The sequence below is a fragment of the Nycticebus coucang genome, chromosome 12 (genome assembly GCF_027406575.1).
Source record: "Nycticebus coucang isolate mNycCou1 chromosome 12, mNycCou1.pri, whole genome shotgun sequence".
Taxonomy (NCBI): Eukaryota; Metazoa; Chordata; class Mammalia; order Primates; family Lorisidae; genus Nycticebus; species Nycticebus coucang.
This window is the reverse complement of record NC_069791.1, coordinates 18,294,289-18,437,319: the sequence shown is the minus strand read 5'-3', so window position 1 is coordinate 18,437,319 and position 143,031 is coordinate 18,294,289. Positions and strand designations below refer to the sequence as shown.

At 45.4% G+C, this 143,031-nt stretch overlaps 3 protein-coding genes and 1 long non-coding RNA gene across 8 annotated transcripts; 1 reads left to right on the top strand and 3 right to left on the bottom strand.

Moving 5' to 3' along the window:
• Window positions 1-39,002: 39,002 nt before the first annotated feature.
• Window positions 39,003-77,329, bottom strand: RPAP3 (RNA polymerase II associated protein 3). 2 transcript variants are annotated; one of them, XM_053556970.1, is made up of 17 exons: window positions 77,267-77,329; window positions 73,528-73,689; window positions 72,652-72,792; window positions 69,002-69,124; window positions 67,552-67,679; window positions 61,269-61,390; window positions 60,546-60,616; window positions 59,438-59,563; window positions 57,926-58,053; window positions 54,601-54,722; window positions 52,923-52,993; window positions 52,703-52,804; window positions 47,687-47,925; window positions 45,365-45,551; window positions 44,469-44,566; window positions 43,707-43,807; window positions 39,003-40,263 (listed from the first exon to the last, which is right to left on the bottom strand). In XM_053556970.1, the coding sequence occupies exons 2-17, from the start codon at window positions 73,678-73,680 to the stop codon at window positions 40,178-40,180; spliced, it is 1,998 nt and encodes a 665-aa protein (XP_053412945.1). In that variant the 5' UTR covers window positions 73,681-73,689; window positions 77,267-77,329; the 3' UTR covers window positions 39,003-40,177. The 2 variants fall into 2 exon arrangements, with proteins under 2 accessions (XP_053412945.1, XP_053412944.1); XM_053556969.1 differs by having other exon boundaries at window positions 73,528-73,713; window positions 77,267-77,327.
• Window positions 77,330-82,167: 4,838 nt separating this feature from the next.
• On the bottom strand, window positions 82,168-99,509 carry ENDOU (endonuclease, poly(U) specific). The gene is made up of 10 exons (XM_053557561.1): window positions 99,308-99,509; window positions 94,176-94,298; window positions 91,128-91,199; window positions 90,537-90,674; window positions 89,910-90,081; window positions 89,366-89,565; window positions 86,093-86,206; window positions 85,379-85,485; window positions 84,508-84,650; window positions 82,168-83,480 (listed from the first exon to the last, which is right to left on the bottom strand). Exons 1-10 carry the CDS (start codon window positions 99,360-99,362, stop codon window positions 83,360-83,362), a joined length of 1,245 nt encoding a protein of 414 aa, XP_053413536.1. The 5' UTR covers window positions 99,363-99,509; the 3' UTR covers window positions 82,168-83,359.
• A 10,189-nt stretch (window positions 99,510-109,698) lies between these two features.
• RAPGEF3 (Rap guanine nucleotide exchange factor 3) lies at window positions 109,699-133,282 on the bottom strand. 4 transcript variants are annotated; one of them, XM_053555880.1, is made up of 28 exons: window positions 132,958-133,282; window positions 132,275-132,626; window positions 125,241-125,294; window positions 125,035-125,141; window positions 124,729-124,850; window positions 124,396-124,564; window positions 123,683-123,767; window positions 122,862-122,922; window positions 122,673-122,749; window positions 122,347-122,493; window positions 121,788-121,900; window positions 121,439-121,527; window positions 121,076-121,154; window positions 120,710-120,860; window positions 120,537-120,619; window positions 119,901-119,940; window positions 117,141-117,222; window positions 116,687-116,833; window positions 114,796-114,893; window positions 114,266-114,391; window positions 113,994-114,175; window positions 113,639-113,729; window positions 113,497-113,547; window positions 112,424-112,511; window positions 112,116-112,180; window positions 111,623-111,677; window positions 111,459-111,530; window positions 109,699-110,126 (listed from the first exon to the last, which is right to left on the bottom strand). In XM_053555880.1, exons 2-28 carry the CDS (start codon window positions 132,365-132,367, stop codon window positions 110,008-110,010), a joined length of 2,646 nt encoding a protein of 881 aa, XP_053411855.1. In that variant the 5' UTR covers window positions 132,368-132,626; window positions 132,958-133,282; the 3' UTR covers window positions 109,699-110,007. The 4 variants fall into 4 exon arrangements, 3 of the variants coding, with proteins under 3 accessions (XP_053411855.1, XP_053411854.1, XP_053411856.1); XM_053555879.1 differs by having other exon boundaries at window positions 132,275-132,487; XR_008373273.1 differs by lacking the exons at window positions 109,699-110,126; window positions 111,459-111,530; window positions 111,623-111,677 and having other exon boundaries at window positions 112,130-112,180; window positions 113,635-113,729; window positions 132,275-132,487.
• Window positions 133,283-133,521: 239 nt separating this feature from the next.
• LOC128561528 (uncharacterized) lies at window positions 133,522-138,637 on the top strand. Its single transcript, XR_008373274.1, has 4 exons — window positions 133,522-135,053; window positions 135,374-137,390; window positions 137,741-138,081; window positions 138,298-138,637. It is a non-coding gene; the product is annotated as an uncharacterized LOC128561528 (long non-coding RNA).
• The last annotated feature ends 4,394 nt before the right edge of the window (window positions 138,638-143,031 follow it).

Genomic DNA, 143,031 nt, shown 5'->3' with positions numbered 1-143,031 from the left:
CTCAGTATATGCAGATACTATTATCCAACCACAGCAGCAACCACAGTTTAAAGCTCCTGAGACAAAACAAGCAGCATGCGAAGCACTGTGCAGCCATTATTTCATTTAATTCTTTAGATTTTTGAATTACCATGTCACAGGTGAGGGGAAGCGGGAAATGCCGTGCTGTTTACTCAAAGTCACTAGCGAGTAGAGCAGCCTGACTTCCAAGGGGCTGCTAGTAACCCAGCTCACTGTGGAGGGGGCAGGAAAAGGCCTGGTTTGTAGCAATTGTCGATTCCCATGGTGCAAATACTCCCACTGTGGCTGATCTCTAGTTACCGAGGGCTTGACCACTGGCTTGCACAATTCCTGAATGTTTAACAATGCACTGTCCAGAGCCTGTACAAGCTGGCTCCAGCACACTATAGCTGGAAGCCCAGGTCTGACTCCAAGCCCCTACAGTCTGCTCCTTCCCAGCACACACACACTCACACACCCATCACAGGTGTTTAGGAAGCATCTGTCCAGCTGCAGAAAGAGGATGGTTTCTATTTTAAGCACCCCTGAGACACAGTCTGCTCTCTGCGCTCCCTTGCCTCCTCTTGCGTCACTACGGACCAGCCCAGGTGGTGCCCAGTGATCACAAGCAAGCTGTTCTGAAAACCTGCAAATGCAACATGTGACTACAAAATCATGTGCCTTCATGTCTTTATGTTTACATCAAAATGTATTAAATCAGATAAGGGTGAGACTCAAAGAATGATTCACCTTGAGGCAAAATTCCTCTCCAGTTGTGAAACTATGAAACCAACAAGTTATGTGCATCCAAAGCACAATGGTGAGACAGGCATAGGACAGACACTTGATAGGTTTCAAGCAAGTCTGAAACCTAGTAAAGGAAATTGCACAGGCCCACTGGGAAAGTAGTCCTGCCTTCTGGACTATTGGAGTGGCCATCCCACCTGCTGGACGCACCAGGGCATAAGTACTGCTCCACAGCTCTAGGGGGTATCAGTGCCACCCCCCAGCTCTGGGCACTCCTATCCCTACAGCTGTGTGCCTCCCCTGTGAGTCGAGGCCATCTGGCCTGTTGGAAGGTGATGGTCCCTCCCTTTTGAACCAAGGAAGCAGCCCTGAATGTCTCTGAATTGAATGCAGGGTCGTTCCTCCCTAGTCTTGAAGAATCCAAGAAGTCCGATATCTCACTCATTCCTTCCCTCCCTTCCCATTCCTCTTTGCTTTAAACTGGCTTTTCCTGCTGGGTGGGCGACCAATCTATGGCTCACACCAATGTTCATCTCCTTACCAAAGGGCTGTTTAGTGTTCTCGTTTTTTTGCAGTATGAATAGGCTAAGAATTTTTCAAATCTTTTTGCTTAACAATTCTGTCTTTAAGTCATCTCTCTCCTCTGGAATTTTACTTTAAGCAATCAGGAAAAGCCAGGCCACGCCTTTAACACTCTGCTGAGAAATCTCTTCAGTTAAATATCCAATTTCATCCTTCACAAGTTCTACCTTTCAGAAAACAATAAAATGCAAACACAATTCAGCCAAGTTCTCTGCTACTTTTATAACAAGGATGGCCTTGGCTCCAGTTTGTAACAACTTAACGTAATTCTTGTTTCCACTGGAGGCCTCCTTGGAATGGCCTTCACCTCTACCCACCTGCCTTTCAGGACTATGCAGGGGTTCTCTAAGAAGCTTGAGTCTTTCTTTCCAGCTCTCCTTTTCTTTCTGAATCCTCACCAGAATCACCCTCAACATCCATATTTCTAGTATGCATCCCAAAATTCCTGCAGCCTCTACTCGCTACCCAGAGCCGCCTCCACAGTTTTAGGTATTTGTTACAACAGTACATCTATGTTTTGGTACCAGTTTTCTGTCTTACCTCAAGCTGCTGTAAACAAAATACCATGAACTAGGTGGCTTGTAAACAACAGCAATATATTCCTTATAGTTCTGGAGGCTGAGAGTTTGAGAGCAGGGAGCCAGCATGGTCAAGTTATGGAGAGGGCACTCCGCCAGCTGCAGATTGCCACCTGCTCCTGTCAGTGAGAGCAAACTCTCATGTCACTTATGAGGACAGTAATCCCAATCACGAAGGCTCTATCCTCATGATCTCTTCTAACCCTAATCACCTCCCAAAAGCCCCACCTAGCAATATCATCACAAGGGGGTAGGGGGAGTCGGGTTTCAACAATAAACAGGGGAAGAAGGGACGACACAAGAATTTAGTCCACAACCTGTATGTTCAAATGAGTGCTTCTCCCTCCCACCTTGCCATGCTGGGCAGACACACAGCCCGACAGCACTGTTCAGTGAGGGAACTGCCCCAGTAGGCTCTGTGGCTGCCCCACTGTCACAGCAAGGCCACACACAATGGGTGGTACTCAGGACAGCAAACCCACCAAATGGACACAGCATATAATATTTAAGTTGAAAGACCGTAATTTATACCTATTACTTTCTAGGAAAAGGACACAGAGTAACATTTTAGTTTTTTAGCCCTTTTTATGACATTTCATAAGTAAAGAATAGAGTTTTAAAGCTGAAAGTATACAGACTAGAGTGACTGCACTGAGCCTGAGGGGGCATGTGCTGCCCATTCACTCCTGAAACCTAGGAGGAGGGGAGGAGGCGCCCTTAGAGCCTCCCTCGCCCTCACTGCCGGGGTGCACAGACCTGGCCCTGTCACTGTATGGCCCTCCTTCCCACCTGCTCCTCACCAACACCTCATCATTTCATACCTACATTCGTCAGGCAGCCTGATAATTGGCCTGCCTGCAGCCACTCCCGAGGTCTCTCTGTGGTCATAACCCAGTACTCTTTCTGTAATTCTACCCTGTCTTATTTTAAGGTGTGCTCCCAAAGATGCGCTAGGTCTTATTTTCAGGGGACGTCTTATCTTTCCTGTGAGTAGGTCTTATTTTCGGAGGATGTCTTATTTTCGGGGAAACGGGGTAGTCTAAGCCCACATCCTCTTTCTGACTCCCCTTAATGCATGAAAAGCCTTTTCCTTCCTTCTCTAGTCTCATTATTTCTCTTTTATCCCACCCTCACCCCCAACATGTACCCTTTGCCCTAACCCTATTTAAAGACATGCAGCCCCCCCCCACGTAACATGCTGATTTCTCTGAGTTGCATATTTATTTTCTGGTTCCTAATGGTCTGTCTCCCCTCACTAGAATGTAGGACAATGAGAGCAGGAAACAGGACTGTCTCTGGTATACTGGTCTTGCACCCCCACCCCCCAACATCTGGAATGATTCCTGATTCCTGAAAGGCACTTCTATCAAGATGCATTGAATGGGTGAGTGAGCTAACGAATACCTCAGTGCCTTTGCACATGCTGTTCCTTCTACTTAACAAGTCCTTTCCCACTGCCCTTCATGACTTAAACCCTATTGCTTTTCTAAATTTAAATACTAATCCTTCTGGAAAGCTTTTGCTATAATTTTCCTTCCCTCCTCACCACACGCATACAGAGGTTTATCTCTCTTATGAGCTCCTGCTATGCCCCTGTGTAAATCTCAGACACAGATGGCTCTTCACAGCATTATTTGGGGGCAGTATGATAGGCTCTGACAAATGACTTGTAAGCACCTCTTCCAAACCTCACCCCCAAATCTTCCTGTGCAAAACTCCAGTTTTCTCTTTCTTCCATCTGCCGACTGGTTGCAGAGGACCCATGAGTAGACTTTGAGGCTGTGGACATTGCTGGAGCCCTGTGAGCACTGCCTGCCAGCCACCTACGAGGATCTGTAACATAGGAGGGAAAAGAGTATCTATTATGCTCATCCATGGGGCATTTTGGGGCTATTTGTCATAGCAGTTAGCCTGCCCTAACTTGCACAGACACCTTTACCACAGTGCAGAGGACTGTCATTGCCCGTGTCTGTCTCCTATTATGCTCCTTGAAGCAGGGACTGCCTACGTTACTAGGCCTAGTGCAGGGTCTGGAATAACTATGTGCACCTAATTTGTCTGGAAACAGACCATGGCTCCAGGAAAAAAAAAAAAAATAGCCAAAGCCAACCCTTGGTTTTCTCCCTAACAAAAATCCCTCTGCCATTTCCACTATAGAGAATTTCTCACAGATGATGTTTTACCTTGAACATCACTTGGCCCCATCTTCCAGAGGACCTCTGCCCTGTGGATTTTATTACCAGTTTGCTCAGCTCTCAACCTCTACCCAAAGAGCTCAGTGATGAGAATTATTTTTGAAAGAGCAATCTCTAAGCCTGTGATTAATTCTACTTTTTTCTAGGTTTTATCTATTCATTTTGTTTTTATTTTTAAATAGCACTTTTTATGTTAAAAATGAAATAATGGTACCTAATATCTCATTTCCTTTCACACCTAAATTAATCATTACTGATTCTGACTTGGGCAAATTCATTTTGGTGAGACCAACATTCAATTGAGATTCTAAAAAAATGCGGTAGAAGTTGAATACCTTTCTGAAACAAAGAATAAAACCTAAATGGATTCTGGAATGTAAAATGAAAATGGACTTCTCAGTCTACTATGTAAGCCAGTGTCCAGATTCACAAGCATTACCTTAGTCTGTTTTGTGCTCCTATAAAAGAATACTTGAGCCTGGGTAATTTATAAAGAACAGTTCTGGAGGCTGGGAACTCAAGGATCAAGGTAGTGATGGGTCAGGGCTGAGTCTCTCTGCTTTCAAGATAGTGCTTTGAACATTGCATTCTCCACGGGGGAGGAACACTAGGTCCTGACACGACAGAAGAGGAGAAGAGAGAATCCTCTCCTACAAGCCCTTTTTACAGCAGCAAGCTACAGTTTGGATGACTATGGGCCTAGTGGGAGGCATCTAGGTCACGGGGCAGATCCTTCATGAATGGCTTACTGCTGTCCTTGAAGTAATGAGTTCTTACTCTCTCGATTCCCAGAAGAGCTGATTGTTACAAAGAGCCTGGCACCTCTCCCTCTCTCTCTTGCTTCCTCTGTCACAGGTGATCTCTGCGGACACGCTGTGGTCCCTTCTCCTTCTACCATGGGGGAAGCAGCCTGAATCCCTCAGCGGGGGAGACCCTGGTACCATGTTTCTTCTACATCCTGCACAACTATGAGCCAAATAAACCTCTTTACTTTGGAAATTATCCAGTAGCAAGTATTCCATTACAGCTATACAAATGGGCTAAGACTCAGCATTAATCCATTCAAGAAGGTGGAGCCTTCATGACCTAAACACTTCCTATTAGGCCTCACCTCCTGACTCTGTTGGACAATAAATGTCTAACATATGAGTTTGGGGGAACACATTCAAACCCTAACCCTGACCCTAACCATAGCCTTCTACCTCTGGCCCCCAAAATTCAAGTTCTTTTCACATACAAAATACATTTGTTCCATCCCAATAGCTCTAAAAGTCTTAACTCCTTCCAACATCAACTTAAAAGTTTAAGTCCAAAGTCTCATCTAAATCAGATGTCAGTGAATTAGACTTATGGTGATCAATTTGCCTTCATCCAAAGGCAAATTTCCCTCCAGCTGCAAGCCTATGAAATCAAACAAACTATCTGTTTCCAAAATACCATGGTAGGACAGGCATAGGATAGAAATTTCTATACCAGGGCAGCGCCTGTGGCTCAAAGTGGTAGGGCGCCAGTCCCATATGCCGGAGGTGGCAGGTTCAAACCCAGCCCTGGCCAAAACCCACACACGCAAAAAAAAATTTCTATTAAAAAAGGGAGGAACAGGCTATAAAAAAGAAGTAACAGGCCCCAAACCCAATAGGGGATACAACATTAAATCCTAAGACTAATAATAATCCTTTCTTGGCCACTTTCCAAACACCTTTTCTCACAGCTTCACTGAGCATAGCCCAGGTTTCAGCTCTCAGGTATTGAAGTCACATGCCAGCAGCTTTCCCAGGCTGGCGCTGCATGCTGTTGGCTCTATAGTTCTGGGACGTGAGGGTGGCCTCACTCCCATGGTTCCACTAGGCATTGCCCAAGTAAGGACTGTAGAGCGGGTCTTCCCCTTCTGCAGATATCTGCCTGAGCCCTGAGGCTCTCTGAGACATCCTTTGAAAACTGGTGGAGGAAGCCAGGTCTCCACAGCTCTTGCACTCTGAACACCTGCAAAATTAGCACTAGTGCACACCACCAAGATGCATCACTTGTTCCCTGTGGAGTGCTGGATCCATACCTGGGCCCACTTGAGCCACAGGGGGGCAGCTGAGAAGCACTGGTCTGGAGTAGGGAAGCAGGGACCTGAGGCAACTCTGGTCTGTGAGCCCATCCCCCCAAATCATTCTGCTCCCAAGACCCCAGCACTGTCAGCCTGTGATTGACAAGGTGGCCTTGAATATCTAAGAATGCCTTTGGATATTTTTTCTTCCATTCTTGAGACACTTTACTGAGAAGAATATGTTCCAGCTCCATCCATGTAAACATGAAAGAGGTAAAGTCTCCATCTTTCTTCAAGGCTGCATAGTATTCCATGGTGTACATATACCACAATTTGTTGATCCATTCGTGGATCGATGGGCACTTGGGTTTTTTCCATGACTTAGCAATTATGAATAGGGCTGCAATAAAGATTCTGGTACAAATATCTTTGTTATGATGTGGGTTTTGGTCTTCTGGGTATATGCCTAGCAGAGGAATTACAGGATTGAATGGCAGATCTATTTTTAGATCTCTAAGTGTTCTCCATATATCTTTCCAAAAGGAATGTATTAGTTTGCATCACCCCTACTATGAAACTAACTTAGGACCTTCACATGAAAGCTATAACCAAGTTACAACCTAAGAACAGGGGGAAGGGGGAAAGCGTGGGGAAGGAGTGGGGAGGTGGGTAGAGGGAGGGGGATTGAAAGGATCACACCTGTGGTGCATCTTACAAGGGTACATGTGAGCCATGGCAAATGTGGAATGTAAATGTCTTGGCAAAGTAACTAAGAAAATGCCAGGAGGGCTATGTCAACTAATGAGATGAAAATGTGTCAAATATTCTATGAAACAAGTGTATGGTGCCCCATGATCATATTGATGTACACAGCTATGATTTAATAAAATAAATAAATAAATAAAAATAATAAATAAAAATGCCTTTGGATTCATTCTCCCTTTGTCTTGATAAATAGCACCTGGCTTCCTTCGAGCCACACTAATCTCTTTAACAAACAGTTACTTGGGCACATCCTTGATTTTCTATCGCAAACACACATTTTTAGTCATTACATGGCCAGACTGAGAATTTTCTGAATCTTTATGTTCTGCTTTAACTATAAATTTCATCTTTTATCATTTACCTCATCTTACATTTTACTATAAGCAGTTAAAAGAAGCCATGCAGCATCCCGAATGCATTCCTACTTAGCCATTTCTTACGCCAAATGTTCCAGTTCACCACTCTTAAACTCTGTCTTCCATAAAGTTCTAGGACATGGACATAATTCAGCTAAATTCTTTGCCACTTTATAACAAGGACAGACTTTCCTTCAATTCTTAGTAAGATATTCCTCATTTCCATCTAAGACCACATCAGAATGGCCTTTACTATCCATATTTCTACCAACATTCTGCTCATGGCAATACAGACTTTTTCCATCACTTCAAAACAATTCCAGCCTCTACCCATTACCAAGTTCCAAAGCTACTTTTACATCTTCAGGTATTTGTTACAGCAATACCCCACTTTTTCTGGTACCAATTCCTTAGCTCATTTTATGCTGCTGTAACAGAATGCCTGAGACTAGACAACTTACAAAGAACAGAAATTTATTCTCTCACAGTTCTAGAAGCTGAGAAGTCTAAGGTCAAGGCACCAGCACCTGGCGTAAGCCCTTTGACTGTGTCCTCACAGGGTGGAAGGCAGAAGGCAAAAGAGAATTAACACTGAGTCTTCACATGGCGGAAGAGATGGAAGAGAGAACCCACTCTCATAAACCCTTTTAGTAGGGGCATTAATCCGTTCATGGTGGTGGAGCCCTCATGACCTAAACACCTAAATGATTAGGTTTCATTTTTCTTTTTCTTGTCCTTTTTTTTTTTGGAGACAGAGTTTTATTCTCGTTGTCTTTGGTAGAGTGCTGTGGAGTCATAGCTCACAGCAACCTCAAACCCTGGGCTCAAGTGATCCTCTTGCCTCAGCCTCCCAAGTAGCTGGAACTATAGGCACTGGCCACAACACCCACTTAGTTTTCCTATTTTCAGTAGAGACAGGGTCTTGCTCTTGCTCAGGCTGGTCTCAAACTCCTGAGCCAAAGCAATCCACTGACAGCCTCCCAGAGTGCTAGGATTATGGGCATGAGCCACTGTGCCCAGCCTAGGATTAAGTTTCTAACACATGAATTTGGGGGGGACACATTTAGACCATACATGTTGCTCATTTCCATTTGAAACCTCATCAGAATGACCCTAACCATCCATATATCTACCAACATTCTATTCATATTGATGTATGTATTTTCTTTTTGGCCGGGGCAAGGTTTGAACCCGCCACCTCCGGCATATGGGACCAGCGCCCTACTGCCTGAGCCACAGGCGCCGCCCGATGTATGTATTTTCTAAGGATATGGGAGCTTTCTCTCCAGCTCGTCCCTCTTTTCTTTCTGAGCCCTCACCAGTATCACATTTAAAATCCCTTCATGGCAATATCAACATTTTCTAGCGTGTCCCTCAAAACCTTCCCAGCCCCTACTCATTAGCCAGTTCCAAAGTTACGCCTTGTTTTTAGGTATTTGTAACAGCTGCACTCCACTCCCACTACCAATTCTACCTTAATCCATTTGAGCTGCTCTAACCAATTACCATAGACTGGTGGCTTAAACAACAGAATTTTCTTTTTCACAGTTCCGGAGGCTGGATATTCAAGATTAAAGCATCTGGTGAGGGCACTGTTCCTGGTTTGCAGATGTCCTCACATGGTAGAAAGCAGGGAGAGAGAGAGAGAGAGCTCTCCTGTCTTTTTTTTTATGAAGACTCTAATCCCATTCCTAAGGGCTCTCCCATCGCCACCCAGCCACCTCCTAACAGCCCCACCTCCGAATACCATTGTATTGGAGGTCAGCCTATAACACCATTACATATGCTGAAGGCTTTATATGCTAAGGCTCCTACATTAGCAGTTGTTTATTTTAGGTTAAAAAAAAGCTTGATGTTGTTTTAAAGCAACTACTTTTTAAAGAAATGTTTGACTCGTTCATTTTAATTTCACTGATTTGCTTTGATTGCATCTGAAGAAATATAAAAGGGAAAGAAATGACAACTTCAACTAACAAGAAAAAGGAAAAGAATCAGTGACTATGAAGGGGCATCTTACATGTCAGCTCTAACTGTGCAGCTTGATTGATGTAAATCTGTTCATCACCCTTCGAGTGCTGTAAACAGATAGATATTCACTTCTCCATTCCACTCCACACTCTGGTGTGTCAGTTCAGGGAATGGCATAATTACTTCAGCAGTGAAACCTCCCAAATATTAAAATGACTTACAAGGCAGCAACATGGAAATTGAATTTTAGATTCAGGATAGAAAACCTTGGTAAAGAAAATACCAGAGAGAAAGACTGAAAGAGAGAGCGTAAGGGAGAGGGTTAACATAAAGAAATCTGCAACGCAAGTCAGGCTGGGAGTATGAAAGGGGACTGGGCAGAAGGGCAGAATTTTGTTCACGCGAGGCCTGGAGAGGGGCTGATGGCTTGCTCACCTCATCAGTTCACTTTTCCATTAAATCTCTGAGGTCCCTGAAAAGTCACCACTGGTCATACCTGAGATGCAGTGAAACAAATAGGCATATTTTTTAAACAAATTCAAAAATTGTTTAAAATTCCAGCCAGTGGCACTAATATCTAGCTTCTGTTTCTACCTTTCTGTCTGGTTATAACTTAATGTTTTTCTATTTTAAAAAGTGTCAAGAGTCTCCCCTGAAACTCCCCTATCCATTCTGCTAGATTAATCCTTTTTTTCCTCCCTCTGTGCTCTAGAGAAATCTAGAAAGACCAGATCACCATTCACTAATGCTGTGTCCTAGACTGGATCTATTTTATGTAATAAACAGGAAGAGTCTTAGCCTCAGGCTATCAATCCATCTAAGGCTGCAGTAGCCCACACAGTTCATTTATAAGGGATGTTTTCGCCTGTGGTAAACCCCAGGTGTCAGCTACTGATTGCTTTTGCATTTGTAGAATGGGCTGAGAGTCAGGCAAATTTTTCAGACTCTTTTCAAAAATGCTTATGAATATGTTAATCTATGTCTTTTAACATATTCAGAAAATTTTGTGAATTTCTTCCCAAGATAAATTTAGAAATGCCTGTCCCTTCCTGATAACTGAAAAAAAAAAGTCTTGTCCCTCAGCACTGAGAATGGAGATTGTTCTTAATAATCACCCTCGGATCAATGACTCATTTCCAAGTTTCCTTGATTCTCTTTAATAATATTATATCATATTTGCACAACTTCAGTGATAACAAAGTATTATTTATTGAACATTTATAATGTACCAGGCTCAGGGCAAAGCACCTTGCATTTATTAACCCTCAGCTCACATAGGTTGCTGCCTATGAAGCCTCATGGGTAAGCTATGAGGTAAACACACTATTATCCCATTTTATGGATACCCAAGAAGTACATCTATTCGGTATAAGAATTAAAACCGCAGTTTGCCTTACTCCAGCAAACTTAACTACTACTACTAGCATTATTCTGGGAGTGCATAGGACTGCAGATTCTAAATTATTTTAACCATTGCGATCTTATTTGATCTTAAATAGTTATCATTACGTCTATTTTTCAGAAGAAGAAATTGAAACTCCAAGAGTTTAAATAGGGACTTGCCCAAAGTAGGATTCCCAGATCTAAGGTAGGGAAACACACGACGTTCAGTTAAATTTGAATTTCAGATAACAGATTTCAATATTTAGGACACATTTATACTGAAAAATTACTTGGCACTTATCAATTTCAGATCTCCTACTCAATTTTAGGTAAGTATTAAATAATTTCTTAGTGTATGCCTCAATTTTATTCATTATCTATAATTCAAAGTTAAATAATCCTGTATTTATATTACAATCTTGGTCTAAAGTCCCACTACTAATATTGGGCAAGATTTGGACCACAAGATAGATTTTTTTTTTTCCCCTAAACTCAGGGATCTTTGCACCACCCTGGAGTAAGGGACCTAAAGTCCCCACCTAGACTTGCAAATGGTCTGTCATAGAAGACTGCCTCTAATGAGATACTCAAATACTCGTGTAAACTACTATTTTTCACCGTAGCTAAATTAATCTTGTAGCAGGTATCTCAGTCTACACATGCTGGTGTCTAAAATTATAACTATTTTCATAGCTCACGTGGTTTCTTTTCTTTTTCTTTTTTTGGGGGGGAGGAAGGGGACAGTCTCTCATTCTGTTGTCCTGGGTACAATGCCATGGCGATATAGCTCACAGCAACCTCAAACTCAAGTGATCCTCTTGGCTCAGCCTCCCGAGCCGGGACTGCAGTCATGCACCACTATGCCCAGCTAATGTTTCTATTTTTAGTAGAGACAGGGTCTTACTCTTGCTCAGGCTGGTCTCAAACTCCTGAGCTCAGGCAATCCACCTGTCTCAGCCTCTCAGAGTGCTAGGATTACAGGTGTGAACGGCTACACCCAGCCTTAGTTTCTAAAGTCTTCCTTCTGCTAGGATAGAGGAAACACAGCTTCCAGACTCTTTCCCTAGGATGGATCACAATTCTGGAACTTTATCAAGTGCCAGGCCATATGGGTGAAAGCTTCCCTCAGGTCACCCTGTCCTCAGCTCACATAGGTTGCTGCCTATGAAATCCTTTGAGTCACAGCCCTGACACTCCAGGGACAAGCTAGAGCCACAGGCCTCTCTGGCTTGCTGCTAAAAGCTGCATCCTTTCTTTGAAGGGCCTCTAAGAGACTGGCTGTCTCTGCAGGGCTCTGCCTAGGAAACGGGACAGGTTCTTTCCGCTTTCATTAGCTCTCAACCTGGGGGAAAGATGGGGAGATTTCTATTTCTAGTCTTTGAGAAAGAAACAGGAACTTTATTCTTCAGGATCTTTCCCCAATTTGGGGGCAGGTTGGACTTTTTAGATAAGAATCAGGAAGATTTCCACATTTCCACATCTCTGCTACCCTCCTTTTCTCTGGGGTAAGGTGCACAGGGCCGACTAATTGATTAAATGCAGAAAAGACAGAAGTGAATTTAGGGTGAGAAAAAAAAATTCATCAGTATCCTGAAATACTCTCCTGCCACAACATGAGTTACACTTTTGTAAACAAAATATTTATATGTTATAGTTTCTCCTTTTAATACACTGCTCTCTACAACTCTGCAATTAAAATTAATACAATCATCCAACACATGGCAGCCAGACCAATTTCCTAAAGGCCAAATCAGATGACTTCTTAGCTCGAATTTCTCCCAAGCCTCCCCCGTCTCCAGCCCTTGTAATGTAGTCTCGTTGGCTTGGTGTTTCGAGATGTCCACAGTCTGCATATTCTGTGTTCCACTCTATCTTCCACACCTCCTCTGAAGAGCAGTCACAATCCTCTGCCTGCAGCGTCCCACTTCCTCTCCGGTACCTCTTCAAACTCCCCAAACTGTTGCCATAACTGTTGAGTCCAAGTACACCATCCCTCGGCTATATCAACCAGAACCAACCCATTTCAGCTCACATCCACCAACTCCTCTACCAGCCACCTTACTGGCTGTCCCTTTAGATCTCTAAGACGCATATATCACTATTTTAAACATTTTAAGAAATGTGCTACCAGAGTACAGGTTAACTAGTATGTTTCTTTGTTCTGCACTGGAATTGTACCACTTCAACGTAGCAACATTGGTTATATCAGAAGGACAAATAGGTGACCAGGTCCTGGATCAAGAAAAAGTGAGAAAGCTAATGCTTTAGTAAGTACAGATTGGTTAAAAAATAAATAAATAAATACTGAGAGGCCCACAAAAGATGACTTCATCAGAAAAACATTAGAAACCATCCAGTCCACCACTCCCCTTCAACTTAGTTAAGGAAATACCTTCCACCCTCACCCCCACCCACTGGGACAGGTTTCATCCTGTTGCAAGGAGAGATGATCCTCTTCACTCTTCTCACTCTATATACAAGGTGAAAAGCCCACTGCTCTAGACTGAATGTCTGTCCCCACCCCCAAATTCATATGTTAAATCCTAACCCCCAATGTGATGGCATTTGGAAGAGATTAGATCATGAGGGTGGAGCATTCAAGGGCAGACAATGGGATTAGTGCCCATAAGTTCTTTTGTCCCCACCATCACATGAGGACTCAGCAAGAAGGCAGTCTACAAACCAGACACTGAATCTTTCGTCTGCTTCCTCTTGGATTTACAGCCACCAGGACTGCAAGAAGTAAGTTTCTGTTGTTTGTAAGCCACCTGGTTTATTGTGTTTTGTCACAGTAGCCCAAACACACCATAAAGCACACTTGCTGGCAAGCTTCTAAAAGCTCACAGGCATCATCAGTGACAGCTCATAAATGCATTAAATGTGTGAACGTGATGGATGATGCCAAAAAGAGATACTCTGAGAAAGGCCTTGAGGAAGAGGGAAAGGTTCCCAAACTGCAGCTTTCTAGGCTTCACATTTGCCCCCACTAGGGTACCAGCTATCCGTGAATTCCTCTGAAAAGCTCTAAGTGGACAGGTCTCTTGGGCATTTTCATCTATTATTACACCCTCATACATGATTAAGAACAAAGCTGCTTGCTCTGTGTACAGGAAGGGTCTCACCTTAAGAAAGATCCATCTTCACACCAGAACCCAGAACTGTGTCGGAAAGCCCCAGGTGAGAGGCAGAATTAGCAATTTTCCTTGGCCATGACCTTGAAAAACTGAGAGTGTCTGGGAACCCAGATTCTGGCATCAGGGGAAAGAGGAATTGCCCTACGTGTGGAGGCGGGGTAAGAACTGAGAGCTGGGGACTTAGCAGGACATGGATGGATTGTGTGGGCCTGAGGACAGCTACGCAGGGTGATATCAGAGAACACTGTAAGCTAAAATTGTTATGCCTTTAATATCCTTTTTATTTATATTATTCTATGTTTGCTCTGAGAATTTGGTAAAGCCATCTTGAAAGTGCCAGTTTGTCTAAGCTCTGCTGAGGGGAACCAAAGGAAGGTGTTTATTTGTTCTACTTGTGGGCCTGAGTTCTCAAGGCCAGAGTCAGTGGTGGCAGGGGCGAACCTGAGAGGGACACCCCAAGGAAAAGCCACTTGGTTCCACTGTACTTCCCTACATTCAGTTCTCTCCCACCCTGTTAGAGAGATCTCTGTCATTAAGTCTTGGCTCCCAGAGCACCCTCAGTCCCCTCTGCTCTCCCAGCACTACCAACAAGTTGCTGCTGAAGATATCAACAGGTTCCAGGACTGCTGACAACTGCCTTTTCCAACACCCTCAATTCAGTCCATAATGCTGAGCTTTCAGGTTCATTTCCTTCCGCCTTGCACCCCCTGGCTTGCTACTGCACATCATTCTTTGTTGGGCATGTATTTACTCATCCTAAAAAGAGACAAGCATGAAACACAGAAACCCAATGCAACCTTTGGAACTCTGGCTTAAGAGCCTGTGGGGGAGGTCCCAGGATTACTGGTAGATGAGAGTTTAGCTTCAAGACACCACTGCCTCACTGGCTGAGCAACTTCCCAGTGGTAGGAAAAAGAAGAAACAGAGATCCTCAGAGCCAGGCAGATCTGAGTGAGCATATAGAGCAGGCAGAGCCCCGGGGGAGCCCAGACCACAGCCCTGGAGTTTCCTTTTCTGGAGACTGAGTCTTAACTTCTAAAAATAGGATCTAAAAGCCAGAGGGCTTCCAAGTGGAGTGGAGATTTAATTTAGATAGAATGTCCAGGAAGAAGCGTGAAATTGGAACTGACAGCAGATGAAGGGCTAGGCTGTTTCTTCCAATATGTGACCCGGACTCTAAATAGAAAGTGATTTTCCTCCACATCACATTATCAAAGTCATTGTCACATCCCTAACCACGGTACTCACTGCTAAAGGGTTGCCGCCTCCAGGTAAGAAGACCCTAATTCTCAGGCTATAGGAAGTCGACATGAGCTACTAAGGGGCAAGGAAAACCTTGGTATGATCCTTCTGGTACTGTGATGCCAACAAGAATCCTTTCACTGATGTCCTTCCTTCAGATTGGCTTCTTGTTTTGAGTCATGGGCATAGCAGGAGGAATATGGCTCCTTAATGAAGTCTGTCATTAAGTTTTGGGGGCAGCCTGCCTTCCACTTCTGCTCTCATCCCATGTATTACATTTTATTGGATTCTCTTCAGATTCACTCCCAGTTATTATTAAAACAACATCTATTGTCATTGACTATGTTGCAAACTCAATGCCAAGCAGTTCAGATGAAGTGTCTCTCTTAATCTTCACATCAACCCTGTGAAGTAGGTGCCATAATTTTTAAAGATAAAAAATCTGAAGTTCAGAGACTGCAGGTTATTAGCTCCAGAGCTGGGATTCAAACTCCTCGCATTTGACTCTTGAGTGTAAGCTCTGACACTGTAACCTGTGTAGATTGTAAACACAGGCAGGAATGGTGTTGTTCATTCATCCACTCAACAAATATTTGCTGAGCGACTACTGTAGATCCATGGTCGTCCAAGTGCAGCCTACAGCTTGTTATGAAGGCTCAGTGGTAGTGGATATCACAAAAATTACACACGGATCTCTTTTTTTGCTCATCAGCTTTCGGTAATGTTTATTTAAGCATGGTCCAAGACAACTCCTAGATGAGCACTCAGCCAGCTGCACGAGGCAGTTGGATACTATTCTTAGTGTTAGGAGTAAACAGACAAGTTTGCTGTTTGTAAAAAGCTGATTCTAAAGGTGGGAAAACAGACAAGAAAAAAGTACCCCAATCCATGAAAAAGATAAATCAGTTGGTGACAAATGTAATATTAAGATTGCAATAAAACAAGGGGATATGATGGACAATGACTAGGTGCAAGTGTGTAGCTGAAAGGGGAGAGTATAACTTCCGCCTGAGTGATTGGGGAAGATCTCGCTCACAAGGCAACATGTGACCTGAGACCTGCAGAATGAGAAGCAAATAGCAAAGTGAAGACCAGGAGGAAGAAAGTCCTAGGCAAGAGGCTGAGATTTGTTCAAGAAAGGAGGCTCACATGACTAGAGCAAAAACAAACAGATTTTACTGATACTGAAGGTAAAAATTTATTTTCAGTACGGTAGTGAGCCAATGTTTTCTGCTTTACCACTGAATCTACACTTGGAAATATGTTCAAGATACATGTTAATAGTCACTGAATAATAGTCACGTTTGTTGCATAAAAGAGTGAAACAGTGAACAATACCCAGCTTCTGGCTCTAAGGGAAAAAGTATAGAATGGGATGCCCTGTAGTGGACCGAGACCTTGACGTTGAGTCCGAGATGCCTTCTACCTCCCTACACACTGTGAAAGCCTGAAGGGGCAGCCAGACCATCCAGAAGACACTGTAGAAATAAAACTACAAATTGAAGGTCTTCCTCGTTAGATGGCATGCTGTCATGTTCCTCATTGTTTTCTTGTTTTAGGATAACTAGATCACTACTTTAAAAAAACATGCAGGAGCTCTCCTGCCCATCCGCTTGCTTGGCTCAGTCTCTCCCCAGCTCTCAGGAACTGAAAGTGGGTGCAAAACAGCCACCATCAACATTCATTGTCAAAGCAACTAACAACACAAGAGGAAAGGCCCTGGGCTCTGACCCTGGCCTTTAGAGGATTAACAGTTTTTTCCACATCTGTTCAGGTGGGGCCTGGAGGAGCACAAATGAGGGTAGCCCATGCCACCATGATTCTCAGGCCACCACCCAGACTGGAGTGAAACGCTCTGCCCATAAACACCTCCGCCGCCCAGTAATCTCCCATCCCACACGCCTGACTCTACCCCTCTACTGATAAGGCCCAGCTTCCATCAGAAGGGGCCAATGGACTATAGAACTTGAGGCTCCTGTCTATGCCTGTTGAAGCAATGATCTTGGCATGATGCCCAAAGGCCACCCCCAGGGGTCAGGCCACTATGCTTTGTAAAGTGACGAATCTCAGTTCACTGCAGGTGTAGAGCTGGACATCTGTGTCCCCAAGGGCCAGGTAGGTACTACTCTGGTCAAAGATTAGTGTCTTTATCTCAAAGTTGTTACAAAGTTGTTCCAATTTGGATGTTTACAAAATGTTCGGATGTTGCAAATCTCATGTTGTGATTTTGTCCTCAGTGCTGGAGGTGGGGCCTAACGGGAAGTGTCTGAGCCCTGGGGGCAGATCTTTCATGAAGAGATTAATGTGTCCCAGTTAGAAGTGAGTTCTTGCTCTATTAGTTCCCACAAGAGCTAGTTATTAAAGAGCCCAGTATCTCCACCACCCAATCTTGCTTCCTCTCTTGCCATGTGATCTCTGGCACAGACCGATTCCCCTTCCCCTTCTGCCATGAGTGGAGGCAGCTTGAGGCCCCCGCCAGATACATATGGGCACCATGTTTCTTGGCCAAAGGCTCTATTTTTTTTTTTAATTGTTTGGGATTCATTGACGGTACAAAGAATTAGGTTACATTAATTGCATTTGTTAGGTAAAGTCCTTCTTATACTTGTGTCCCACCCCCAAGAGGTGTGCCATACACCATGACACCCCCATACTCCTTCCTCCTCTCTCCCCACTCCCTCATTCCCTTTCCCCCCACCTTGTATTTGAATTGAGTACTTTGGATTCTTGCTTCTCCATTCTTGTGATAATTTACTAAGAAGAATGTATTCCAACTCAATCTAGGTTAATACGAAAGATACAAAGTCTCCATCTCTTTAATGGCTGAATAGTGGGGCAGCACCTGTGGCTCAGCGGGTAGGGTGCCAGCCCCATATACAAAGGGTGGCAGGTTCAAACCCGGCCCCGGCCAGCTAAAACAGCAGTGGCAATTGCAACAAAAAATAGCCAGGTGTTGTGAAGGGCCTTGGTAGTCCCAGCTCCTCGGGAGGCTGAGGCAAGAGAATTACTTAAGCCCAAGGGTGTGAGGTTGCTGTGAGCTGTGACACCATAGCACTCTACTGAGGGGGACAGAGTGAGACTCTGTCTCAAAAAAAAAAAAATAATAATAATAATGGCTGAATAGTATTCCATGGTATACGTATACCACAGCTTGTTAATCCATTCCTGGGTTGATGGGCATTTAGGTTGTTTCCACAATTTGGCAATTGTAAATTGAGCTGCAATAAACAGTCTAGTGCAAATGTCCTTAAAAGATTTTTTTTTTTCTGGTAGATGCCTCGTAATGGGATTGCAGGATCAAAGGGGAGCTCTAATCAAGTTTTTTTTTTTTTGTAGAGACAGAGTTTCACTTTATTGCCCTCAGTAGAGTGCCGTGGCGTCACATAGCTCACAGCAACCTCCAACTCCTGGGCTTAGGCAATTCTCCTGCCTCAGCCTCCCAAGTAGCTGGGACTACAGGCACCCGCCACAACGCCTGGCTATTTTTTTGTTGCAGTTTGGCCCGGGCTGGGTTTGAACCCACCACCCTTGGTATATGGGGCCAGTGCCCTGCTCACTGAACCACAGGTGCCGCCCTAATTCAAGTTCTTTAAGGATTCTCCATACTTCTTTCCAAAAAGGTTGTATTAGTTTGCAGTCCCACCACCAGTGTATAAGTGTTCCCTTCTCTCCACATCCACGTCAGCATCTGCAGTGTTAAGACTTTGTGATATGGACTATTCTCACTGGGGTTAGGTGATATCTCAGGGTGGTTTTGATTTGCATTTCTCTGATGATTAGGGACAATGAGCATTTTTTCATATGTTAGCCATTCATCAGTCTTCTTTAGAGAAGGTTCTACTCATCTCTCTTGCCCAGTGATATATGAGATTGTTGGGTCTTTTTATGTTGATTAATTTGGGGCAGTGGTGGTGGGATTATTAAAAGCTAGTTATCAAGCTTTTGTCTGATTCGTAATATGCAGATAACTTTTCCCATTCTGAAGATTGTCTGTTTGCTTTGTTGTTTCCTTAGCTGTACAGAAGCTTTTCAGTTTAATTAAGTCCTATTTGTTTATTTTTGTTGTTGCAATTGCCATGGAAGTCTTCTTCATAAAATTGTTCCCCAGGCCAATATCTTGAAGTATTTTCTCCACACTTTCTTCAAGGATTTTTATTGTTTCATGCCTTAAATTTAAATCTTTTATCCATCTTGAATCAATTTTTGTAAGTGGTGAGAGGTGCAGGTCCAGCTTCAGCCTTTTACATGTGGTTATCCAGTTTACCCAGCACCATTTAGTGAATAGGGATTCTGCTCCCCAGTGTATGTTCTTGTTTGGTTTATCAAAGATCAGGTCACTGTAAGATGTTAGTTTTATCTCATGGTTTTCTATTCAGTTCCAAATGTCTATGTCTCTATTTTTGTGCCAATACCATGTTGTTTTGATCACGATGGCCTTGTAGTATAGCCTAAAGTCTGGTAGGGTGATACCCCTGGCTTTGTTTTTATTACTAAGAATTGAGAAGATTCTATTTTTTACTAAATTATTCATTCACATAAAACAGACTAAGACATATTGCATACAAGGATCAGGAATGGGAAACGGACTAGCCCTTGCTGTGTGCATGTTGCCTCTACTCACAATCTGTACTGCAGCTTCATTGCTTGGCTGAGTGGAGTAACCTCTTCAAAGGACAAAATGTATATAACACACAGGAGGAAGCCATATCACATTTATCAGACATTTCTGGGTGATAAATGCTGAAGAGTCATGTTTGTTGCTTCCACAGGACCCAGGTATGAACAAGGAGGAAATCTGGCAAAAAACCATACCAGCCTTCCCAAGGATGATGTACAATGGGCTTAATCCAATCTATACCTAATAATAATTTCCTGGTTCATGTGTTACCCTTCTTCAAGCTACCTATGATATATAATCTGATGAATAAAAGGTTTTCTGATTATCTCTAAGCCAACAGGAAGCAAGCATGCAAACCACTTTAAATAGATGCCTGGCACATTCTTATTTTACCAACAATTTTATCAGCCTACTTAAATAATGTTTCCACCCCTCTAAGTGCTATAGATAGAAGATATATATTTTTTTTTCAAAGAGATGATACCTGGACCAGAGAGGCAGTACTATTCTCAGAATCAAAGTGTGACTATGAACTGGGTGAACTTTAAAACTCCGTGTCCTACATCTTTTTCATTTTTTTCCCACCATAATCCCACCACCACTGCCCCTTCACATGACCCCTTCCTATAGCAAGAGGTGGGTGACGAGAGGTAGTGTTGCTTTGGAAGCAGACCTGCTTTTGAATTCCAGTTTTACTACTATTAGCAGTCTGACCTCAACCTCTACATGCCTCGGTGAGCCAATCTGTAAAATTAAGAGAATCGTGTTGAGAAGATAAAAATGCGTCAGGTACCCTAGCACCAAATTCCATACCTAGCACATATTTGCTCCTCCTCCTCCTTCTCATCCTTGTCCCCACAAAAGGACTGCTCTTTTGGCTCCCCAAGGACTTTGGATGGTGCAGAGGGACAACACAAACTATTTCTTGTGAAGATGCTAATATCAAGTAACAATAATTTTATGTGTTTTCTCTTCCCAGTGATATTTGTGTTCCAACAAGAAAAGTTTAATTCACAGCAAAGAAATCCTAGTTCAGAGATTTCACGTCCTATTGGTAGAGAGTGAGAGAGTCTTTCCCAAACACACTGTGAGCAAGCTGGGGCTATGTGTGAGTTTGCCATGTTGTTATGCCCGCTTCCACATGGTGCTATCATAGCTCATTCAAATACAGAGGTCAATTAAGGAAAAAACGTATAATGTTTGGGAAGTGCAAATCTCAGGGAAAGCAAGCTTTTATTGTCTCTTGAAAATAGATTTAAAAATTCATTAACTCAGAAAAGAACATCTATTCATATAGTTCTTTAGCCAGACTCACTTTCATGCAGACTTTAAGAAATAGGAAAAGCCCAGCCTGCTCTCAACAGCTAACTAGCCAGGCTGTGTGTTCCTTCAAGCCTGTCTGCTTTCACATTCCTTCTTCTCTCTGTCTGGGAAGCCCTTATCATTCTTTCTGCACCTGGAAAAGTCCTATTCATCTTTGAAGGCCTAGATCAAATGTCATATTCTCTGTAAAGCTTTTCAAAATCTTCATCCAACCAGCCAGCAAAATTAGCCACATAACTCCCTCTTATTTTGTTCCTGTCTTTTAAAGGCTTTCCATAGTTCATTCATGCACCTCAAATGCAGTACAATTAGCCATTTGTGCTCAGCTTCCCACATTAAACTGTGAGCAACTAGAGAGCAAGAGCCCTACTTTATTTGTATTTGTATTCCTGGTACCATGCACTGTGCCCTCAGTAAATGCTGAGGTAGAACTGAATTCATTAATGCTGGGGAGAGTACTGAATCTCTTTACGTTGCAGTTTCCTCCTCCTTAAAAAGTGACAAAGATATCTACAACAAAAGGTCAGTGTCCAGATTAAATGATATGTCAAATAAAATACTGTCTTGCACCCAAGATAGACTCTTCTACATGCTTTGCTCACTACAAGTTGATTAAACTCACCTATTCAGTAAAATTATTTAGACACTTTCTTTCATGCTCCCAATAAACACAGGCAATAACCCTGATACCATGAAATTTATACCTCAGAGGAAGAAAATAGCTAATGGCTAATAATGAAATAAATATTCCAGAAAATATTAGAGATAACAACTTTGAAGAAAATTAAACAGGATGTTGATAAGGAAAATTACTTGGGTAAGGTAGATGGTAGGAAAGGCTTCTGAGAGATGATGTTTAATTCACATGACCAAAAGTAACCATGTGAGTATCTAGGAAAAGGGCATTCTGGTTTGTTTTTTTTTTGGCCGGGGCTGGGTTTGAACCCGCCACCTCAGGCACATGGGACCGGCGCCCTACTCCTTGAGCCACAGGCGCCACCCCTGAAAAAGGGCATTCTGGACTCTACAATGGCAAGTGCAAAGGCCCTGTGGCAGGTACAAGACTGCAAGAGTGATGGGAGTGTTTTCAACTGAAGGAGAAAGTGAAGGAGACGCAGTTGCAGAGTTATACAGGAGACAGATCACATGGGGACTTCGGCTAAGATAAGGAATGAATATTTTATTCAAAGAGCACTGAAAAACTACTTAAAGGTTCTTAATCAGAGTAATGACATGAACTGATATATGTTTTTTAAAGTTTATTGTAGTAATTGTTTAGAGAGTGAGTTGTGGGGGTAGGGAAATGGAAGCAGAGATAGGAAGATCCTGTAGTTAAGAGGCCTCTCTGGGTCTTCTTCTGTAAGGGCACTGATCTCATTCATGAGTTGGCCATCAGGCCTAATCACCTATCAAAGGCTACTTCCTAATACTATCACCTTGGTGATTAGGTTTTCAACATATGGATTTGGGGGCACACAGAGTTTTACACTTACGCTTGAGTTTTACACTTACGCTTCTGGGTGAGATTAATCTTGAAAGCACAGAAAATATTTTAAAACAATCAGTGGTGTATGTACTTTTTCATATTACCTCCACTAAGTACAACAGAAAAACTTGAACATTACATATAAGTCAAATATAGGATAACTGAAAAGTAGAGGGGAGAAGTTGGACTGACTAGGGACCTTGGGGCATAAGGAACACAATACGAATATCCTGGATTTTCTTTTTGATTCATACATCCCAAACATAGAGCTAAAGAGGCCAACAACCTGGAAACATCAATGAGCACAAACCAGAAGAAGCTCCTCAAAGCCTGCTCCCTCAGACAAAGGACCAGAAAAAAAGAAGCCAAGGAAGACAAAGACTTTTACATAATAACTGTTCTACTCCAGGCAAACACCACAGAAAACCCCCTAGCCCCACACTCATCCTCACCAGCAAAAGTGTAGTAGGAAGCCTAGGCTCTTACCCATAAGGGTTCTAATGAGGAGCTCACCCAAAAGGGCTGGCATGAGAGAAAGCCAACAAGGAACCAGAAATTTTATCCCTACTGGCCAGTAACAAGCACTAACTACCCCTCATGGCATCAGTAGAGGCCACATATGGCACCTGAATTTCTACCTCTACCTAGCAGTAATGTGGTGTCCATCCCCTCCCAGATGGAATGGTGTCAGAAGAGGCCCAGTAGAGAGCTGGGCCTTTCAGTATCACTCTGTAATAATTAGACCACCACTACCACAGTGTCACTGGAAAGAAATCGCATGGAGAAACAAAAATCTCACCTCCATCATTCAGTACTGAACAGCCCTCACCTCCATGCCAGGATGTCAACAGAGGATAAGTGGGAAACATCAACTTCCACCTGGCAGTAATGGGGGGTGCCCTCTCCTCCCCTGCCTAATTTTAAATTAGTTTTTTAAATTAGTTTTTAAAATAAGATTTAAACAAGATCTAGAATCTCATATGTAATATGAAAATGGCCATATTTCAATTTTAAAAATCACTTGTTATATAACAAAATAGAAAGCTTTCAAACCGAAAGAAAAAAGACAATTAATAGATGCCAGTCCCACGATGACAGAATGATGTGACGAAGATTTTAAAGTAGCCAAAATAAAAATGCTTCAACAAGTAATTATAACACATAACACTGGCTATGGTGGCTCACGCCTGTAATCCCAGCACTCTGAGAGGCCAAGGCGGGCAGATCACCGGGGCTCACAAGTTCAAAACTGGCCTGAGCCAGAGTGAGATGCCATCTCTAAAAATAGCCAGGCATTATGGCCAGCGCCTGTAGTCCCAGCTACTTGGGAGGATAGAGAATCACTTGAGCCCAAGAGTCTGAGGTTGTTGTGAGCTATGACGCCACAGCACTCTACTGGGTGTGAGACACTGTCTCAAAAAAACAAAACAAAACAAAGCAATTATAAACCTGCTTAAAACACCCTAACACACCAATAATTATATTAAATGTAAATTATCTAAAAACAAATTAAAAGATAGAGATTGGCATGTTGAGTTACAAAGCATGACCCAACTATATACTTTATACAAGAAACTCACTAAATGGAATGAAAGGAAAAGAATAGGAAAAGATGTAACATGCAACATTAATCAAAGTAAAGCAGGGGTAGCTATATCAATATCAGGTGAAGACTAGATTTCTGATGAAAGAAAGTTATCAAAAATAAGCAGAGGACATTACATGACAAAAGGATCAACCAATTAAAAATACATAGCAATATGTATTTAATACTGTGGAGTTGCAAAATATGTGAAGCAAAAAGTGATAGAATCCCGAAATAAGAAATAGACAAATCCACCATTATAATTGGAGACTCTGATGTCCACTCTCAACAAGTGTTAGAATAACTAAACATAAGGCCAGGTGATGGCTCACACCTGTAATCCTAGCACTCTGGGAAGCCAAGGAGGATTCCCTGAGCTCAGGAGTTTGAGACCAACCTGAGCACGACTGAGACCCTGTCTCTACTAAAAATATAAAAATTAGCCAGGTGCTGTGGTGGGCACCTGTAGTCCAAGCTACTCAGGAGGCTGACACAAGAGGATCTCTTGAGCCCAAGAGTTCAAGGTTGCTGTGTGCTATAATGCCACAGCACTCTACTAAGGATGAAAAAGTAAGACTCTGTCTCAAAACAATAAAAAAAGAACAAACTAAACATAAAATCAGCAAAGGTACAGAAAAATTCAACACCATCAGCCAACAAACTAGTATAAAATATTCTACCCACTAACAACAGAATCAACAGATTTTTCAAGAGTCCACAAATCATATACCAATATAGACCATATGTTTGGGGAATGAAACAAACTTCAACAAATTTAAAAGAACTGAAATTATACAAAGTAAAAGAAAAAGATACAAATTACCAATATCAAGAATAAAACAGAGACTATAGACCCCACAGATATCAAAAGATAAGAGACTATTACAAACAACTCTACACACACAAATTTGACAACTTAGAAGAAATGGATCAATAACCCCCAAAACACAAACTACCAAAGATCATCTATTATAAATTGATAATTTAAATAGGTTTATAATATTAAGAAATTAAATTTAAAAATTAAAATTAAAATTAAGCTCCGGGCCCAGATTATTTCACTGAAATTTTTAAATAAGAATTAGTATCTGGGTGGCACCTGTGGCTCAAAGGAGTAGGGCACGGGCCTCCTATGCCAGAAGTGGTGGGTTCAAACTCAGCCCTGGCCAAAAACTACAAAAAAAACCCCAAAGGATTAGTATTAATTTTATACAACCTCTTCCAAAACACAGAAGAGGAAAGATTTCCCAATTCATTTTTTGACATTATACTATCCTGCTATCAAAACTAGACAGAATATTAAAAACAGAAAGAAAACTATATACATAAAGAAAACCAATATCCCGCATGAATATAGATACAAAAAGTCATTAATGAAATATTAACAAGTAGGATTCAGTATTATACAAAATGAATTATACACCATGACCCAATGGGATTTATTCCAGGGATAGAATGCTAGTTGAATATTTTAAAATTAATAAATATAATCCACTATATTAACAGGTTAATAAAAAATTATATAATCATACTAATGTAGAAAAATCATTTGAAAGGGGCGGCGCCTGTGGCTCAGTGAGTAGGGCGCCGGCCCCATATGCCGAGGGTGGCGGGTTCAAACCCAGCCCCGGCCAAACTGCAACAAAAAAATAGCCGGGCGTTGTGGCGGGCGCCTGTAGTCCCAGCTGCTCGGGAGGCTGAGGCAAGAGAATCACGTAAGCCTAAGAGTTGGAGGTTGCTGTGAGCTGTGTGAGAGAATCACGTAAGCCTAAGAGTTGGAGGTTGCTATGAGCTGTGTGAGAGAATCACGTAAGCCCAAGAGTTAGAGGTTGCTGTGAGCCGTGTGACGCCACGGCACTCTACCCGAGGGTGGTACAATGAGACTCTGTCTCCACAAAAAAAAAAAAAAAAAAAAGAAAGAAAAGAAAAAACATTTGAAAAAATTAAAAACTCATTCTTGATGAAAGAAAAAGAATAATAGAAATTGAGACTTTCCTGGGAGGAAAGAGAATTAAGTTAGAAAAGAGACTTTCCTGGGAAGAGAATAGAAGGTAGAACTGTTCTTAATTTTAATTTTTAAAAGAATGAGAGGGAAAAAACAAATAGAAGGAAATTTCAACTTGATAAGAAGTATCTACAAAATATATACCTGGTGTTATACTTAATGAGGTAAGAGAATGAATGCGTTCTCCCTAAGGTTGGGTATAAGGTAAGAATGTTTACTCTGAGCACGTTTATTCCATATAATGCTAGAATATCCGGCCAATGCATTAGCTAATGCAATTTTTGTAACAATTAACTCAAACTGAATCATAAACCCAAATGTAGAACACAAAACTTCCTAAACTGAAAGAGAAAAAAGAATAAAAGAAGAGCATATTGAAGAACTATGAGACAATTACAAAAGGTGTAATATAAAATGCACATGACGGGAATACCAGAAGAGAAAAGGGAAAAGAAGAAATATTTGAAGAAAATAGTTGAGAATTTCATAAAATCGCTGATACACCCCTACCCTTTACTTTACCTGGTGTTTCCTAGGCCAGAGTTTTAGAATGTAGAGGATCCTCTATACTATTTTTCTAGGGCTGCCATGACAAAGTACCATAGACTGGATGGCTTAAACGAATTTATTTTCTCACAATTCTGAAATGCAGAAGTCTGAGCTCAAGATGCCAACAGGATTGGTTTCTTCTAACGGCTCTTCTTGGCTTGCAGATGGGTATCTTTCTCCCTGCACTCATACGGTCTTCCCTGTATCCTAATTCCCTTATTATAAGGGCAACAATCATATTGAACCAGGACCCACCCTAATTCTAACTTAATTACCTCTGAAAGGTAATTACCCATCTCCAAATATAGTCATAGTTTAAGTTATGGGGTGTCAGGATTTCAACATAACACTTTCCTTACACTCTTTCATGCAAATCCTTTCTATAAATCCTCCCTTCATCTTTCCAAAACTTATGGCTATTTTTTCCTAATGCCCTATTCCTTTTCTTTTTGCTGCTCATGCTTTATTAATTTATAATTCTTTACTATTATTTTAGTGGGATTTGAGGAAAGAAGGGCAGAAAAATAAATGTGCCTAGTCCACCATCTTTATCCAGGGGGCCTTACCAATCCTTTTAAATACTACCTTCCACTGAGAAGTCTTGCTGATGTTAGACCACAGTAATCTCTCCTTTCTCTTAATTCCTAAGTCACCTAATACTTATTTGTCTTATTTTTTAGCCATATGAGTTTGCATATATGTTTTTAAGCAATGCTGGCTTTTAATATTTTTATTTGACCCCCCCAAATATCCAGTACTATATTGTGTTCACTATTTGATTAAAAAAATAAGTGATGAACCCTATGAATTTATAACATGACTCCAGTCCTATAATTCAAATTCAATTTTTATTAATGTTTTAAGGTAGTGGACCAATGAATACGCTACATCATGAAATTCACGGTGCACCACCGTATTATATATGACAGCTGATAGGAGTAAGAGATGTAAAATTTCATGTCCAAGTCGTGAAATGAGGACCACAGTGCCATCTCCTGGATCAGAGCTAATAATGCAGCCTTAAAAAAATAACACAGCTCCAAGCTAAGTAAAAAGCATATCACATATATGAAAAGTAACTTACATGAAAATGAGACTGGTTGCTTTCCTTCTAGCAAAGTTAAGGGTAATGTAATTAAAATCAATACTGTTCATTATGGTGATGAAAATCTTAGTCCTGAATGCAGGCCATTTATAGCTAGTTGATCCTGCTAACAGGATCTTCTAAGTTCTTCCAAGGAGCCTCATTCCCCATATGATTTTTCTTTTTCTAAATTTCCACCAGACTTGGATGAAAAAAATTCTCTAGTGGTTGATACTGTCATGTTATTGAAAACCTTTTTGTTCTTCTTTGCTCTATCAAATGCAATGACAAGTCAAGTACAATGAAAAATGAGATGGTAAACTTGCAATGCAGCCTAACTGTGTAACATTTTAGAATTCAAGGGCTGGAATTTACTTGGAAGGTTATACACCAAGTTCCAACGTCTTGACTAACTCAACTCTGATTATCCAAATCAGGTTTTCTCGGATGGAAAAGAAAGTGAGGGGGTGAATACAAAAGGACAAAATCAAATCTCCAGGTACTCATTATAATAGACATGAAACAAAACAAAAAAGCCAACATTTGGGGAATCAGAAGCATTTTCTGAATCCTTGTGTGTTTACTGGGTCTTCTTTTTCCTTTGGGAAGATTCTCCCTTTGTTCTGGGAAACACAATTTGTTTTCATGAACCAGATCCAAGGTAAATGCCTACTCTCTCTTCCAGGGAAGTCCTGAAAGCCAGAAGTAACCCACGTACACAGTCTTCAGGATGAGATGCTGACCTTCAAATGTGACCTCGGCAGAGACTGTTAGAAGATGGAAGCTGGTTTTGCTTCATCTGGCTTAAGCCAGCTCATGAAGAATTCTGGACTTCAAGAGGGGCTGCTTGTTGTAAAAGAACCACAGCACTTGTATAAAGAAGTGGACTCAGGGGCAGTGATGCCTGGTTTTAAAAGTTCTTTTCAGCCCCATGATGTCCCAGTGGCATTCCCAAGTTATTTGTAAAGTGTTGTTAAGCAGTGCCTTCTAGCATCAGCTGTGTTTGGAAGGCTTATGGAAGGGCCTGTGCCCATGCCTGGGGCTCAGCAGGGCTGGGGAGGAGTGGAAGCCTAGAGAAGGAGCTGCAGGATGACCCAGCAGAGGCAGGAGCAGTAGCATGGAGGACAGCTGAGCAGGGACAGTCAGGATGGACTTGTGTGCAGGTGAACATCTCCTGGAGGGGTGTTATTGGGACCTAACAAAGGACTGATATCTTCCAATGACATGAGGAAGCTTGGGTCATGTTTCAGGACTCCAGTGGGACAGCTGATGCCCTAAAGCTGGAGCACTTGAGGCGATCCTGGTGATCACTGTATAAGTTCACCTGAATGCGGCTCTCTGGATTTTGCTTCTGCTTTTCCAGCATACTGGGGGCTTCAGTCGGCCTTGCTGTTCGCTTAGTAGTAGGGACTAAAGACAGATGGAGGCCGCCTTACAGCATCCCATGAACCTCACCCTCTACTAAACGCAATCTAGTTATTACTGAGGTAACAATACCCAGATACTCTAGTACTCTGGTGAAACTCCTGCCCTGGAGACTCCTGAATACTTAACCTCAGGGTTGGGAGCCTGGGACCTCAGCCTCTCCAGCCCTGTTCAGGCAGGACTCTGAGCCTGTGGGAGGTGATCAGACTGTCCGGCTTCCTCGTCCCTCCTCCTTCTCCATGTCCCCAGTGGATCACCCTTTTCATTTCTGAGTTAATCCTTGGCCTCGGCCTCCCAAGGCCTGCTTTTAGAGTCCGTCAAGCTCTCCTCTCCAAAGCATGAGGATGATATGGGTTTTATCAGATAACGTCATCTCTGCTTGGACTAATTAGGTCATTATGTTGCTACTTTCAAATTATAATAATGCCTGGGATGAGTTAAAAATGTTTCTGTCTGTAAGAAGAACGTCCTAGGACAGGATGTTCAGGTGTTCCAGTAAGCTGGTAAGAAAACGTATTTGGCAAGTGGTCCTCGGGCACTTCAAGGTGGCTGTCTTACCCCAGGACCAGAGCCAAGGACATGACAGAGCGTGGGACCAAGCAGAGCTTCCACCACTGCCAGACTCCAGGGAAAATACTGCCCTGGGTCTTACGTTGTAGGCTATTAGGGTTGAAATCAAGTCAACAGCAATGTTAGGTGGAAAAACAAACTGGCACCTCAGTCTTCTCTATTTAGTGTCGGCAGAGCTATGGCTGAGAACTTCCCTCTGGTCCTATCCCCATCCTAATAAGCTACTGCCTTCGTGGGAACTAATCACAAAGAACTCAGGATGTTTAGCACTCACCAAGGCTTGGTACAAAGAGTACAACAGAGAGGACTGAACACGATACACTCTCTGGGACATCTAAAGAATGACCACAAAACTATGACAACCTTTTGGTCTTAACTTGGCTTTATGTCACTGCAAATGTGCTGCTTCACCATAATTCGGGATCTGCCTTAACTTAATAATTAAATATAGTTTTGCTCTGATGTTTCAGAAACACATATTCGATTATCTCAGTGAAAAAAAATACCCAAATCACCATATTTTATTACTTAAGTGGATTCCATAAACATCCAACAATAAACTGATGTGGAAACTAAGAGGCGGGGAAGTAGAGAAACCAGCAGTCAGAGCAGACCCGAGCATCCAGGCAGAGGTTTAGCCACTGCCTGCCCCCACAGCCCTCCCCGTCTCTCAAGGAAGGGCAGCCCTTTCTGCACAGTCCTTTCGAAGTGAATTTTTGTGGCATCACTTCCTCTCCAAAGTTTAGTCTGATATTTATTTTACATCTAGGTTCCATGAACTAAAGTACTGAGGGGAAGAAGAGTACTTCCCACATACGTCTTCCAAGTTCCTAGAAAGACCTTGTGACACACTAGAAAGGGGGTCTCCTTGACAGAGGAAGATGGCGCTTCGGACCCCGCCACAGCTAGACACTGGCTTTGAGGTACGCTCGCTGTCCAGACTCTCCAGCAAGATCCCATAGCCTCCCCATGCAACCACGGCCCAGGATATCAGGCTATTATGGCCAGGACAGAGCAGATCCAGTGATTCACGTAACACTGAAATCCCTTCCGGAGTGCTGACTTCTCAAGCCAGCCACCACAGGGACTGGCACAGAGGAAGCCTCTGGGACCTGCCGACTGGTTGAACAAACTTGCCGTGACAAACAGTGTCTGCCACACTTCCTTCTTTCACCATATCCTCCTCCCAAGTTTCCATACTGAACAACATCATTGAAGATTAGACCTTTCACTATGTGTGATAGGAAACTTTTATAGAGAGCAGCCAAAGTGTAAGAAATTAAAACTCGCTTTCCTTTTTATTCCTATCAGACTGCTTTTCTCTGAAGATCCGATGGGTGGCAGTGACACCAAGGCAACAGCAGCTGCCATCCGGCCTCTGCATCTGCTGCACTCCTGTGTTACCGTGAAGAGCAGCGTGTCTTTGTCTCACCAACCTCTGTGTGAACCCCAGCCTTGCAGGACAACCTCTCCCTCTTCGTCTGTTTCTAAGATCAAGTGAAATAATACACGCAAAGCCCCTGGTTCAGGGCCTGGCCCACAGCAGGGCACACATAAATGGGAGCTAGTGATATCATTAAGTCTATTTGGCTGGAAAACACCAGGGATTCTACTACAAAATTCTTAGAAGTGATCAAGGAATACAGCAGCGTCTCAGGTTACAAAATCAACATTCATACATTGGTAGCCTTTATATATACCAACAATAGTCAAGCTAAAAAAACAGTTAAGGACTCTATTCCGTTCACAGTAGTGCCAAAGAAGATGAAATATTTGGGAGTTTATCTAACAAAGGATGTGAAAGATCTCTATAAAGAGAAGTATGAAACTCTAAGAAAAGAAATAGCTGAAAACGTTAACAAATGGAAAAACATACCGTGCTCATGGCTGGGAAGAATCAACATTGTTAAAATGTCCATTCTACCCAAAGCAATATACAATTTTAATGCAATCCCTAATAAAGCTCCTCTGTCATACTTTAAAGATCTTGAAAAAAATAATACTTCGTTTTATATGGAATCAGAAAAAACCTCGAATAGCCAAGACATTACTCAGAAATAAAAACAAAGCAGGAGGAATCACGCTACCAGGCCTCAGACTATACTATAAGTCAATAGTGATCAAAACAGCATGGTACTGGCACAAAAAATAGAGAGGTAGATGTATGGAACAGAATAGAGAACCAAGAGATGAATCCAGCTACTTACCGTTATTTGATCTTTGACAAGCCAATTAAAAACATTCAGTGGGGAAAAGATTCCCTATTTAACAAATGGTGCTGGGTGAACCAGCTGGCTCTCACAGTTCTGGATGCTGAGAAGTCCAAGATCAAGATGGCAGCAACCCTGCTGTCCAGTGAGGCCCCTCTTTTCTGGTTTGCAGGTGGCTGTCTTCTCCTTGTGTCCTCACATGGCAGAGGACAGAAACAGAGAAAGAGTGGGGGTTGAAGGGACAGCTCTTTCTTGCCCCTTCTTGTAAGAGCAATAGTTCCATGAAGGCCCCACTTTCGTGACCCAGTGACTTCCCAAAGGTCCCCCCTCTCCAAATACATCATGGTGGGATTAAGGTTTCAACATATGGATTTGAGTGGGATACAAACATTCAGTCCATTGCACCTCTGAATTCATACTCAGTGGTTTGTAGTGGTAAAAGTTGACTCAGTCCACACTGTTAACTGGATTCCATAAGAGGGGACCTGATATGGGTTTCTAGAAACAGCACAGAGTTCCGAGTTAGGTCACTTACTGACAGGACTTTGGGTAAATAAGCTAACCTCTCCGGGTCTCTGTTTTCCCATCCAAGTAACAGCTGCTCTAACTATCTTACTGCACAGTAGTCAGGGTCAAGTAAGATCAACTGAGTGAAAGTGCCAAGAAAACTATACTGCACAGAGGACTTTGTTATGACAGAAACTCTTATCTTTTACCATTTCCCTGATTCGTTGGGACAGAGTTCCAGACACATTCTAAATGGTACAGCAAATTCTGTTCTAGGATGTGATCAGGGGAATGACTAAGTCATCTATGCTCCTAGATTTCCACTACTCAGGCTATAAAGTGGAGTTTTAATTCATTTTTTAAAGGTCAAACTAATTTAGAATCCCTTTTGCCTGCTGATCATGGGCAATGGACAGCAACAACTGTCTCCAGCTTTAGTAAGCTCAGTGTCCCACTGCTCTGCCTGGTGCAAATTGGTTTGCATCCTGAGGGAGGTGAAGCTGCGGCAACAGACTTATCACTGAAGGACAGGGCCAGGGATCAGAAGAGTGTTCTGCATATTTCAGTAACTTACTGTTTTTCCCACTGATGACATTTTACATGCTTTTCAGTATTTCTTATGGCCTATATCCAGCCTTTATTAATTTGCTCATATTGTCCTGATTTCATCTGCTTCACCCACCCAAGTGATACCCTAGTTATATCAAACAACCCCCCACCCAACCCCCACTGTCAGCCTCAAGGTCATCACCAACGTGTTCACTGGCTTGGGTGATCTCAAGTGTTAGTAAATCAAGCCATTAGGAGATTAAAACAGACCCTTAGAACCCAGTTATATCTTCCTCATTTACACGATTCCCTGCAGAGATAATAAACCAAAAGGATTCTAATGAGAACTAAGTATTTAGCTTTACCTACGTAAATTGCTTGAGTGTCTGCTCCCTTTATTTTTGTTATCCCCTCAGTTCTCAGGTTGGTACAACAAAAGCAAGCTTAAATGCTGATGTGTCATATAAGATCATCTAGGAGACAAACCAAATCACAAGTCTACTACAGCTCTCCTCCCCAAGATCTCTCCTGAGAGAAGAGGCGTAAGCCTCACAAGTGCCATGTGAAAACGGCTGCCAAGCAATCTCCATGCTACCATTTTGCTATCCACTGTGCCTCATGAGAGCTAGGATGGATCCTTTGCTGGAGGAGCTGTTAACCTTCTCCACCTAACCAGACCCTACCCGTCCTTCCAGGCCTGCTCAGACCTCACCTCTTCCATGCCATCTTCCCTCTCTATTGCCCAGATCATCAGCTGCAGAATCATCAAATGTCATTGAGTCTCACTTCTTTGCAGTTATCAACATAGCACAGTCACTGCGAAAGCTCAGCACAGATTCCATAAGCCACAGGGGAACTGTCTGTCTCCTCCATCCCATTTGTTTGGTTGCTTATGACCACAGAAATCAAACAAACTGAAGGAGTGGTTTCTTTTTACATACACTGTCCACATCCCTGGATCCTGGGATAAGCCTCCAGGATCCCAGATCCCAAGCACATCCAAAAGACCAAGGCTTCTGGAAGCCACCTGCAATGCTAACCTCAGCTTCCTCCAGAGCTTCACTCTGCGGACACCAGGGCAGAGCTTCACACCCACATCGGCTTTGGGTCTGTTGCTGTTGTTTGATGGATTTTCTAAAATTGTCTAATCCAATCAGGCTGCTATACCAAATTACTGGATAGCTTGTAAAGAACAGAAATTTGTTTCTCACAGTTTTCGAGAACAGAAGTCCAAGATGAAGGCAGGTTGGGTGTCCAGTGAGGCCTGTCTTCTTGCTGTCACCACCCATGGCAGAGGGGCAGGACCCTGGGGTCCTTCTACATGAGCAATAATCCCAGTCATGAGGAGCCCTCATGACTCAGTCACCTCCCAAAGCCCCCACCCCACCCCAAATAGCATCACATTGGGGATTAGTTTTCAAAATATGGGTTTGGGGAGATACATTCAGATCATAGCAAAAAATGAACAGCATTTGTTAAATAAAACTACTCTGAGGACTTTTCTTCAATTCAAATTCCATAGAAAGCATCACTAAGGAAGGTTCCCAGATCCTTAAGGTGTGCCTGTTTTAGGAGTGACCATTTTCAGAGGAGGAATGTAAGGAATTTTGACGCCTTGCTGCTACGAGGTCAAAATTCAAAGATGCCATGTAAAGTTAAAAGATGCCACCCATCTTAAAGGCCTTAGGATTCGACAGGCTTCTTTTAGGGCCAAGTTGAAGAGAGGCTATCCATCCTCATGTTTGAGGGAAAATAACTTTAGTTTTAAACCTATAAAAGCTCAATAAAACAATCATGTTAAAAAGAATTTTTTTTTTTTTTTTTGTAGAGACAGTCTCACTTTATGGTCCTCGGTAGAGTGCCGTGGCCTCACACAGCTCACAGCAACCTCCAACTCTTGGGCTTAAGCGATTCTCTTGCCTCAGACTCCCAAGTAGCTGGGACCACAGGCGCCCGCCAGAACGCCTGGCTATTTTTTGGTTGCAGTTTGGCCGGGGCCGGGTTTGAACCCGTCACCCTCGGTATATGGGGCTGGCGCCTTACCGACTGAGCCATAGGCGCCACCCTGTTAAAAAGAATTTTTAATTAAGTCTTTTTGTTGTTCCAAGTTGTCATTTGACCAAGATAGAATCAAACTGATTAGGGTAGCCTATTTCATATACAGCTTTATTTTTCTTCTCCTTTTTAAGTGATTACACTGAAAAAGTTGAGGAGTATGATTCTCCAGTGAATTAGATTTGAGGATCCTATGTTAAATACCCACAGTGAAGAAGAATCCACTAATTCTGGCTTAATCTGGGAAAAATGGTGGCAAAAATCTAGACCGATCAGTCAATGGACAGCTGAGCTTTGGTCATGGACAAGGCCAGTGTCAGCACTAATGACTCAGATGACATCACTGCCCTCACAGAGTTTAACACCTAGTGTGTCATTAGGACGTGCACACATGAAAAATGAAGGCCCTTCGTGACCTGGCTTTCTCCACCTCACCCTTCTCCCCGCACCCCAGCCCCAACAAGCACCCCACTGACTGCAAATCCCTGAATGTGTCCTGTCTAGTGCTCCGTTCCAGGCTGCTCTGCCTGGACCATGCTTTTCCATTTGCCTGAATTATTCTTTCTAACCTTTGTATCTGAGCCTCAATGTCTGCTCCATAGGGACACCTTCCTCCATCCTACCAGATGATCTTTAAGTCCCGCCTCTTAGGCTTCTATCATTACATTTGCCATCCTTTATTATAGTTGATGTTTCTTGTCCAGTTCTCCCAACTGAGATACTTGAGGTACAGGGGTTGTGGCTTTAATATTCATATCTATAATACCTAGCAAAACACCTGGTACATATGTTGCTGAATTAAAATTTTAATCTACAAATACAGAAAGACTTTAGTCAAACCAGCTGTCCCAATATTTAACTCAGAAGATGACCCTCATTGACCCAGGAGTGAGGTGTCCTGAAGGCTGTGTGCATGGTGATATCATGAAGGACTGGCAGAGGCACAAGCTGCATTATACAGGAATGCATCCAGTGACTCATTAGGGGTTACCACCAGGTTAAGGGTATGAGGTGACAGGTGACAGACACTGCAAGGGAGAAGCTCACGGTACTTCATGAGTAACTGGATATAGGGTCAAAACGATGCTAATGTTGGAGTTCATGTGTGAACCAAGAAGGGCCCCAGTAAAAGAAGGCACCAGGAAAGCTGGCTACATTAGGGCTGCTGGGGCGCCAGGGCAATGAGCTGCCTTTTAGAACACTGGGTGGTGGTCAGCAACAGCACACCACGGAATAACGGTTAGTGCATAGCCAGGGAAAGGAGGGAAATGAGAAGAATTACGGCATAAATCTGGGAGTTATCAGTGAAGGCCCTCTGAATAGTCAAGCTCTCAGAGGAGAGGGACAAGGACTGGACATTGAAGACACAGATAAAAAAAAAAAAGAGAAGAAGTCACGAGGAGGAGGGTAAGAGCCAAGACAGTGAAAGATCTCCAAGGTCAAGATACCCATCCAGGTCAAAGGCTACAGAGCGTCAAAAAAGTGAGAACAAAGAAGGAAAGAATTTTACCATCACAGAACCACTGGTGACAGAAAAAGAAAAGGCAAGGGACACTGACAGGGTCAAAGGACATTTCTCTGCACAGAGAAATCTGTGCTTACAGTCAGAGGAGGAACCATGAAAGATAGTACCAGGATACAAAATAATAGAAAAGATGGAAGGGTACGGCTCCGAAGCCCACATCCAAAGGGAAGGAGGTGAACCAGGCAAGAGAGAGCAAATGACTTATTCTTCGGGGCTAGTTCTGGTAACCGAGACCTATAAAATGAAAACAAACACCAAATATTAAGCTCTAAAAAGCCCTGAGCCTTCAATTGCACAGAAATTCGGTATGTGAGACAGACTGAGCATCCAGAACCTGTGGTGTTACAAGAGAAGAGGTACTTACTAACCATTTAGGGCTGGCTCAGCCGTGTGAACTGAGAAAACAGCCAATTTGTGACATTCATAAAGCTTAAGCTCAGAGACTACAGGCCACTTCCAAGGCCTGAGAGAGGCACTAGGAAAATGTTTATACAGTACCATGTTCTTGCAAAATTTCAAAACTAAGGTATTCTAACTAAAATCAGTTTAGGCGGCTGCCTCTTTCCCCTCTGCCTTCCACGTGCCAGATGTTCTGGGATCTAGACTATGGAGTAGCTGGTCTTCTGAGACATATCATACCTATTTACTTGGCTTGTCGTCATTTTTGCACCACGTTCCTCTCAATTGGGAAGACTTTAGGCACACTCCTACTGTCCACACTGTCCTCTTGCCCAGTTTGGGAGCAGAGATTGAACCATGATATCAGTGTGTTAGACAGTAACCAGCCCCAGAAGAACACTGCAGTGGTGGGCATACAGATCCAGCAGCAAGTCTGTGGAAACACTTCCCAGTCTTCAGACATGTAAATTGTAACCACATGCTTCATGGATGCCTGGTCAACAAAGGGAGAAATGGGAGCTCTGCTTTGTCAGAAATACATACCCAAATACCACCCCACATCTTACAGCTCAAATACAAAAGAAATGTGGTAAATATTCTCCCAAACTTGGAAATAATCCTAAAAACTCACATGGCAGAACCAATAATGAGTTACGAAGATAAAATTTTTGAACTACCAATTTAACAAAAAACTCCAAACTTCTTATCGGCATCACCGTCTGCAGCCAGTCTGCTTTCTGTGCTCCTTTTCCAACCCCTTTAGTGTGGATGTTACTTGGTTCTGTCCCCGTCACCCTTTTCTCCTGATTCTTCACTTATCAGATAATCTCATCCAGTCCCGAGACACCACTTAAATGCTTTTTACTCCCAAACCCAAATCATCATGTAATCCACTTTGAGAACCAAGGAATCACCCATCAAACAGATCCCAAATCGAATCTATCTCTCTGCCATCCAACCAAACTATCTCCGCATACGGTGTGTCACCCCCTATGGTGTCTATTTCAGTGGACGGAACTGCAATAGGAGAAAAACCTGGCATGACCCACCTGCTTCCTTCTGCTTCCCAACTTGCCTCCCACCCCCATGTCCATGTCCCACAGGATCACCCACTACACAGACCAGAAAGCACTCACATTAAGTCCAGGGTGCCATTCATGCAGACTCCAAGTTTCTTCTAAGGATTACATGTTAATCCATCTAGGCTACTATTACAAAATATTAAAACTGGTAGCTTATAAAAAAAAGCCAGAAATACCAGGCGGCGCCTGTGGCTCAAAGGAGTAGGGCGCGGCCCCATATACCGGAGGTGGCAGGTTCAAACCCGGCCCTGGCCAAAAACTGCAAAAAACAAAAACAAACAAACAAAAAAAAAAACCAGAAATACATATCTCACAGTTCTGGAGGCCAGAAAGTCCCAAACGGAGGCACCAGTAGGTTCGGCGTCTGGTGAGGGCTCAGCCTTCTGGTTTAGACAGTGCCTTCTTGCTCTGCCTCGGATGGGGGAAGGGTGAGCTGGCCGCCAGGGCCTCTTTTATAAGAGTGCTAATCTGTTCATGGGGCTCTGCCCTCATGACCTAACCACATCCCAAAGGCCCCAGCTCTTTTTTTTTTTTCCTACAGTTTTGGCTGGGGCTGGGTTTGAACCCACCACCTCCGGTATATGGGCCCAGCGCCCTACTCCTTTGAGCCACAGGCACCGCCCAGGCCCCACCTCTTAACACCATCATCTTAGGGGTTAGGATTTCAACATATGAACTTGTGGGAGACACAAACATTCCATCATAGCAGAATGTATCATAAAACATGTAAAAGAAAATGTTTGCCTTTGGAGTGTTTTTCTGTGTATCAAAATCAACTTAATTACTTGAGAAAAATTCAATTATAAGTCATATATAAATAGCTAAATTTCATTGTTTGTTTGCATACCATAATACATTTAGTAATGAATAAAGTTAACAAACTCAATCCTAAGTGTATTCTGAAACATTCAGACTATACAGTTATGATCATCTCAAAAATTTATACCACTAACTAGGGAAATCATCTTTGTAAATAGATTATGGTTATTTCTCAAGCAATCCATAAGCACAGTAATAACTATAATGGCAATAAAAATGACCAAGAGAATAATACACAGTTTTTAATTTGACTGTCTTACTGATGCTGATAACAACCATACAGAGCCTTTAAAATCAAGCTGGTTTTACCAACATTTATACTATGCCCAAAATTTGCCAGGTATTTTGAACATTTACTCAATATGATTCCTGTGTCAAATTCAATTAAATTTTATACATTTTAATTATGTGCAACAACTGTGCTAGGTATTATGCAGACTATAGGGATGAATCAAGTACTAACCCTATTTTCAAAAGCTTACACACCACACTCACACGAAACACACAAGCTATATGCCACTTCTTACTTTAAACAGTCCTAATTTTAAAATGTTTTACACCTTGTTTTATCTCATCTGTCTTTAGCATGGATATGAGGGGAAAATCTTGTGGCATTAAAATTTAAAGATACTATGACTCTTCACTTTGAAAAGTCTACAGCTGAGCACAGGAGTGCAGGGCCAGCTTAAATAAGAGCAAGACTCAGTCTCTAAAAAAAGTTAAAAAAAAAAAAAGCCAGGCATGGTGATGTGGCTTGTAGTCCCATCTACTAAAGAGGCTGAGCAGGGTGATCACTCAACCCATGAGTCTGAGATTGCTGTGAGCTTTGATGACATCACTACATTCTAGGCCAAGCAACAGAGTAAGACCCTGTCTCAAAATAAAATAATGATAAAAAGTCTAGTTAAAAGCCTCCTTTCAACATAAATATTAAAAATACATACCCTACAACTAAATGATTTTATATTAGCAAACTGGCATAATATTAAAAAGTTTAATGAAGAACCAATCTTGTTAATGTACTTCCTCTACACAAATATGACTTTATTCATGTACGAATGGAAGCAGCATTAGCCATGTGGTCACCAAAACTCATGAAAATATAAAATTAATGTTACATTTATAGGGGAACTGAAGAATGTATCTATAATAAATACTCATCAATAAAATACTAACCTTTACAAATATACCTCATTGCTTTTATTTTTCTGAAAAACTTATAAGTAATTCATTTGAATATGTTTCTCATTAGTTAAGTCACAATTCACTTTACAGTTAAAATTAACTCATGACCAAAGATAGTCCTTTCTTATATAACTTCATTTTTAAAAAGCAAAACATGTTCAGTAAGAAAAAATTTACATATGAAAGTCAAAAACAATCATTTTAATAAAAATGGAATCAACCACCATATCTTTTCTTGAGTTCTTCAAGAGAATTATCTTCCAATCCTGATTTGTCTAAATGATTGAATAATACATGTGCAACTGAAAAAGAAAAAAAAAATTTCCACCTTAATCTCAATGTTTTAAAACTAAGCAAAATATAAATTAAAAGGAATGATCAGATCTATCAAATAACTTTTTACAATTTAAAGCAATTAGAATTATTTGCAAATCTAATTCAGCTTTTTAAAAAGGCAATCCAAGAATAAAAAAATTATATAGCAGTCCAAAAATGTTTCTTACCAGAATATTTTGCTTTAGCAGCATAAAGTTTTCCCTACATGTTCAAGGACAATTTTGCAGATTAAACTTTAATTCATTCTCTACTACCTTAAAGTTTTTGTCCTATCTATGTAACAAGTGTACTTTTATTAACTTAATATTTTTACTTCCAGTAACTGTTTTTCAAACCTAAATTATTTTATTTTGAAAGAATAAATACTACTATGAATTGAAAATAAACAACATCAACAAAAATCACATTTGATGGCCTAGTTATACACAGTATATTCTCATAGTACATAATAAAATAAAACACATAACTCCTAAAGGTTAAAAAAAGACTTGTCTAGGAATCATATAAAATTATCTTTCTTAGCAATGATTGGTCCACACTTAACACTTTGGAAAACATTGTTATAGTTCATGCTTGTTAACATTAAAACTGGAGAACCAGCTAGCAATTACTAATGACAATGGCAATAATAAAAGGTAACAGCTAACATTGACTGAATGGTCAGCTACCTGCCGAAACCATTCTAAGTGCCTCCCATATTTAACTAAGCAGACAGGGAAGACCCAACTAACACAGTACTGTTGGCCTGCCAGCAAGAAGAACATGCCACATTCTCAGAGTATACCCTGAACTTACCACATTAGAGTGACAAGCAATTAATTCACTGAACACATATATGCAGACACTACGTATACTGAGAAGTTATGTACTTAGCCTAGAGAACAAGGTAAACAAAATTCTTACTCTCAGGGAGCTTTCATTCCCTTAGAAAGGGAAATAAGACTGGGCACAGTGGCTCCCGTCTGTAATCCTAGCACTCTGGGAGGTCGAGGTGAGCAGATCACCTGAGCTCACAAGTTTGAGACCAGTCTGAGCAAAAGTCTCAACCTCTCCGCTAAAAATAGCCAGGTGTTGTGGTGGGTGCCTATAGTCCCAGCTACTTGGGAGGCTGAGGCAAAAGAATTGCTTGAACCCAGGAGTCTGAGGTTGCTGTGAGCTATAATGCCATAGCCCTCTACTGGGGTGACAAAGTGAGACTGTCTCAAAAAAAAAAAAAAAACAAAACAGAAAGGGAAATAATAAACGTATACATAAAACATTATCAGCTAGTTACGTATTAGGAAGAAAAATAAAGCAAAGTAAGAGGACAGAGAGTAATGGAGGTGGTAGTAAGCAGGCAGTTATTTTAACGAGGATTAGTGAGGACAGGTGAAAACAATAAAGTGAGGAGGCACCCAAAGTGACACGTGGGAGATACTCTAGGCCAGCGGTTCTCAAAGCGTAGGTCGCGACCCCAGGAGGAATTGCATTAAAGGGTCGCAGCATTAGGAAGGTTGAGAACCACTGCTAAGTCCCCGAGGACAAAATAAGTTTGGCAATTTGGCGTACTAAAAATTATAAAGCGAGTGTGACAGAGCACAGTGATCAAAAAACAGTGGTAGAAAATGAGGCCAAAATAGTAATAAAAAACAGTAATATTTTTTAGGAATTCCAGGGAATGTTTTTGATTAACTAAAGATAAAACAGAAGTCTGGAGAGGTAGCTCACACCTGAAATCCTAGCACCCTGGGAGGCCAAAGGGGCGGATTCCTTGAGCTCCAAAGTGGGAGACCAGCCTGTGCAAGAGTGAGACCCCCATCTCTACTAAAAATAGAAAAAAACCGACCTGGAGTTGTGGTAGGTGCCTGAGACCCAGCTATTCCGGATGCTAAGGCAAGAGGATCGCTCGAGCCAAGGAATTTGAAGGTGCTGTGAGTTGTGATGATGCCACTGCAATCTAACCTGGGTGACAGAGTAAGACTCTGACTACAAAAAACAACAACAAAAAAGAGAAAGTAGAAACCTTTCGTTTAAACCCGCACTATTAAAAAAAAAAAAAAAAAAAAGCCAGGTGCAGAAACTCACACCTATAATCCCAGCACTCTGGGAGGCTGAGGTAGGAAGACTGCTTAAAAACCCAGAGTTTTGATGTTGCTCTGAGCTATGAGGAGGCAACAGCACTCTACCCAGGACGACAGAATGAGACTCTGTCTCAAACAAAAAAAAAAAAAAAAGAAAAGAAAAACTCTAAATTACACGTCCACTTCCCTAAATATAATATTAAAAGTACCTTTCTTACTGATTCAAAATCATTCAGTGTCACTGCTAGAAAGATAAAGAACTAAGAAAAGGAGCCCAAGTATGTTTAGTACAAGAAACATATGAAAATGGTTCACTGTAGTTTTTGCTAATTTTTAAAACTAAAAAACTGACATTCTTACATTTGCGTGCTTTTCCTTTTTCCTGAAACTGGAGTATAGCCCAAATTCTGAGTAACTGAAATTTCTATGTAGTATGATTTTATTTTAATTTGGGTTTTAAAAAACTGACCTTTTATGTCAAAGATTGAGATACAATTCTTCAGAATCACCTGCCACACTAATCCCTACATTCTACACTCCAGCCACACCACTTTTAATTCTCCTTCCTGCCTCAGGACCCCTGCACACCTTATTCCCTCAGCCTAAAACTCCCTTCCCCAACCCTTCACTTAACTGACTCCTCGATTTCTTTGAGAATTAGCTGAAATCCAGCAAACTCAAGTAAATTAGCTCTCTCAGAAGGGATGCAGGAGTGTGGAACCTGCGACCTTCCACTCCTGGTCCTTCCCTATACTCAATGACAGTTGTGTAAAACTTGAATTCAATCAAAAGCCACACTTAAGGACCTAGAGGGCCATATGTGGCCTTGAGGCTGCAGGTTCCCCACCCCTGCCCGGTCCCTACACCCAGCCCAGTTACATGTCCCTGTGGCTGAGACCCTTTACATATATACTCAATGACAGAAGAACTTAACCATTATGTCATACTGCATTTTCAACTAGAAGTTCCATAGTTCCATAAACTATGGAACTAGTCTGCCTGGGTTCAAATCCTGGATATGGCTTCCTAGCTATGTGACTTGACCAAGGAGGTTAAGGTACTTGATCAAAATTCCTTAACTTCTCCATGCCTATTTCCTCCTTTAAAAAGAGGAATGAAAATAGTGTCTACATCTCCTTTATAAAAGAGAATGAAAATAGTATCTATATAATATTGACAGGACTAGCAAATATAATTTTAATAGTACTTAATTTAATTGTGATTCACATTTAATCACATATACCCTGCACATAATAGCCGATAAATGTTTGCTGTTATTTGCTGAATGAATAAAGGAACATAGAAGAAGAATAAATAGATATGGGAAAACTTTCTTTCTTAGAACTTACTCTTTTTCTCAGTTTCTGACATAAACATCACCGCCATATCAAACCTTTTCAGTTCAGAAAGTCTTTGTAAGATTTCAAAGATGAGTGATGGCTTTTCTTTCCTGAAATAATCCAAATATAAAAACAAATCATCAGTTCAAAGTAGCTCATTTAATGTTGGGTTTACTAACACAGTATTTCTAATTATACATAAATCAGGTCATTTTTCTTTTTCCCTGGATACTCTCTATATTTTAAGTGCCCGAATGAAGAGAATCAAGTCAACCAAAGAAACTATTATGTTCTTAAATGTGAGAGCACAGCACAGAAACTATTATTTTCTTGTAACACGTCCACATCCTACTTTTCTCTACCTAAATTAAGAAGCTTTTTTCCTTCCTATTAAACTTGTCTTTTTTTATTGTCTGTACTTGTCATCTCTTTACAATTTCTGTAACAATAAAATTTACTAGAAAGCTAATTTTCTTATATCCAAGGTATTAATATAAAAGAAAATAGATTTGCCAAATCGTCAGAAACAGAACAGCATTACAATGAGAGCACAGTAAGTTCTTACTTAACGGCATCAATAGGCTTTGGGAAACTACAACTTTGAGGGAAATGACACACCACATGAGGAAACCTATTTACTAAAGGCCAATGACATAAGAGTTAACTTCCTACAGAACACAGTGTGTCATTTCACTTAAAGTCACAGTTTCCAAGAACCTATCCACTGTATTAAGGGAGGACTTACTGTATAATTTAAAAAATTCAACTTACTCAATGTAAAAGTCATGCAGAATTTTAATAATTTGGTTGAATACATCTGGATCCAGATTTTTTTGAAACAACTTAGGATATAAGGATGGTTCGATTTGCTTGGGGAAAAAAAAAAAGAAAAAGAAAATTAAATTATGGCAACATTCACATATCACAAATTATGTAATAATTAATTGCTTAGGTAAAACCAATAAAAATAATATTATGCATTAGTATTTAATAATAATGAAGTCACATTAAATGCAATAGAAGAATGGAAGTAAGAGAAACCGTAAGGTAATCACTATTCTGGTCAGAGAAAAATTTTATGAGAAGAGACATGTATCACCTTAATAGAGATAGGAAAATCAGGAGAACTTGCAAAGATCAAAATATATAACTAGAAATTTTAAAAATTAAAATTAGATGAGATAATATATTTGGAAGTAATTGGATAGTAATTGTGAGGAAGTTTTACTAACCATTACACTTGAGAAAGACTACGCTAATTAACCTATTATTTGCTTAAATTTCATATGATTTAATTTTTTCTTGGAGCAAATAAAAACCCATTTTCAGGAAAATAATGCTTGGCATATAAAAGGCACCCTATATATTTTAGCTTCCTTTCTCCATCTTAAAGAATAAAGGATTAATAGCTTAAGCTCTGATATATGAAACTAGATTAAGTTATTTTAGACATTAGAATTTGACACAGAACCTATTTCCAAAGTTTCCCTGGTTGCAAATACTTAAAATGGTCCAGCCAGCATGTTGTGTATACATCAGGCAAGGGATAAAAGCCATTTTTTACAATCATATTACATGAAAAGCAAACATAGCACCATTATTACATTGTTACAAAAGAACTTCTTTGACCTTTTGCTTACAACAGAGCTATTCATTTTCTCTTTTACCTTTACATATTTATACAACATATCTGGAGAACTTTTCAGTTGCCTGAAATCAGATTCAAGCTGGAATGAGTTTGCAGGAACGGCAGGAAGAACAGCTCTGACAAACCGAGCAGGTGTTTGTTCTACCTCTGCAGAAATCTTCCCACTGGAAGACTGACATACATCCTGTTTCAAACTGGCTTGAGGTCTGAAATATTTCAGAAGCATCAAACAGTTTAGAAAGAATCACAAATAGTCACAGCTCAATAAAGGAAACATCAATAAAGATTTTTAAATTTCTGACTTTATTTATTTATTTATTTTTTTTTGTAGAGACAGAGTCTCACTTTATGGCCCTCGGTAGAGTTCCGTGGCCTCACACAGCTCACAGCAACCTCCAACTCCTGGGCTTAAGCAATTCTCTTGCCTCAGCCTCCCAAGTAGCTGGGACTACAGGCGCCCGCCACAACGCCCGGCTATTTTTTTGTTGCAGTTCAGCCGGGGCCGGGTTCGAACCCGCCACCCTTGGTATATGGGGCCGGCGCCTTACCGACTGAGCCACAGGCGCCGCCCAATTTCTGACTTTATTAATATAGTTTTACCTGTTAATACACTACAAATATTAAACACTTTTGGCTAATAACAATATATGTACATTTTTGGCAAAACCAATTATGCTCTTGCAAATTTTTACTGGCTATTTAATGGCTATTTTCATCTGTTGGGCAACTAACTTGGCCACCTTTTAAACACATTGTTTCTATATATTTCAAGTGCTGTATCACAAATACTCACAACTTAAGCTTTCCAAAATCTGAATTACCATGGTTTTGAGATAATTCCAAACAGAAAGAAATGTTTCTTTTTCAAAGGAAAAAGCTGCCTATTTAGTATTTTCCCACAATCCACACTATCATTTTAAATAAAACTGTAGTAGTAACTGAAGCTCAAACTTTAAAAAAAATAAACTTCTCAGCCAGGGGCGGTGGCTCACAGCTTCAATCCTAGCACTCAGAGAGGCTGAGGCAGGTGAATTGCCTGAGCCAGAGAGAGACACTGTCTCTAAAAAAAAATATAGCCAGGAATTGTGGTGGGCGCCTATAGTCCCAGCTACTTGGGAGGCTGAGGCAAAAGAATCACTTAAGCCCAAGACTTAGAGGTTGCTGTGAGATGTGACGCCACAGCACTCTACTGAGGGTGACAAAATGAGACTGTATCTCAAAAAAAATAAAATAGGGCGGCGCCTGTGGCTCAGTGAGTAGGGCGCCGGCCCCATATGCCGAGGGTGGCGGGTTCAAACCCAGCCCCGGCCAAACTGCAACAAAAAAATAGCCGGGCGTTGTGGCGGGCGCCTGTAGTCCCAGCTACTCGGGAGGCTGAGGCAAGAGAATCGCGTAAGCCCAAGAGTTAGAGGTTGCTGTGAGCCGTGTGACGCCACGGCTCTCTACCGGAGGGCGGTACAGTGAGACTCTGTCTCTACAAAAATAAAATAAAATAAAATAAAATGAACTTTTCAAAGGTTTGTTGCGTGGCAGTGTAGAAATACATGAATAAAGTTTCAATACCCCCAAATAAGCCTAATTAGTTTATATCTTCATATTGCCAACACTAATAAGACATATGTAACCTATTTTTTTGAAATTCCAAACAAAATTTAAAGAACTCACAATACCACAATAGTTTTAAATATTAAAGGATGAAATAATGGTAATAACCAAATTCTACATTTTTATGAAGCTTCCTTTTATTTTTATTTATTTATTTATTTATTTTGAGATAGAGCCTCAAGCTGTCACCGTGGGTAGAGTGCTGTGACATTACAGTTCACAGCAACCTCCTGGGCTCAAGCAATTCTTCTGCCTCTGCCTCCCAAGTAGCTGGGACCACAGGTGCCTGCCGCAACACCCGGCTATTTATTGGTTGCAACCGTCATTGTTGTTTGGCGGGCCCAGGCTGGATTCAAACCCGCCAGCTCAGGGGTTATGTGGCTGGCACCTTAGCCACAGGCGCCGAGCCTGAAGCTTCCTTTTAAAACATTAAAAATTTTTGCTGACTAATGAACATACATACTCAAGTTCTAGAAAAGAAAATGAACAAGTCAATTTGTACAAAATACTTTCTTATCCTCTCTGAACTCCCCACTATGGTCGAAAAAAAAAAAAGTGATCATTCTGTAAGCAAAATCTCTCTTACAGTAAGTACAAACATAAAAGAAAAACTAGAACCTAAAGTTAGCTGAAAAAACTAGTCTGATAACCACAATCAGAAGTCTCAGTTACATCAATTTTTCAGTGGAACTGTCACCATTCTAGATGATGATGAAATAACAGTATTTCTACTCACTGCAGGGTTGAAGTAGCACTGATTTCTTCTATTTTCAATACTTTCGCTCTCGGAGTATCACTTGTTGGCAAAAGGTCACCTTGGCTGGAATTCTTCTTACTTGCAGTGCCTGTGGTCGCTCTTACATTTGCTAAATTACTAGGATTACTCTCCGGAGCAGCAGCAGTGGTGCTATCTGGCACATCAATAGTCTGTATCAAATTACCAGTTTCTTCAATAATAACCTTCTTGAGTCGTTTCTAAAACAATTAAAATCAATGCTTTAATTCAACATATTAAAGGTTTCCTATTTTAGGGTCACGAATTAAAAGGCTGCAGCGCTCTCACAGCTAAGATCCCAGTTATAAGTAAATTCAATTTGGTGGCTAGACAGACTATAAAAAGCTATGCATAGGACCTGTCTCAGGTACGTCTAAATGGGGGAAAGAGATATCCGTATGTGAATAAATACAAGGCAACGTATATTGTCAAAAGATGAAAGCTCAAAATCCTAAGAGAACACAGGAAGGAAAGTAAAAGTTGCCATCGGGGAAGCCTTCACAGAGAGTACCCGGGAATGGCAAGGCGGAAGGCGCGGCATGGTCAGTGGGCAGCTGAGAGGTCCAGAGGGGCTGGTGCAGAACAGGAGTGGTAGAGACAAAGCCTGAAAGGTTCCTTGAAGACAGCTTTTTAGAAAGGGACTCATGTGCCACGTCAAGGAGTGTGGAGTTTATCCTTGAGGCAATAAAGCAAAGAAAAAATACGGCCAAGCCAGCAGCAATATTGTGGGCTAACTGAAGGTAAGCACAGCAAGGGCAGACAATAACCAGCATTGTATATGAAATATACTAATGTTAAAACCTAAGTACATTCTCTAAATATGCAGTAGTTGAATAAAACCAGCCAAAGATCAAAGATTTGTCAAATAATATTCACAAAGTTGGGCTTGGCGCCCATAGCTCAGTGGTTAGGGCACCAGCTACATACACTGGGGCTGGCATTTCAAACCTGGCCTGGGCCTGCTAAACAACAATAACAACTACAACGCTGTGGCGGATGCCTGTAGTCCCAGCTACTTGGGAGGCTGAGGCAAGAGAATTGCTTAAGCCCAAGAGTTTGAGGTTGCTGTGAGCTGTGATGCCACAGCGCTCTACCAATGTTGACATAGTGAGACTCTGTCTCAAAATAAATAAATAAATAAAAGATAATATGACAAGCAATAATATGAATTAAATAAACATGGTCCCATTTAAAACCAAACCCTTTTAGTGACAAAAGATGTGAAGTGTCAGCCAAATTTATGAATCTCTTAGTAGACGGTCTCTGTTAAGTACAGACCAGTGGGTACCGGAAACCACTGAAGGCCAGTGATGAGTCTGGGAGGGGCTGGGAAGGGAGATTGACACGCTGGCAACACCAGTAAACTAGTAAAACTGTAGTAAACTATAAAACTATGCCACTACAGAAACAAGGACTTAAGAAAACCCAGAAGGTTTAATTCATTTCTTTTATAAAATTATGACTCAGAAGCTAACATTTTATTTGGGTCTATATTGTGCCAATTTCAAGAAAAAGAAAATAAAAACAAACAGAAAAGACAAAAGAGGGACCAAGTTTTTCCTCTCTGAACCTCTCAAAATGTGGAGTAATAATAGATGAAGTTTTGCCATGAGGAAACAAAAAAAAAAATGAAAGAAAGTAAATAAAGCAAAATAGAAATATGTTAGCAGAGATTAAGGAGCCAGGAAAAACTTTCATTTACTATCACCCTATGGGAAAACTCCAGGTCCTAACCAACCCACATCTCTCCTCGCGCTACGCACTACACTCTTTAAAGTTTGCTAAAAATACTTGCAGGCTGCCAGCCCTTCAAGCTCAGCCTACCCTCCCACTTGAACAACCCTAGCACTCACTTTCCCTCTCCACTTCCCATTGCTTTCCTTTCTTTTCTGACTTTCCCCAGTGACCAGTCTCACATGTGACTAAAAAAGAAATTAACATTTGTTTTATCTGTAATCATCTTAGCATTTATGCACATTATTTCCTTTAATATAAACTAATCTCAATTTAAGGAGAAAAAATAAGGATAACACAGGGATTGGGTAACTTGCTCAAGATTTCAAGCTTTATAAAACGGGGCTCAAATCAACTCACAAAGGCATTATACGAAACTGCTACTTTCTACTTTTTAAAAATAATGCCCACATTTTTATCACAGAGACTTATAGAATTTTCCTTCCCACTGGGATACTAATTTTGTTTTGTACTGGATCAATCATAGGAGATCTCTCATTTTATACAGATACTCTGCTCTGAGTTACTACCGTAAGACATTCAAATTCACAATGCATTTTTACAACTATTAAAATATTTTGGGGTTTTTTTGGGGGGAGGTTGAGTTTGAGTCTCACTTTCTTACCCCTGGGTAGAGTGCTGTAGCATCATACCTCACAGCAACCTCAAACTCTTGGGCACAAGCAATTCTCTTGCCTAGCCTCCCAAGTAGCTGGACTCACACCACAATGCTCAGCTAGTTTTTAAAGACAGGGGTCTCAGTCTTGCTCAGGCTGGTCTCGAACTCGTGAGCTCAAGCAATCCATCCGCCTGGGCCTCCCACAGTGCTTAAATTATAGGCACGAGCCACTGTGCCCAGCCTAAACTAATTTTTAAAGTGAAGGAGATGAGAACCCCAAATTTGTAAAAGCCACTTAGGAGATATATATCATGGGATATTTGATTTGCCACATGGCACTGTCTTTATAATTAAGGACAGAAAGGTCTAACAAAGGCTTTAACCTGTGAATTAATTTTTGTAAAGAAGTCTTAAAAAGATGTAAAAGTTTTGTTTTGTTTTTAGACAGAGTCTCATTCTGTTGCCCGGGGCATCAGCCTAGCTCACAACAACCTCAAACTCCTGGGTTCAAGTGATCCTCCTGCCTCAGCCTCCCAAGCAGGTGCGAATATAGGCACCTGCCATAATACCTGGCTAATTTTTCTATTTAATAGAAATGGGGTCTTACACTTGCTCAGGCTGGTCTCAAACGCCTGAGTTCAAGCAAGACTCCTGTTTCAGCCTCCCAGAGTGCTAGGATTACAGGCACAAGCCACTGAACCCAGCAAGACATAAAAGTTTTAACCCCATTTAACTAAACCCTCAATCACCTTTACTGAAAATAGATAGTAAATTAGCATCATATATGAAAATAAACACAATGTTGTGTTTACCTAGTGGAGTAAAAACATTCTTCTTAGTAAAGTATCTCAAGAAAGGAGAAAAAAGTATCCAATGTATTCAATATTAATATGAAACCAATATATAAACAACTACACACCCACATGAAAGAAAAAACACAAATATAGTCTAGTAAGGGGGCGAGGAGAGGAGGGAAAAGAGAGGAGGGAAGAGGGAGGGTAACTGGTGGGATCCCACCTAATGTGCACGCTGTGAGGGTGTTCAGCAGGCCCCGAGGGAAGGGCTTGACTACAACTTGAACTGTATCTTAGAAATGAAAACAATGTAACCTAAACATTTGAACCCTCTTATTAATCTGAAATAAAATTTAAAAAAAGAAAGAAAGAAAAACACAATGCATGAAAACAACCAGATTTATGCCAGGCACACAAAACACATAAAACCACATCACCCAGAAAAATCCAAGAATACAGTCACAGTAAGTACACTGGAAAAGAATTAAGCTAAAGAATCTTCTATCTAGGGCCAGGCACAGTGGCTCACCTCTGTAATCCTAGCACTCTGGGAGGCTGAGGCAGGTGGATTACCTGAGCTCACAGGTTTGAGACCAGCCTGAGCCAGAGCGAGACCTCATCTCTAAAAATAGCCAAGTGTTGGGGTGGGTGCCTATAGTCCCAGCTACTTGGGAGGCTGAGGCAAGAGAACTGCTTGAGCCCAAGAGTTTGAGGTGCTGTGAGCTATGACACTATGGCACTCTACTGAGGGTGACAAAGTGAGACTTTGTCTCAAAAAAAAAATCTTCTATCTACTATTAACTTGAAATATAAATGTAGCAAGACAAATTTTCTCCAATATTTTTCCTTTACAAAAGGAGGATAAAGATCTCTACTCCGACTTTGTTGGATTTACAGAGAAACAGTATAGCACAGCCAAAATAAATGAGTAATGTATATTTTTAAGTTTGCCTATACTAGATTATTTTGTCTTAAATGCTGATTTTCTTTTATTCTTTGACAATTTTTACTTAATTCAAGTATATTTGGGACGACAATCCTAATAACAGGAAACGCAGCTTTCAAAATTAATTAATAATCAAGAGTAGCTGGATGGGGGTAGGAGGTACAAAATTCAGATCCAATCTATATAGAACACAGTTGCTCAGCTCATGTGACAGCAACCCACTAACTGAAAATGCCCAAGTCTGTTCCATCTCATTGCTGAATATCAGTATGGTCACTGTTGGGGGTCAGGGTCCTGGTTCCCCGAATCTAGTTGACCTGGTTCAATTACTAGGATGAGCTAGAAAGTTCAACCAAGACACAGAGGTAATTGAAAGCAAAAGTAAACTGCAAATAAAACTGGAGCGACAAAGGCAGTCTGGATAGCGAGCAAAAGTGACCTGCACAACTTTCAGGGTAACAGAGAGAGATTTTATTTAGGAAGAACAAAGAGAAAGTGTAGAGCACTTCCTCAGAGAGTTGGAAGTGGGTCCCTCTCATGAAGGAGAAAAGGTGAGAGAGACCTTAAATGCTGATTTTAGATCTAACTCCTAATAAGATGCCACAGTAGTGTAAATAAAAACTCAAAGGCAAACAAGAATACACATTTAAAAACATTAAATTACTATAAAATATAAAACTGCCTGAAATTCCTTTAATATAAGAAAAATATACAGATATATTTAAATTTATAGGGCTAAAAAGTCATCTAAAAAGTTACCCCCAGAACTCCAAAAAATGGCCCTAGAAGAGCTTAAAACACTTCTTTGAAGAGTTTATTACAACAGTCTATTTACAGTTTCATTAACATTTAAATGGCAAGGAAAAAATAAGTGTTTTGCTTACAGTTGATCCAAGATGAGGTGGATTATCAACAGGTTTTATCAAGTTTTGCCTTTGTGTGGAATCAAGAAAGACATCATCCCAGTGTCCTTTCTCAATTAATTCCTTGAAAATGAATTTGTAATCATTAACTATCAAAATATTCTCAAATTAATTATGCAACAAATAAATGTATTTATGTTTCAGAAAATACGACCATGTATTGGTGAAAAGAATATATTACCTTTTTAATTTTGGAAAGTTCAGTTACTGCTTGCTTATTTCCAGGTTCCAGAAGTAAAACAGTTTCGAAATCTAAAGTAAATTTTTACAAAAATTACAACATAGAAAAAATACTTTACAGAAGTCAAAACGAGACATACTCAGTTACTACTCCCATTCTTTCTCAAGAAGTTTCACTCAGGATTACAAGGAAACAAATGAGCAACAACAAGAGCATTTACTGAGTGCTATTCTAGTTGTTTCATATGAATTTTCATGTAATCCTCACTACAACCCCACTTGACAAATGATGAGACCAAGGCCTAAAGGTGTCTAATTCACTAAAGCTCACACTGTTAACAATGACACAGTCATTCGCCCAATGTAAGACACAATCTAAGACAATTCCACACAATAAAATACTCGGCCTCGAAGGAGACAAAATTCTGATACATGCTACAATATAAATGAACTTTGACACCATTATGCTAAGTTAAATAAGCCAGATGTGAAAGGACAAATACTGTATGACTCCACTTATACAAAGTATCTAAAAAGAGTCAAAAACTCATATAGACAGAAAGTAGAATGGTCAATACCAGGAGCTGAACGAGAGAATGACAAGTTATCACCCCATGCATGCAGTTTTAGAACGGGATGGTCTGGAGGTGGATAGTGGTGATGGTTGCCCAACAATGGAAATGTGGCTTAATGCCACTGAAACACACACTTTAAAACAGCACATTTAGAACAGTAAATTTAACATTACATTTTATTTTAGCAGAATTTCAATAAAAACAATATCCATGGGTTGCAGCTAAGACAGGCTTATAGAGAAACTGCAAGATTTTAAGTGCATGTATTAGAACAGAAAGGTTGAAAATTATCTAGTATTACTCTCAAGAAGTTAGAAAAACAGCAAATTAAACCCAAAGAAAGCTGAAGGAATAAATTAAAGAGCAGAAATAAAATAGAAAATACACATAAGAGAACCAAGATGGTTCTTTGAAAAGACTAATTAAAATGAGTATCTAATAGACAAGATCATGAAAAAACAAACAAAAAACTACTATCAAGAATAAAAAGGGGGCGGCACCTGTGGCTCAGTCAGTAAGGCGCCGGCCCCATATACCGAGGGTGGCGGGTTCAAACCCAGCCCCGGCCAAACTGCAACCAAAACATAGCCGGGCGTTGTGGCGGGTGCCTGTAGTCCCAGCTACTCGGGAGGCTGAGGCAAGAGAATTGCTTAAGCCCAGGAGTTGGAGGTTGCTGTGAGCTGCGTGAGGTCACAGCACTCTACCGAGGGCCATAAAGAGAGACTCTTGTCTCTACAAAAAAAAAAAAACAAGAATAAAAACGGGCATCACTCCAGACCTCACATTATCCTCTATCTCCTGGCTGCTGATTCCCTTCCTTTGCTTTCCTGGCTCGCCATTTTCCTTTTCATCTATAATTCAAAGTCTTCATTAATTTTGATTGGCAATTAGCATATACTGCATGCTATAAAAGTAAAAGACAACCAGGTTGGCTCACTATGGAAGATGCATTCCTCCAAACCTATCCGTGATCTAAACTGCAGAGAGAAAACACGCTTCTTTAAGTTTGGTATCCGTGAACCACAGGCACGCTATGTAAATCTCTACTCTGTAACTAAGGGGTTATAACAGGACGCACGAGTGCCAGACATTACCAGGTCCTACCTTGTTTGGCCTCACTTAGCTTTCCCAAAAATGTTCTTGCAGTTCCTCTTCTGGCAAAAGCTTTAGAATACGAGCCATCTAATAAAATAGCTTGTGTGCAGTCTTGTTCGGCTTCTTCATATCTATTGAACACGATAAAATTACTGACTGGAAAAACGCAGCTTATAGAAAAACTTCATATAAACTATGTTTCTAATTTTAGAAGTTTATACATAATTTCAATTACCAACTCCCAAATTGTTTTCAGGGGAAGGATTACTTTGTAAATTTTTTATTCTCATCAAATCTTGGACTATAATCAATTAGTAAGGAGGGAGAAAGTATTAGACTTAATGAAAGTCTGGTGGGAGTCTGCTGAAAGAATGGAATACCAGTGGAGCAGACAAAAGAATAGCACTACTGATAGCCGACCTCTCTCCAACCCTCAGCAAGCACAGGTATTGCATTACCGTCTTAACAGGCATTAGTGTTCTAATAAAACTACAAAAAAAAAACATTTACTGAGAGTAGACATCTCAAACCCATTGAAAATAACCCATACCAAATGTAGGACTCCCTGCGTAGCACCCGATACTTAGCATACTTTGCCATGCAACTAGCAATCAATTCAGACTGACTGGAGACTGCTCTATGATTAAAAAAGAAAAAAAAAAAAAAAAAGGACTTAGCAGACAGAGCTCTAAAAAAAGAAATAAGCACAGCAACAAAAAGCTTGTTAATTTACTAGGAGTAATAATGGTATTGTGTTTATGTATTAAATATCCTTTTCTTTAAAGGTGAAATGTCCTAGTATCTGTGATTTGCTTTATACTAATTCAGGGGAAACAAACATGCCAGAAAAAGGTCTGGCTTATTAAAACTAGATGACGGATACACGTGTTTATTATACTACTTCCATAAAAATTTGAAGTTTCATAATACTAAGCAAAAATTAATGCCCTGTAAATATATCCCCCCAAAGCGTAAATGAATAAATTCCATCTTATACTCAAAACAAGATCTCACATGAACAGAATCAGAATTTGTAATAAACTTAAACATCCCTGATTTCTTTAGTTCACGTTTCAGCAAAAGAGAGATTATGTTGGTGTGTCAATGCCCCTACCAATGTATTTCCTACTTGTCTAATTATACCATTCTTCCCCTCAAGTCAAACTACTTTGCAGAGCACAAAGTCAGGGGCATGCCTGGCTCTCTGGCCTTCTCTCTGCCACTGTACCCTGCATAATAACCATAATATACACCACTTGCCATTTTTAGGAAGCATAATGAACTTTCCCACTCCCCTGCCTTTGAACCTGCTCTAAGACACTCTAGCTCAGTGGTTCTCAAACTTCCTAATGCCACAACCCTTTAATACAGTTCCTCACGTTGTGGTGACCCCCAATCACAAAATTATTTTCATTGCTACTTCATAACTGTAATTTTGTTATTATGAATCGTAATGTAAATATCTGATGTGCAGGATGTAGTTAGATGACCCCATGAAAGGGTCGTTTGACCCCAAAAGGGGTCACCACCCACAAGTTGAGAACCACTGCTCTACCTGTTTTTCATCTCATTGACTCATAATACTCCTTCAGATCTCAGTTCTTCCTAATAACTCAAAATATTGTTTATGCATACCACTATTTCAGAATTATGGCAGAAATTCAACCTGGAGCTTATATGCAGTGATTGCAGCATCCAGTTTATAGGCACTCCTGTGACAAAGCTGGCCAACTATTGGGCAACTCTGCCCTCGTACTTATACTCAGATGCCAAAATCTTAAGCTACATGTTATCACATGGTAACCTACTCATCTATGTTGTTTTCAGGTATTTCCTATGCATGATATATGGAAGATGTGTCAAAAATCACCCCCAAACCTAGTGTCCTTACTCAAAGCTTCACATTCATATCTTTCATTTTTTAACTTTAACTTATCTATATTTTAAGTGTAGTCTCTTGGTCAGGTGCGGCGGCTCATGCCTGTAATCCTAGCACTCTGGGAGGCCAAGGCGGGTGTATTACCTTAGCTCACAAGTTCGAGACCAGCCTGAACCATAGCAAGACCTCCTTGCTAAAAAATAGGCGGGCATTGTGGTAGGCACCTATAGTCCCAGCTATCTGGGAGGCTGAGGCAAGAGAATCACTTGAGCTGAAGAGTTTGAGGCTGCTGTGAGCTGTGACACCACAGCACTCTACTGAGAACAAAGTAAGACTCTTTTTTTTTTTTTTTTTTTTTGGTTGCAGTTTGGCCGGGGCCGGGTTTGAATCCGCCACCCTCGGTATATGGGGCCGGCGCCTTACCGACTGAGACACAGGCACCGCCCACAAAGTAAAACTCTTGTCTCACAAAAAAAAAAAAAAAAAAAAGTAATTTCTCATTGTGTAGTATATTAATAAAAAAGCACATATACATATAATCACAAATTTTAATACTTTCAAAACTATATTTTAATATAATTAGTTTCTTTTGTAATCCTTACAACGTACTTATGCACTTAAAAATATCCTGGGAAGGGCTCATCAGGCAGCTAACGGGGTTCATGGCACTGAAAAAGTTTCAAATCTCCAGGCTTCTTAAAATTCTGGCACTAGTGTATAAATTATCATTATAAGACATACAAAAATGTAGGTCAGTTTCTGCCATCAAATATTATCCTACTGATAGTCCAACTTGGGCACCAGAAAGAGCTGGTTAATATCATAGGACCAAGTTTTAGTTATATATTGTCATCAACCAATGGATTCAGTGATAGCAGTTCCATTCTGTTACATGCATATACCCATATATCCTACTGACTGTCCAACTTGGGCACACCAGGAAATAGCTGGTTAATATCACTAGAACAAGTTTTAATTATATATGTCATCAACCAATGACTGTAGTTCCATTTATACACATACACATACATATATAAGGTGGACATAAAGCTCATGTGTAATTTACTATGCTAAACAATTTTAAATTGCACATGAACTTTATGTCCACCTTGTATATGTATATGTGTGTGTGTGCATAAAATGCTTCAGATTAAGACTTTGCCTGAAGCGTTCTGAGACTAAAAATAATTTTCAAATCAATGATCCAGAATAACATACATGAAGCAACTAGAGAATAAGTGTTAAATTACATAGTGCCAGACTATTAAAGTGAGAAAATATGTTCCTGGTACTACGCCACAGGTACATACACATACCACACACACACTTTCTCTTTCCCTCCCTCTCATTTAATTTTAAACGCTCAAGAATATATAAATTTTCATTAATTGTCTAGATAATATGCCAATTGTTAGTAAATTTTCATCCTGAGCATCATTAAAATCTAATACTTACTTCTGAATCTTCAGATAGGCCATAGCTCTGTTAGCTGGAAGAAGAGCATTTGCGCCATCTGCTGCTATCCCTCGAGTATAGCATTCGATTGCCCTTTCATATTTCCCCTCTTTGAAAAATGCATTCCCCTAATTATTTTGGAGAGAAGCATGGAGAAGAATTTAAAAATTACGAAAAAAAACTGAGCTCAAAACTGATAATAAACTACAAAGATATTCATCAATATTATTTCAGGAAAGTACATATTTATTGTTAAAAATCTACACCATGAGGTATGTTTTAGAGTCTGCTAGTATAGGCTTTTTTTTTAAATGACATTATTCTGTTTTTATTACTAAAAAAGAAAAAATACACACTACTAGATTAACTTTGTGGCATTCATCATAATTCTAGTAACATTATGCAAAGCTTAAATTTAAATATTTTAATAAAGACCCAAAAAATATATATCTTTTTTTTACGGTTGGGGATTCATTGAAGGCAAACAATATATATCTTTAACTATATTAGGAGCTGTACAAAAGAATTTCATAACTCAAGAAAGAATACATTTCCAGGGTTGCACAGCCCACTCTTCAGTAACATTAATACACCTAAATATAAGGTAAATTAAACTATACAGGAATTTGTATACTTGATTTCTTTTTTTTTTTTTGTAGAGACAGAGTCTCACTTTATCGCCTTCGGTAGAGAGCTCTGACGTCACAGCTCACAGCAACCTCAACTCCTGGGCTTCCGCGATTCTCTTGCCTCAGCCTCCCAAGCAGCTGGGACTACAGGCGCCCGCCACAACGCCCGGCTATTTTTTTGTTGCAGTTTGGCCAGGGTCAGGTTCGAACCCACCATCCTCGGTATATAGGGCCGGCGCCCTACTCACTGAGCCACAGGCGCCGCCCTGTATACTTGATTTCATTGTAGAATTTATTTTTGATCAGAGTCCGACATATCACAATCAATAATCATCTATTCTTTATACTTAAATGTTTCTGTAATTATGTTTTTACATAAAAGCTATCTGTTCCCTATATTTAAATGTTTCTGTAATTGTGTTTTTAAAAAATTTATATGTTATCCACTCTGGGAAGCTGAGGCAGGAGGATCTCTTCAGCTTAGCAACTGGAGACCAGCCTGAGCAAGAGAGAGACCATATCTCTACTAAAAATAGAAAAATTGGCCAGACACTGTGGCAGGCACCTATAGTCCCAGCTACACAGGAGGCTAAGGCAGTAGGATCCCTTGAACCTAGGAGTTTGAGACGGCCGTGAACCAGGATGATGCCACGGAACTGTAGCCTGGGTAATAAAGTGAGACCCTTGTCTCAAAAAAAAAAAGAAAAAAAACATATATTATCAATTGCTGAAATTTTAACTGGTAGGTTACAGAAGTTTTAGTGTATTTAAATTCCAGTTCTTACTCAAGTAGAATTTTAATATTAGAGAAGACAGAACTTAAGAAACTAAGAGGAAGCATTCAGCAAAACATAGTATGTTGGAATCCCTTTGGAAAGATTACCAGATCTTTCTCTGAAACAGCCTGCTGCTTATTCTGTTGATCTTCAATATGCTTTTTCTCCCCTTCAGTTGACTTAATCATTGTATCAGCTTCCTTTGGATACGAATTTTCTTTGGATGTTAAAGCCTAGGAGACATAGCAGTCAGCTAAAATAAAACAACGCAAGATGCAAAAATATTTGACTTCAAAATGTGTAACTCACACACATTAGATTTTCTGCCACATTTCAAATTAATAACTAAAATAACATTTGCTGCTCTAATTCAAAATCTTTCTACTTATGGAAGGAAAAAGCAAAAAAAAAAATCTACATAATATATATGCTTATTTTAATTAAAATAAGTAGTATCTACTAAAGGTAGTTGTTCAGTAAATAAAATTTCTACATAGACCAGTAGCTATTTTAGGAGCTATTTTCAAACAAAAAACAGTTAATTAAGACCACATCACCAAATTTCTCAAATTTAATATTCACAGTTGTTATTTGACCTAAGATAAAATACAAAATTATACAAAATAATAGTTCATAATTATAATCAAGTTGTTATTATTTACCAACAGATTTTCCATAAACATTGTCTTTTTTTTTTCTTCAACATTTCAACAGTGGCAAAACAATTATAACTTTAATTTTAAGGCAAAGTGAAAGGAATATGTAACTTCTCAGGAACATTAACTGATTTTATACTTAGGTATTAACTATTATTTTATTGTTAAAAAAATCAACATTGTTTTTGCTAAAATATAAACTATAAAGATGGAACAACTAAAAAGTAAAAACTCAGGGAAATTACCCAAAGTTTAGTTACCATAGGAATTGGTATACATGCCAAAAAAAAAAAAATCCACAGAATAAAACAATTCTGTCATTTAGAAAAAAATACAACAATTCTAAAGATCTCAGCCAACTTTTTCAAATGATCAAAAAAGGATCTTTAAACACCATTACACTACCTCTAGCTTACAAATTCATTTAGCAAAGCTCTATAGTACAAAGAATTAAAATTAGAAAATCTGCATATTAAGAAATTTATCATATAAAATCTATGCAAAAAACTTCAGTTCATCAAATAAAGGTAGTAACACATTTAATTTAAATATAGTTTACCTGATTAATTTTCCTGAGTTCATTTGTTGCTTCAAAGTTATTTGGTTCCAGTTCTAATACCTTTTCATAATCTAAGTAAAATTGAATATAAACAATTTTTGAAAGATTAGCTATCATAAAATGTGTACAAAACAATAACCGTTCCCTTCACGCAACAAATAGGTAATTATCCTATGGCAAAATAAAGGGCTGACAGAATCTTGTGACAAACCACCTTCCTTCACAAGCCCCAGGAATGATACTTGTTATCACAAGTTGTATATCGTAAAACAAAACAGCAACAAAATCCAATTAAATATCAGCTCCATTCAGATTTCATAGCTTAAAATACACCAACCTATATTATGAAGTAATAGAAGGCTTAATTACATAAAATACATAAAAATAAGCTAAAGGCTTAATTAACCTCCTCCCTCATAAATGCCAACAAGAGGTTTTAATCTCTATTTCACAAACAAGAAACTAAAAATCAGAGAAGATACTGGCCACACAGCTAGTACACAGCAGAATAAGAATCCGAGCTAAAGTCTGGTTGGAGGTAAATACTCCTTCCAAAACATCAATGTATCTTTTGCAGAAATCAGGTTTGTAGAATACAGAACATAGAAAAGTCTCTGAAGTAAAAATTTTTACTATTTACTATTCTTTGTATGCCATTTGTTACCTTAAACTGCTAAAAAAAAAATAATAATAATAATTTAGGTAATCATGATTAGAAAATACCTTTCTTGGCATCCTCTAACTTTTGCAAAGCAAATCGAGCAGCACCTCGTCTGGCATAAGCCTTTGTATAACTTCTATTCAAGGCAATTGCTAAATTACAATCAGACTCTGCAACAGCAAATCTGCAATTACAAAAATTCAAATAAAGGAAGTTAATAAAAATAGTTTACCAACCAGGCATGGTGATGTGAACCTAGTGACCAAAAGATCACTTGAGACCAAAAGTTCAAAGATAGTCTGGGAGACATAGAAAGACCTCCGTCTCTTAAAAACAAAATAATGTATTAAACCAAAACTTTCAAAATTTGCTTCTGAAACTCCTGAAGAGGAGGTTTATTTCTCAACAGAAGGCATGTTTCCTACCTCTTTTTAGTTAATTAAACCTAGTAAAAGCAACACCAGCATACCTTGGAGATAAAGTAAATTGAAAACCTTCAACAGTGTTCCAGACCACTATTAAGCAAGATACATAAATCTGGTTTTCCAGTACAAGCTGCAGGAAAAGTTATGTTTACACTACAGTCCGTTAAGTGTGTAATAGCATTATGTCTAAAAAAGTGTACATAACTTAAAAATACTAATTGCTAAAAAAAATACTAACAGTCACCTGAGCCTTCTGTGAGTGATTATCTTTTTGCTGGTGGAGGGTCTTGCCTTGATGCTGATGGCTGCTGAGGGTACTTCCTGGTTGCTGAGGTTGGGGTGGTGTGGCAATTTTTAAAAACAAGACAAGGAAGTTTGCCACATCAATTGATTCTTCCTTTCACAAAAGATTTCTCTGAAGTAAGCAACGCTGTTTGATAGCATTTTACTGATAGCAGACTTTTCAAAATTGGAGGCAGTCCTCTCAAATCCTGTCACTGCTTTATAAACTAAGTTTATGTAAGATTTGAGTTTCGCTGGTTGTCATTTCAATAGTATTCACAGCCATTTCCACCTCAAGAATCCATTTTCTTGGTTCATCAATAAGAACCAACTTCTCATCCACTCAGGTTTGATCATGACTCAAATCATGGTAGCCAGTGACTCACATCTTCAAGTTACACTTCTGGCTCTCTTGCTGTGTCTATTTCCACTATAACTGCAGTTACTTCCTCTACTTAAGTCCTGAACCTCTCAAAGTCAACCTGTTAATGTTGACATTTTCACCTCCTTCCACGAACCATGAATGTTCTTAATGGCATCTAGAATAGTAATTCCTTTCCAGAAGGTTTTCAATTTACTTTGCCCAGATCCATCAGAGGAATCACTGTCTATGACAGTTAAAGCCTTCAGAAATGTATTTCTTAAATAAGAAACAAATGTATTTCTTAAACAAGACTTGAAAGTCAAAATGATTCTTTGTTCCATGGGCTGCAGGCCAGAAGATGTCTGTTGGTAGTCATTAAAAACAATTCATCTCCTTTGTATACCTCCATCAGAGCTCTTCGGTGACCAGGTGCACTGTCAACAAGCAGTAATATCTTGAAAGAAATCTTTTTCTCTGAGCAGAAGGCCTCAACAGTCGGCTTAAAATATTCAGTAAACTAGGCTAAAAGCAGATGTGCTATTATCTGGGTTTTGTCGTTCCATTTATAGAATACAGAGTGGATTTAGCATAATTATTAAGGGCCCATTTTCCAAATGGTAAATGAGCATTGGCTTCAACTTAAAGTCACCAGCTGCATTAGTGCCTAATAAGAGAGTCAGCCTATCCTTTGAAACTAAGCACTGACTTCTCCTCTCCATGAAAGTCCTAGATAAGTAGCTCAGTGAGTAGGGTGCCAGCCACACACACCAAGGCTGGTAGGTTCAAGCCCGGCCGGGGCCTGCTAAACAACGACAACTGCAACCAAAAAGCAGCTGGACGTTGTGGCAAGTGCCTGTAGTCCCAGCTACTCAGGAGGCTGAGGCAAGAGAATGGCTTAAGCCCAAGAGTTCGAGGTTGCTGTGAGCTGTGACGCCACAGCACTCTACCAAGGGTGACATAGTAAGACTCTGTCTCAAAAAAAAAAAAAAAAAAAAAAAAGGCATAAGAAGATAGCATCTTCTTCCAATAGAAGGTGGTTTCATCTACATTGAAAATCTGTTGTTCAGTGTAGCCACCTTCATCAATGATCTTGGCTAGATCTTCTAGATAACTTGCTACTTCACCTTCCACTTTTATGTTATGGAGATGGCTTCTTCCCCTAAACCTCATGAACCAATCTCTGCTCTGCCAGCTTCAAACTTTTCAGTTGGTAAATGAGCACATACTGTTGGAAAAATGGTGCAGACAGACTTGCCTCATGTAGGGCAACTTGTGAAAAAATGCAGCATCAGTGAAGGGCAATTAACCAAACTATGCCTATAATTCCTTATTATTTCAGTTGTTTTTCTGTAATTCTTTTTTTTTGTTTGTTTGTTTTTGTTTTTCTGTAACTCTTAACGGTGAAACATTAGTAGCATCCTTTCAATATAAGGAACAAAGAATGCTCATTATCACTCCTTTTTCACACTATTATACTAGAGGTCCTTATGAATGCGGTTTCACAAGAAAGAAACACAGGTAAAAAGCCTGGAAATAAAAAAATGAACTGACTTGCTCATATGATGGTATACACACAAAACTCACAACAATCTAGAGACACTCCCAGAAATACTGGAAACTTAAGCAAGGTGGCTGCTTTATTATAGACCAACAACAAAAAACAGAAAAAAATTTAACAAAGATGTACAAGACACAGATGCAAAAAATTGTAAGACTGTTTTCAAGGACATTAAAGATGATATTAAGTGGAATATTTCACATTCGTCTATATAATAAGGCACAAACATATAATTCCAAACTGACCTATAAATCCAACCACTTCTAATCAAAATCCCAACAAGAAGTTTCAAGGAATCTGAGATGATGATTCTAAAATTTACATGGATGAGCAGAAGTCCAACAATACCCAAGACATTCCTGATGAATATAAGGTAGGAGAACACGCCCTAGACCAAAGAGCAAGACTTACTGTAATTGTAATGCTACAGTAATTAAAGATGGTGTGCGATGGGGCGACGCCTGTGGCTCAAGGAGTAGGGCGCCGGTCCCATATGCCGGAGGTGACGGGTTCAAACCCAGCCCCGGCCAGAAATCACAAAAAAAAAAAAAAAAAAAAGATAGTGTGAGATGGATGTAGGGACAGACAATAGGCCAATGTAAAAGAATTGAGAGATGAAGAAATCATCCAGGCAAACGTGCCATACGACAATGGTGGCGTGAAGGCCCACGGTGAAACCATAGCTGTTCTATCCTCTTCCACACAGGACAGTCGTATGTTCATACAGAAAAAATGGAAATTGGAATCCTACCTTCAGCATATGTGAAGAGACCTAACTGTGAAAAGGAAAACTTAAAAAGTTTTAAAAATATAGGAGACTATTAAGAGCTCAAGAAGAAAAACATTTTTTTTAAAGTGGTTATCTTTTTAAAAAATCAAACTGAAATATATTAAAACAAAGAATTTGTGGTCATTAAGCTTCTATAGAGAAAGACAAAAAGACAAGAAGACACCATGGGGAAAGGGCCAAGGAAGGGGAAGGGGGAGAGGTTTTGGTGGAGGGAGGGTAATGGGTGGGGCCACATCTGCGGGGCATCTTGGAATGGGTACAGGTGAAACTTACTAAATGCAGAATACAAATGCCTACATACAATAACTAAGAAAATGCCATGAAGGCTACGTTGAACAATTTGATGAGAATATTTCAGATTGTATATGAAACCCGCACATTGTACCCCTTGATTGCACTAATGTACACAGCTATGACTTAACAATAAAAATAAATAAATTAAAAAAAAAAAGACTAGCCGGGCGTTGTGGCAGGCGCCTGTGGTCCCAGCTACTCGGGAGGCTGAGGCAAGAGAATTGCTTAAGCCCAGGAATTGGAGGTTGCTGTGAGCTGTGTGAGGCCACGGCACTCTACCGAGGGCCATAAAGTGAGACTGTCTCTAAAAAAAAAAAAGACAAGAAGACAGTTACAATGTGGGAGAAGAATGTTATTATGAATAATAACCTAGGGATTCACATCCATAATAAAGACCTCATAAAAAAACAACAGAAAAACAGCCTGACAGAAAAATGGCCCAAAGACAAAATAGGCATATCACAAAAAAAAAAAGAAAGAAAAAAGTGGTGAATATACATATAAGATGTCCAACCTCAATAGTTAGGAAATGCACATTAAGACACAATGAAATGCCATTTTATAGCCACTAGATTGAAAACAATTAAAAAGCCCAATTATATCAGTATTGGTAAGAGTATGAAATAGCATTCTTATACACTGCTAATGAAAATAAACTTGAACAAATAACTTTTTATTTTTTTTTAACAAATAACTTTTTAACTCATCCCCCTATAAAGCTAAACATCTGCACACCTTATGACCCAACACCAAAAATGTACAAAAATGTTCACAGCATCACTGAAATAAGAAAGGAAAGAACAGAGGGTGAGATGGAGGGAGAGGAAGAGAGGGGGACAGGGACAGAGGGAAGGAGGAAGGGGAAAAAAGGAAATTCAGCAACAAGAGAATGGATACATAATGATATTATATAACAGTGAAAATGAGTGCTTCATAGCTATATGCAGCAACAAAAGTGACAGAAATAGAAATAATACCGGAAATATAAAGGTAAGCCACAGAAGACTACATATAGCACCATAAACTTTCAAAGCTCAAAAATAAGTTACACATTATTTAGGGTTATATACACATATAAAAACCCTTTTTAAAAATCAAAAGAATGATATGGGCGGCGCCTGTGGCTCAATGGAGTAGGGCGCCGGTCCCATACGCTGGAGGTGGCGGGTTCAAACCCAGCCACTGCAAAAAAAAAAAAAAAATCAAAAGAATGATAAATATACAATTCAAGACAGTGGTTAATTGAGAAGAAGGCAAGAGACAGGATATGTGTACAAAAAGGAACACCAGGCGGTGCCTGTAGTTTAGTCCGTTAGGGCGCCAGCCACATACACCTAGGGTGGTGGGTTCAAACCCAGCCCAGGTCTGCTAAGCAACAATGACAACTCCAACCAAAAAATAGCCAGGCATTGTGGCAGGTGCCTGTAGTCCCAGCTACTTGGAAGGCTGAGGCAGGAGAATCACTTAAGCCTGAGAGTTGGAGGTTGCTGTGAGCTGTGATGCCAGCACTCTACCAGGGCAATATAGTGAGACTCCATCTCAAAAAAAAAAAAAAAAAAAAAAAAAAAAAAAAGACAAGAAAAGGATAACAAAAAGGAACACTGTGGTAGCTTCAAAAACAATACTAATGTTTGGGTTTCTAAGTTGGGGGCTTGGTTTTTTTGGGATTACTTACAATTATTCTTCATAAGTTACATATATTGATATAAAAATTATAGCTATCAAAAATGTAAATACTCCCCTAATTTGTAAGAATATTAACATCATAAGCTTTCAAGACCCAAAAATATGCTATTTAAACAGCAAAAACTGAACACCAATGTAATTTGTAATTGCAATTAATTAAAACAGTAAGAGTGTCTTTTGTGATGGCATTTGTCTTTTAAACAATCCTTTAGGTTGGGTGTGGTGGCTCAGGCCTATAATCCTAGCACTCAGGGAGGCCAAGGCGGGTGAACTGCTTGAGCTCACGAGTTTGAGACCAGCCTAAGCAAAAGCGAGACCCTGTCTCTACTAAAAATAGAAAACTGAGGCAAAAGGATAGCTTGAGCCCAAGAGTTTGGGGTTGCTGTGAGCTATGATGCTACAGCACTCTACCCAGGGCAACAGCTTAAGACTCTGTCTCAAAGAAAAAAGAAAAAAAAAAAAAAAAAAAAGCCTCTAGGTCAGTAATCTATAATAGAAAGGTAAAATGATAACATGTTTATGCTCTTCAACATTAAGTATATATTTAAAAGTTATTATGAAAAAATAAAATGTTGAAACATTTTAAGTTTACCATAATGAAGTTTTTTGGCTCAAATAGGAGATAAATGTCTATTCAAGACAATGGAGGGACATTAATTTCTAAAAATATCCAATTAACTATTTTTTCTTTTACAAATTAGGTAAAAACATAATTACTTGATTTTTAAAGGACCAGCTCAGTAAAATGAGCTATAGGAGCATGGGGTGAGTGCTGAATGTTTAAAATGGCTTAAATAAAATAAGAAAAGGGAGTGAGCTATAAGGATTTACAGTTGAAAAGAATGCAATAGATTTTCAATCTGTCCCCCACATTTCACAACAAAGATGTTTTTAGAAATGAGTCTCCACACACACATGAAACACACACCAGGTGGAAGTTGCTCACTTTTTCAATCTGAAGAACGCTGACGCTCTGTTTGTTGGCAGCACGGGATTGTACGGATCAGCATCCATGCCTTTTGTGTAGCATTCAATTGCTTCATCATATTTTCCTTGTTTGAAGTATTTATTGCCCTGAAACAGAAGAGAAATAACCAAAATGGTCTTTTCACAAGTGCTGACATTCACTACAGTTGACCTCTGAACAACACAGGTTTGAATTGCGTGGTACATTTATACGTGGATTTTTTTTCAATGAAAGTTATGGGGCGGTGCCTGTGGCTCAAGGAGTAGGGCGCCGGTCCCATATGCCCGAGGTGGTGGGTTCAAACCCAGCCCCGGCCAAAAAAAAAAAAAAAGTTACACCTCCTCTCCCTCCTCCTCTGCCACCCTCAACAGCAAGGCCAGTATCTCCTCCTCCTCCTCTTCAGCCTTCTCCACGTGAAGACTGTAAGGATGAAGTTTTATGATGATCCACTTCCCCAAAACGAACAGTAAATATATTTTCTCTTCCTTATGATTTTCTTAGTAACATTTTCTTTTCTCTAGCTTACTTTACTGAAAGAATATAGCATATAATACATTATAACATAGAAAAGATATGTTTTGGGGTTTTTTGTTTTTTTTTTTGGCTGGGGCTGGATTTGAACCTGCCGCCTCTGGCAGATGGGGCCCGGCGCCCTACTCCTTTGAGCCACAGGCGCCGCCCAACAAAACATATTGACTATTTATGTTATCAGTAAGGCTCTGGTCAATAGTAGGCAATTAGAAGCTAAGTTCTGAAGGAGTCTAAAGTTATAAACAGATTTTTGGCTGCGTGAGGAGTCAGCAGCCCTAACTCCCACATTGTTCAAGGGCCAACTGCAGTCACTATATAGGTACAACCCAAGAACCCCAGCAAAAAAATGAATAAAATATCTAGCATCATACTTTTTATTGATGATACTGACCCACGAAAATGTAACCCAAAAAAGCCATCAAGATGAAGTCTAATTTCAAAAGAGTTCCACCTGTGTGAAAGAGATATATAGCTGGTTTTATAATAGTAAGACATCCCTCAGGGAAGTGGCCTGTGACATGAAGGAGTGGAATACACTTATGCCAAGAATCATACACTAATTTCAAGTTACTTCAGTCTACTACTAAAAACCCTGGAACAACTCCAGGTACAGTCCAAGCACTCTAGATGTAATAACTCACTTCATACTCACAGCAACCCACTGAGGTTTAATAATAATTTCACAGCTGAGAAAACTGAGACACAGGCAGTTTAAAGAACTTAAGGCGGATCTGAACCCAGGTAGCCTGGCTCCAGAGCATGAACTAACCACAGTGCTATAATGCCACCTGAGAGGGATACAGCCGATAACAATACTCTCTACATAATATTCAAGAACTTTTAGGAACCACATGATTTTCTATATATCCTGCCTTCCTTAAGCTAACCTAAAGAGTACCTTTTCTTTTAAAGCAAGAGCCTTTTGTGAATCTACATGAATCCCATCTTCTTCTGACTCTGATTCTTGAGACAGAGAATCATGGGTACTATCTTCTTTGTCAAGCTCATCAAGAATACCGTCCTGAAATTAAAAGTAGAACAGTGCTCATAATTACATGATCATTGAAAAAAAGACATGAAAAAATACACTCAAAAGAACTTAAATTGTTCCAATCTAAGGACTACAGTCCTATGAAAGCAATCCAAATAATCTCTCAATGTTAAGATTATATCCTGAGGAAAAAAAAAAAACAGGATTCAACCCATTTAAAGAATCTGACTTTGAACTCATAAAGTAAGCTACATTAATAGAGTTTACAAATCACCCCTAAATCACAAACTATCAGCAGTGAGGTATTATGGCTTGACATCAGAGAAGTCTGCAAATAACCCTAACATAATTTAATTGGCTACTACTATAACTCAGTAGCAGAGAAAGGTTTTATTTTTAAATCTGAGCTCTCAATCACTATGTTATAGTCTCTCTCAGTATATTCCAAAATATAATATGCTAGCTCTGTGATCTCCAATCTCTTTTGACTCACCCTCACTCCTTTCAAATAAACAATGTCAGAGATTATACCAGGATGTTTAAAAATTATATTTTTTATATATACAATGAAAGAATAATTTTAATAAGATATTTTAAATCAATAAGCATTAGTTTTCAGTAAAGCTCATTTAGACACAAACTTTAATCATTATATATACAAAATCCTTGCTGCTTTTAACACACTATTTTAAGTTATTTACATAAGAAAAAACAAATTGTTGATAAACGTAAAAACGATTAGTTTCATTGAATGAACATCAAAACTTGGTCTGAAATTTAGCTAAGTGCTTTAGCATGAAGATTCTAGAAATACCACCAGCCCACCAACATTACTAAGATTATCCAACATTGCTCAGCTGACAGGTACTAACAGCAGTGAAGAGCAGCTGCTCAGATCTGAACCAGAATGGAATGGTACGTAAACATCTGTATCTTGAAAAAGGCACTAAAAGGACACTTACAAGCAATGCAGCACAATCACAATGTCACTGTCCATAAAACAGCAGTTCAATCAATTATCTGCTGAATGAGTAAATGACTGTGTAGAAAGCATCTCTATAAGAAATCATCTGAGACCATGTATTTCAGGAAAGGGCATTATAAGAAGACACCAGCTTATAAAAAGAAATAGGCAAAAGTCACAAAAAATGAAGGTAAAGTATGTAATAAAATTCAGTTGAGAATAAATTGTACGTTCAAAAAGTATTATTTCCAACAGCAATAAATTCCAGCCCCCAAATTTTACTTCTCTTATACTGGGACAGTACTGTAGCAGATGGCAAACTGTTTAAATAACAGTCCCAGCTATCTTGAGTCATTTAGCCTTGGTTTCATTAAGAAAAGTGCAATACAACTGGTTTGGAAAACTTTTCTAAAGCTAAATGTATACATAAAATAAGACCCAGAAAAACCCCTCTTGGATGCTTGTGGCCATCAAGAGACAAGTACAAGAATGTCCCAGAATGAGCACGAATGAGACCCCATCTCTGCTAAAAAAAAAAGTAAATAAAAATAAGTTGGGCATTGGGGCAGGTGCCAGTAGTCCCAGCTACTCAGGAGCTGAGGCAGGACTGTTTGAGCCCAGGAGTTTGAGGTTGCTGTGAGGTAGGCTGACTCCACAGCACTCTAGCCTGGGATAACAGTGATACTCTGTCTCGAAAAAAGAAAAAAGAGAAAGAATGTTCATAGCGAGTTTATTCATAATAGCTCCAAACCAGAAAAACCCAAATGTGTATCAAGACAAATTGTGAAATATTCATACAATGGAATTATGATCACCAATGGAAAAAAACGACTGCTACTTACAATAGGGATCAATCTCAGATAATGACAGCAAAAGAAGCCAGACACTAGAATGTATACTGTACAATACACTTATATGAAATTCCAAAACTGACGAAGTATCAGTATGAGAGGTCAGAACAGTTCTACTTTTCAGAGGTCATCAACCAGAAGGGAAGCTTCTGGAATGCTAGAAATGCCCCTGATCTGGATCTGAACCGTGGTTTCACAGCGTGTAAGTGAGCAAAAATTCAGGAAGCTGCATACTTAAGATTTTTGGACTTCATGTATGTTTTAACTCAGTAAAAATGTTAAACAGAAAAATGCAAAGAAAATAATAAATGGAAATCAGAATAATAGTGGTTACCTCTGGGGGGCAGAAAATGGGATAGGAAAAAAACAGACCAGTGGCTTCAACAGTATTAGAAAAATTCTCTAAGTTAAGACAGCAGGCTCATATGTTCATTCTATTATGTTTTAGAACATACAATTCCACCATTCTTTTGCACGAATCAAATATTAAAACACTTTTAAAAGGATCATATATTCCAAATTTGGTTATCACACCCTCCAAAAATTAACCCTTAAAGAAGGTCAAAATCCAGAATAAGGCCGTCAACAGTTTCCCTTCACAGGCTGATGTGACCATGGCTGCTTGGAATTCTGAGGCAGAGCACTGGTGGTAATTGTCTAAATACACTATATGACATGTGTGCAAGATAGAAGTCCCACATTTACTATCCCAGTCTAGAAGGGTGAAGCTCATCTTCCTGGGATCAAGACAGGCCTACTTTTATTGTCATAACAGTGCCAGCCCTAAGCCTAGACACAAGGGCATTCTCTTTAAGCAGTATTCCACAAGTGCTTCAATTCAGTCTATAAGAAAAGATATCAACAGCATGGGTTTTTTCTAGGAATACCTTAGCATTTATCTGTGTAAGGGTTAGAGAAGGTGGGAAGGAGGGGATGGTAAGACTATAAAAGAGTGGCACAAAGGGAATCTTTGTGGTAATGAGGCATTCTTTATCTTAACTGCAGTGGGGGTTACCCAAACCGACATAGGGATAGAATGGTATAGAACTAAACACATTGTACCAATGTCAATTCCCTGTTTTTGATACTGTACTACAGTTAAATGTAACCAGTGGAGGAAACTGTATGAAAAGTACACTAGATAAATAAATAGTTAAGTTTTGCAAAGAGAAAAAAAAAGAAAGAAAGAAAGCCGGGCGCGGTGGCTCACGCCTGTAATCCCAGCCCTGTGGGAGGCTGAGGAGGGAGAATCGCTTGAGCTCAGGAGTTCATGACTCGCCTGAGCGACAGTGAGACCCCCGACTCATGAAAAAAATGGAAAAACCCAGCCGGGCGCCGCGGAGAGCGCCTGTAATCCCAGCGGCTTCCGGAGGCTGAGGTGGCGGGGTGCCCGCAGCCCCGAGTCTGAGGTTGCCGTGAGCTACCACGCCCACTGCACTCTGCTCAGGGGCATAGGCTGTCTCAACAAAAAAAAAAAAAAAAGAAAAGAAAGAAAGAAAAGGAAAGGAAAGAATCCTGGCTGTTTTATCAACCATTCACTGAAAAAGGATTAGAGTGGGGAAAAAAATCTGGTTAACTTAAGAGCTATGTAATTAAATTTTTATTGCACATAGTCTATATGAGAAAGACACGAGCAATAAGAACTCTACATTATTTTTCATCTAACCCATGACTATTAGCTAATGCCAAGAAAACTGTATACAAATATTAAGAATAAGAAGCAAATGACCAGATTAACATACCACATCAAGTTTTGCCCATGCTTCATAATCGTAAGATTTTATCCTGTTTTTTGTATTTTCCTCTTTGGTTTTTTTGGAAGGTTCTTTGGCTTTGCCTTTCTTCTTTTTCCTAAAATTCCTATTTCGAATAGGAGGTAAATTCTAGGGAAGAAAAAAACAGTTTTGTACACTCTGCTCTATTTATATAACTAGCTATGTTTAAAATTCTCACTAAATTATATTTTCAAGTAAGAAATAATTTTTAATTTCAAGTATTTAAAAATACAAATTTACCATCCACTTATCATAATTATGCTCAAAAAGTTTAATTCATCCTTTCATAAACATTGAACATTGTTCAGTCACAAGAAAAGTATTACCTGAAATTCTAATAATACCTTTTATTTATAATCCAAAATTCAAACCCCAAAACTACCTGATCTTCAGCCTTAGTACAATAAATTAGCAGTAGAACAAAGGCAAATTGAACTGCTTCCACAATATCGTGTATAGTACGGAAGACCTAACCTTATTTAAATGCACTGCCTTAAAAAAAAATTGTATTTTTATGCCAATATGGTATGTTAATATATCCTTAAAAAATAACCATACATATTACTTCTGTGCATACCCACTTCACACAACCATCCTTTTAGCAACTATTCACTAAGCCTTAAAATGTTTAAAGATAGTTAATCTAATTATTACAAAGACTTTTTAAAAGGCAGAATTTCTAAAAATGTTGACAGTGAAGCAAATCACTTCGATGTCAGTATTTTACAAAACATTTTTAAAAGGTTCTTCTTTATTTTAAAATAAATAACTTTGCTGGATGCTTACTTAGGAATTCCTTTAAAAAAGAAAACTCCATGACAGATTAAGGACTTCTCAACTCACCTCTTCAGGAACACCGTTCTGCCTTCTCAGTTCCATATCCTTTTGTTTAATGTCTTTCTCCCAGTTCTCTAAATCCCTCATGAAGTCTTGTAATTCTTCTGCGTTTTGTTTCACTTGTAATTGTAATTCTATTGCCTTGTTTGTTGAAGTCATTCTGGCTGGCTGCAGAGTTTTGAACCACCACCTCTGATAAGAATTAAATGAAATTATTTGGTTTAACCTTACTGAAACCAAATTAATGATATTTCACCATTTGGAAAATGGTCAAGAGATACATGACAGAGCAGAGCTTAAAGTGATGCTGAATAAAGAAAATATCGAACGCTTTTTAAATGAATCAATCATTTGTTGAATAGACGAATGACAAAGACAAGTTTGAACATCCTTGAAATGCAACATGAATGAAAGGCAATGGAAAGAAAACCACTGAAATTAGCAAGTGGTCTACGGTAGCAAATAGGGGGGTCGTCTCCAGAGTTTAAGTATATCCCAATATCTCCTCTCCTTTATTCCTTTTTCTTCCAACATTTACTGATCTTCTTTCACAGGGCCTGTGAAAGGCCCTGTGTAAATAATATCTAGGGATGCAAAAACAATTAAGACAAGGTCTGTGGTCTAGTGGAGATGAAAAAAAAAATAATAATCCAAGTATTGAGTAACAAAATATTATGTTAGGCAGTTCTCAACTTTGGTACTGACATTTTGGGCCAAAAAATTCTTCGATGATGGTTGGGGGGAGGATGATTGATGGGATTACACCTACAGTGCATCTTACAAGGGTATTTGGGAAACTCAGTAAATGTAGAATATAAATGTCTTAACACAATTAACTAAGAAAATGCCAGGAAGGCTATGTTAACCAGTGTGATGAAAATGTCAAATGGTTTATAAAACCAGTGTATGGTACCCCATGATCGCATTAATGTACACAGCTATGATTTAATTAAAAAAAAAAATTCTCTGATGTAAATGTGTGCCCTAAGCATTGTAGAACGACTGGCAACATCTCTACCCTCTCCCGACCAGGTGCCAGAATTATCCCCTCCCCTCTTGGACTGTGACAACCAAAAATTCTTCCAGATATTGCCAAATATCCCCTGGGAGCAAAGTTACCCCTGAGAACCCTGTGTTATAGGTAAGTACATATGCTATGAAACTGACCACAAAGGACAGGCATCAATCAGATGGTAGGGTGGTAAACTCAAGAAAGGAGCCCTCACAGACGGTGGGAGTTTCGTTGGGTTTCAAAAGGGGCCAGCCTTGTGACTAACAGGGAGGAGTGGGCAGGTAGAGTGAAGGACTGTGATGGAGAATGAATAAAGCGGTTAAAGATCCTGCAATTCCAGGCCATGAGGCTTGGCCAATATTCCAAATGCTATATGAAGGTATGGAGGTAGTAAAATAAAAAGGACTTGATGACTGAGGAGTTCGAGAGCAGAGAAAGACTCAAACAGTGGCCTAAATGTCTAGCTTGAAAGCCTGGTAAGATTAGTAATGCCATTTGAGTCAAGAGATACAATTTTAAAAGGAAGAGTTTTCAGAGTTGGAGATCAAATGAAAAATCAGATTATTTCAGTTTAGGACATGCTGAATTTGACTGCTTATGAGGACCATTGGGACAGGAGATATCTAGTAGGCAATTACATAGGAAGGGATACATTTGAGTGTGTCACTAGCATAAAAGTGGGCACTAGAATCATGGATTTGGTCATTTTAACCATTTTTACTATTGGGAAATGGGAGGAGCCTGGAGAATACTGATATTTAGGGAAACAGAAGAAGATCTCTTAGGAAAAACTAGGCAGTAGCACCTAGGCAGCTGGCAGGAAAATAGTGATAGTACATTCTATCACAGAAAATCAAAGAAAATGAATCCAAAAAGAGAGCCAGTGCCAAATGCCACGGAGGTCATAAATACTTTATATTTGGTAATACAAAGATTGAGAGTTTTCGTGGGATTTTAAAAAAAGAGTGGATAACAGAACCTTCTCTGATGAAAACAAACATGTGAAAAAATGCTCATTGTCCCTGATGGTCAGAAAAATGCAAATCAAAACCACCCTGAGATATCACCTAACCCCAATGAGAATAGCCCTCAAATTAGAGCTCCCATTTGCGCCTGCAATCCCATTACTAGGCATCTACCCAGAAGAAAAAAAAAAACATTTTATCTTAAGTACATTTGCACTAGACTATTTATTCTAGCTCAATTTACAACTGCCAAAATGTAGAAACAACCTAAATGCCCACCAATTCAGGAATGGGTTAACAAACCGTGGTATATGTATACCATGGAATACTATTCAGCCATTAAAAAAGATGGAGACTTTACATCTTTTGTATTAACTGGGGTGGAGCTGGAACACATTCTTCTTAATGAAAAAGCAAGAATCCAACATACTCAATTCTAATATAAAGCCAGTAGATAATCTATTACACACCCACATAATAGGAAAGCTCAAATCAATTCAAGGTGGCGGTCCGGGAGCAAGGGAGCTGGGAGAGAGGAGAAGGAGAGAGGGATGGGGTGTTCCCACTTAGTGGGCACAATATTAGGGTGGATGGCACACCTCTTGGGGGAGGGACACAATCATAGGAGGGACTTTACCTAACAAATGGAAACATTGTAACCTGATTCTTTGTACCCTCAATTTTTAAAAGTGGAAATGAAATGAGCTAAGTAAATAAAATGATACGGGGTTAGAATAAATTTGCCTACCTAGTTTCTTGTACCCTCAATGAATCCCCAACAATAATAATAAAAAAAAAAAGGAATAAATGTGCCTTTAATAATGTAAGTAAAGCTTGTTCTTGAGTGTAATCTGGGGGGAAGAGCAACAAAGTGAAAGAAAATACAGGAAAGAGGCTGGGGGTGGAGGAGGCCGAAGTCCTCAAAGATGGTGGAAGGAGATTCAAAGCTTAACAGGGACAGGAGGAAAGTTAAGGTGGGAGAGAAAGGATTTGTTTAGGACAGTTAAAAATATTTCACTACGGAAGAAAAAAGAGTTGCAGGGCATTTAGGTTGTTTCTACATTTTGGCAGATAGGTAATACGATCCCCAGCCTCAACAACTAAACTAAGTTTAAGCTTCTTTCGGCAGTGTCCACCTGTAATCATTTATGTCCATCTCATTCAGAAGCAAAACTAGTACAATGCTCTGCTAGGGACTCAAAACTATGAATAAAAAGCTCAGCAAGCCAAAGAGATGTTGTCAGAGATTGGAAGTGTTTCCATTTCACCTATCCCCTTTGCTGCTCTCGCAGGCCTGAATGCTCCCCCAGAATCTGCGATGAAGCGGGGTGGCGGGAGGCAGGCAACCAGAAATTCGCAGCGCCTGGGTCGTCACTCGTACACCCAATACCCCGGCAAACACAGCACACCCATGCCGACAGGGGGCGGCCCCACCGCGGTCTTCTCCGGAGGGTGGCTCTGTGGGCCCGACCACCATAAATCGCCCAATGCCCCGGGCGGTGGGGGTGGAGGGTCCAGGAGCAAAGCAGAACGCCCAAGCCCGGAGGGCGCAGCAGGGCGAACCCCTCCCGGGAACGCGCTCCCGGGGCTCTCTTCCCTTGGATACCACTCCCGTGGACACCGACGCGCCGCCCCAATGCCGCCCCTCCGCTACCTGCTCCCTTCCGCTCCGCCTCACCGGCACCCACGGTCACGCACCCTCCTCCCACTAGGAGACCCGGGGTCTCGCCGGCTGCTCCAGGCAGCAATAACCGTAACGCCAACTCACCTGCCCGGGCCGTTAGCGCCCGCTCCGCCGCCGGGCCAGACCAGCAGCAACTCACGCCGGGCCCCGCCTTCCTGCGCTTTCCCACAAGCCCCCTCGTGCCCTCGCCCCGCCCCCTAGATCGTGGGCTCGAGCGTGCGCAGAAGGTCAAGTTCGTGATTGCCTGCCCCGGCTAGAAGCGGCTTGGTGATGAAGTGTGCAGAGGAGGCGTCTGACCCTTTCGCTTTCTTCCAGTGCAGTTAAACTTCACATGCGATAACCCAGAGATTTCAGGGTCATCCTGACTTTCCGATCCACAAAACAATAGAACATGGACTATTTCCTTGGACTTCCCTTAATTGCAGCTCTAATATTTACCTCGCTGGTGTCTTACTAGGTCATGACCTTTGTGAGTATGAGAATCATGTGAGAAATGCACTGTTTTCTTTTTGTTGTTGTTGTTTTATGTACTGTTTTTTCACCATAAACAGACTAACGTAAAACTTGTAGCCCTGGCAATTTTACGGGATGTTTTTCTCCTTTAAGTACTTGGATTTGTCAAATCTGACTCCTTGAGCATTTGACAACTGAAACACTTTGCTTTGCCTAGTGTATCTTTCTTTGAGTCTTTTCTTTTCTTTTTTTTTATTCTTTTCTTGATGTGTGCCAGTATTAAGATCTGTCCTTAGATATGCTCTGGCTTACAGAGAGCAAAGACTATGAAGCTTTTAACACTTTTCGCTTCTGCTTCCTGTGTGAAGGGAAGGAAGCTCTCTCGAGAGAAGGCTGCCTTTACAGCAATAGTTTCATGCGGTGACAACTCTAAAATTGTAAAACAAAAATAACTTTAGAAGTCCACAGAAACAAACACAAGCAAACAAAACTTTCAATTTGAAACAGCTCTATGATCACAAACATTATCCTCAAAATCCAGATCAGTGGTTTTCAAGCTTGATTAAACTTTGAAATCTCACACACAGAGGGACACTGGTGTCTGGGTCCTAGCCCAGAGATTCTGACTTAATCAGTCTGGGGTGCAACCTGAGCATCAGAATATTTTAAAGCACAGAATACAACTGTACAATTAAGGCTAAGAACCAGTAACCCAGTCACTGAGTTAATGAAAAACTCAGGTCCTGGAGGTCCTTGCTCACATCTTCCCCATTGTTTAATTATTGGTATCTTAGTGTTTTAAAGGCATAGCAGCCAAATCATGAAGTACATCATCAAAATATTTACTAATGGATTTTTTTAGTTATGTCAGCGAGACAGATAACTGACTTTTAAAAAGAGTTTCTTACATATTTTAAAATTAATAACAGTCTTACCACTAAACAAAATTTTAAAAATTAATAATGCATCATTTTTTAAAAGATATTGTTCATTGATGTTTGTAACAAAACCAACTACATTTGATATATTAATTCTGGGACAGTTGATTGAAATAAGAGATAAGGGGGTCAGCTGGATGCTCTAGTGAAACTTTATAGATCTTTAGATGATCCTTTATTTCTGTGTCTCTGTCTCTCTCCTTCTCTCTCTCAAACCACAGAATAATCTGAAGGTTACTTAGTGAATATAGAATCAAAGTGAAAAGCATTAACAGAGTGGTCTTGATGGTCATCATCCCCTAATTCTGAGGCTCCTGTTGTCCCACAAAAAAATGTGCCAGTGTTGCCGGCCCTCTGTCCTGTGAGCTTAGACCCAGGCTATCTTAAGTTCTTTTCCAGATTCCACACAGAATTTCCCACTTCTGTTGAAAATTGCCTTCAAATGAATTTCAACAAGATTGGTAAATCTTGCCTTTATTTTATGTCTCTTTTATTCAGTTATTTGCTTTTACTGACCATAAACCCCAGTATCTCAATTGAACTTATTGCTAATATCTGAATATTAGCAATATTTCAGAGGACAATTTCTTTATGTGTTTTATATGTTGAAATTCAAATAGTCAGTGGAAATAAACATGAATGTTTGTTATTATGACAATAAAATGCTACAATTAATTATTGTGAATAGTGCTAATTTATATCTGTTAGAGGTAAGAATTCACCTCTAGCTATCAGTGAACTCAGCAGAACCAGTAAGTTTGAGTCAAAGGGAAAGCAAGACTCTGGGGTAATGGAAAATGAGACAGCTGGGACTCCAATGCAGCAGAATAGAAGTAAAGTTTATTTATTTATTTATTTTGAGACAGAGTCTTACTTTGTTGCCCTTGGTAGAGTGCCATGGCATCATAGCTCACAGCAACTTCAAACTCTTGGGCATAAGCAATTCTTTTGCCTCAGCCTCCCAAGTAGCTGGAACTACAGGTGCCCGCCACGATGCACAGCTATTTTTTCAGAAATGAGGTCTCACTTTGGGTCAGGCTGGTCTCAAACCTGTGAGCTCAGGCAATTAACCCACCACAGCCAAGAGTGGTAGGATTACAGGTGTGAGCCACCCTGCCTGGCCGAAGCAAAGTTTATTTAAAGTGAAGAAAATGAGTATAGGTAAGCATAGACTTTTCCAGGAGAGTTCCAGGGGACTCCCCCTAGCGAGTGAGATGAGACACCACACAAAGTGCACCAACATAAGCACTTTCATCCCAATTCCTCCTGTAAGAGGAATTCTTAAGTATCTGTAAGAATTCCCATTGGTTCCCCTTAGACCTTTGAGCGTGCTCTCCTCAGTTGCCACATAAATCCAATTTTCTTTACTCTGTGTCAATAGTTACTAAGTGTTAATTTACAAGTGGCAGCATCTGTTAGTCTTATGATGTTCTGTGACAGGGATCCTTATCTTTGTTTTATGGGGAGATCCTTATCTCTGTTTTGGGGGAGGGGATCATTCATGGGCTTGAGGTCAGATATCTCGGGCTGGAAGTTACATTTTGCAGGAACAGCACCTACTTGGTTAACTATGTCACACGCCCCTCAAATTCCTTGTTCCAGGGCCCTTTCTAACTCTATTGTGCAGAAGGCCATAATTCCTTCCATCTACCTGTAGCCCCTTTCATCCCTAATCAATATCCAAAACAATTTTATATTTCAAATGGTGAAATAAAGATTCTGAATAGTTAATATAAATTATTAGCTAAGTAACTTTAGGAAGAAAATGTATAAACCTTGGAGCTTCCAAACTGGTATGAGGTTTGCCTGCATGTGACAGAAAACCCAAAATGAGAGTGGCTTAAACACAAGAGATTATTTCTGTCTCCTACAAGACTGACTATAAGAAATCCCCACACACAGCTTCACTCTTTCTTCCCTGCTCTGTCATCCTCAGCACACAGCTTCGCTTGTGGTACAGGGTAGCTGCTCAAGCTCCAGTGACCTTGTCTGAAATCCAGCCAGCAGAATGGGGCAAGAGTTGGTATAATGACACCAGCTGCCCTTTCAGAATATGTCCTCGTACATGCCATTGGCACATGGACACCTGTTTGCAAGGGTTGCATAACTCTCTGCAGTCATGTGCAAAGAGTCTAAACTCCTAAAAACCAGCAGTTCTATGAATAAGGAAGGGGAGGAGAGAGATATTGAGGGGCAACCAGCAGCCTCTGTCATGGGCCTTAATTAGTACTCTTTAAAAGAGTAATAAATTCAGAAATGAGGTGATACTGGTAGAAATCCAGACTCTCTATAACAGGAGGAAAAGGGTTGAATTTTGCAATCCTGATTCTCCTGCTTACTAGGAAGGTGGCTTATAGAGCCTCAGTTATCTGTATAAAATGGATGAAGTGGTGAAGATAAAATTATCTACCAGGTTATGAAGGATATGGTCAGAAGCAAAAAAATTTTTTAAACCCTACCAGAGGGTGGCACCTGTGGCTCAAGGAGTAGGGTGCCGGTCCCATATGCCAGAGGTGGTGGGTTCAAACCCAGCCCCGGCCAAAAACCAAAAAAAAAAAAAAAAAAAAACCCTACCAGAGTGAGAAAATGTATGTAAAAAGACTACTTGGCACAGCTGGGGACATGGTAAGAGCTTAGCAAATGTTAGTTCCACCCCTCCCTCCTGCAAAGCTAAGTCCGGATGCTGGACTAGGGTAACTCTCGCCTACACTTCTCTCTGTGACTACCTGGAAGACCTCTACTGAGGTCTGTAAGGAGCCCAAGCGCTGGACACCAGTGGATGATGGTTAAGCTGATAAGAGGGATGGTAAATCACCTCCCCCAGTGCAAAATGAAATCTATGTAAGTGAGACAAGAATTATTAAAAGACTGGTTGGCACTTTATTTTACATTTCTTATCTCAAAACAGTGGTATTATTAGGCCTCTTTGACTGATAAGAAAACTGATCTGAATACAGAAATGTGCCCTTACAGCCAGCAAGTGACAAAGCGTGGCCAGGTGCCTGAGCAGCCTGACTTCAGAGCCTGTGTCTGTAACCACCATGCTCCACCGACTCCCTGCCTTGCTCGTGTGGCTGTGAACATCCCTGGGGAAGGGCAGGACGGGGGCCGATTTCTGCACTCTGGGAACTTGCCTGAGGTATCCCTTCATATCTGACATCTTTCTAGCATTGTGGCTTAAATAATCTTCCAGGAAAGAAATCCCTTTGTGTATCTCTTTAGCATCTCCTCTTCCCTCAGTTGGGTCAACCTCTGCAACCACAGAGACTGCATCCAGAGGCATCACAGTACTCCTGTGCACATGATCAAGGGAAATGGTTATGGGCATGGACCCACCAGTCTACATTTACCCCTTCCTCATAATCTGCCTGCAAGGCTCCTCCATTCTTCATATTACAGGTGCATCAGGAGAATTCTCTTCCCCTCTTGGCTGGAAAGACATGGGCAGTTATCACGTACTTCACCCAGATGCCACATTCTCCAAGCCATTCTGAAAAGACACTAGAGCAGAAATGCCACTCTCAGCCCTGCTGCAGGGAGAAGACAGGGAGACAGACAGTTGAGGGGGGGCTTCACCCAAAGAAGAGACACATGTCATGATTTCTTAAATGATTTTAATTGGAAACTCAAACACTCTAAGCCATAGTCCACCTGGCTTTGTGAGACAGCATCTGGTTTCCAATGGGGTCAAGGATAAATGCATAATTGAGGTTGAGATAGGAAGCCTTCATCTCCCTGGTCTCCTATTCTAGACTTATTCAAATTATGATGCTGGATAGACCTTAAAATAATTCTGCTAATTCACTAAACTATAGGTTCCTTTCTTCTAATGCTGAAGAGTTCCTGTGAGGGGAACTCTTTCAAAGCACTTTTTGAGATCAAAACCTAAGTCTATAACTGCACTAAACATCCACAGTGGGAAGGTTCTTAATACAATCAGCAAGAGCTTTTTTTTTTTGCAGTTTCTGGCAAGGGCTGGGCTTGAACCCGCCACCTCCAGCATATGGGGCTGGTGCTCTACTCCTTTGAGCCACAGGCACTGCCCAGTGGGAAGGTTCTTGATTCAGATACTAAGCTTACCACAAAATCATTCAAGTCCAAAGAAGGCCACCCCACCCCAGCCCGCTTCCTGCACCAATCCATTACCCTTGTCTGTCCAGTGTAAGAGTTCTCTCAGCCTCTGTTCTAAGAGGATCTAACTCTAGAAAAGACCAAAGGCCTACTGCTTGATTTCTGTGGCCTGACTTGTTTGAGGCCCCCAGCATAGGGCTGAACTGTAGTTTACAGAGCTGTCTACAATAACAGCCATTATAGTAATCTTGAATTTCTATCAACCGTTCTTCCTAAGAACAATCAACAACAACTTCACCATAATAATATCACCAGGTTTGCCCTCTCACTAACCCCCCAAAGGGGAAAGAGGTCAGACCCCTGCCCTTTACAAGGAAGCATGAAGCCTGCTGAGGTCAAAGGGCCTGCTTGTGATTCCACCAAACATCAGGGCAAAGAGCTGGAGAAGGAGGCCACCTTCTCTGCCTGGACTCCGTCTTAGTCTATGTTACCAAAATAGCTAAAGGACAAAGATTTGACCATTTCCTGCATTTTCTTTCTGATTTATAGCTTTTTTCTTTCCCATATGGGCATTTGGGGTTTTGAGAATCCCTCTCATGGATCTGGTATTTGGGGACCCTCGCAGTCTTCTCTGTCCCCTCTCCAGCCCAGAGTAGGTGCACCTCGGCCTCGCAGGAGCCCTCCCTGCCCTCCTGCTCCTTTCTGGCTTGAGGCTCTACCGGGTGGAAGACACCACATAGGCCGTGGCGATGTACTTCCTGCCATTTCCATAGGTGGACTTGTCCCACGTATAGGTCTGGATGGCCAAGGGATGTCCACCTAGGCTTAACTTACACCTGTGGGGAAGATCACGAAATCAGAGGTGCTCACCACTTCACCCTGCCTTTGTCCCCAGGCTGGAAGGCTCAAGCCCAACCCAAGCAGAAGGGGCTCCATCCTGTTTAAATGGCCACCAAGACAAAACTGCCACCACTTTCTTTGGCTACTTCCCCCAGCTTCCCATGTGAAATCTATTCCTTGTTTTCTGTCTTCTAAAAAAAAAGAAAAGAAAAGAAACACTGTTCCTCATCCCCAGAGCAATATTTTAAAATCCCTAAAATTTCTAGAGCTGAAATCCTGAGAAATTAAATGTCTGCTTAGGTTTGCATTAGTAGGACCCCAATGTTAGAGAGTCTCCAAATGTTAGACAACATGAGGGCCTATTTCCATCTGTACTCTCTGTGGCTCTAGGGTTTCTCCCTCCTCCCCCAATCCCCCCACCAAGCACCAAGCAGCCTCAGGGTCCAAATAGAGAGGCTTAGAGCCCCAGGGCAACTCCATTTCTAACTGTCTTTTTTTTTTTTTTTTTTGGTAGAGACAGAGTCTCACTTTATGGCCCTCGGTAGAGTGCCGTGGTGTCACACAGCTCACAGCAACCTCCAACTCCTGGGCTTAGGCGATTCTCCTGCCTCAGCCTCCTGAGTAACTGGGACTACAAGCGCCCGCCACAAGGCCCGGCTATTTTTTGTTGTTGTTGTTGTTGTTGTTGCAGTTTGGCCGGGGCTGGGTTTGAACCCGACACCCTCGGTATATGGGGCCGGCGCCCTGCTCACTGAGCCACAGGTGCTGCCCTCTAACTGTCTTATATACAAAGATCCTTAACATATAAGACATATAAGACTTCATTTAGAGGGGAGGTGGTTCTGCTGCTAAGACAAAGTTTGGCAACCACATTACCTAATCTAACAGCTCACAAGAAAGAAAACTTGAGGCTGTCCCAGCCCTTTCCATTCTGAGTGGCAGAATGCAGGTCTCCTGACTGTCCTGGCTGAGGATAGCCTGTGCCCTGGCCTGCTCCCCAGGCGTAGCTGGCCCAGTGCTTACGCTTTGCCTGGCCTGGCAATGAAGCACAGGGAGTAGAGTGCAAGCTCAAACTCGGGGCTGCTGCCGATGAACGCGGCACCCACTTCTTTATAGTAGCCATCCCAGTTGAACTGCATCGCCAGCACATCAGGGTAAGAATCCCACTGTGAAAAGAAGGGCAGCCCAGGGGGCCTGGTGAATGCCACAGATAGGAGTCATACAGGTGCCAAGTGGCAACAGTCAGCTAGTATTTGCTGAGGGTCTATTAAGGCAAGTGTGAACCTGGATTCTTCAAGTAGTCAGAGGGAACAATCTGCCTTGCCAAGTTGTCTGAGCCCCACTCCTACCCTCTTGTCTGGAGCTACCAGTGTGTATCTACTAAGGAGGCTAGAGTCAGCATCCATATGACCGATCCCAAGGTGACAGGGATATAACTGTTCCCTATAGCCCTCATGCATGAAAAAAGGGACAGTCTATTGCTCCCAAATCATTTCCTGACACACAAAAAATAAAGGTCTCTGTCTTACAAAATGTATGGAGTTTAGCTTGGGCCAGCCAGGCTGAAACTTCCACATTCTGAGGAAATTCAGGGAGGAGATAATTACACGTCTTGGTTTCTCCCCTCTGAGAATCCTCCTTGGTCCCAGCCTGTCGCCCAAATATGCTGCCTTCTGCCTCCTATCCCCTGCAGTCCGGAGTTTTTACTGTTTAGAAGAAAATCCCAATGTTTTATCTGGCTAAACCTGCTCTCCAGCAGACAAGGACATCATGGTCACCATCCCCTTTGGGCTGCCCATGAGCATCAGGGAGAGAGACGGGTCTGGCTATTTGGAAAGCAGAGTGAGGGCAGGAAATCTGGCTCTGACGAGGCTTTTCTTGCCCAGGTACTCACAGGCCCGTCATAGACATAACTGTAGTAGTCCACCAGGCCCTCCTTCTCCTGCAGGTAGAAGCGGATCCAGTTATGGAAGCCAGTGACCTTACCTTTCTTGACTTCACCTATAATAAAGAGTCCAAGATGGGTGATCAGAGCTCCTTCTCTGCTCCATCCCCTTTCTCCTCCTCATGCCAAGACTGTCTCCCTTCACTAGTCTTCGAGAATGTCCAGTTGCTCAGCTGCTGCCCTGACCTCTCAGAGTGCCTCGCACCCCTATCTCTCAGCTCAGGAAGGCCCCCTTTTGGCTCAAGGCCTTGGGGAATTCTTCCTCCTGCTGACCCTGATAACCACTCTCCATCTCCCCAGAAGCAAGCCAGGCTTGGTGGGAGCTTTTTTGGGAGGGGCAATGGTGGGAAAGGCCATGGCCCTCTTGGGAAGCAGAGGACTGTCCAGAGGTAGACAACCTTGCCCGAGACACTTTTTCTATCTTAGAGGTACCCCCTTGGGAGCGCCAGTATCTGATCCTCTTTCCTCCTTAGATACTTGAGAAAAAACTGTTTCCTGACATGGCTCCCCAGACCCCTCTGTCCAAACCTGGCACTCTTAAGTATTCCTCTCTGCTAGTTTGCTGGGCTGCTGACTCAGCATTGTCCGGGGCTGCCCTGTTCCTGAGCAAAGCCATTTTTCTTCATCCCCACAACTCTTTCTTGCCCAGCAGAGCGATCTCACCTGAGAAGACGTGTTCGAACCCACTTGAGTCTCGCTTTTCATCACCTCTTGAATAAAGTCCAAACCACATATTCTTTAAGTCACTGACAAACTCTTGTTCTGAGCTGTAGCGGTCTGCAGAGGGGAACACAAAGGGCGTAGATGGGGATGCAGGGAAGGCCCACCTTCCCTAGCTCATCAAAAGACACATGAGTTAAATCAACAAATGTGTGCAGCTGCTTATTAAACAATTATCTAGGGAGCATCTATTTAGTAGTGGGCCCAGGCCTATAGGCTGCAGATTTAGCAGAAAATAAGAAGAACACAGTCTCTAGAGTTTACGTTCCAGTGGAGGAGACAAATAATAAACAAGTAAACAAGAAAGAAATAATGTAATTTCAGATAAATGCTCTGAAGCAGAGTTATCCTTAATCACCAAAGAAGCAATGGGAGGTGGAAGGATCTTCTAGAAAGGACGATCGGAAAGGCTTCTCTAAGAAGGTAACATAATCAGAGACCTGGAATGGGATTCATGGCTCTGCGCCTGTAGCTCAGCAGCTAGGGTGCCAGTCACATACACCAGAGCTGGTGGGTTTGAATCCAGCCCAGGTCTGCCAAACAACAATGACAACTGCAACCAAGAAATAGCTGGGTGTTGTGGCGGGCACCTGTAGTCCCAGCTACTTGGGAGGCTGGGGCAAGAGAATTGCTTAAGCCCAAAAGTTTGAGGTTTCTGTGAGCTGTGATGCCATGGCACCCTACCGAGGGTGACACAGTGAGATTCTGTCTCAAAAAAAAACAAAAACAAAGGAATGGGGTTCACAAAGATTAGGGGGTAGATTCTTCTATGTAGAGGGAACTCCAAGTGCCAAAGGCTCCAGGCAGACTTAAGTCTGATGCTCAAAGAACCAAAAGAAGGTCAATGTGGCTGGGGCACAGTGAGCAGGAGGGGAGATTGGTAGGAGAGGAAGTTTGAGAGGTGGGCAGGGGCCAGATCCATAAGCCATGCCAAGAAAGTTAGATCTCAGACAAGTAAGTATCAAACAAAAATATTTTCAATTTACCAGGCACCTGCTGTGTGGCTAGCACCGTTTCAAGTAAGTGCTTTTGATATAACGTTGAACCCTCTCCTTAAATCTTCCCATAGGTTGACACTAATTATCCCCAACTTAGAAATGAGGAAACCCAGGCAGACAAAGATTATAAAATTCATACCAAATCACAGTTCATAAGAGATAGAGACAGCACTTGATCCCACACAGTCTAGCTCAAGAGACCAGTCTCTTCAACAACTCTGGAGTTTCTTGGTCAGGCAGAGCCACTGAAGGGTTTTCAGCAAAGGAAATACTTGACAGGAGCTTTTAAAGGACCACTCTGGTTGTGTATGCCAAAATGTTGATGGGGTGGTATGAGCAGAAGCAGAGAGACCAGTTTTGAAGGTTAATACTCTGTCCAGGTGAGAAGTAGACAGTGGCTTAGATTGTGGTGGTAGCCGTGGAGGGGGTGGGCAGCAGGCAGACCCAGAATATACTCTGAAGATGGGAGTGAGGAACATTACTGAAGGAGGAGATGGCTGTGTGGGGGCAGGGAGGTAAAGGGAAGAATTAATTTTAACTCCTGGGCTGTGGGCCTGGACAACTGGATGAATTATGCTGTTATTTACAAGATGAGGAAAACCCAGGGAAGGGCCAGTCTGGAGGAAGAGGTGGGAACCATGAGTTCCTCCTACTCTAATTTTTGTGTAGACACCAGTTCAAAAGCCAAGTGGAGATACTGAGATGGCCCTGTGGACCCACAGGAAAGGTCAATGCTGAAGATTTCAATTAGGGAGCCACCAAATAGTGACTGTTTACTGCCCAGGACGTTATATGGTGGATACAAAAGAAATACCTGACGTATTCTCTTCTATCAGAGACTTACAACACATTTGGAAAACAAGACTAAATATACATGAAATAACAGAGAATGGTGTCACGGACTGAATAGCTGTTCTTCCTGAGTACTTCCTGGGAGCCAGGCTTGCAGCTGGGGGCTTTCTGAGCATTCATCATCAAAGACCCCTTTTCACAGGTGAGGCTCAAAGAGGTCAAGGTTGCCCAGGGTTAAACAAACAGCAAGTGCTTCGAATTAAGTCTCTCTAGCCCAATGCTGTTTTGGACCACAACCCCCAATGCTCCACCTCTGCAGAGATGCTAAAACCAGTGTGAGCCTTCACAAATGTGGTGGGACGTCAGCTAGAACTTTAAAGATAAGTGGGCTTTGTACAGGGAGAGAAGGGAGGGGAGGGTGGTGGACATTAGAGCCCTGGGTACCAGCTGGATTCTGCTCCCAAATCCTTTGTGACCTCGGGTACATCCAGCCTGTCTGGCCTCTCCGTTTCTCTCATTTGAAAAACCCTCACTCAGCCTCGTCTGCCAAGACTCTCGGTACATTTACTACAAAGAGAACGCCAGGGGGCGGTGCAGGACCGCTTCTCCTTCCCACGCTCGCTCACGTGTCACCGGCTTCACCTACAGAAGGCGCCACCAATTCCTAACTGAGGTGGACCAAACACAGCAGCCTGAGCCAAGATCTCAGGGACAGCGAGGGGAGAACCAGACAGAGCCACCTCGGAGACAGAGCCCAGCTGCCTGGAGTCCGGGAAAAGAATCTGGAGGACACTAACAACACAACCCCATGCCAAGGAGTGCTGCCACCCAGCCTTTTTTGGTCAGACTGGAATGTATCTGAACCTTGGATGCAGTCCAACCAGATCTCTTCCGGTGGGACTTCCCTCTCTGGACCTTTGTTGAGACTTCCCTCTCTGGACCTTTGTTGATCTTCTGTTGCTGTTTCCCCAGCAAAAATGTGGAGGAAGCCCACCCCCTTCCCAGACTCAGGGCAGGAGGAGGGAGAGGCAGGGCCTCTGCTCACTAGACCCCGATGCTGATTCTGGGGTCCACAGGGGGCAGGCTGAAAGGTGCCTTGGACTGGGATGGGTGTGAGGGGAGGGTCACGCCTGGCCGAGAACCAGAGACTGAAGCAGAGGGTTGGGATACATGAGGACGTTGATGAGGCATCAAGCAGGTGATTTCCAAGCAGCCAGCGCATCTTTAGTTCCTGGTTGGGTTTACAACTTTTCCTTGGCTTCTCTCTGGCCTCATCCATATAGACACTGACCTCCATGTAGTAGTGCCCACAACCTCCTCACCTGCCCTCCAAACCTCCCACCATGGAGACCCAGAGATGCCTGGCTCTCCTGCAGAAAGACCATGCCCGCAGCAACTGCCTCGCGGGGCCTGGTGGCTCACTCACTCTGCTGATGCAAGAAGCCGTAGAGCTCCTTCATGACTGCTGTCTTCATGATCTCCCTGAGGAAGGTGTCCTGCTCGGCCAATTGCTGGGCACTGAAGTGCTCCCCGTGGCCTGTCGCCCGCTGGTAGTTGTTGAGGAGGTTGATGAAGGCTGCATAGGTGGGCTTAGAAAACAGCTTCTCGTTGACATAGGTGAAGAGTCTAGGGGAGGCAGAGGGGACCCCTGAGAGACCTCACACAGAGAAAGCTCCAGAGACTCTAGACAGGCAGGCACAAAAGGGTGCGTGCAGGAGCTGAGGGGGGCTTCAGATACTTTTGAAGCCTACGTTTGACATCATGTTTCTTCTACCTCAGCATAGCCCACTGCAGAGACCTCTCAACTGAAACCCACAGTCCCTCACTATGGCTTTAGTTGTCCTTGGAGAACTTTTATTTTTTTCATTCCTTTGACCCAGTCTGACTTGAGAAAACAGCTAAGCCATGAAAAGCAGCAAGGATGAGGCAGAGTGTTTGGGGGAGTGGGAAGAGGGCTGAGGGGAGCTCACGGCTCTGGGCAGCGATCCACCCGGTCTCTGGTCTCCGAGGGGGAGATGCACTTTTGGCTGTTGAGGATGATGTCTTCCTTCTGGGCTTTGTTGGTATCTGCCCCATAGATCTTCTCAGAGATGCTCTGAAGCTCCTCTTTGGTTATGGTGTCACTGCTGTGGGAGAAGCCCTCTGGGAGGAATTGGGGGAAGGCTGGTCTCAGGGCCGGGGCAGGGGGTAGGAAATGATCTGTGGACATCCCCTCCCAGGTACCTTGGAGAAGCCGGCAGTGAGCGAGAGGGGCCACAATCAGACACCCTGGTGGGTGGAGGGCAGGGGTATAGAGCCTAAAGGTCCCTTAAAATCAACACACGGCATTGTCCACAGGGTGGGCCCCAAATGTCCACTCTGCCCCTTCCCTCTAGGAGAGTTCTCCCACTGGGCATGCTTCACGGGCACCTGGAGGGCTTGCTAAACTGAGGGGTGAGCCCCACCCCCAGAGTTTCTGATTGAGTAAGTCTAGGGAGACCCTTGATTAGAGTTTGTATGTCTAACAGGTGCCCAGGGGATGCTGAGGGGCAGGTCCAGGGACCACACTCTAGCGTCCCTCTGTCTCTGGGGCTGTGCAAAGGGAGCAGGAGACTGACCGTGGTCGCCACACAGACTCTCGAAATCCTCGCAGCAGTTCCCAAACTCTTGGCAGCGGGCGTTGCAGTGGCAGGGCTGGTGCTTGTCGAAGGCCTGGCGGCAGCGACCCCGACAAGAGGTGGGTGCCGAGTACAAGTCTGAGAACACAGGGGCGGCGTGTCCCGGGATGACCTGCAGAGGGCGCCCCGCGCGCCCCGCAACCCCCGCGCGGCCTGGCTCTCCTGCCCCTTCCTATTCAAGGTCTCCCGGGGAGGAAAACAAACAAGCTCAGTTCGTGCACACCCTTCACAGTCGGGAAGTCCTTTCCGATGCCGAACTTTACTTTCTGGTGTGCTGTTTTTCTAATCTTCCCATTCTAAAAATAAAACCTCTTCCACTTCCTTCTCCAGGCCTCAGACTCTCTTTCCTGGCTACTCCCCTGTCCCCTGAGAGGCTGACTGAGCCCCTCAGCTTCTTTCCTCCCAGGCCCCAAGAGTCCCAGGAGCCCCTCTCATCTGGCTCAGCCTGGGTCTGTTGCCTCTGCTGTGGCTGTCCCCTCCACGTCACCCCTCACATCCCTCCCAGGAAAGCCCCCATTTGGGGAGGCTCACGGCTGGCCGGGGCCTCTTCCTCCTCTTCCTCCAGCTCCAGGAATGGCTCTGGCTCTTTGAGGTCCTCTGCAGCTGTAGAGACAAAAATAAAGTCACCGACTACCCAAGGATTCCTTCCCCTCCACCTTTGTCCTGGTCCTCTGCTCTCCCCCCTTAGGGCATCTGGAAGCAAATAATAAACAGAGGCCAGATCCGATGGACAATCAGGAAATAAAGGATGAAAGCTGAAAATGGAAGATAGATTATTGAAAACTGTCATAAGCAATGAAAATAACCTACCAGGTGACAAATCTCCTAACACATCAGGGACTCAGTGTGCTCATCTGAAAAATGGGAGGGGGCAAGAGAAGGTGGTCCCTCTGGATTAAAAACTGATTTGGGTTATGACTTTCCTTTAACTAAAGCTGACAGATGGCTGGATCCTCTCCAAATGACAAGGCCCTCACTTTGGAACATCTCATACTGTAATAACTCCTAATCAGAGTCGAGGGTAAATTCTTAGGGCCTCAAGAAATAAGAAATGTTTCCTGAGATACCAGCTTCCTCTCTTTTCTTTCTTTTTTTTTGTGGTTTTTTGGCCAGGGCTGAGTTTGAACCCGCCACCTCTGGCATATGGGGCCGGCGCCCTGCTTTTGAGCCACAGGCACCGCCCTTCCTCTCTTTTCTTTACCCCCCTTAGAAAAGGACACAAAGACCGTGTTTAGGGGCAAGACACATTCAGAAAAGTGCATTCCTATTGCTGCTTTATTCTCTTAACCTGCAAGCTGAGTGCCTAGTCTCTGGTCAGAGGAGGGTGGGGGTTAGGGAGGCAGAGGAAGGAATATTTCCGGGAATTATGAGCTCCTGCCTCATCACACAGTGGAATAATTAACTCCACACATATGCACACATACACACCCAAGAAACAACACTGTTAACAAAGTGATCCCCAATCTATTAGTGAAGTTGTGGGCTAAATTTTATTATTATCATCAGAACCACCAGTCAGGTTATTCATTCAATCAAAAAACAACTGATCCCTCACTTTGGGCCAAGCTGTGTTCTAAAAACTGGCAATCCATAGAATTCTTAATTCACCTACATCTTATGCTAAATCAATTTTTACGAGCTGAGTACTAATAATCACTTACAACATTTTGTACTATGAGAAAGGGGTTCCGAGATTCAAATCAGAAACTTGGAGATGAAATGACTGCTAAGCTGAGTATTGTCTTTATCTTGAAATGCCAGCCTGATGGCCTATGGTGAACAGACCTAAGTGTGTCTACTGAATGCCAAGAAAAAGCGGGGTCCTAGGGGTAGCAAAACAGGGATGAGCTCTGACTTTGGCACTGAGCTTGGCCTGGGCCTCCCTGCCTAGGCCTGATCATCAGATCTCTGCTAAGGTATATGATCTTTTGTGTAAACTGAAAAAAGCTTCCATTTGAGTGGAAGCAGCTCTGTGGGTACATGACTGGGTCAGAATTTACCACCTTTAGGCAAATGAGAAAAGGCGCTTCTTCCTGTGAGAAGATACAACTCTATACCGGGGTACACACTTGATGAGAAGGGTACAGAGTGGATTCTAGTCCAACTTGCCTGCACGGCCAGGTGCCCTGGGCAATCTGTGCAACCATATGCAGTGTTCTTGCTGACCATTACCTAACAAGGCTTCACTGACCATATTTTCCAAACTGGGAGTTGGGGCACATGATTTGATAGTGAACCCAGCAAAGCTTCATGTCACAAGCAGAAAATCATTTATGGGGAGTCTATGTCCCTGGAAGCACCTAAATAAGGAGATCATTCAAAAACAATCTTTTAAAATGCTTCATTTAAAACCATGCAGAACTGGCCTTTGAGGATGATACATGTCCTGTTTGGGTTTTTGTATTGGTTTGGTTTTTGGTTTTTGATTTTTTTTGAGACAGAGTCTCACTCTGTCATTCTGGTTAGAGTGCAGTAGTATCATTGAAGCTCACTGCAACCACAAATTCCTGGGCTCAAGTGATCCTTCTGCTTCCGCCTCCTGAATAGCTGGGACTATAGGTGCCCTTTACAACACCTGGCTAATTTTTCTATTATTTTCTTGTTGTTGTTGTTGTTATTGTTTTTGAGACAGAGTCTCAAGCTATCACTCTGGGTAGAGTGCCATAGTGTCACAGCTCACGTAGCTCCAACTCTTGGGCTTAAGCGATTCTCTTGCCTCAGCCTCCCAAGTATCTGGGACTACAGGTGCCTGCCACAACACCTGGATATTTGGTGTTTTGGGGGGATTGTAGTTGTCATTATTGGTTGGCAGGCCTGGGCTGGATTTGAGCCCACCAACTCCGGTGTAGGTGGCTGACACCCTAGCCACTTGAGCTACAAGCACTGAGCCAATTTTTCTATTTTTAGTAGAGACAGCATCTCGCTTTTGCTCAGGCTGGTCTTGAACTCCTGAGCTCCAGCTATCCACCTGCCTCAGCCTCCTAGAATGCTAGGATTGCAGGCATGAGCCACCACACCTGGCCTTCATGTCCCATTTTTAATCGGTGGGCTGGGAATGACACTTTGGAGATTTTTGTGGCTGCAGAGGTTACTCACTAGAAAAAGAGTGGTACGAATTGTGTCAGTTGCTGTGACACCATGCAATCTTCCTAGGGGCGTGCAAGTTGAGAGAATTCCCTGCCTTTCTTATACTTATGTGATATGAAATGTTGAATGATGGTAATGTCATACAGACAAAATATCATTTTTATAATTTTGCTCTTTTTTGGAATTAGGTACTTAAGCTTTCAAGATACCATTCATACAAATAGTTCAGACAGATATTCCAGATAAATGACATTGACTATATTTTAAGCTGGGGACATCCTAGAAAATGTGAGATGAGTGGTGAGGAAAGCTCTGACCCCTGCTTCTGTCCCTCAGTGCTCTCCTGCTGGGCCCTTAGACCCTCTCTCATCAGTCCTAACCCCTGCCCTGGACTGTTGGATAGCCAAGCCAATGGCACCTAGGACAGGCTGGACATGCGCATGGCCTGTCCTTCAGTGCCTCCCAGACCCTCCATCCCTTAAGGAGCCTCACCCGTGCACAGATGTTCATGGTCTTCACAGCAGTCCCCACGCCAGCGACACTGGCGGTCACACTGGCAGGCAGCATCCTGGTTAAATTTCTCTTTACAGCGAGATGCGCATGACTCCAATTTTCCTATGGGCAGTAAAGGTCACAAACTCAGCTCCATGGGAACCCTGATCTCCCCCTAAAGGTCTCTCTTGCAGGATGGTCCCTGACAGTGGCAGGAGCACACCTGGCAGGGAAGGGCCTTGCTGTCTGTGCAGGAGACGTACATCCACAGCCTCCCGTGCTCAACATGAGCCCCCTCCCCAGCACCCCACACGCACCAACTACTTAAACATTCGTGATACAGACCAGGATCACAGACTCTAATGCCTACTCGGGTTAGGCCTGAACATAAGCAAGCAAAGAACCAGAGCGTCAGGCAGTAGGAAGAGGTGGGCACTGTGACGAACTTGATTGCAATGGCCCTTCTGAAGTTTGGGGCACCGCTCAGCCGGTTGCTGCCGTGCTGCAAGGGGGGGCCTCAGAGTTGCCCAGAGCCTCCAGTTTCTGAAAAGAAGGCTTCATTTTTTTTTTTTTGTAGAGACAGAGTCTCACTTTATGGCCCTCGGTAGAGTGGCTCACAGCAACCTCCAACTCCTGGGCTTAAGCGATTCTCTTGCCTCAGCCTCCTGAGTAGCTGGGACTACAGGCGCCCACCACAACGCCCGGCTATTTTTTGGTTGCAGTTCAGCCAGGGCCGGGTTTGAAGCCGCCACCCTCGGTATATGGGGCCGGCGCCTTACCGACTGAGCCACAGGCGCCACCCAGAAGGCTTCATTTTCATATGAAATTGTCCAAGCTTTTAAAACTTCAAGTAGGCCAAAGGAAGAGGTCTGTAAATTAGAAGTGACCCACAGGCCACCATTCCCCTGCCATTTGATGAAGGGAAGTCTGCCACCCCAGTGATGCCACCTGCCCTCTGCCCTCTCCCCGTGCTCTCATCCCACCCCTTTGGGCTCCTTTGTTCTTCTTTGTGCTCCTTCACCTGGCCTTCTCTGCACCCTATTTCCCCTGGTGCTTTGCATCTCTCTGCTCCTTCCAGGCTTTGGAATGCATTTAGATGAGTTTCTCCCTGGGGTAAGGAGTGAGGCGGGTGTGGGTGAGAATTGGGCTCTGGCATAGGTAACCACAGACCATATCCCCCACTCCAGCCAAATGGTTTGCAGAAGCAAAGTGTTGGTCACAAGGGAGGTGAGACAAGATACTTTGAAAGGAACAGTAAAAACCCACTATCCATTTGGGGCTTGAAGGGCGACAACAGAGTCTTTGTTCTACTTGAGGTCCCTGAGGTTTGGACTTCAATAAGCCTTGGTTTAGGGGTCAGGCTGTGGCTTATGGAGAGTGTCGAGATCAGCGTCACTGTTGCCATCAGCATCTGATTCTATCATGGGGGAAATTGAATTCTAATTTGAACCAGGGTTGAGGTTAGTTAGATTTAAGAGCCACAGTTAGGATCTGGGTGTGAGTTAAATATATTGATAACGTAATAATTTTGAATTGATATTTGGGTAAGGAATTGGGTTAAATTTAAGATGACATTCAGGGTGGCGGAACATGTCGGGATTAGAAGAAGAGAAATAATCCCAGTGTTGCCTTAGATCATACACAGAGCTTGGTTCCGGCTCAGTCTAAGCCTGGATGGAGTTGGAGGTGAATATTAGTGATATGAGTTTAGTCACTGGTTTGGATTCTGGGATTAGGTTTTGTCCTGTGTTAATGAGAGATGGCACAGCAGCGAGGTTAAGAACCTGGTCTCTGGCCCCAAACTGCTTAAGGCTGGAATTCTGGTTCTGCTGCTGTCTAACTACATGATCTTGGGCAAGTTATTTAACCTCCGGTACCTCAGTTTTCTTATCTGTAAAAGTGGAATAATAAGGGAGCCTATCTTATAGAATCTTTCTAAGAATTAAATGAGTTAATATTTGTAAAGCACTTAGTACATCACAGCACATAGCAGCGCCATGTAAATATTTGTTAGGTAAATAAACACTGGCCCTATTGCATGTCCATCTTCAAAGTAGTGAGTGTTCAGACTGGCTGGAGCAATTTTCTCTGTGGAGTGGCCCTGTCGACATACTGTATTTTATTGACACTCTCTCCCGGTTTCAGCTGAGCCATCCCTTGGACTGGGTTGTCGGTGTATCGGTGTATCGGTGTTGCTGATGGTTTCCTGGCTGACATCATCACTGTGGGTCTGTATGCTTTGCATCAGAAAGGTATCAGGTCAAGGTTAACCCAGGTTAACCTCACATTGTCTACAAGGCCCCCAAGGCAGCCAGGAAGGCAGGCCTTTTGTCCAGTGGATCTTCCCTAAAAGGACCAGCCCCAAGGTCACTTGTTTCTAAGATTCAGGAACTCCTCCTGAATCTTAAATAATGCTCCCTTGGAACCTGAATGCAAAAATCTTAAGGAGAAATTTTCATCCCTTCAGTTGCCTGCTTAGTCCTCTGGCAGTACACCCAGAATCCAAAGGAAGAAAATTCAGACAAACCAGGGCCATGTTTTTAATGGCCCAAATCAGCAGAGCCGAAGGAAAGAATTCATTCCATTCCAGCAGCTGGCAGCAGTTGAGAAGCGTTACAAGTGAATGGTCAGCTGGGCAGTTCAGAGAGCACTCCCACCAGCCCACTCGGGGGGCGGGGGGGGGGGCGGAATTTTCATCTCTATTCAAGAACATTGTCTCCAGCAAGAGCCTCGTGCCATGTGTTCCTTGCATTTCTCTGTAAACTTGGTCTGCTTCAAGGTGACCTTAGAATCGGGGGCGGGGGGGCAGGGGTGGAAGGGACTTTTCCTCAAAGGCACCGTGCTGTGCTGTTCTGGGGACACTCAGATGACTAGTCACCCTGACTACTCACTCCAGGACTCCCACCCCAAGCCTCCTGTTGACACAGACGTTCTGTGCAAGCCTCACTCCCCAAGCCAGGCGCCTGAATCACTGTTCCAGCAACCTGCGGCCCCTTGTCCCTCCGCCTCGCCTCCCTGGCTCTCTCTGTCTTTCTTCATCTGGACCTTTCCCCTCCTAGGTTTAGAGTCTCCCTCCATTCCCCATGAAGAGCTTAGGTCCTCCCCACTGTCAGGAAATGCTAAATTTCTCTTCATCCTCCAAGACTTCAATATGCCAGAACATTACTCCCTATCCTTCCTGGCAATCCAGGAGCTCAGTCCGAAGCCTGAGTGGACACAGTGTCCCTATATGCCAGCCCTCACCCCCTCTGATGGCTGGAGCACTCTGCACCTGGGCTGCTCAGGGGGTCCCAAATGCTGTTCCCACGGAGACCTGGTCAACCAAGAAACTTCACCTCCAGGACCAGCTTTCTGCCTCCATTCACAACCAAGAAACCAAGGGCCTCGCCAGGCATCCAGATCATAAAAGAGGAGCTAAGGCTGGCAATGACTCCCCATATGATTCATATTCCTGAATCTAAGTCCTGAGATGTTGGGATAGTGTACACAAGAACGGAGCCTCTTCCTAACCTGCTTGGCCCTCACGCCCTGCCCTAGATCAGTGTTCTCACGCCCAGCAGCAAGGGCTCTGCCTGCACTTCTTTGTGTGTGTGTGTGTTTTAGAGACAGGGTCTCACTCTGTCACCCAAGCTAGAGTACAGTTCTATAATTGGAGCCTTGAACTCCTAGAATCAAGAAACCCAGAAATCTTCCTGCCTCAGCCTTCTGAGATGCTAAGACTACAAGTACATGCCACTATGCCCAACTAATTTTTTAAATTGTTTGTAGAGATGGGGGTCTCTATTACCCACAGTGGTCTCAAACTCCTGGCTTCAAGCAATCCTCCTGCCTCGGCCTCCCATGGTCCTAGGATTACAGGTGTGAGCCACGGCACTTGGCCATCCACCTACACTTCCGAAGCTACTGTTGCCTCTGCCCTCAGAAGGTCCCACTGGGGTCCAATGTCTGAAGGTGCTCTCCTCTCCTGAGGCTGGGATATCCCAAGCTCACTGATAACTCCTCCATGCAAGGCCCTCACCTGGTTCCCCTTCCTCCACACCAACAGGTCTGAGGCTGGAGGCTTCTCACCCTCCCTCAATCTCTCCCACGGCCTCACTGGCACCCAGAGCCCAGGCAGAGCTGATTCCCAGTGTTGGGAGGCCTGGGGACAGCTTTTTCCTTCAAGGGTTTTCTATGCAGGAATCTCATTAGGGGTATCCTTATCCACAACCTGATTGGAAATGCCCCAAGAGGAATTTCTGTCAGGGATATTTGCAATCACAATCATTACTAAAGTTCCAGTCACTGAGCTCTCACTCCATGCCAGGTGCTGCTCATGTATTACCTGACTTAATCCTTATGATGGTCCTATATGGGAACAATTCTGGTGGCGGAACGGGCATCCAGCTCTGATTCCACCCTCCCACACTCTTCAGCTAGGCGCCCTCCCTTGTTACTCCTTCCTAGACAGCCAATAGGCACCAATTAACACATCAGCACCATATTTTGCACAATCACTAAACAGGAAAGTGCTCCTGTCCCTCTGCCAGTTCCATCCATCCCTGCGCCATTGTAACTGTGACCAGGTCTCTTCTCTTCTTTTTAGTTCCACTGACACTGGGGCAAAGACCCTTTCCTCTGGCCACTTGTATAGCCCCAAATAGGACATGGCTCCTAGTCAGGGGCCTTCTGGTTTCATCCTGAGCCTGCCCATCTCCTAAGAAAGGTCACACCCAGACAACCTCACCTGTCACTGGACAGCAGAGGAAATGACCAAGGCAGTCAGGCCATTCAGACCCAGCAGACCCTAGCCCCAGCTTTAGATCATATGGTGGCCCCAGAACACAAAAATTCAGTGAGATAAAAAGCCAGGCTGGACTAAGAGATGTTGGGACTGACCTTCCAAGGTGTCAAGAAGGAGTTTCCACGAATTCAATCCTCCAGTCCTGGAACTCCCTCCACACCATCCCGCCCTCTCCAGGGACAAGTCCTGCCCCCTCCGACAGGAGCAGGCTGACAATGCTCCATAGCTTTAGGAGAGCTCACCCTCCCTGTCACACTGCCCTACCCTCTCCCAAGTTCCCCAACTCTCTGCTTCTTTAGGAAAGACCCCTACCCACCTCCACTCCCATGCCCACCAGACAGTGACTTACCAGCCCAGACCAAGCCACAGAGAACGGTCACTATCAGGGGGATATAGACCCTCATGGTGCCCTGCTGGAGGCCAGAAGGGGAGTGGCTGTTGGACTTTCACTAGAGCCAAGATGAATGTCACAGCTCTCAAATGAGCCTTATTCCACAAGCTGATCCTTTTAAAGACATCAGGACTTGTGGATCTGGTGTCTCCAGATCCTTCCAGGAAGAAAAAGGGGAGGGAGGGACCCCAGGTGTATAGAAGGTGGAGAGGAGGTGGGGCCCTACAGCTGTTTGAAGCCAGAGGGAAGGTGACTAAGCAGGCAGGTAATGCCAGACATTTGAAACAGGTAACGCTAGCTATTGTAGCTAGAAAATAGGTCATTCAAGGGGGCAGGCATGGAAAAATGGGCTTAGTCCGAAAGGTTCTTTGTCCAAATTAGGGACACCATGGGTTCATCTTTGGGTGATCTCTACCAAACGCCCACCTACTTACAAGCCTCAGACCTGACCTTCCAAGGAGCCATAGGTTGGCTTCCTCTTTGAATTCTTGGTGGTTGGCATGACTCTGGCAGAGTAAGGTGATCATTCCAAGTCTGACAAAGAGTAAGTGCCCAAGCAAGGGTTGGAGTCATTAGACAGGGAGACATAGGAAGTATGGGTCAGAAATGAAGGCTATTCTTATTACCATCAAGCCCAACATTGCTAAATCACCTAAACTATTAGGCAGATGACTCTTTCTAAATCAGCATCTCAAATCTACATGTTTCAGGTTCTCCCAGGTTCTGGTTTATGAGGAAGGCGAAGGGCAAGAGGCTGCTTCAAGGCACCAAAGGATGACTCTTCCTCTCCTGGGAGCCCAGGATCCCATTTGCCTTCATCTGCTACTTGTGCCTTTTCCTTCGGGGACTCCTCCCCAGAGACAGCAGGAGTTCCTCAGGGCTCCTCTGTTTCCTCCAGAAGAGGAGCAGCTTCCTGTGGTTTTCAAGATTTGCCCTCATAGTAAAGGTAAAACCTGCTAAGTAAAATACATTTTCCAGAAAGAACACTGCCTGGGGATTCTCAGCCCTCTCACAAAGAGAAAGCTATCAAAAACTATCCAATAAAAGGCAAAATTGATGAACAATGGAGACCACTCTATGAGTGATTTTTTTTTCTGGAGGCAAGGGAGCACAGCACATCTTTGCCCAGTGTACTTTAACAGTAGAAGTTTTTTTCCTCTTTCTGGTCTTCAGCTTTCTTGTCTGTGAAATGATGGGGTCGGATGTGGCAATCCCTTCCAACTTTTCAGACTTTAATTTTGAGGTTTCCTGCCCACACACCAGGACAAGTAGTTACTGTTGAGTTGAGGAGACTCCTCTAACCGTTTGCTGTGTGGAAATGAGACCAAATGTGGGGCCTCCAGGATGAAGGACGAGCCTAGAACAAGCCAGCCTTGCAAGAGCTTCACACCAGAAGCACAGGTGAGGAGTGAGCCTGGCCCTGCTCTCCCGGAAGGAAGCTGGTTAAAGGGAGTGAGAGCAGAAATGGTTGCTTGATTTGCATAAGTTTCATTTGCACAACCTAAAAGCAGGCTGCTGAGCCATCACCAGTCAGAAGCATCATCCTCCCCACTATCAGCACCTCCTGGCAGGTCACGAGGGTGTCACTGGCTGGGCTAGGAAGCAATGATGCTCAGAGTTTGGAATTGTGTGGTCTGTCCCTTTCAAGTGCCCAGCTGGACGGGCCCTGGCCAGAGCCAGGCTGTCAAAGCATGAGTGGAGCGCCGCCTGACCAAGCTCCCCTGATGCCCAGCTGAGCTGACCACAGGATGGAGATGTAGGGGCAAGAGCTCTTCCCTCCATCAAGGGAATTTTGGGTCAGGATCAGGGTAGGAGCTGAGGAAGACAGTTGAGACTGACCCCCCCAGAGGCAAATGGACTGTTTGAGAACCCAAATGTTTCAAACTGCATTCGTCAGGGACAAGGATGACCTTAACAACCCCCACCACTGACGGAGCACTCCCATGCATCACACGCCAAGTGTGTGTGTTATTTCATTGTGTGTGTTACCTCGATGTTTACTACAACCTTAATGGGTACTATTGTTATCTTCATTTTACAGATGAAGGAAACTGAGGCATTGAAGGTTAGGAGATGTGCCGAGAAGCACACAGTCATTAAGTTATGTAGCCATGCTTTAGATTCAGGTCCATCTGACCAGAGGGCATCCTTGTAAACACTGGGTGCCCCACTGGCATAATCATGCCTGGGTTACTATGCAAAGGGATTCAGATTCATTGGAATTAAAGCAGTCTCGGTGGCCCTCTAGTTCCATTTCTCATTTGATGCTGTAACTCCCTAAATAGTCCTAGGGGTTGTTGAAATGGTTTTCCTACCTCCACTTCAATGCCTCTGATGCTGGGGGTCAGGGGATTAGTCACACGCTGTCCAGGCTGCTCATTCATGCCCCCTCTTTATAGGTCTGATTCCAAAACCCCAGGGTTCTATAACCCAAGAAATGCTGACATGAGCAAAAGTAGATAGCAGAAAAAAGTCCATTAAGCCAACAAATGAACATTCATCAATACATTTATGCAAAAATGCCTCATAAACTTACATATTCACACAGGTACTTTAAAATGTATTTCAAACAGTTTTCTCTTCCCTGCTGTCCTGGTTTGGATGGAGAACTCTGCTGCTCCTCCTGGTTCTCCCCTAGTTAGGTACTTACATTGGCTTTCCACCCTGCAAGCTTCCCTAAGAGCACAGTGGGGACCAGCCAGCAAAGTGGGAGTCCCAGCAGGCTGGGTCCCAGAGAGCTGGGTCAGGGAGAGGGTCGTGGGAGATGCATGGTGGGCAGGATCCGCAACGATGACAAAACGAACAGAGATGCTGCTGTTAGGGCCTCCACGGAGGTTTGGAGGGTGGGAAAGAAGGTGAAGTTGCCCGGAGGCAGTCAGCTATCAGGCAGGGAATGAAAATTACATTGGCAAATAGTTCATTGAGTGCTCACTAATATGCCAGGTGCTACGCTGTTATTGGACTAGCAGGGCTCAGGCCAGGCTGAAAAAACCTTCCCAGAGCTGATCAGACTGTTCTGGCAGGACAGAGGCCAGATAAGCCCCAGCATTAGGCCATTGTTTGAATTAGGCCCCACTCATCTCTAGGCCACCACAGATGGTCTGGGGTCTGTGAGAGAGACTGGCTCAGGGGACTACCACAGAGGACACCCGCCTAGACCAGTCCTCCTGCGAAAACAAGGCTAACTCATTTCAGCAGAGAACTTGAGCCTGGAGGGATTCTGCAGCCTGCCCAGCACAGGTTAGGCCTGGACTCGCCTCCCAGAGGGACTCTAGAACCTTATGATGCTGGATTTCCAAACTCTGTCCCACTGTAACCTGGGAGTGCTGCCCAGGCCCCAGGAGAGTGGCTGGGGATGGTCACCCACAACTGATCTCACTGATTGTGTCTTAGAAATGGCTCCATGTGTGATTTCTTTCCCCGGTGTTTGTGTGCCGTATACCACGTCTATGTGCCCAGGCTCTTGTCTGAGGGTGTGGCCGGTCCTGAAATCCAGCATCACCCTTGCTCTGGCATCTCTGTCCGACCTACCATCGGGGCCCACTCATCACAGAGTCCCAGGCTGTGTTCCTGGTTCTGCAGGCCACACCCATGGCATGCCGGCCCTCAGCCTGGAATGCCCTCTCCCCACCCAACCTGCTCAGCTGTCTCTCTCCTACTCAGCCTCCAACCCCTGGGGCAAATCCATCCTCCCACAAAGCCTGGCCTCCTCTGTCCAGCCCACAGGATTGTCTGGCCTATGAGTTAGTTTTTGGCATTTGTCCCGTGTGCCTTTGAGCCACCTGTGATAGTGCTGTTGCTGCCAACACGGTGGCAGTAAACCCCTGCACTGTCATAGAGTTTTTCCTCTGCACAGAGCGTTTTCTTAGCTCACCTCTGAAGTTCCTTCAGCTGCTTTGCATTGTCATCCTATGAAAACTGCCCACATATGCCTGGACCCAGCAGTGATCAGTCACAAATGAGTAGGGAACTGGTTGGCCTTCTGGCCCTTCTTGTTATTAAAGGCTGGAGTGAAGATGATTAACACAACAGTGGAGGGCAGATGGCTCCCCCAGGCGCGGCAGTGGCACCAGCATTGGGGGGAGGGCTTGCAGACAGTGAGTGGAACTGGGGTCTAGGAACTCATCCCAAAGTTGTGTTTTCAGAGCAAACACACCATTTTTAGCTGTATTGTTTATTTGGGTCTAACGGAAATTCAAGGAAACCTAAACCCTTAGCACTACCACTGCAAAGGGGCAGCCACCAGCAGTTTCTGAATCCACAAGGTAACAACAGATAACTCAACTTCCTTCATCCTGCTTTTTTAGGATTCCAACGTGACCGCCTGCCTACACTTTTGTCAGCTGTGCTAATGTTGATTGTACACTGGCTGACTGTGATTATAAAATAAAATTACTATTGCATGTCCTCAGACTCCACTGGCTTTGGAGCATGTCTGCAGGACAATGGGAACAAAGAGAAGTGGAGGAGACAGGCAGACAGAGATAAGGAGGCTGAGAGACAAGGGCTGCATGAGCAAGGGCGAGATTAAGAGAGGGAGCCATGCCCGAGGCTGAGCAGGAACTGGGCACAGGGTGACATGAGGTACCTGGCCCAGCTCTTCCCCCAAGTGTGCAGGCAGTTGGCTGTTCTGCCCTCAAAGATGACAGGAAGATATCAGAACTGGCAGGGGCAGTTCCTGACCGATGATTTGAAAATCTACAATCTGGCAAAATTATCATCATTACCGTACGAAGATAGTTAGATTATGGGAAATTTACCCCCTTCTCCATCACTCATTCATTCAGCTGACATGTAGTCATTGCATGCCACTGTGTGCCAGACATAGGGCGTGGACTCAGCATTTGGAGGGAAAGGAAGACCACAAGTGACGCACATTCATAGCTGTGACCAGAGCAGGGCACAGAGCTGAGACCATCGATCCTACAGCTGGACCACCTGGGGGTGAATCCAGCTTTGCCACTCAACAGCTGTACTACCCTGGGCAAGTGCTTTAACTCTCTGTGCCCCAGTGTACCCTGTACATGTAGAAGAGAGAAGTAAGAGTGCCTTACAGGGCTGCTCTGAAGACCGCATGAATTAATACTTGTAGTATTAAGTCGAGCAGTCCAAAGCTTGAGAAAGGCTTTTAGAACAGTGCCCAGCATATACCAAGACCAGAAAAGAGCCTGTTTAAAAAAAAAAAAATTAGGCCCCACATAAGGCCTAATTTAGATAGGATGGTTAGGAAAGGCCTTCTTGAAAAAAAAAAAGATATTTAAAACAGAGACAGGGTGGCTCCTGTGGCTCAATGAGTAGGGCGCCGGTCCCATATACTGAGGGTGGCGGGTTCAAACCTGACCCCGGCCAAACTGGAACAAAAAAATAGCCAGGCGTTGTGGTGAGCACCTGTGGTCCCACATACTCAAGAGGCTGAAGCAAGAGAATCACCTAAGCCCAAGAGCTGAAGGTTGCTGTGAGCTGTGAAGCCACAGCACTCTACTGAGGGCGACAAAGTGAGACTCTATCTCTTAAAAAAAAAAAAAAAACAACAACAACAAAAAACCAGAGACAATGCATGAGAAGGTGAAAACTTCTGTGCACTCTCAGTATCTTCAAGTCTGGGGGATGGCACTTGGATGTGCTGCACCAGCTAAATCACCTGGTTTGGTCCCCAAGCAAGCCACCTGTTTTCCACCTCTGGAGGAGCTATGCCTTGCTCCATGGGAAGCTAAAAGCTGCAGCGGGGAACAGACCCTCGGCTGAGTGTCCCAAGCCTTGTACTCTACTTCATGAGATTACCACAGCTGCCTGGTGTCAAGCCAAGAACGAGAGAAGAGGAGGAACAGAGATGGCTCCCCTCCTCCATGGGCCACCAGAGTCCAGTGGCACAGCCACCAGAGTCCAGCAGCGCGTGCAGGCTCTCTTCAGCACACAGGTTGATCCTTTGGAAGTTCAGCCCCAGCAAAGCTGAGCATGTGGAGGTGGCCTCCTCCTGTGATTCTCACCCTGGGATGCCCTTGCTCCACAGGGTCCCTACAACACCTTGCCACCTGATCATGCCATTAAAATTCCCCCTGATGCCATTGCCTTGGGGCTCTTCCTTTCCTATTTTTCTTAAAATGACGATTAGAAGTATTAATTAGAGGAACCACTGGGCCATTAGAATCTTCCTAAGTTATGTAAGCACATAACAGGGGCCTTCTAGAATCAACTCAAACTCAAGGAACAGAAGGCAAGCTGCCCTGCACTCAGGCAGGCTGCGGGGAGCAACATTTCAGGGTAGGGAGCTCTGAGAACCCTTCTAATAAAACTATTTGCAGCTGACTATGGCTCCTGTGAGCAGTCTGGCTGGAGGCCACGGCTAGGAAGATGCTTGGAGAGGACTGTGCTCCTCTTCCCTTTTGACAGTCTGAGCTGACAAAGTCCTAGATATAAAGGGCAGGAAAAAATCCCCCAAAGACTTTTAGTGCTAATCTCTGTTTATAAATGAGGAAACTGAGCCTAGGGAGCCCCAGGGAGAGGAAGGGGGTTGCCCGAGGCCATGTGGCTGCTGAGAGACTGAGGCTCCCTCTGCCCAGCACTCTGCCCACCTATAGGACACCTGTGCTGCCATAAGCTCTGGTTAACAGGACACTTTTCTGGGTGGTTAAGTAGACTTAAAGTGTCTTGCTGACATGGCCCCAGCAAAAAGGTACCCTCTCCATTTGTCTGCTGGGTAGGGTCCCTAACTGCCAGCAAAACCTGCATGGAGGGAGCCTTCCATTCAGCAACCTAGAACAGCCCTAGCTGTCCACAACTCACATACATCCCAGTGAGCAAACCAAGGCCCCAAGCTCCTTCCAAGGGCCAAGATTGTGACAGGATGAGGCAGGGTGAGTCCCTACACATCTGGCTCCCTGCTCCAGGGTCTGTACCCACACACAAGCAACCAGAACCCCACATCTCCCAAAACAGAAGGTGGATCTGAGCTCCGAGGTAAGCCTTCTTCCTTCTGGGGGGCCACCAAGTCTCTTCCTCCAGGTCCTACCTTCTGCCCCAACACGGCCTCCTGCTCCAGGTAGGCCCCAGGCATGGGAGAGAAGACGCTCTCACAGCACAGCTGAGTCAGAGGCAGCTTCTCAGAGAGATGAGCTTCATCATCCCCGGGAGGTACAGCAGTTGCCCAGGCCCTGGCCACAGGCCCCCTCACACTCAGCTGCCATCTGGCTGGACTGCAGGAGGGTTACAGATGGGGTCTGGAAATGGCCAGAATCTGAGAGACAATGCCTGAATTGGCAGAGGCAACAAGGCAGGCCTGAGTGGACACTTAATGCAGGCCCTGGCAGATATATGAGAAGCTCAAGACTTTGAGTACAGATCATGGTATAAGGATGTATTTTGGAAACACGTGTACTTTCTGGCTATAGGTCCATGGAAGGAAGAGAAGAATTAAGAACAGCTGCCAGGTCGGAATTTGCTCCAGCCACCAGCTACTATACCTGATATCCATGTGGCTTTTGCTAGTGGTGAGGGGTGAGCACCCCATTGCTGGGAGGCAGAGCTGTGCAGGCTGGCGTGCGGGGTGGGGGGCCGGCTGAGCTGTGGATGTGTGTTCCAACATGGGAGCAGCTCCTGGTCTCAGTGTAAGGGGTGAGACTCTATGCCCCAGGCTTCACCCCAAGCTTCTCCCTGCAGCATTTACCCCTTCTGATGGACTTGTCTGCCTGGCTGGGTGGCTGGCTCCCCAGGGGCTAGGACTACCTGTCTGGTTCAGAGCCCCCACAGGGCCAATAGTAAATATTTGAAAATGAAGGAACATGGAAATAGAGCGAGAGAGGAAGGAATTTCTATGCCTGAGTCTATTCTTACAAGAGAAGAAAATGTTGGGGTTCAGGGAGCTGTCATAGGGAGTGCTGGAGAGACAAGGACAGGGTATCGCTGATACACATCCAGTTACCTCATTTGCCTACCCTGTTATTAAGCAGTTATGTGACTGTAGGCAAACCTTCTTGTGCCTCAGTTTCTTTTACTGTAAAACAAGAGTAAAAATACCTATGGTACCTATTCTATCATCAGGATAAAGATAAAATGTATAAACATGATGATGAAAAAAGATGAAAACACTAAATATTAACCAACAATTATGATGATGAATCCTGTGACTGTGGAAAGCAGAGCAGCCAGAGACCAGTGCTGTCAGCCCCCACCCCACAGCAGCTTGCCCTCCACCAGGCCCTGACTCAGTGCTGAATGGAGGGGCAGGGATCTGTCCTGCTCAGATGAAGCCAGGGAAAGAGGGGAGAGGAGCTGGAGCAGCCCAAGGGGTCCTGTCTCCCCAGACAGCCCCACCCCTCCTGGTGTGTGCCCACAGTTAGGCCCCAACCTGGCCCCAGCCAGCCCAGGGACTTCATAGAAGAAATAAAGGCAAGGGGGACACCCCCATCCTCCTCTCCCCCGTAGGACACATCCATTCCCTCTCTGCTTAACCTTTTAGGTGATGGGGATCTTTAAAGGACTGACCGCAGGCCATACTCCCTTCCCTCACATCTTCCTCTTAGCAGCCCAACCTCCTCCCATTGTGGCCATCCTGAAGCTGGGGTTCAAAATGGGAGCCTCTACACAGCCTGGGCTGCTAGGGAACCCAAGGGGATGCAGCCCTGCCCCAGCTGTCCAACTTGAGACCACCCTAACATGGCACTTCTCCTCCTCCTGGGCCTCAGCTTTTCTTACTCCCAGAGTCTGTGTCCTCTCACCTGCCCTGGGTACAATTCTCCTGGCAGGGCCTTTCCAGCAAGGTGTCCTGCCCAAGAATCCAAGGCAGCTGGGAAGTTGCAGGGCAAGCCAGTGCAGAAGGGAGGCCCTCACGCAGCCAGTTCCACCAGGACAGAGGTGTGGCCGGAGAGCAGAGAAATGCTGGTGGACGGCACCAATCCCCTCTCACTTGACTTCTGTGGGTGATGGGGCTGGGCCAGGCATCCTGAATGGATGGCGTAGGGCCTGGCTGCTCTGGCCTTTGTGAGACGCTGAGAGACAATGGGTTTAAAACAGAAGAAAGGCCCTGGACTCTGACTCACCAAGGCTTGGGCCTCCTGTCCTAATTGCTCATGTCCAGAAGCTTCCCTTCCCCGTGATCCTCCATCCCCACCCGCAGAGAGGGAACTGGTTTGGCCACCCTGGCTTCTGTTCGATCCGAGCTTCTGCTCCACCAGGCCTGGACATGAGGCTGCCGTGGCCATCACCTATGTGCAGAGGCAGAAGCTGTGGATTCATTCCCTCATTAGTCACTAAGAGATGGGTGACAGTCATCATCCCCAGTTACAGAGGGAGAAAAGAAGGCAGAGAATTGTTCACTGAGTTGCTCAGATTCTCTTAGGAAAAAAAAAAAGATTTGCTTAGAAACATGAGGTATAATCCCAGTTGTACTGCTGCTCTGCCAAGGGCTCTGGCCGCTGGCACGTGTGTCCACGACTGCCACAGGGCTGAGCATTGTCTGGCATCGTAGAGGTGAGAGGAGGTGGGGGTGTGTGCTGAGCAGGCGAGCAGGGCCCACCCCAGCACCTCTTCTCCTTCCAAGTGGCTTCTCTCAGGCCAGGCAATGCACCTCCCGCCTCTGGGGCAATGGGGACCAAGGAGGGCAGAGTCCCCACCCACAGCTCAGCAGGAGGGGTCCTGGCAGCAGCTAGGTCCTAGGGGATGCGCTGTAGGGCAGGGAAGAGAGCACTTCATGCTAACAGAGCTTGTGGGGATCGTTGTCACCACTGACGATAAATCCTGATTTCCTGGAAGTCTGTTCGGCCTCCCCCTCCCCCGCCCACCCCGCAGTCAGTATGAACACCACCCAAAGGGCCAGGATATGCTCCAGGGCACGGGTCAGGGATTGGGGTCAGGAGGAAGAAGTGGACAATGCTGGTTGCATGTGGACTGGACTGGTCCTATCAGACCACCGTGGAGGGCAGCTGGCTACCGGGTCCTGGCCAGCCTGAGGGCTCCAGGCTCCAGCCCACCGTGAGGCCAGGGCTGCAGGAACTTTGATGCCTTCCTTGGTCACAGAGACCACACTGGTGGTGGTGGTGGTGGTGGTGGGGTGAGGTTGCTCCTCAGGGTCACACGCCCTGTGGCTGGCCTCAGAACACACATACTTTGTCAACTGATGGTAACAATAAAGTTCCTCAGGGACCACCGCTCCCCTGCTGCAGCCCTGCCCACACCCAGCTGTTTATCTCAGGCTCTGGAAAGAAAAACAAGACGCCCTGCCCCCACAGCCCTCCCTGTCCAAGGCCCTTGCCCTTGCCACACACATGCCACACACATGCAGTCTCTCTCTGCCCACTGTGCAAACAAACTACAGGGGCCTCACACGGCTAGACAACAGAACCAGAGGTGCGGAATCTGGAAAGAAGCTGGTGTGGAGAGCTCTCTGTTGAACACACAGTCCCGGCGCCTGCCCCGCTCTCCCACCCACTCCCAGGGCCTCTCTGTCCCCGTTCCTTAGCCTTGTGCCCGGCTTGGGTCCACTCTGAGGTCCTCCTCAGCTTGCCAGTCATCACGGGGGACAGCTGCCTCCACACTGCCCACTCCAGGGCCTCGAGTTCACTCCACGGAGAGCCCTGCCCAGCTGCGGCCAGCCTGTGGGCCTCTTGGCCGGCGTGCCCTGGCTTTCCTGGCAGGAAGTGCCTGCTCCAGTCCCAGCCCCTTCCTCATGGCTCCAGCTCCCGGGAGAGGCGGGAGAGTTCCCGCTGATTGTTGATGACCTTCAGCTGCTGGACATATGCCCAGGTGCTGGCTGGACTCCCGGTGCTCAGGGACTGCTCCGAGCCTGGCGGGGGTGGGGGGGGAGGGTAGTCAGGAAAGCACCAACATCACTTTTAGAAGCCATCACTTCCCCACCAAGAAGCACACGGCTGTCCTGCCCTCACCACCATCACCAGTGCCCAGGACTGCTGCCCTCCCACCTCACAGATGAGGGGCAGAACAGCACGTGGCCCAGAGGACAGGGCTGAACAAAGTATGTTCCCAGGCTCCGTGCAGCACAGTACTCCTTCCACCAAGACCAAAGACAACTAAATTATAGAATATTTTGTCAGAATAGATGCAGAGGGTACCAAAAAGACATATATACATGTTAAGAAAGGAAAAAACTGTATTAAATTTGCAATACTCAAGTGATATTTGACTTCTGCAATTATAAGAAGTACTCAATGTGACTTGTATTCATCTTTTGTTATTAGTATATATTAAGTATTACAATTTTAGTTTAGGATTTTTCCTTTCTTAAATTGTGTATACTTTTTTTGGCACCCTCTATATATCTGTATATTAGATATGAGGAGATTTTAAAGGGGCACATGTGTGAGATGAGGCTATTTTTAAAAGTTAGAAAATGAGGGCGGTGCCTGTGGCTCAGTGACTAGGGCGCTGGCCCCATATACCAAGGGTGGCGGGTTCAAACCCAGCCTCGGACAAACTGCAACCAAAAAATAGCCAGGCGTTGTGGTGGGCGCCTGTAGTCTCAGCTACTCGGGAGGCTGAGGCAAGAGAATCACGTAAGCCCAAGAGCTAGAGGTTGCTGTGAGCTGTGTGATGCCACGGCACTCTACCGAGGGCAGTAAAGTGAGACTCTGTCTCTACAAAAAAAAAAAAAAAAAAAATTAGAAAATGAATAATTCAAAATTCAAGATGGGGTAACCTTGAGTCGGGGGCTGAGTGGATGGTGAGAGATGGAAGTTATTGTCAATGTTCTCACACTTGGGTTGGGTCCAGAGATATTCATTGTACTATCAGAATGAAGCATACCTCAATTAAAGTTAAGGGCCCATGGGGGAAGTGTGGTATGAGCTGTGGATGATCAATCTCACTCATGCAATGGAGGTCCAGTTAAAAAAATGTAGGTCTGGAGTGAGAGTGTTTAGCTTCCGGCTCTATCACTAACTCATCGTGCAGCCTTAAGCAAGTGACCTCAATGCATGAGCCTGTTTCCTCATCTTTAAGTTGGGAAAACACTGTCACCCACCCCACAGAGGTGTCGTGATGAGTTATCAACATCACATATGGAAGTGCCCAGCTCCATGCAGGGCATGTGGCCAGTGCCCAGGAATGCCAGCCACAGCTGAACATCAGTGGCACCCCAGGCCCTCCCTACAACACTTACATGTGGAGATCCTCACCACCTGGCTGTCCTCCTGGAAGTGGGAAACTCGGGTTCTGAGTGGTGAGAGAGGCACTGGTGGGGTGAGGGGTGGAAGACAGGAGTCAGGGCCAAGCTGGTTCACAGGGGTCGAGCGGGGCTCCCACCCTGGGGTTCAGCCCTCTCACCGCTGCTGTGGCCTCGGCAGTGGTGCAGCATCCGCACGGCTCTGGCCATCATTCGCTGTGGGCAACCCAAGGACATGAGATCTAGCCTGAGGGACAAAGCCCTATCCTGCCCTATGGGGCATGTGGGAGTCCAAGCCACCTCTGAACAGGGGCCTTTAGGGGGCTATAAGAGTTGGGGTCACATCTGATTCTTCCAGCACACCCAGAGGCCCAGCGGGGACCAGGCAGAGGACAGAGGACATAAGTCAGGAAGCGCTTAGAGAGATGAGGACTGCGCGGGGCGCTTGTTGGATGGAAGATGTTTGAGGCTGTCCTCTGACATCCCCCCATGGAAATGAGCCCCCCAGTGTGCAGTGGAGTGAGGCAGGGGCTGTTTAACAGTAAGTATTCATCGTGGTCACAGAGGCCACACAGTGACAACAATGTAAGTTTTCTCCCAGCCCCGCCCCCTTCCCAGGCCACAGTCACATTCCCCCCATTCTCGTGAACTCACCATCTTCTCAAAGTTGATAAGATTCTCCACTATTGTGTGGTTTCCCTCATGGATGAAGGTCATGTCTACAAAGAGATGGGTTTTGTTCACAGGTTCCCAAACTCCTCCCTGTTCTGTACCCAGGAGCGGTGAATAGTGGGCACCTTGGGCCTGGCTCTGCCCACACTGCCCTCCCCTCAGCTCCTGCAGCAGGGTCCTCATCTCTCAGGCCCTGAATGACCTTCCTCCAGCCAGGAGACTTCTAAGTCATGGCCTTAGCCACTCTGACAGATGGTGGGCAGGAAGAAAGGCCAGCACCCACCCATTACCTTTGAGAAGGAGGGGCATGAAGGGGATGGCAGGAGGGGAAAGCTTGGCCAGGGCCAGTCTGTACACTCGGTGGTTCCAGGAGGGGTCCTGGGAAAGAAGTCACAATATTTGTGTGTGTGTGTGGTGGGGGTGGGGGTGGGAGGTGTTCCTGCATACCATAGCCCACTCCAGGCCCCAGCCAACCAAGGAGGGTCCCACACCCATTCCCGCAGTGCAGGGCCCCCTTCCACCCCAGCTCAGCCTCTCCTCAGCCGGGCAGGCTCTGCTGCACGTGGTCACGCCCTGAAGCTGCTGTCACTGCTAGTCTGTGAGCATGTGGGTTCCCAACTTCCCACCAGTCCTAGGAAATTCATGCCACCAGTCAGGGCCCGAAGTTTCTTGGAAACCTCTCTCTCTCTGTCTCTCTCTGTCCCACCTCTCCCTAGCATTCTCTCTCTCTGACCTCTGTCTCTGTCCCTCCCTGTCTGTCTCTCTCTTTCCCCTCTCCCTGGCACTCACTCTCTCTGACCTTCTCTGTCCCTCTCCATCTTTCTGTCTGCCCCTCTCTGTCTGTCTCCTTCTGGTGAGTTAATTCTTTTCAACCCCTTGTGCCCCATGAGGTGAATTTTCTTTCTCGAGAGCTCCCAGGGCTATGCTCCTAGTTCTCTCCTGAATACCTCAAAACCCTCAAAAATTCCTGGAGGTGGAGCCAACTCCAATTCTCCCTCACTTTTTGTGCTATTCTAGCCCAATAGTGCCTCAGCACTCCCAAGGGGCTGTGAACAGCCCTGGCACACGTGGGCTCTCAGGGCCATTCCCTCAGGTGCCTGAGTCCTCGGGCAGCCAGCCCCCTAACACTGCCCCGATACCCCAAATGCTTGGGGCTGGTCCCACATGTATACCTGCTGAAGGGCACAGTGTGTTATGTGACCCCATCCTAAAGCTGAAGAATACCCCGTGCCTCTGCCAGCTCCCTAGTTTCAAGGCTAGAGGGAGGTAGGTCCTGGACCAGGGTTGGAGATCCAGAAAGTAACAAAGGGCAGGCAGAAAGGCTGCTGGGAGCCGGAGGGAGGATTTCTAGTCCGGCACTCACCAGTAGCCTCTCAAGGGCAGAGTACAGCTTCCGGACTTTGTGGGGCAGCCGCTGTGAAGGAGATGCCCATGAGCTACCACTGCTCTCGCCCCCCCACCCCCGCCAGGACCCCCAGGAGGAACAGGGGATGAAGCTCACCTACCTCCCAGGTGTGGGCCAGGCGGCTGATGGCCGAGTTGCTGAGGCCAAACATAACGGCAAAGAAGGAATTGAGATTCTTTTGCTCCTTGAGGCTGTGAGCAGAAGACCCAGAGACGCTCAGGGAAGCAGCCACACCCAGAGTTCCCCCAGACAGCAGGCAGAACTGGCGGGGGACAGGGCCAGTGCCACCTCTGCAGGAACACATGCTGGATGCGATGGGGGTGCAGGGTCTCTTGGGGGCATGGGAAGAAAGGGGGGGTGGCAGATTTGGCAATACACTGAGCAAGGAGAGGGTTTAAGAAAAAGCAACCTGAGGACACCAGCCGAGCCCCCTGCCACCCCTGACAAGGACGCACTGGGCCGCCAGCTTGATGAACTTCCTGAGCAGCTGGGCCCGTGGGCCAGGCACCGGGCAGAGGCACAACTCCGTGGCCACCCAGTACTGCAGCTCGTTGAAGCGGCGCATGAAGCGCTCCAAGTTGGCAGTGGTGACATCCCGCAGATGTTGGGGGCCCAGCGCATAGTGGATCAGCTCTACCTGGGTGGGGACCACGGAAAAGGTCAGTGCTGGTCAGTCTGCACCCAGCTGGGCACGCTCCTGCTCGCCACCCCCACTCTGCTCCCACACCTGGTGGATGCTGTTAAACAGGTTCCAGTCATGGTCTGTCAGCTGGCCTGCCAGGTCCTTGGCACTCACCAGGTCCAGCCCCTCAGCTGAACCCACAGAGGGCCCCAGCTGCTCGGGGTGTGGAGTCTGCAAGTAGGAGAGGGCTCAGGGAGTGCCTGAGAAATCCAGGGAAAGGCGCAGGGCTCTGTACTGGTGGTAGGTGGGGCTGGGGATGGAGAGCCTTTGGTACTGCAAGGAGTGAGGGCCTTTGGGGGCTTCCCAATGCTGGGACTCCTTCCTGTAGGGGTCCTATTCCCTGGGGAAACCCCTAAGCAGTTCTCCTCTTTCTCCTTGGGCTCCCCCAACCAGAGCTACCATGAACTTTGGAATCCCCCCATCAGCTGAGGCCAGGTCCTTCCTGTCTCTACCCAAGACCCAGCTACAGCCAGAGCCAGGTCCCTCCTACTTCTGTGACCCTCCCCCAGAACCCACCACTGCCACCCCCAAAACAGAATTCCTCCCTGGGCCATGGCACCTTGCCTGGTCCCTACCAGCACATGCACTTCCTGTGGGTTGACAACAAAGAGCCGCTCGTTGAGCCCCAGGGATGTGGCCACACCGCGGGCATCTGGCTGCAGGCCAGTGACATCTGCAAAGAGCACAGAGGCAGCGCTGGGTGGGGGCAGGGAGGGAGGCCAGGGACCAGCTGGAGGGTGGAGACCCTGGTTGGAAGGAGGTCCCTTATCCCAGTAGTGCAGTTGAGGTCCTGGGCAGGTGCTCTAAACCCAAGTGCACCTGCCCACATGGCCACACTGCCTGGGGCAGAACACTCAAGGGGGATGGAAAGTAATTCCTAGTGAGACAGGCAGAGATTGGGCAGGGTTTGAACCTCTCTGAGTCTTACATTTTCCCTTTGTAAAACATAAACAATAAGAAACTTGCCCTGAGTACTTTATAAGTCAAATGAAATAGTTTATACGAACAGTGGCTATAAGTATAGGATTTATTAAAAAGCCCTTTGAAAACTGGGAAATGCCTTGTCTAAGTCTTGGTGTTGATTTTCATCAGCTCTTTGTGGACTGGGACTGTGTATTTAGTCATCTTGGAGTCCCTAGTCCCTTGACCAGTGGCCTCCAAAGTAAGGTACATAAGTCTATCCATGTATCCAGGAAAAAAATTAGCTCTTCTACTTAATTTTTTCTACCTGTTTTGTATTTCTGTTTTGTGTGTGGCTTTATAATGGTATTAGTGTAGTAATATATGAGTGATTAATAAACAAATATTTACATAGTGGGAGAGGCAGTAACAAAATATTAGTTACTGACATGGGCATTGATCAAAGTGGTTTGGAGATCAGTGCTCCAAAGGGTTCCTGGAACATAGTAGGGTCTCAATAAACATGGGCTTTGGGCAAATGCAATTTACAGGATGGCCACCAGAGAGCAGTATTTCCCACAGCAGAGCACACAGGTGACCTGTCTCTCCCCACTTCAGAGGGGAGAAGGCTTTGCTTTTCTCATCTCCACTGCTTGCCAGCATTCTTACGTCCCTAATTCCTGTCTATCCTGGGCTCTGGCTTCAAGCCTGTGCTATTCACAGAGAACAGTGGGATTTTTAATGTCCCAAGTTCTCTAAAAGCAGATCTTAATAATCCTGATCGTGCTAGGCATGTGCTGAGTGCTTTAGACACATTAGATCATTTCATAGCCACTGCAGCTCTGTGTGATAGAGACAATGATGGGGCTCATTTGATAGATGAGGAAATGGAAGCTCAGAGTGGTTAAGCAACTTGCCAGGAATCACATAGCTAGTAAGTGGTAGGTCTAAGATTCCTTGACAGGTCTGGAGTACACAGTCTATGCTCTTTACCCCCAAGTTGATCTATGCCACCTGCTGTGTTAGCACTAGCCACTAACATACTGCTAGTCCATAGCTGACCTTCAAAACTGTCTGCCAAATGACTAAATGAGTGAAAACTACCCAACTCCCAAGGCTAGCTATACTCTCACTTACTGTATGAACTTGGAGACATTGTTTAAAGCCCTTGAGTTTCAGTTTCCTTGTCTGAAGATAGGATAAAGGTATCTGTAGCTCATAAGATTGTTATTATTAGGATTAAATGAGCATAGAGGAATGATAATGATAATAGTAGCTACCAATACTTACGTATCACTGTGAGCCAGATACTTTAATAGATTAACTCACTCAATCCTCACAATTCCTCTAGGTGGCAAGTACTCTGCCCAAGCCAGTGGGTTGGTATCAAATGCACAACATGTAAAGCACTTTGAACAGATGTCACAAACCTCCCACAAACACTAACCATCATTCACATTAGGAGGATGAGAAAAATGGTGATGATACTCGTCTTAACTTGGGGGACCTGGGCATGGATCTGAGGGGGACACCCTCCCTTGAGGCCCATCCAGAGACACAACTCACGGCCTGCAGAATTGACCTTCACCAGCATCTGTCCCTTGGTCCAGCTGTCCTCCTGGGCCAAGGCTGCCATCACTTCCCTCACAGAGGCTGTCACAGGCAGCTGCAGAGTCAACACCGAGTGGTCCGGCCGGCAGATGTCGTAGGAGACTGGAGAGGGACAGCAGGCTGAGCTGGGGAAGCGACTACCTGGTTTCCCCACCGTAGGACGGGGCTGCTGTACTGCAGTGCTGGGAGGGAGCCCCAAGAGGCTGAGCTTCAGAGCAAGCAGGGAGGCTCCGAGCCCGAGAGAGGAGTGCAGGAGGCAGTGCTGCCCAGCAGCCTGGGACAGACTCTGAGTGCTCTGCTTCCTCGGTCCAGGCACACCAAAGTCAAAGGTTGATAACAGTGGGACAAGGGAGGCAGAGACAGCAGGATGCAGACATCAGGCTATGCCTGGCTGCCTCAGACCACCAACCTTTGTCCCCAGCTCTGATGGCACAATTGCTGCTGGGGAGGGGCTCGTCCTGGCTGGGGAGCCAAATAGGAACATTCCGGGCCTGGGAGGAAGAGAAAAGAGAAGATGAGGCTCAGACTCGGAGGAAAGCATGCAGGGAAGGGAAAGTGAGGGCCCTTGTCATCAAGAACATGCCCACCCACACACACACGCAGCACGCACACCACGGGAGGGCTCTGCCTTCACCTAAGCTGGTGGAGTTACCTGGGACCAACAGGTCTGAGTATGGGGCAAGTCTGTCCGTTCTCCCCCTTCCAGACAGGTCCACAGTGGCTCTAATACAGAACCCCTCAGCTATCGGCCCCAGTTCCCTCCTTCAGCTACCTTTCCTATGTTGCATTGTTCTAAGAATCTAAATATTCCCAATAGCCCTTTGACAAAAGTGGTATTATTCTCATTTTGTGGATGACATAATGAGGTTCCCAGAGGTTAAATAACATGCCTAGGGCCACACAACTGTTAAGTGGCAGTGCTCCCACCTCCACTACCAGGGATCAGGGCACAGTGCCCCAAACTACTGTCCAACCTCTGCTGGCAGGGCAGCCACTGCTGGGCAAAAGCCTCTCAACACAAGCTCCTCTTCCCGCCCTTCCCTGTCCTCTCCGACTCTGGTGCTCTCTTCCTCCTCCCAGATCCTGCACGCTCAGACATCGGCCCAGGATTCCTCCCTAGACTTCCAAATCTCAGGGCCCTCATCAGAGTTCCTCACTGCCTCACGTGCACCTGCATGTCCGTGAGTCTCAAACTATCACCTGCGCTGAATTCTCTTCCAAGACCCTGTCTCACTACTCTCCCAGCCCCTCCAAATTGTGAACCATCACCCCAATCTCAACATACCCACCGGATCCCCTTGTTATCCTGCTTCCCAGACCCCTTCTTCCCTTGCCATTCTCCTGGGGCTCCCGTATCCTCCCGTATCTTGTCACCCTGCTCTGGGGATTAGGCTTTGAGACGGGTCTCAGCTTCCACCTCCCAGCCCAGGCTAAGTCCAGCTCTACCTGCCCAGAGGCCTCACCCCTTACCTACTACAATGGCCCAACTATTCTTCCTGTCTCCCCCAGATGCCTCTAGCCCTTCTGCTCAATCTGCCTGACCAGAGCCCAATTAAGCTCCCTAACTCAGCTTCAATGGTGGTCATTGTCTGCTGAATAAAGCACAGGCTCTTTAGCTGACCTATTCAAAACAAGAATCAGACCTGGCCGATCCTTGGCTCAGACCCTTTCATCAGTTTTCACTGCTCTTAGGACAAAGACCAGACCCCTTTCTCTGGCCCAGGGGACCTTGCACGATTTGCCCCTGCCCGACTCCAGCCTCCTCTGGGATCCCGCTCTCGCTCCCCCTCCTCTCAGACTCCCTCCCCTCTCTGGCTTTCCTGCCTGGAGTCCACTTGAGCTCTGCCCTGGCTATGAGCCCCACACTGGCTGTCCCAGCCCACTGCTGCAGCATCAGCCCCTAGCCCAGTGCCTGGCACTAGAAGGCTAGTCCATGCCAGTTCCTAAGTGTCAGCCACATGCCAGGCAGCACGTGGGCCCAGGGGAAGGAGAGGCAGAGGCCTCTGAGAGTGAAACCGGCCTTCCTGTGGGATGTAACAGACAGCAGCAAGTAGACACAGAAAACTCCATGTTTTCTTTGAATAAAATCATGGAGGACACTTGGGGGTGGGGGGCTGGAGAAAGGGGACAGAGTCCTGGATGGGGAGATGAGAGGGGACTGTCTGGGAAGCCGGCATTTTGGCTGAGATTGAAACAATGAGAAGGACCCAGTCAGGCAAAGAGCTAGAACCATCTAGGCCAGTGTTTTTCAAACTTTTTTATCTCACGGCACACTTGAACCTATACTTAACTTCCTGTGACACATTTAAATTTTGCTGATCAAAAAAGCAAATTAAAAAAAAGAATGTACTCACAGTATTTTGAACTTCTTCCAAAAATAATTTAATGAATGATCTTTAAAAATTGTCAAGGCACACCTAAGATCATCTCACAGCACACCAGTATGCCAAGGCACATTGGTTGAAAATCACTGGTCTAGGGTAAAGAACAAGCATAAAGGCCCTGAGGTAATAACAAGCTTTACCTATACAAGAGGAGCCAGGGATAGTGTCCAGGAAACAGAAAGGTGAGACAGAGAGGAAGCTTGGCACGGAGAGTCTTTGGGCTGGGTGAGACCTGGATTTTATTCCCAATGCAATTCTCCCTACCACCAACACAATCTACCTTTCCAGCACCTTCTCCCACATCTCTCAACCAAATCTCAGCTCCAGTCACACCTTCTCATGACCCTACAGCTCCCCCTGGACCCCAGCTGGGAATGGTCTAGGCCACCCCTAAACCTGGGGAGGGGCCTCGTCTTTCTTTGGGCTCCCATAGCACTGGCCACCAGGAGCCCCCAGGCCTCAGAGGCTAACTCCAGCCCTGGTTCCTCATCTCCCAGGCTCTAATGATGGGTATGAATTACTGCCAAAAGGAAAAGTCCCTTGGGTTGGGGATGAGGGGTACCACCTTAGACCTCTGTGTCTCCCCAGTAGGGCTGAGGCCCAGGCATCATAGGCAGCAAGGGCCTGAGAACACCTATCACAGAGCCGAAGGCAGTTCATGGGAGGGGAAGCTTCTGACCCACACAGAACCCCTCTGAGTGGGAGCTGAGGGAGGGGCCCACAGTCCCAGAAGGATCAGAGGGAGCAGTCGGGGCTGGAAAGAGGTGACATTATAGGACAGACACCTTTATCTGAGGAGATGCATTTCCACAGCCATTTTCCAACCTGTGGAGTAAGAGAGAGAAGGGAGGTGGGGTGAGGCCAGCCAGCCCTGGGGCAGGGCAACCTTGCAGGGGCAGGGTAACCTTGGGGAGGCAGGGTAACCTTGTGGGGGCAGGGCAGGAAGGCTCTGATGGCTCTGAGGCAGGCATGACTCAGTAAGTATCACAGGGATAGGGCCCAGAAGAGGTATGGTTCCCAGCCCTGGAGTCTGTGATTTCCCCAGGCCGGTACTGACCCACTGTCTCCCCCAGGGCACTGTTTGAGATAAGCTTTCAACCCCCTCTGGACCTCAGTCATCCCCGTGGGAATGTCTGGAAAGGCCAAGGCAAAGTCTAGAAAATGCATGGGACAGGCCCACAGGAACTGGCACTGAGGGCACCGGGTAATGCACGTGTGCCCAGTGGAGGCTGTGAGAGGAGCAGGTGCGTTCAGGACCTGCGAGTGAACAAATCAAGGATTTCGTGACGCTCGAGAATGGGTGGAAGTGCACGAGGGCGGCCAGCAAGGGTGTGGGGGAGAACAGCACTAGGGCATGAGCTCATGGCTCCCATGGTGCTGCTAGCCGTGGGTGTGACAATAAGGTAGAGTCAAGGCATGACCTGTGCTGCCGTCGCCTCTCTGGCCACTGCTCCTTCAGCAGGTTGCTGAGCCGCACGTCCCTGCTCACCAGGTCTGAGAGTTTCTACGAAGAGCCAAGATTCACGGAGTTGGCTGTGGCTGAGTCCAGCTTGGGCAGCCCAGCCCAGCCCAGCCCCGCCTCGCTCCCAGGTACCTGGAGGAAGCTGGTGGCCACGGGGTCAGCATGGAGCATGGAGCCATACAGGGCCACCCACTGGCTGACCAGCCGCAGGATCTGCTGTCTCTTGTTGCAGATGTAGGTGCTGCGTTCCTGCTCATTGCCCCCCGTGGGCTCCGCGTGGAAGGTGGGCACCAGTCAAGGGAACTACAGCATCCAACTGGGGCCACTCCTCCACAGCTCAGGAAAAGGAGGGCAGGAGGCCCAGGGCCCCTGGACTAGCTGAGCCTGGCATGAGGCCAGGTCTTCAGAGGGCTCAGCACAGCCACGCACAAGATGAGGCTTGTGCTCCACATGCCACCCTCCCCCTAGCACAGGGTCCCCCTGGGGTTGGGAGGATATTGGTGCAGGAGGGCAGCACAGAGCTGGGCACTGGGCATGAAAACACTGTGGGTCAGGAGGAAGTCGCTGAGGAATGTCTCTGTAGGGAAGGGGGGTAGGAGGAGGTTTCAAAGACCAAGTCTGTTAAGCACAGGTATAGGGGACAGCTGGCGAGCTCTTCCCCAAATCCCACCATTTGGTTAAGCAATGCCTAACCCCTGTGATGCCACTCCCACCCAAGCACAGGTAAGAGGACTTCCTGCCAGCTGGCTCTAACATCAATCTGGCACCCGATTCGTGCAGATGCAGCATGTCTGGCCCCCTCCCAGGTTACGGTGACCACCCTGTGAGTCAGAACACAGGCAAGGTGTCTCCTGCCCCTACCTGTTGGGTCGTGAGCACTGGAATCTGGCCGCATGGCCTCCAGCAGAAGCTCTAGGATTTTCTCTGGTGTACCAGACATCACCGTATACCTAGTGAAAATGGCCACTCCATAGCACTCACGGCACTGCCCCCACTCCTACTTGAGGGCAGACATTGGTAATCAATCATATCACTTTTCTTGATTTGCCAGTCCTGTCCCCATTTAGGGTGGGGGAAGGCTGACCCTAAATGGGGACCCTAACTGACTGTACCCTAATCCCAGAGGGCAGGGATATGATTTAGGGGAAGAAGCAAAGCCTGGGAGATGTAAGGAGAGACGACTGGAGAGGGAGCATGCTGGGTGCCTTACCGGTTCCTGCCTGGGGTTGGGGGACGTGAAGGGCCAGTACCCTGTGAGGCTGTCTCCAGCACCAGCACCACCTTGCCATGTTCTTCTAGCCGGATGGTCTTGGCCTCCACGTCCTGGGGAAAGGACCACATCTGGTGCACAAGGCACTGGCTCTGGCTCCGGCCCCGCTCATTCACCTCCTACACATGAGGCTCTGACCCCAGGAGGCTCCCACAAAGGCCCTCTGCCCTCCTCCACTACCCAGAAGGATCCCTCCCACTCTCTTCCTGCTGTAGCCCCCCCGCCCCCATACTGCCTCCCCAGCAGCCCAGCCCCCTGCCCCCTGTAAGCCGACCACTCCCTCGGCCTCCCACACCTAGCTGAGATTGCTGGTATTGCTGAGCCCCCTCAGAGAGCCACGGGCTTCCTTCCCTCACACACCGAGGGCCACGGTCCCCTCCCAGCCATCACACCCCCACACCTCCATCTCCTGTCTTTCCTGCTCTTACAGGGCGCCCTCATTGCTGCTCCTTGCCCCACAGCACTTTCCTGGGCCATGTCCCCTGCCCAGTGGCAGCACCTTGATGATGCGATTGAAGTCCTGCTTGTCCACACGCAGGAAGTGACAGTTGTCTTCTCGCAGGATGATTGTGGCTGCCCGGGGTGCGTCATTTACCAGAGCCAGCTGTCCAAAGTCATCTCCCTCATGCAGTGTGGTCACAAGCCCCTGTAGCCAGGCCTCAGTCACATCCACCACAACCCCAGCCCTTGCCAGGACAGGGATCCCAGACAGGAGCCACGGGGGGATTGGTAGCCTTGGGGCTGGCACTGGTGCTGCCCAAGAGGACGTGCACCAGGGAGCAGTTACCACCCAGGGGACTGGGGCAGGAGGAAGGGAGGGCTGACCTTGCCATGGGTCACCACGTTGACAGATCCCTTCCAGATAATGTACCACGAGGTGCCCTTGTCCCCCTGGCTGAACACTGAGAGAAGCACAGCTCAGACATGGTCCTCCTGGCACCTACCACCCCTCCTCTGTGGCCTCTACCTATGTCCAGGCCCTGTGCCCAGCTTGCGGCCCCCTGCATGACTTACACACAGTCCCTGCTTTGCTGTGGGGCTCAAAGAGCAGAACTGCAGCTAACTCCCGCTTCACCTGCAGGCAGAGGAAGGGGGTCAGCGGTGGCAAGTTCAGGTGAACAGGGGCCAAAGGAGGGGAGGGTCCAAAGAAACAAGTGCTGGGGATCAGAGATGTGGCCAGATCAGGTGTTCCCAGGACTCAGCAGGAGACAAACCAAGTAGAGAAAATGGGCTAAGAGAGGTGGAAGGATTTTTAGGAGGTCAATGCTAGGGCAAGAAATTAGATTGAAAATTCCAAGCCACAGTGCTAGCCACATACACCAAGGGTTCGAATCCAGCCTGGGCCAGCTAAACAATGACAATGCAACAAAAATAGCCAGGAGTTGTGGCGGATGCCTGTAGTTCCAGCTACTTGGGAGGCTGAGGCAAGAGAATCGCTTTAGCCCAAGAGTTGGAGGTTGCTGTGAGCTGTGACGCCACAGCACTCTACTGACGGTGACATAGTGAGACTTTGTCTCAAAAAAAAAAAGGAATGGGGGTTCACAAAGATTGGGGGGTCTGGGGTAGATTCTTCTATGTTGAGGGAACTCCAAGTGCCAAAGGCCCCAGGCAGACTTGAGTTTGATGCTCAAAGAACCAAAAGAAGGTCAATGTGCCACAGCACTCCACCAAGGGTGACATAGTGAGACTCTGTCTCAAAAAAAAAAACCAGAAAAAAGAAAATTCCAAGCCACAGACAGAAGAGCAGGGAGCTGCCTTCTGGCCCAGCAGCTGGAGCTCCAGGGAAGTCACAAGAGGAGATTCCCAGGGACAGGACTGGGGAAAGGCAGACTGACCGAGTTGGAGAGGTGGGCCACAGCCTTGATGTGCAGAAGCTCCTCAAAGATGAGGTCCAGCTCCTCGTCTGTGCGCTGGCCGGGGCTGCAGGTGCGGGAGGGGCAGACAGGACGCACACAATGAACTGAGGGTTGGGGCCAGGCAGGGGAGCTGCCCCACCCACCCAGCTCAGGTCTGGGGCCAGACAGCAGCACTTCAGTCCATTGTTATCAATAATTCCCTTTACAGGTGTGCACGTGTGCCAGATAGCGCTGGGCACTTGGCACGCACTATTTCATTCTGCCCCAACAACAGCCCTGTGACACAGGTGTTATCATTCTCACTTGACAGAAGAGGAACTAGTATGGATGCCCAGGGTCATCCAGCTAGCAGCTGGTGGAGATGGAATTTGAACCTAGATCTTGCCCGCAGATTCCAAAGCCTACCCTCCCTCAGCCACAACTGCATCTCAGAGCAGGAAGGGTCTTCAGAGACTCTCTGGCCTAGCATCATCATTTATAGAGGAAGAAGCAGGCTCAGCACAGGGTTGGGGGATGGCTCCATCACACAGTGAGTCCGCAGCAGAATGTAGGGCAGGGCTGGGCCTTCTAGGCCAGCCAGGCTCCCTTCCCTCAGCCACAAGCAAGGGACACCTTAGAGATGAATCTGGGAAACGGCGGAAGCTGAATGCTGCGTGGGACCTGGGGCTATGAGTGAAGGGCTCCTGACTCACGGCTTTCGAAGTGCCACAGTGAGCAAGGCATCAGGTCCCCTCTGGGAAAGCAGGGCCATAGCCTCAACCAACTCCTCCTCCATCTCATGAGCTCCTGTGGGCTCTGGCTCTGGCCCAGGGAACCTATAGAACTGGGCATCTCGGTCCTGGAAGGTCCAGTCGTGTTTCACTGGGGGACAGAGACCCAAGAGTGGGAGAGGAAAGGAAATTGAGGCCATGTGGGCATCAGGCCCCCACTGCAATGCCACTCCCTTCCACACTCCCCACTGGTGCCTGCTCTGGGACTGCCTGGAGGGCCCAGCCCGGCAAACCCCACCCTGGGCTCAGGCTCACCATGGCACAGGGTACCCTCATCCAGCAGCACCTGGCAGATTCCCACTGCTTGGCTCCGGGAGTGGACCCCGAGTCCCAGAGACAAGATCCCATCCACCAGCTCCCGGCCAGAGCAGCATTGCCTGTGGGAAGTGGAAGGGGACCAGGATGAAGAGAGAGAATCCAACAGAAAGAGAGTGTAAGAGAGAGAGGAAATCTCCATCAGAAAGACACCCTTCTAGGCCTAAGCTAGGCCCAGATGGGGGCAGCAAAGTGGGAATGGAGGGAAGACCGGGTGGGTGAGCAGGCAGGTGGGCCTACACTCACCGGTAGAGCCTAAGATGGTACTTTCGGTCACGGATGAGGTTTGGGCAGGTGGCCAGGAGATGCCGCTGCAGCTGCTTTCCAGCCCTGAGCACCCTCTCTGTGGAGGCCTTGGGGGCAGGAAGGGCAGAGCTGGCTCAGGCTCTGAACCGTCAAGGTGCTGGCCTGTCTAACCGAGCTCTCCCAGCCCCCACCCCCTGGCCTCCTACCTGCTCCAGGTTCACACTGAAGTCCAAGGACTCCTCACTGTTGGTGAGTGGTGTCTGGGGGCAGTGGGGAAAGTTCGCACATTAGCCTGAGGCCTTCAGCCCCAGCTCGTGACACTTCCCCTCCCCCTTCACTCTGTCCTTGCCAAGGCTCCACCCCAAACGCACCCATTCAGCCACTCATCCAAAAAATATGCAAACATTCACTGAGCCCTCTGCACCCCAGGCAGCCACCTCTTCCTACCCCTCCAGCCCCATCTCCAGACCCAGCCTAAGGACTTTACCCCTGCAGATGAGAGCCCCAAGGCCCCCCGTTCTGCTTTCTCAGGGCCCGGATATGTCAATGCCCCCAGGTAAACTGCCCCTGTGTGAGGGAAGAGGTGCTGGAACTGGAAGGGGAATGAGGGCATGACATAAGGAGACCTGCAAGAGGCCAGGATGTGAGCAGATAGCCAGGCCTGAGAACATCTGCCCCTGGCCGGCTCTAGTCCCAGCCTGGGTCCAGCTTTGGTGCCCAACCACAGGACCACAGGCAGGTCTCTTGCCCTCTGTGGGCCTTGGTTCAGACTGGTACTTAAACACACAAACCCCAGAGCCAGGCCCCTAGATTCCAATCCCTGCTCCTCCATCTACTGAACAAGTGATTTAATTGCTCCCTACCTCAGTTTCCTTCTCTATAAAATCATTAAGATGCTAAAAATACCAACTCATAGGTTTTTGGAAGGATTAAATGAGTTAATACATGTCAACTGTTTAAAACATTGCCTGGCATCTAGTTGTTTGTACATGTTAGCCATTAATCATCTGGGAAGCACAGGGTGGGGCTGCTTGCTGAAGGGCACCCATCTTCTCCGAGATGCTGCGAGTTCATACCATTCAATAGTGAGTAAGGCCTTGGCAGCACCCAAGGCAGCTCAGGAGGACTAGCTTGATCACAGAAACGGGTTAACAAGGTTCCCTGCTCTGGGTATCAATTGAGCCATCTGGAACACCAGGGCCTGTATGCCCTAGGATATCAGCATGAAAGCCCCTTACCACTCTTCTTTTCCTGACACCTGAGGACTGGAACTTGTGGACAGTATGCCCTATAAGCATTCCAAATGGCAGAGCCCTTTACAGTTTATAAAGCACATCTGCCTCTTTGATTTCATTGGCTCCTATATAAAATAGGACCGCACCGGGCAAGGTGGCTTATGCCTGTAATCTCACCACTCTGGGAGGCTGAGGCAGGAGGATTGCTTGAGCCCAAGGGTTTGAGACCAGCCTGGGCAATAGCAAGATCCCCATCTCTATATAAAATAGAAAAACTAGCCAGGTATGGTGGTTTGCCTATAATCCCAGCTACTCGGGAGGCTCAGGTGGGAGAATCACTTGAGTCAGGGAGTTTGAGGTTGCTGTGACTTATCATGATACCACTGCACTCCACCCTGGCCAACAAAGCAAGCCTCTGTCTCCAAAAAGAAAAATCTTTTTTTTTTTTTGTAGAGACAGAGTCTCACCTTATCACCCTCGGTAGAGTGCCATGGTGTCACACAGCTCACAGCAACCTCCAAATCCTTGGGCTTAGGCGATTCTCTTGACTCAGCCTCCCAAGTAGCTGGGACTACAGGCGCCCACCACAACGCCCAGCTATTTTTTTGTTGCAGTTTGGCCGGGGCTGGGTTTGAACCCGCCACCCTCGGCATATGGGGCCAGCGCCCTACCCGCTGAGCCACAGGCACCGCCCCAAAAAGAAAAATCTTAGAAGAAAATATAGACTATCTTTAACACTGAAGTAGGAAAATATTTCCTAAACAAAGTATAGAAACACGGGGAGGCACCTGTGGCTCAAGGAGTAGGGCACCAGCCCCATATACTGGAGGTGGTAAGTTCAAACCCAGCCCCGACCAAAAACTGCAACAACAACAACAAAAATAGTATAAAAATGCAAATCAGGGAAAAAAAATTAGTAAAAATGACTACATGGGGGCAATCAATTGAGGCCAGGAGTTTGACACTAGCCTGAGCAAGAGTGAGACACCATCTCTACTAAAAATACAAAAATTAGCCAGCTGCAGTGGCACATGCCTGTAGTTTTAGCTACTTGGGAGGAGGCTGCGGTAGGAGGATCACTTAAGCCCAGGAGTTTGAGGCTGCAGTGAGCTTTGTTGACATCATCGCTTTCTAGCCTGGGCAAAGAAGAAGACCTTGTCTAAACAAATAAATAAATAGTAGACAAGTAAATAAATAAATAAAACCGGATGTGGAATAGGCAGAGGAGGTATTATTATCTGTCCTCTGTGACTTACGAGGAAATGAAGTCTTGAGGTTAAGTGCCTTGTGTAACTCAGTGACCCACACTCAGACAGCCAGGAAGCAATGGACAAACTCAAACTCCCACCCAGCAGTGCTGGCATTCTTGGTCCCACTCTGCCTGCCACACCTGCCCCTTTCCTCTGCCTTCCCCCTTCTGTCCTCAGCAACCTCTGTCCTGCCTTCCCATCTGCCCTCGAGTGTCCCTGAAAAGGACCTCGCTGGGCACTAGGGTACAACAGGGCCTGGTCCTGGCAGGGCCCTGGGCACAGGCATCTTGCCACTGTGTACCCAGGCAGCGAGGTCTGGCGCACACAGGCAGGGGCACCAGGCCCAGGGCCGGGCGGAAATCACTAGGTGTCCCAAGGGTATCCCTGCCCTGGTCATGGGGCCCAGCCCAATGCCAGACACTGAGCTCTGGAGACTTAACGACAGGAAATGAGGAGGAGGAGGAGCTAGGAAAGGGAGGAAGGGCAGGAATGCTACCCCGCCAGCCCCCTGTGTCTGTGTCCGTGTGGGAACAAACAGTGCCTGAGTCCTAATGACTTGTTGTTGTTCATGTCAAAATGAGCAGGTAGCCCCAGTCCCTGCCCCAACTCCCTTTGGTGCCCCTGACCCAGGCTCCAGCATGGGTCCATTCCTGGTATTATTCTGGCATGGGAGGGCAGGTTAGCAGGGGAGGTGCCAGGTCATGTGCCCAGGCTGGTCATTTCCTGTCCTCCCCACCAGGGAACAAGCACAAGGACCAGGGTACAGGGGCCCTGGCCCACCAGCACTAAGGAAGGGACCTTAAAGCACCTATCTCATCTTGCCAAGGGAAGAAGCAGCCCAGAGAGATGAAGTAACTATCCAGAGTCACACAACTACTTAGAAATGTCAGGTTCTCCTGCCTCCAGCACCAGCTCTGGAAGTAGGGATTTGAATCCCATTCCACAGATAGAGAAAAGCAAGCTCAGAGGTTACATAACCTGCCTCAACGGTTGGTAAACAGGGGTGCTGGGACTCACGCCGGGCCTGCCTGACTCCCCAGCCATGCCCACCTCAGTATTACGCCCTGCCACCCCTATGTGCCCTGGTCAGAGAGGCAGTAGAGGCATTCTGCCCTCAGAAAGTTCCACAGGTAGGTAAGTTTGGAAACTGTCAGGTTAGACAAAGTTAGATAGGCTTGTCAACATAGCTCCTCTGTGCCCCGAAGATGTTCGCGTGCATGGGAACCTTCCAGGATAGGGCAGGGAAGGGCTAACACTCAGGGGACAGGTGTATGGCCTCTGGAGCCAGATGCTTGGGTTCAAATCCTGACTCTTGAATCACCACCTGGTTGTGTGACCTTGCGCCATTTACCGAAGCTCTCTTCAGGTTCCTGGTCTGTAAAGTAGGGTTGATGATGATAACATACCTATCCCACAGGGATAAGGATCCAATGAGCTAATAACATAAAGCTCATGGAGTGGTGCCTGCTCATATCAACTGCTTAGTAAATGCTAAATGACTTGATTCAACTTTATTTCATGACAGGTCCCATTACCCAGACACAGTGAAATACTGCTGACCCACAGGTGACCTTATCCCTGGGCTGATGACTCTGAGTATTAGTATAGGAATCCCCAGTTGGGAAGATGCAGCTGGTTCAGATCAAGGTGAAGGTCCTTGCCCACCTCCTTCTTTCCTTCCTAAGCGGAAAGAAGGACTCGAGTGGAAGAGGAGGTGCTGGCTCCCCTGGCACCAGCACTGTAACCTACCCTATCCTCCTTCCACGTTGCCAAGTGTCAGAGCCGGACTGGAGAGGCAGGCATAGAGCCAGACAGCATGGGGACCCGTTAGACCAGTTTCCTTGGGCCATGGCTAAGGTCCTAGGCCAGGGTTGTGCATGGCGGGACAGGGCAAGGGTGTATGTGGTGGAGTGATGCCTTGGGTGTCAGCATTACTGTCTGTAGCAAGAGGGAAAGAAGCACAACAGTGGCTATGAGCTTGGACTCTGTAGCCTGATTGCCTGGGACTACAGCCCAGCTTTGCCACTTAGCAGTTATATAACCCTGGACCTGTCACTTAACCTCCCTGTGCCTCCATTTTCACATCTATAAAATGGGATGATAACATAATTTACCTACCTCATGGTACTGTTGTAAGGATGATTTGATATGATAAAGACAAAGCTCTTACAATAGTTCCTGGGACATAGGTACCATGCAACTATTAACCACTATATACCCTCCATTATTTGAACAGGTTGAGTGAAAGCTCATTTTTTAATTAGAGAATAGGGCCACCTCTCACCAAAACAATCACTCAAAGAAAAGCATCTTGAACTTCCCTCAGCTAATGGGACCCACCAGAGATAACACTGATCTTGCCCCCTCCCCTGACATCCAACATGATCTCATGCCCCCTCGTATTTTTCAAAAATGTTCTTCCATTCCATTCCAGTGTCACCCTTGTCATGTTTGGTCCCTTCTGATCTAAGCCATCTTCCTATAACCTGCCTTTATTTTCTCTTGTCCTGGTCTAGGCAGTAACAGAAAGAGCTCTCTTCTCTGAGAGGTTTACAGATTTTCCCTTTGGCCTAAGAGGGAGATCTGGCCTGAAGACTTCCAGTGTGGTTCTGTTACTCCTTCAATCTGTGTGTCATCAAGAGATAAGATAGCACTCTGGGAGGCTGAGGCGGGGTGAATTGCTTAAGCTTAGGAGTTCGAGACCAGCCTGAGCAAGAGTGAAATCCTGTCTCTACTAAAAATAGAAAAACTAACTGGGCATGGTGGCACACACCTATAGGCCCAGCTACTCAGGAGGCTGAGGCAGGAGGATCACTTCAATCCAAAAGTTGGAGGTTGCTATGAGCTAGGATGACTAGGCTAATACCATCTGAGGCAACGGAGTGAGACTCTGTCTCAAACAAACAAACAAAAAAAAAGGCTCGGTGCCTATAGCTCAGCAGCTAGGGTGCCAGCCACATACACCAGAGCTGGTGGGGGTTCGAACCCAGCCCGGGCCTGCCAAACAACAATGACGACTACAACCAAAAATAGCAGGGTGTTGTGGGAGGCATCTGTAGTCCCAGCCACATGGGAGGCTGAGGCAAGAGAATCGTTTAAACCCAAGACCTTGAGGTTGCTGTGGGCTGTGACGCCACGGTACTCTACCAAGGGTGACATAGTGAGACTCTGTCTCAAAAAAAAAAAAAAGATAAGATGCACAGCTTCAGAGGTATCCAGAGCCTCTTGAACTCAGGCACAGTGGAATATAACCACCTCACCGGATCCCAAGAGACAGTCATCGGGAGAAGGTGCGGCCGCCTGCCTCCAGCCCTAAAAATTTAAGTTCTCTGTAGTCACTGACCCCCATCTGGCAAGGGAAGAGTCTTGTTTCTGTGCCTTTGGCCCTATTTACAGTCAAGCAACCCTCACCCCCACCCTTCCGTCCTCCCTGCCACCAGCCTTTCAATTCTGGGGCATTGGGGAGTCAGGAGACATCCTGGTAGCCTCTTGTACCCTTCCCAGACTGCAAGTCTCAGGGGATCCCCCAGCGACCTCACTTCTTGGTACCTGACCTTCCCACCACTCCTACCTTGCTTCTACAAGCTGGGAAGGGGACAGGAAACGCACAAGTAATTATAGCCTGAGAGAGAAGGAGGGAGGGAGGGTTCCAGCCCATTGACTCTAAGCTACTGCCAGTGACCCAGAGAGCCGGAGGAGGGGGGGCGGGACCCAGAGGCTGAGGTAGATAGAGCTAGGGGAGAGCTGGGGACTGACACCTGGATTCTCTCCTCAATTCCGTGGCAGGCCTCAGTTTTCTCAACTGAGCCTCATATTTTGGCAATATAAATGGCAGTTGGGCATGATAGGGGAAAGAAGACAGAAGGTGGTGATTGTTCTACTCAACTACTCAAAGGGACTCACCATACAAGATGAGCTCTCTCAAGTCTGTCACCCCCTCTGCTTTTCCTCCACTCCTTTACCCACATGCCCTCCTGGCACTGCCCGCTGGCTCCCCCCACACACATACACGGTGGGAACGCACAACAGGCACAACTGAATCCCAGGTGGAGTTACTCCGTTAAGTCTGGGTGGTTGGGGAGAGCTTCTCTGCTGATTTACACCCTACAGCCATTATCCCGCCCCCCCCAACGCCAGCATTCTCACCCCCGCCTTTCTCCTTCATTCTTTTAGCTCCAGAGATGTTTTTCACTGGCAAAAGGAGCTTCATTGGTTCTGATTCTCTAAACTTCTTAGAATCCCCCCTGCCCCCTGCAAAGCCAGATGCTAAGCAGTGTCCATATAACCACCTCTCCTCAACCACCACCTCACCTCAGACCAAAAAGCCACTTGGCACTCACTAAAAGAGAATGTTGCCACAGTGACATACCAAAAACAGTAACCAAGCTTACCTCATCTCTTGCTTGCCCTGGCCCCTCCACCCCTCACCCCCACCTGGAGAGAACACATGAGCACCTAATTCAATGCCTGGCACACAGAGGTGACAGACAAATGACAAATTCCTTTCCTCTTCCCCCTGTGCCCAAATGGGGACACTTGGGCACAGCACATGCAGACACACGCGTCGCAGCTGTGGGAGCCACCCAGGCACACGGCAGCCAAGCGTCATCTGACCCACCAACCACCCTAGCTGTGCCACCCTGCACCCCCAGCCCCCAGAGCAGCCTGGGCCACCAGCAGCATCCCGGAACCACAATCCAGGCCCCCTCCAGCCCCTGCACCTGTCCCTGGCCTGGGCAGGTGAAGGGTACTCACCCAGCGAAGCCCCTGGATGCGGCTGGGGCGCCGATGCTCCAGCAGCAGCTGGTAGGAGCAGCTTCGGGGCCGGTGCATCCTCCTCAGCACCATGTCGAGCAGGGTCCCCTCCGGCACTACATCAGAGAGGCCTCCCACCTGTGATGCTCCCAGGCCTGGGCTATCCTCCACAGCTAGCCCCACCTGCCAGCAGCTCTCACCTGGCCAGCCCACCTGCGGTGTGGGGAAGAAGGTGGACAGCCGTGGGACAGGGGCTGGGGCAGCTGGACCACAGCACGACTGCCCCAGGCAGAACCACTTCCTTAGAGTCCTCTGGACTGGTCAGGCAGAGGTGCTGCAACCCTGCCAGAAGCTGGGGGGAGGAACAGGAAGACCTTCACTGGGGCTCTGGCGCACTTAGGGGTCTCCAGCAGGCACACGCATAAGATCAGGCCCTTCTCAGTCCTCTTTGGAATTCTGCCCCACCCCACTGTCTAGGCCGCTGCAGGAATCGCCACCACCTCCCAGTATGAGGCTACGGACTCGCTGGATCCCCCAGAAATGCAGCTTTACCTCAAAGCCGTCTTCTCCCCTCCTCCCTTACCCCTGACCAACCTTCTCTCGCCCACCCAAACTCCCCACCGTGTCAGCTTCCTCTCCCGCCCTCTACTGCTCCTCCTCAACCCTGACCCCACCTTACCCACCTTCATGTTCTTCCTCAAGCTTGCACAGCTGTGCAGGCTCTAGCAAAAGGCTCGGGGGACCCCAGGGAGCCCCGGTCAGCTCTGCTAAGGGGTGCGGGAGAGCTGCTGCCGGTCAGGTCAGTTCGTGTGCAGTGAACAAGGCCAACTCCTAGCTGGACCGGGGTCGGGGGCGGGGGTGGCACAGCAAAATGCAGGGTTAGAGGAGAGGCTCCTCTTGGGGGAATAGTGGGCTGGGGGGGAACCCCCCCAGCGACAGGGAGCCCCGAGCCTCCGCCTTCGTCCCAGACGAAAGAGCCAGCTGGCACAGGGCGCTGAAGTGAGGCTGCAGCTGGCACTGGTCCGGGCAGGAGCTGTCACACCCCCTGCGCTGCCCGCCCTCTTCTCCTCCCCGGGACGGCTGAAGGGGCGGGGAGAAGGCGCCCAGCTTCACTGCAGGGGAAGGGGGCGGGCACCGGCTGGGGGTGGAGTTCCGACCCCGAGGCACTTTGATCTGGCACCCGCGGGAGCTCAGAGAAGGCCTAGGGGGCAGGAGGGGCCCCGAGGTGTGTGCAAGGCCCGCCGCGGCCCGGGTGTCGGGGCTGGGGCGCGGAGTGGCAGTCTCGGCCGCCACGTGGCCGGGAGGAGAAATGCAAACAAGGAAACCGGGGAAGGGGGGAAGAGGGGTGAGTCATTGCGGCCCCGCCCGGGAGGGAAATCCGGGCTGGGGCCTCTTCCCGGCCGGGGGCGCCTGCCTCTTGTTTCTCTGCAGGGTCTCCACCAGCCCGGGGCGGGGGGAGGGATTGGACGGCTTTCCCGTGGGGAATCCCGCTGCGGAGCCTCCCACTGTTGCGTTCCTGGATGCTCGCCCCCTCCTCCGCCCCAGCACGCAGGCCGGGCGCGAGTGAGGAAACTGAGGCTACAGAGGAAGGAGATCGCTCCGGAATGCACCGGGGCAGGAGTCGCGGCGGAGCTTCCAGGAGGAAAGCGGGTTCTAGGAGGTCGCGCACCGCGCGCGCTCCCCGGCGGCCGGGCAGGCGGAGGCAGAGTCCTACGCTGCGAGTTCAGCGCTGACCCCCACACACTGTGGGCCTCAGTGGTGGCCCAGAGCTGCCCTCTCCGCCCCACTCCTGCTTCCCAGAGGGCGGGGAGACAGTGGCCCCCGGCCGGCGACTCCCGTGGCGTCCCATGACTGCTCAGGACTACAATGAGGGTTTGGAGTGAGACACATGCCCCGCCCCCAGCTTTCTAGGGCTCGTTCCCATTTTGCCCGTCTCTTCCCTTTTCCATTTGTTGTTGAGCCTGCCCGGACTTGGGGAGAAACATCTCTAACAAGCGTCTACTCCCTCTTTTAGGACATCAGGGAGAGAGTAATTTTGTTAAAATCTCGGGGGGTTTTGGTTCTCGTATGGGGGGGGCGGGTTGTATTTGTTTGGTTTTTGCTCAGGCTGGTCTTGAACTCCTGAGTTTAAGCAATCCGCCCTCCTCGGCTTCCCAGAGTCCTGCGATTAAAGGCATGAGCCAACGTGCCTGGCCTGAAAAATCTCAGTTTGAAAATTTCTGCATTTTATTAACAATCGTTTCATCCCCCCAAATTCAGATTCAGTCCTGTTGGCATGAGATGGAAAATCTGTGTTTTGAACAAACATCTTAGGCCATCTGCTGTGTCTACACTTAAACACTGGTGGCATTTTAAACGCTCCTCCATGGCAAGAGGAGAGCCTGAGAATGAATGTGACACAAACCCATCCACCCAAGTTCTGGTCATTTGGAAGAAGGAAGAACGGCCTGGATACTGGCAGGAAAGGATGACAAGCTGGGAGTCACAGGCATGCACAGGAAAAAGAGTTGGGGCGGGGGGAGGGTTTAAGTGAGTTTTAGGTTGCTGGGGCTAGTGGCTTGACTTAGAAGTTCTTGAAGGAGAGTTTCCGGAGACTGACAGTGGGAGTCAGCAAGGGGTCCCCTATTTCCTATTCCCACTTCCCCTACTTTTAGCAGGTGGAAAAGATGCGGAGAGGCAGGATGCCTGCTTATCTTTCAGCAAGGCCACAGAAACTTGTCATGGGCTGGTACCATTCAAGTGTTTTCCATGTATTTAACCCCTGCCACGATGCTATGAGGTAGTGCTAGTGTTGTTCCTGCTCAGAGGTACTAAGTAACTTGCTGAGGTCACACAGCTAGGACGTGGTGGAGCTGGGCTTGAGTCCAGGTTATGCCCCATCCACACAGCGTGTTCTTTATGCATCTGCCATTCTAACACACACTGTACTGCCTAGGAGAGGAGGCCAGGGGACGGGGGTCTCTGAGGGGTAAGATCCAAAGCAAGTCATTCAAATGGGTAAAAAGGGAAATCCCAAAGCCACTTTCCCCCATTTGTGTACCCCCTCAACACTACTCTTGCCTTTCTTTTTTCATGTCTCCTTGTTCCCCTTCTCTGCAGAGACGGAGCAGATGGCCTGTGATGATGACCTGTTCACTAGTAGCTCAAGGAGATCACAGTGTACCCCTGTCCTGTTTCTGTTGCTAGCAGGCAAGGCCCCCAGCCTCCTGCCAAGGCAGGTGATGAGGAAGGTTTTCCTTCTCTCAGGATTTCTGGATGGGGACCGGCCATTGGCGTTTGTGCTCAGTAGATAATTGATAGAGACTGAGGCCTGGAGGGGGCAAAGGACTGGGAGTGTGTCTGAGGAAGACATTCAGGCCAGATGGTTAGTCATCTTGGGGACACTCATGCCACGTCCGGGTGTAGCCTCCACCCTCCTATGACTGTCACTAGATGCCAGGCAGGTGTGTTGGGACAGATAAATAATAACAATAGTTCACATGCACCAGTCCCTGTTCTTGAATTTTATAAACACTGATTTAATTGTCACAACTACCTTATGAGACAAAGTTGTTATTATAGTTATGCCATTTTACAGATGAAGAAGCCGAGATACAAAGACGTTAAATGACTTGTCCGAGGTCCTGCCACTAGGAAGTGGTGGAGCAGTGATTCCACCCAGGTGATTGCGATTCTGTGCGCTTTATCATTCTGCAGTCCTGCCTCTTGAACACTCTGACAGCTCCTACAAAGGGGGAAAAGCCCTCACTCAAGGTCATTTCCTCACACCTGGGTACACTGGCCCAGGGGTGGGGGGTAGGGGTGGAATGGGTAGACAAGGGAAGCTGAGCAGTGGGCCCCCTTGACACAGTCTGCCCAGATAATCAGCTCCTGACGGCAAACTGTTCCCCATTCACTTCAGGCAGTGGCAGAGGCTCCCACAGAATAGTCAAGGAGAGTGGGCTGGGAGAGGAGGGCTTCTTGAATTAGGCTTCGACTCTGGGCTGTGTTTCTCCCACCTTGGCCTCTTTGCTGAGTTCACATGGTCAGCCTATACCTTCCCGGATGTCCACGGGAGCCTCATATTCTGTGTGTCAAAAACCCCCTCCTTCCACCTTGCCTCTGGAAGCTCCTGCCTAAGCAATGAACCTGATAGCCTAGGTCCCTCCTTCTCCCATATCCAATCAAACACTGCCTCTGGTATAGTCCAACAATGAAACATCTTTTGTATCTGACCTGTTTGCGCCATTCTCTCTGCAACTGCTCTAGCCCCAGGGTGGTCTCTTCCAGCACTTACTATGTGCAGAATTCTATATTACTTGGTTTTTAGATACCTTTTATCCTGAGAACAATTCCTACTGCCAGTCAGGAGATTGAGGCACAGAGAGATGAAGTAACTTGCCCAAGGTCATACAGCTAGTAAGTGCCAGATCCAGGCAGTCCAATTGCAGAGTCCATATTCTTAACCACTTTTTATACCACTGCCCTTGCCCTGATTGCTGCTCTCAGCCTTGCCTTGCTCAGTCCTTCTGTGCAATGCCACATGAATCTTTAAAAAATCTTTAATTCATTCAACAATGTTTGCTGTAGGTGCCAAGAACTCTACTGTAAATTGGAGAATTATCTTTGATCTCCCTAACACACTAATCTGATTGGCTCTCCCTACCCAGCCCAGTGTCTGGCATAAAGTGGGTGCTTATAGGGTATGGGTGGAAATGAAATGAGCAGGAACCATGGGAAGGCAGCTGGTGCCTGCTATGGGCCTATACCAGGACAGCTCAACTAGAAGTAGAGCTAGTCTGCCAGTTCATTTTTAAGGCCTTCCATTTCATCTCCCTCCCTCTTTGCCATTTCCTTGTCTCCTACTTGTTTCTCTGTCCTACTCTGCAAAGCCTAAGTCATGTCCTTTGAGGGTCATTGTTGGGATGGGGAATGAAAGGGTAGAGGGAGTTTTCACTAATAGGCCTCCTGTAGGTCTGTAGAAAAGGGCCAGTTTGGAGACCAACTCTGAAATAAAGCAATAGATGTAAAAGCTGTACTGGGACCTTGGTCTGCAGCCAGTTCTCTGCCAGCACTCTACAAATTGACATTGGCCATGGGAGGTCAACAGTGGAGAAAGATTGAGAAGAGAGCCCAGGTATCCTCATCTGTTCTCTCTCCTGCCCTGCATGGTTTAAGGCCCTCTGACTCCTGCCCAAGCTCCTTCCTGCAAGGATAGTTCCAGTTCAGTTCCCCCATCTCCTCCCCTGCCCATTCCTGGGGTGGGAGGCAGAGGCAGGGAGATGGAACATTGATGGGCACTGAGCCAAACCTTCCTAGGACTAACAGGTCACAGCCGGTCACTCATGAGCCCCAGTGACAGTGACGGAGGCAGAGGAAGGAGGTGCCTTCTCTAGGTGGGAGGTGGGCAAGCCAGGACTCACAGTCAGGGCTGGGCCCAGCAGGGTGCTTGCAGAGGAGACAGCAAGGACCCCACACTCCCTGTAGATACAGTCTTCTGACGGTGCTCCATCCACCTGTGCATGAGAGGGGCAAGGAAGCCCTGAATGGACCTGCAGTGGCGGTGGTGGTGCTGGAGCTTCGGGGGAGAGTGGGAGAAGCCAAGAAATCCGGGAAGAAGAAGGGCAGGTCTGGAGGTGCCCTGAAGGGAGAGGAGCCAGCCTTCCTCCCAGGCAAGTTTGGTGTTCTGTGGACCTGCAGAAATGAATACTGCTCTCTCTCCTGGCTTCTGCCTCGCAAGGAGAAAGAGTATGTGTGTGTCTCCTATGTGTCCCAATAGTGATCTGACCTCGAGTGATCAGTGTGCTGAAATGACTGCTCCATTCCAGGTGTGGCCATTTCCCCTCAGACTCACTTCCCCCTTCACTCCTGTACCCCTGTCCTGGGGCTGACCACCCCCACATGCTACCTACCTGCCATTGCTCCCCACTTTTCTCTTCCTAACATTCCCCAAACCTTGTCTCAGCATTCCCATCCTCCAACTCATCCTGGGCCCTTGGCCTCCCTTCAGGACTCAAACCCTGTACTTTGCTCTCTGGTTTCAGAGAGTTGGCAAAGGAGGCTGCAGAAGCCTGAAGGAGTGGACACGGACCACCCAGTTGGCCTTTGCCTCTGGAATGGAGAGGCATCCAGGGACACAGGAAGTCCTTCCTAGCTTTCAGCTTCAGCCCCCCCGGTCAGTGAGCTGCACACTGCACAGCTGGCCTGAATCTTCATTTAACCTTCCCCAACTGCTCCAGCTCTGCCCAGGCCTCAGCTGAGGGTGCCACAAGCTGGTGGAGTGGCCACTGCTCGCCTGATCTGCCCCAACCTGGGCCCCATTTCCTTACCACATGCCTGGCACTAGTCTGGAGTAAAGAATTACATAACTAGGGGTGGCGCCTGTGGCTCAGTGAGTAGGGCACCGGCCCCATATGCCGAGGGTGGCGGGTTCAAACCCAGCCCGGCCAAACTGCAACAAAAAAATAGCCGGGCGTTGTGGCGCGCGCCTGTAGTGCCAGCTGCTCGGGAGGCTGAGGCAAGAGAATCGCATAAGCCCAAGAGTTAGAGGTTGCTGTGAGCCGTGTGATGCCACGGCACTCTACCCGAGGGCGGTATAGTGAGACTCTGTCTCTATAAAAAAAAAAAAAAAAGAATTGCTAACTATTTCAAGATTCCTCCTCCCAGCGAATGTAGACTGTCAGAGAGCAGGAAGCAGCTCTGCTTTGCTCAAGGTTACGCACCTTGCATAGCCAATGCCTGTACATAGAAGGCCCTCGGGAGAGATTCCCTGTGTTAAATTAGTAAATGAGTTTCCCTGCTCTCCTGCTGTGGATCCTCAGCTCCCTCATAGCTCCCCCAGATCTTCCTTTCCTCCTGGGGCCTGTCCACCCAGTTCTTTCTTGCCCAAATGCCCTTCCTCACACTGCCTCAGTGCATCCATCCCATGCCTTCTCCCTCCAGGAGGTACAATCAGGTGTGGTCCCTGGAGCCTCCCTAGGGTGCCACGCTTGGGTCTCTCACGCTCTGGGCTAAGCACAGGCAACAGCTTTACCTCCAGTCCTTTACTTCTCCAGTGCCCATGCAGCTGGACTAGAGGAGAACCCACATGCCTTGATGAAGGAACCATGGAGACTGTCATTCAACAAACCTTATCCCCAAATCTAAAGGGCAAATATGGATTAACCCCAGTGCCAGGCTTTGCCCTTGGGGAACAGTTAATGACCTCTGCTCCTGCCCTTACGCCTTTTTAGTCTCTCACTCCTCACAGGTGCAAACCTGCCTTTCTTTATCCCCTTACAGCTTCCAAGAGTCACCCAAGTGAATCACCCCCATTTGCCGCCAGGCTCAAGTCCCTGTTGAGATGAACTGCAGGCTTACCTGCCCCCCCACTCCCACCCCCTATCCAACAACTCCTTCAGGGAACTAGGGAAGAATGGAGCAGGTACCTGTGGGGAGGGTTTAGGTCTGGAAGTGGGCATCGCCAGAGGACACCAGAAAGGAGGAGCAGGCCTATGCCCTGGCTCCTACAGTGCTGCTCTCCCAAGGCTGCTGCAGCTGTGTCATCCCCCACCACAGCTACTTCTGTGTGTCTGATGCTCTTTTAGCTCATGACCTCAAAGACCTGCTACTTCCGCTTAGGATCTTCTCATTCACCCTCCTACCCTCTGCAAGGACCACTAGGTTGTCAGTGGGCAGGCAGAGGAAGTGGGGTCTCAGCAAGAAGCTGGACTCTGAGCAGTTTCATTCTAGCCCTGAGAAGTGAGGAAAGCCCCTTGTAGGAGCAGAAGGCAGCCCCAGCCCTGGGGAACAGCTTTCTGGCACCAAGGTACCCCTGCATCTGTGTCCTTCCTATAACCTCTGAAGCTAGAATGCACCCTGATGGGACCAGCTCCTCCTCGCAGCCAGCCTGTAGGATGGCCCTTTCTACTCTGTGGTCTACATGCCTGACCTCAGGAGGAAGATGGAACTGCAGGAGGGGGCCCTGGATGGGGGTGGGGGGGAAGGAATCCATCTCTGTGTCAAGCACAGTCTTGGGCTGCCATAGCCAGAGTCCTCAGCCTTGAATTCCACAAGGGCAGGGGGTCATGAGGACTAGGTAAGGTTTTGGGGAAATCTTGTGGGAATTTACCACCTAAATTCATCATACAAGGTAATAGCCCAGCTTGAAAAGCTGAGTCCAAAGGCACAAGGCTGGGGAAGGCTGCCCCCTAGAGCCAGAATCAAAAACTCTGTGGACTTTCAACCTTTCTTTATTGCTAGTATTTATTGAGTTCCTACCCCAGGCCCTGGGCATTATGCTAGGTCTTAGGAATACAGGAGTCCATCACTCCTGTTAGAGTGACTAACCATCACGGTTCACCCCAGATTGAGGGGTTTCTCGGGACATGGAACTTTTAGTGGTAAAATGGAAGAGTCTGGGTGGGTGCAGTGGTTCACACCTGTAACCCTAGCACTTTGGGAGGCCAAGGTGGTGGGTTGCCTGAACTCAGGAGTCTGAGACCAGCCTGAGCGACAGCAAAACCCATCTCTAGGTTCGGCATCTGTAGCTCAGTGGTTAGGGCATTAGCCACATGCACTGGGACTGGCAGGTTCAAACTTGGCCAGGGCCTGCTAACCAACAATGACAACTACAACAGAAAAATAGCCAGGCATTGTGGCAGGTGCCTGTAGTCCCAGCTACTTGGGAGGCTGAGGCAAGAGAATCACATGAGCCCAAGAGTTTGAGGTTGCTGTGAGCTGTGATGCCACAGCACTCTACTGAGGGTGATATACTGAGACTATCTCAAAAAAAAGAAAAAAAGAAACCCATCTCTACTAAAAACAGAAAAAACTAACCAGGTGTGGTGGCAGGGACCTGTAGTCCCAGCTATACAGGAGGCTGAGGCAAGAGGATTGCTTGAGCCTAAGGGTTTGAGGTTGCTGTGAACTATGATGCTACAGCACTCAACCCAGGGTGAAAGAGTGAGGCTCTGTCTAAAAAAAAATGGAGGAGACCCAGGCAAATTGGGACAAGTCAGTTTTCCTAAGCGAGAAGCCCCTGCTGTCCTGGAGGTTATATTCCAATGGCGATGGCAGGGGTGGAGGTGAAAGGCATAATACATAAAACAATTTCACATAGTGGTAAGTACTGTGGAGGAAGGAAAACAGAGAGAGGGATCCTCTGAGGAGGTAGCATTTCATCTGAGACTTGGATGATGAAGGATTAATCTTGTGAGCCCTCAGAGAAGAGCTTTCCAGGCACAAAGCACCAAGACTCTGGGTCAGGAACAAGCATGGTGGGTTCCAGAAAAACAGAAAAAAGGTCCAGGAACCTCGGCATACTAGGCACAGGTGAGCAAGGCTGGTTAGAGCTGCCAAGACCCTGATCAACTCCCCCTGAGAGCTGTGGGAAGCCATTGGAAGGGCTGAAGCAGGGGAGTACTATGTTCAAGTTATTATTTTTTTTTTTGAGACAGAGCCTCAAGCTGTTGCCCTAGGTTGAGTGCTGTGGCGTCACAGCTCACAGCAACCTCCAACTCCTGGGTTCAAGCGATTCTCCTGCCTCTGCCTCCCAAGTAGCTGGGAGTACAGGCACCTGCCATAACGCCCGGCTATTTTTTGGTTGCAGCCATCATTGTTGTTTGGCAGGCCCGGGCTGGATTCGAATCCTCCAACTCTGGTGTATGTGGCTGGCGCCTTAGCCACTTGAGCCACAGGCACCAAGCCAAGTTGTTATTTTTTAAAGTTCATTCCAGCCGCTGGGTGGGGAGTAGATTGGAGGGGGAAGAATGAACGGAGGAGGACCAGTTAGGAGACTGTTCCAGATGAGTAAGTGGTGACAATGGGGCTGGAGAGAGAGGACAGGATAGGTCCAACTTTAACTTTTAATGAGTTGGTCCTGGGGAGTGAAGGAAAGGGAGGACTCAGGGATGACCTAAAGCCACGGTAAACAAGAATGTGCCCCAGGGACATCAGAGGTGCCTCTGCATGGAGATTAAAGAGAAGAGATGGGAGGCCCTTGCAAGTCCAATAAGCTTGATAGACTGAAAGATAGCTCAGTGGGTGTGCCCTTGACATCGCATGGCAGAAGATGTATGTCTGGAATGTGCTCTTTGGGGGGAACAAGAAAACAATTTCTGAGGAGGCAGGAGGTGTACATATGGGAGTTAGCAGTCTGTCTTAATATTGACAGTGTCCGGTTCAAAAGAGACTGCAAAGGGAGGCACAACAGAGGCATTTTTTTTTTTAATTTCAGGTTAACATGAGGGTAATTAGGTTACATTGTTTCTATTTGTTAGGTAAAGTCCAAGTTGTAGTTGAGCCCTTCATCCAGGAGGTGTCCCATATACACTTATGTTGTGCCCATTAGGTGGGAACACACCAATCCCCCTTCCCCAATTTGAATCTAATTGTGTTTTTCTCTTGTGTGGACGCGTAGTTGTTGATCTACCAGTTTCATATTCATATTGAGTACATTGGATGTTTGCTTTCCATTTCTGTTATACTTTACTAAGTAGAATGTTCTTAAACTCCATCCAGGTAAATACAAAAAATGGAAAGTCTTCATCTTTTTATGGCTGAATAGTATTCCATGGTATACATATACCACAGTTTATTAATCCATTCATGGGTTGATGGGCACTTGTGTTGCTTCCCCATCTTGGCAATTGTGAATTGAGCTGCGATAAACATTCTAGTGCAAACGTCCTTGTGGGGAAATGATCTTTGTTCTTGGGGGTAGATACCTAGTAATGGGATTGCAGGATCAAATGGGAGGTCTACTGTTAGCTGGTTGAGAATAGAGGTATTTTTCTCAC

What these genes read in the sequence shown, in the direction of transcription:
- RPAP3 (XM_053556970.1), bottom strand. Translation starts at nt 73,680, where the DNA reads ATGACTTCAACAAACAAGGCAATAGAATTACAATTACAAGTGAAACAA. An exon ending in AACTTTCCAAAATTAAAAAG is followed by an intron (nt 52,805 to 52,922) that starts GTAATATATTCT and finishes TTCATTTTCAAG; the next exon opens with GAATTAATTGAGAAAGGACA. An exon ending in AGTGCTACTTCAACCCTGCA is followed by an intron (nt 45,552 to 47,686) that starts GTGAGTAGAAAT and finishes GAAATATTTCAG; the next exon opens with ACCTCAAGCCAGTTTGAAAC.
- ENDOU (XM_053557561.1), bottom strand. Translation starts at nt 99,362, where the DNA reads ATGAGGGTCTATATCCCCCTGATAGTGACCGTTCTCTGTGGCTTGGTC. An exon ending in CTGTGGCTTGGTCTGGGCTG is followed by an intron (nt 94,299 to 99,307) that starts GTAAGTCACTGT and finishes TACTGCCCATAG; the next exon opens with GAAAATTGGAGTCATGCGCA. An exon ending in GTTCGAACACGTCTTCTCAG is followed by an intron (nt 85,486 to 86,092) that starts GTGAGATCGCTC and finishes TCTTTATTATAG; the next exon opens with GTGAAGTCAAGAAAGGTAAG.
- RAPGEF3 (XM_053555879.1), bottom strand. An exon ending in CAGCAAAGCAGGGACTGTGT is followed by an intron (nt 122,750 to 122,861) that starts GTAAGTCATGCA and finishes TGCTTCTCTCAG; the next exon opens with TGTTCAGCCAGGGGGACAAG. An exon ending in ACGTGGTGACCCATGGCAAG is followed by an intron (nt 122,494 to 122,672) that starts GTCAGCCCTCCC and finishes GCCTGGCTACAG; the next exon opens with GGGCTTGTGACCACACTGCA.